This window comes from Bos indicus, chromosome 7, assembly GCF_029378745.1.
Source record: "Bos indicus isolate NIAB-ARS_2022 breed Sahiwal x Tharparkar chromosome 7, NIAB-ARS_B.indTharparkar_mat_pri_1.0, whole genome shotgun sequence".
In the NCBI taxonomy this organism is placed as follows: domain Eukaryota; kingdom Metazoa; phylum Chordata; class Mammalia; order Artiodactyla; family Bovidae; genus Bos; species Bos indicus.
In genome coordinates, this window is record NC_091766.1 from 52,737,934 (window position 1) to 52,882,112 (window position 144,179).

The following is a 144,179-nucleotide window of genomic DNA, read 5'->3' on the forward strand; positions in this document are numbered from 1 at the left end:
ATTTGCAAATACTTTCTCCCAAACCATCTCTTTTTAGTGATGGTTTCCTCTGCTGAACAAAAGCTTATAAGTTTGATTAGGTCCCATTTGTGTATTTTTGTTTATTTCTATTACCTTGGTCAGAAAATGTTTTGCCTCTGTTCTCTTCTGAAAGTTTTATGGTGTTATGCATTAGATTTAAGTCTTCGAACCACAAAATGTTAACTATTAATGCCAATATTGCTATAGTTACTGATTGTTAGCAGAGTGTCATCTCCAAGAAAGGACCCTGACAGGAGAATGAGTAAATGGAGTATTTCCAGTCACCTATTGCAGAGTCTTGTAGAGGTTATGGGCAGATGTGATGGAGAACTCACCAGAGTATAATGTAAGCCTTTACTTGAGACTTTGGTATCCTTATCATTGAGAGGCTGAAATACCTTCCAGGTATTTCACAATGTTTGGGGAGTAAATCAAAGATAGACTTGTGGATTTCAGCAAAATTGGGAATCTCTTTCTTAGTCTCTATATGTTAAATATTACCATACAAAATATATAATACACTAATAATTTTATTATTTTGAGAACATTAGAGCAGGAACCTCTGTCCTTAGGATGTCTCGGAATATAAAAATGCTTTGAACTAGTAGAGGAAATTCAAATGACAGGATTTAAAAATACATGTCTGCTGCATCTCAGTAGAAGTGTTAAAGTCATGGGAATGAACAACACAGGGAAAGAATTCATAGGTGAAGGAAAAGTCCAGTTATAATTCTGCTCCAGAAGTTGTCTACTTCTAAATAATATGAGGAAGGTAAAATAACAAAAGAGCCAGAACATTGTTGAGAGAGGTCTTTAATTAATTGTGTTGAAAAGTTAAGGTAATAGAATTGTGAGCAAAAGCCTTTGTTGACAAATAAAGCCTTTGTTGACAAATAAAGCCTTCGGAAATAGCTGCCCATTCCATTTGAGTTAAGTGATAAAGCAGTAGAAACCAGATTGATGAGTATTAAGCAGAAAAGTTGGTAGAAAGGACTTTTCCTTTATCTGTTGGTGGTAAATTTTATTCACTGGCTTTTTTCTTATATATGCAGAATTGAACCATTGGTCTTTGCCCTTAAATCAAAGGTGCTTTTGTTTAGTTTGGCAGGTCTTGTTATTAAATGGTGAATGATGCTGACTTAGTAGAAAATCAGTGTCTGTTTCAACCTCTGTGTCATTTGATAAGTCAGCCTTTAAACTGTACTACTAGTTGTACTAGTTGCACAAAAATATCAACATTAATAAGTTAAAATCAAAGGAAAAAGGTAAGCTATTATTCTGTCACATTTAAGAAGTCCAGCTTTTCTACTTGGAGAATTCCTGTCTGTTCTTTGTCTTTCATGCATGTGTAATTTTTACCTAGTTACAACCTAAATATATTTTTTGCTGGCTTCTGTAATGAGTATTTTAATTGAGTTGTAGCCATCCTAATTATAAGTTTTAATAACTAAATATTATGTCATTAAGTGGTTCCACACATAATTATTCCCTTGGACATTTAATTTGTTTGCCATTGTTATATGCTTCTCTTTGCATATAATTTTACTTTGGATTAATTCCTTATGATAAAATCCAAGGAATAACATTATTGAATGGTCAAAGGTTACGATCATTTTTAATGGTTTTTAATGAGCTTAACAAGTTGTATAAAAGTTAATTTTCCATTTCACCTTCTAGAGAAATTAATGGACTTACGAAATGAGTACCTGCAAGCAGATGAGGCCAATAAAAGATTTTTGGAACAGAGGTATGGTAAGAGGGTGATTCAGAAGGCACTGGAAGAGATGGAAAGTAAGGAGTGGCTAGAAAAGAACTCAAAGAGCTGCCCATGTTGTGGAACTCCCATTGAGGTAAAGTTTGGGGACAGACTTGGAGGTCTCCCTACTTGCAAGCATGTTATGATTTCCTCAAGAAGCCTTTTAATTTTGAACTAATTAAGAAAACATATATTGGTATTTATTAAACCTTCTTGGAAGATTCAAATTTACTACTAATTATTGTTATTGGTATTAAATATATGTAGATGTCCCTTTTCATACAGTGCTTCCATACAGTGATGGTTTTTCTCAGCTTGTATCTACCTCAAAATTGAATGAGTTATGAGGAGGCCATGTTAGAACTATAGTCAACTCAACTCATCTATATTATTTTTTTTTTTAAAAAAGGCTGACTTCTCAAAACTATTTATCCTGGAATTTAACACATCTTTTTAACAAGTTCCTGCTTATGAAATACAGATATAAGTCAAAATAGATAAATCTATTGCTTCTTGACAAAACCTTAATATGTTTTAAAATCAAAATACATGTCTTTGCATTTGATTCTGTTGTTCCAATCCATTATATCTGAGCTAACCTGGATGATGATGCCCCAATTACTCCATTAAGGAAACTGGCCTTCTATTTAACCACTTTGACATGCCTCAGCTCTGATAAAATGGGAGACTTGGGTACCAAATGTTTACTAAGATTTATGTAAAAAGTTTAAATCCCACATATTAAAGCCAAACATCTTCATAATCAATCTAACTACATAATTCACATATACATGTTTGGTTTGTATTTACTGTTTATCAGAAGAGATTTTGCTTAGTATCTAAGTATTTCCTGTATTTCACTTGTAATGCCAAAGAGTTTAGGCATTAATGTTTATCAGTGTGTGTTAACCTGTGTTTCTCAACCCTGCATCAGAAAAGGGAGACGATAAGGAGAGGGTTGCACCAAATCATTTTGTCAAGTGCATTTCTCTTTTGCTTTTACAGCCTTGATATTTTTCTCTCTTTCCCACCAGAAATTAGATGGATGTAACAAGATGACATGTACTGGCTGTATGCAATATTTCTGCTGGATTTGCATGGGTTCTCTTTCCAGAGCAAACCCTTATAAACATTTCACTGATCCTGCTTCCCCATGTTTTAACCGGTACGTATGCACAGAACTCCTACTCTCAGCAGTTTTTTGGTACTTGATTTGCAGACCACAAGCCCAGTAAATTTTAGCTCTGTTTATTTAGAAAATTTTTTATATTTTCTTTCATATATTTTTCATATTTTTCTTTCATATATTTTTTCATATATGTTCCTCATATATGCATTTTCTTGAAAATGAGTTTTATGATGAAAATATACTATCTGAAGATTTTCTTTAATTTATTATCATCCTCAACTTTTTTAGTGAAAAATTTCAAACGTACAGAAGAGTTGAAAGGATAGGACTATAGTATCTTTCACCAAAATGAAAAATTGATAATATTTACCATATTTGTTTTATAAATTTATTGCTTAACTACTTGACCATAAGTTGGAGACATGATGAGTCATCTCTATATACTTCCACACATCTTTCCTAAGATAAGAAAAGTTTTGTACATAACAGTAATACCTCAAAAAATTTAACAGTGGCATACTGTCATCTAATAAAATATTTAAGACTTATCAGCTATTCCCCAAAATATCTTTTAAAGCTGTTTTATTATACCAGGATCTAATCAAGTTTAATTATTTTATTTGATTCTGTTTCATAATAAAGCAAAGTATTACCCACTTTTTGTTTGTCTGTATTGAGCGGAATGTCGACCTTCTGAAGAGTCCAGGCTGTTGTCCTATGTAACCTTACCTCCTGAAGTTTTGTTTCTCCATGGTGCCTTTTAGTTTGTTTCTCTTTGCTCTCTATTTTCTGTAAAGTGGAAGTTAGCTGTAGAATGGAGTTTGGCTAGATTTAGAGTAACATTTTTGACAGGAATACTTAACAAGAGGTGGTGTACTTCATGTTGTATCACGTCAGATCCATAACGTCAGGCTCTCACTATTAGCATGATCAGTTCTATCATTTGTTCCGTATAAAGGTAAGGTTTTTCTTTTGTTGTTAGTGAGTGATCTGTGGGAGGATTCCTTGGCACAGTGTGAATATCCTATTCTCCACCAGCTTCAGTTTCAACATCAGTTGATAATCCTTGTTAATAGACATCTGTGGGGTACCTACAATCAGTTCTTGACGTTATGAAACTATGAATTGAAGAAACCAGCTGTGCCTATGAACCACTGGAAATAAAAGTATTGAAAATACAAATTTTAAGTAACATAAGAGGAGGAAAAGAAATTGGCAACTGTAAAACATTCTACTAGAGAGTAGAATTCTGGAGAGGATTCTGCTGGAGAGTACAAGGTGAAGATGGAAAGGATGGGGTGATTAGTATGTAGTAAAGTTACAGTGTTTTGAAGGAATGCAGCTTCTTGACTGCATGAATTTTTCAGTCTTGACTTATTCCACATATTATACACATTGAGTGTTAGTTTTTATGATACCTGTCTCCCACTCTTGTTTCTCCTTGGCCCTTGAGAGTTGTCTGGATCCTTAAGAAAGGGTTGTTCCTATAAACTTTAAGGCAGCTTGTTTGGAGGGATTCACATTTCAGCCTTCCCAGTAGAATAATTAAAGGAAAGGAAAAGATACTATCAGAATAGTGCAGAAAATATATTTAAAAAAAGGAAAGAAATTATATTCAGTTTCTATCAGGTATATTAAAATGTACCTTGTTTTATGCGTCCAGGTTGTTCCATGCTGTGGATGTTAATGGAGATATTTGGGAAGATGAGATTGAAGACTAGTTAACTTCTACTGCTCAAGATATGGAAGTGGAATGGTTTGCCCTAATCTTTTGTCAAGTATACAGAGTAACTTTGCAGGATATTTAGGGTGCCGTTGATTCAGTCTTCCTGTGTAGAAGATATGGAAGAACAAGGTTTTATTTTCACGTGTTACTACTGATTAAGGCACATGTATACATTTTTTCATTGCAGCATAATTGAGGAAGTATTAAGCCAAAGGTTCAGAAAATGAAAACTAGAAAATATTAAATATTACAATGTGCCCGAAGCTTTGAATAGTTAAAAGTTAAATATTTATTTTCTTCTCCAAGCTTTAGGGAAAGAGAGAGGGGTCAAGAGTTAAAGACCTTTTTATCTCTGAGAAGCATCCCTCTAAGACATTCTGTGGGAGCTCTGTCAGTAGTACTCCTTAACACCTGGGGTGGGTAGAAGCCTTACTAAAATTGTGCCGAGAGCCTGATCTTACTTACTCCATATTACATTCTTTCCAACCTGAATTTCTGCTCATTTTGTTTGGAGGAAGCCCCTTACTCTCTAACTGATGGATGGCCCAGTGTCATTTTGATCTGCTGCTTTTCAGAATAGAAATTTACAGATAATTTAAAAAATATTTTTTAGTATGTAAACACTGTAGGTCACCTGATATATTTATCAGTGGTCTATAGTCCACTGGTTTTGAGCCAAGTCTAGAATTTATTGACAGTGGCTTAGAAGAATTTCAGACCTTTTAAATTTCCCTGTTTCTTCTAGGCAGTAGAGCCTAGATTCAGAACAACTTGTCTTTGCTACCTTTTGTTCTACATTCTCTCCGGTTGACCCTTGCCCTACCTTTCATTGGTAAGGACAATTTTAATTTTAGCTGCAACAGCTCATATTTTTATTTCCCCTGCTGGGATAGGAGAAAACCTAATATATTCCCAAGCTGAACTTTAATTATCTGCATTTTGAACACTGCACCACCATAGTTCCAGTGCTAAGTTTCTGAATTCTTTTTGAAAGGGCTTCTCTAATGCACTATGGAAATTTGTTTCCCTATCCTCTCTTGTTTTTTTTTTTTTTTTTGGCATCAGCACTGTTTCAGGGGATGATTTTGGCTTGATACCTAGATCCCTGTTCTTGGGTTTTGTTGGCTTTTTGAAAAATTGCCTTCCTTTATGGTTTGGTGAGTGGGTTGGTAGCAAAATAAGATTTTGGGTAAAAAGGACAGAAGAATTCAGCTATAGCTGTGAACATGTTCTTTTTTCTACCTTGTCATAGAAAACTGGGGAATCACTTTTAACCATTTTATGTGTGTGTATCCAAAGAGCACGGACTGTTTCTGGATTGTCAATGAGGATGCTAAATCTTAAAAAAATAAAAATTATTTAAAAATTGTCTTATAATCAGAGCAGAGTTGCTGTCACCAAGGCAATTATCACATTTAAAAACTATATGGCGTATAACACATATTCTTAAAGTGAGCAGAAGAAAGTCATGGAACAGCGTCTCCTCTTTTACCTAAGCTTGTGACTAAACTTAGAATTTGGGCCCCATATTTTGTTTAATCTACATGGACTTCAGTTCAGCACATTTTATATAAGAACAAAAGTTAACTTAAAAAATAAGTTGAAGATAAGAAATGAAAATTAAAACAACTAATTATATATAGTACATACTTGAGAATAGTGGCTCTTCTCAATGATTGGGTAGGAGTTCATTTCATACCTTTCACTGGTAGCCTCTCAGAAGCTCTTAGGTTCATGGGCTAATTGATGTTGCTAGGGGTTATTTGGGGCTGTTGTACATTATGTTAATGATGTATTGAAAGTAGGAAAGACGTCTTAGTTTCGTGAAAGAAATGACAGGATTTTTCTCTATGGTTTAAAAAAAAAACACAACAGGTCCTTAGCCTCAAAGACTTGTTTGTTCAACTGAGTGTTTTTTCTTTAGGTACAAGATCTTCACCCTTTAATTTTCACAAAGACAGTAGGACTTATAAAGTCTTATTTTTATTTATGTATTTAATTTACTTATAATTTGCCAATCTGATAGGGCAAAATGGCACACAATTAAAAATTTTTTGCATACACATTGATTACTAATGAATATAATTTTTGGAAATTTTCATTCTATGAGTTGTTAAGTTCCTTTGAATTTTTAAAAAATTTTTATTGGGATATAGTTGATTTACAATGTTGTGTTAGTTTCAGGATGAAGGCCTTTTTTACAATTGGGCTGAGATTTGCCATAAATTGACATGGACCTTATGAGTCCTTTTGATGGGAATGAGAGAGCAGAGGAGGATCCCTTTGAAGATTGCTAAAGCAAGTTTGAAGAGGGTGCATCCCTTGATTTTGTAGAAAAGATTTGGATCTAGAACTGGTAAAACAACCTGCTAAATAACTTTTTAAGTGAATATAAAGCTTTTGTGACTTTTAAAGTTTGGGATTGAATCACCTTAAGGGCCTGCTTTTGTCACTTAAGGTAAATCTTGTCTTATTCATTTTTTCTAAAGTAAACGTTTTGTTTTACAATAGTTTTTGATTTCCAGAAAAATTGCAGAGGTAGTACAGAGTTCCCATCTACTCTACACCCATTTCCCTACTCTTTTTTTTTTTTTTTTAATGTGGACCATTTTTAAAGTCTTTATTGAATTTGTTACAGTATTCCTTCTGTTTTATGTTTTGGTTTTTTGGCCTCAGGGCATGTGGAATTTTAGCTTCCCAACCAGGGGTTGAGCTTGCAAACCCTGCACTGGAAGGTGAAACATTTCCTTATTCTTAACATCTTATATCACTATGATACATTTGTCACAGTTAATGAACAGTGTTAGTAACTAGTCTCTCTACTTCTAATTTCCTTAGTTTTTTTTTTCCTAGAGACTTTTCTCTGTTCCAGGATCCCATTCAGGATACCACATATTACTTTTAGTCATCATGTCTCCTTAGACTCCTCTTGGCTATCACATTTTTATTAGTACTATTACATAAACATTGTATCTTGATGCACCTGTATTGGTCAGAAGCCAAAAATTTTTTCCCGAAGACTAATTACCTGTTCCAGGTAGGCTCAGAAAATCAGTAAAATTCTTTTTTGATTGAGGTCTTTTTCTATTTTTTTCTGAGGACACTGGCCATCTCTGGAGTTTTACTCTGTGTGCCTGTTATGGTCATTTTTATGCTCAGCTTCATGAGGAAATCATTAAACATTGGACAAGTTGATCAGACTTGTGGGTCATCTGGACTCACAGAGCCTCTGCACTACTGTGAGAAGATGAACCCTGCCACCTCAGCTAAATACTGAATTCAATGAGTGAGCATCTAGTGGCTGCCCACCTTCCTGTTGAGGAGATGGGTGAGAGAGAAAACAGTTGGCAGCCATATTCCCAGACCTATAGTATTGTCAGCAAGGTCATTTTTTAGTAGAAGAGGGTTCTCATTTTTTTTTAATTTTTATCTTTTATTTCTTTTTGGTTCTCATTTCCATTAGATACTCATTAATATACCTACTTTTTATTTTTAAGAGAAAATCAAATCTGATAATCATAAAGTCCTTCATGTGGTTGCCTGATTTAGAAGGGAATTTCAAAATTTGGACTGGAATTTTGGAAGCCTACCACATATTAATTTCTAAAGTAAGTCATAAGCATCACCAGCAGGTGGCAGTAGTTCCCATGGTATAAATGCAATAACTGGTTATGACAGGGGTAGTATTTTGTTGTAGAAGCAGATGTATTTCTGGGATTTTAATTTTTCTCATTGTGTTTCATTACACTTTGTTATACACCTTGTTAGGTAGAATAACATCTGATGATACCAGCAAGGCAGGAACAGCAGTATTACCAAAGACTATAAGGCCATTTAAAACTGTACTTGAACCATAGTTGACCTCCAATTGTGATGTGACCTTAAAGTGTCACCCCTGATAGTAGTGCTTGCCTGAAACCACTGAAGTGAAGAAATTAAATTATATATGAGTAAGTAAGACCAAGGAATTTTAAACTGTGGTGCCATCTCATATCGTGAGAGTAGCTAAGTAGTGTGTTCCCTGAACTTTGGCTTATTAAAAGTAAACATTGGCCTGCAGGCCAGGTTGAGAGGTTGTGGTCAGAAAGCTGTTTATAATATCAACTTTGAGCACCTATAGTCTAGTGTCTGCATAATTACTCAAGTAGCCTGAAGATTTACCACTCCAAATAGTACTGTATTTCTCTGAGCCAGAGGATGCTTTGAAGAGTATCGCGCTCATTGAAAACTTAGTGAGATTCTGATGCCAAAGTTAAGTACAAAGTCAGCGTGGTTATTTCTTTTCCTTGACTCTTTTATTTTCTTCATTGAATCAACAAACTAAACTAATATTAATATAACCCGCTGCTGCTGCTAAGTCGTTTCAGTCGTGTCCGACTCTTGTGCGACCCCATAGACGGCAGCCCACCAGGCTCCCCCGTCCCTGGGATACTCCAGGCAAGAACACTGGAGTGGGTTGCCATTTCCTTCTCCAATGCATGAAAGTGAAAAGTGAAAGTGAAGTCGCTCAGTCATGTCCGACTCTTAGCGACCCCATGGACTGCAGCCCACCAGGCTCCTCCATCCATGGGATTTTCCAGGCAAGAGTACTGGAGTGGGGTGCCATTGCCTTCTCCGTAATATAACCTAAATGCATATAAATTTAAGAGATGATTGTCTTAATGTCAATCCTATTCCAATACAAACTTGTTGTGTTTCCTAGTATTTGTTCACTCATTTAATGAATATATTAACACCTCAAAATAGGCCTTACTCTTTTTTCTAGAGGCTGAGAATGTAGTCGTGATTAAAGCAGATATAAATCTCCCTGCCCTTGTAAAACTTAAATTCTGGTGGAAGGAAACAGACACTAAGCAAATTACATGATTTATCAGAAGATAAGCACCATGGAGAAAAGTTGGAAGAAGGAATAGGGGTGGCTATTAGGGGAGGCTGAGTGATGTTGGAATTTTAAAGAGTAGAGAGGAGTTCATCAGCATTGCCCTTGAACAAAGCCTTGGCAGGATGGAAGTGAACCTTGTGGGCAATGTGAGAAGAGAGTCCAGGCAAAGAGAACAGCAGAAGCAAAGGCCCTTGGGATAGGAGCATGTTAGAGGACTCCGAGAATGGCATGGTAGCCAACAAGGACTTAGGCAGACTGAGAAGGGGAGAGTATTAAGAGGTGAGATGGGACTAGGTGGTGCTGCAGACTGCTTGGGCCTCTGGTGAACTTTGGCTTCTACTCTGAGATGGAAGCCCTTGGAGGACTTTGAAGTGTGATAGTGTCTAGTGTTGAGGAACAGGGTGAGCAAGGGCAGAAACAGATTAATTATGAAATGACTGCAGTAACTCAGGTGAGAAGTGCAGGTGCCTTGGACCAGTGTACCAGCACTTGGAATCTTGACAGATGTTCGGATTCTGTACTTCCTTGAAGGTAAAACTAACAGGATTTGCTGATAGATTGGACATAGAATGTGAGAAGATGAGACAACAGAGTCGATTTCTAGGTCTTTGTAAATAGGTGATATGGAGAAACCTATAGGTAGCTGAGGTTTGCCAGAGGACTTGAGTTGTGGGCAGATGAATTTGCTATGTCTGATGGTTATCTCAGTGGAGATGTTAGGTGGGCAGTTCGATATTCTGCTGTTCAAGGGAGAGATATAAATATGGGAGGCTGGAGATGTAAATATGGGAGTCAATGTATAGATGGTATTTAGAGCTGTAAGATTGGATGAAATTACCGAGAGAGTGAGTTTTAAGAGAGAAGAGGTCCAAAGACTGCATCTTATGACACTCCAAATGCTAAGAATTCAGGGTGATGAGGAGGAACCAGCAAAGGAGCCTGAGAGTGACCAGTGAAGTAAGAAAATCAGCAGAGTGTGATGTCCTGGAAGCTACGTCAGATGTGAAGGACAGAGTGGTCAGCTGTGTCAGATACTGCAAATAAATCAAGTAATATGAGCTCTGAGAATTGACTTGGAAATCCATTTAGAGGTCCATTGGTGACCTTGGCAAGTGCTGTTTTAATGGAGGGGATGAAAATCTGGAATGTGTTTGAGAAAGAATGGAGTATCTTCACAGTAATAAAGAAAATGAACAAACTGAAAATCAACTTTTCTTAGCTCCACCAGAGAATTGAGGTCACAGGGTAAACTTCCACAAAAACTAGAAAGACAGGAAAATGCAGAAAATACAGGTCTGCTTTCCCAAAGTAGAAGTTGCTAAAGGCAATAATTAGGCTTTAAATGAGTTGCTAGGGGGCTGAGTGTGGATTAGTGAGAGTTTAAAACTATGGGGAGCAATTTGTAACACATACCATATAAATTATTGCAACTTAAAAAAAGAAACCTCCTGGGAGCTCACTTGAAGGGGACCCACCCATATGTGGGTTTTACCGCCAGGAGCTCAATTCTCTTGTCACTCTGAGGATGGCAGAAGAATCTGCTTCTGTCAGGTGTTGGCTGGTGGGGGGCTGGGGGTGGGGGGTGGGCTGCAGGGAGTAACTTTTGAAATAACCCCAGAGCTTTGTTTCCAGGACAGAAGACTGCCCTCAAGGAAAATTGCTGGTGTCCGAAGAGATGAAGCAAGCACCAGGACCAAACTCAGATGTGGCAGAAATTTTAGAATTATCAGAATGGGAATTTAAAACAACTAAGATTAATATGCTAAAGTCTCTGATAGAAAAAGTGGACAACGTGCAGGAACAGATGAGGAATAAAAGCAAAAAATGGAAAACTCCAAAAAAGAATGGAAAAGAAATGCTAGATATAAAAACTATCAGAAATGAATGCTTTTGATGGGTTCATGGGTGGACTTAACACTGCTGAAAAAGGAACCTTGCACTTGAAGATATGTCAATAGAAAAACTGAAATTTAAAGAGGAAAAGGAATGAAAGACAAAAGATACAGAAAAGGTACAGAGTATCTAAGAACTGTGCTGCTGCTGCTGCTGAGTCACTTCAGTCGAGTCCGACTCTGTGGGACCCCATAGACGGCAGCCCACCAGGCTCCCCTGTCCCTGGGATTCTCCAGGCAAGAACACTGGAGTGGGTTGCCATTTCCTTCTCCAGTGCGTGAAAGTGAAGTCGCTCAGTCAGGTCCGACTCTTAGCTGTGAGGCAGTTGCAAAAGGTGTGTAATGTGCATAATGGGAATATGAGAATAAAGAAAGAATTGGAGAGAGATTGAAGCCAGAGTATAGATAATTCCAGGAACTTTCTTATTGCAAAGGGAATCACAATGAAGCTATTATAGGAGGAGACAAACAGGGTAAAGAGTTTTGTTTTTAAAGCTTGTTTTGTATTCTTGTAGGGGTGATTCAGGGGGAAAAAAAAAGGACAGTTTGATGCTGTCGGTGTGAAAGGAGAATCTTGCAGGAGCAATGCCCTCAAGGAGGCAAGAAACGGGATCTAGTGTACAAATAGAGGGATTGGACAAGGGACAAACCACAGGAAAAGGGCAAACTGAGGGCAAGGCTAGCAGGTGGGTGTATGTGGTGGTGGGAACCTGTGGAAGTTCTTTACCACTTGCTTCTATTTTCAAGGTCAGAGAAAAGCTGGAGGAAGAGGGATTAGAGGCCTGAGACATTATGAATTAGGTCTCTTTAAGGAGACTGAAAGGACTAGTGGAAAATAGTTGTTAAGGGTACTCTTGAGGTCCAAATTACTGAGTTGTTTTATTTTTCCATTATTTCATAATCGAAGATTCTGTCAGTCTATTTATTGGAAACTTCTGCACCTTTCACTAGCATCTCATCACAGTAAGGATGTTAGTTCCCAGGAAAGAGGCATCAGAAAGTATCCCAGAGAGGCATAGGGAATCAGGATTGCTACTTTACACTGGAGGGTCAGGGAAGATATCTCTGATAAATGACATTTGAGCAAAAGGCCTGAAGAAGTAAGGGAGTAAGCCATGGATATATCGACCAGGGTTGGGTGTAGATAGTGGGCTAGTCTCTTGTATCCATCTGCAGTTTCTAAACATGTATTTAATAGGAGGCATGACACCCATTTGTTGGCATGCTGCTGCTTTTTACTAAATGAAATTTTAAGCACATTCCATCCAACCCCTGAAATACAAATTATATATATACTATCTTTTCCTTTTTGTGTATCACACTAAGGGTTTTATAGATTCACCTTTTTCTACTTAGCTGTATTATTTATTTTTAAAAAAACTTTATTGGAGTACAGTTTACTTACAATGTTATGCTAGTTTCAGATGTGCAGCAAAGTAATTCAGTTGTACATGTATTCATTCTTTTTCAGATTCTTTTCCCATATAAGTTATTACAGAATAGTCAGTAGATTTCCCTGTGCTATATAGTATGTCCTTGTTGGTTATCTATGTTGTATATAGTAGTGTGTGTATATTAATTCAAGGCTCCTAATTTATCCCCTGACCCTTTTCACTGTGTTCATGGGGTTCTTGAGGCAAGAATACTGAAGTGGTTTGCTGTTTCATTGTCCAGTAGACCACATTTTGTCAGAACTCCCTACCATGACTTTGATGCTGGGAAAGATTGAGGGCAAGAGGAGAAGGGGGTGACAAGATGAGATGGTTGGATGGCATCACTGACTCACTGGACGTGAGTGAGCAAACTGGGAAATAGTGAAGGACGGGGAAGCCTGGCATGCTGCAGTTCATGGGGTTGCAAAGAGTTGGACGCAACTTAGTAACTGAACAAGAACCCCAACATTTCCCTTTGGGTAAATATAAGTTTGTTTTTGAAATCTCTGAGTTTGTTTCTGTTTTATAAATAAGTTATTTGTCATTTTAAAAAATTAGATTCCACATATAAGTGATATCATGATATTTGTCTTTCTCTTTTACTTCCTTCACTAGTATGAAAATCTCTAGGCCCATCCATGTTGCTGCAAATGGCATTATTTTGTTCTTCTTATGGCTGAGTAATATTCCATTATATATATGTACCACACCTTCTTTATCCATTCCTCTGTCAGTGGACATTTAGGTTGCTCCCATGTCTTGGCTGTTGTTAAATAGTGCTGCAGTGAACATTGGGATGCATGTATCTTTTTGAATTACGGTTTTCTCTGGATATATGCCCAGGAGTGGGATTGCTGGAATTTATGGTAATTCTGTTTTAATTTTTTAAGGAAGTTCTACACTGTTCTCCATAATGGTACCAATCGACATTCCCACCAACAATGCAGGAGGGTTCCCTTTTCTCCATAACCTCTCCAGCATTTATTGTTTGTAGACTTTTTGGTGATGGCCATTCTTAAAGCATCCTTGTTTTCTGGCAACAAAATATTCCAGGCCTACTGTGATCGCTGCCCAAAACGTACATTAATGATTGCTTCTCTCCAAGAAGCCCTGAGTAGCATCAGAGGCCCAGTCTGGCCCAGGAGTATACATCCCACCTGATCTGCATGAGAGCTGGTTCAAGCATGATGACACTGCTGCTGGGAAACACAGGCCTTGGAAAGACAGATTTTTAAAAAAAAAATTTATTCTTACTATTTTTAAAATTTTTACTGGTGTTTATAGTTGATTTATAATGCGCTGTACAGCTGTATAATATCTGCTGTACAGCAAGTGAATCAGCTTTATATATACATATTTGTTGTTGTTCAGTCACTAAGTCATGACTTTTTGTGACCTCATGGACTGTAGCACACCAGGCTCCTCTGTCTTCTGCTGTTTCTCAGAGTTTGCTCAAATTCATGTCCATTGAGTCAGTGATTTTATTTAATCATCTCATCCTTTGCTGCCCCTTCTTTTGTCTTGATTCTTTCTCAGCATCAGGGTCTATTCCAGTGAGTCAGCTCTTCGCATCAGGTGGCCAAAGCATTGGAGCTTCAGCTTCAGCAGCAGACCTTCCATTGAATAGTCAGGGTTGATTTCCTTTAGGATTGATTGGTTTGATATCCTTGCAGTCCAGGGGACTCAAGAATCTTTTCCAGCACCACAGTTCCAAAGCATCGGTTCTTTGGCACTCAGCCTTCTTTGTGGTCCAGCTCTCACATCCATACATGACTACTGGAAAAACCATAGCTTTGACTATATGGACCTTTGTCAGCAAAGTAATGTTTTTGCTTTTTAGTATGCTGTCTAGGTTTGTCATAACTTTCCTTCCAAGGAGCAAGCATCTTTTAATTTCATGGCTGCAGTCATTGTCCACAGTGATTTTGAAGCCCAAGAAAATAGATTCCATCATTGCTTCCAATTTTCCCCCTTCTATTTGCCATGAAGTGATAGGATCAAGATGCCATGACCTTAGTTTTTTTAATGTTGAGTTTCAAGCCAACTTTGTCAATCTTCTCTTTGACCTTCATCAAGAGGCTCTTTAATTCCTCTTCACTTTCTGTCAGTAGAGTAGTATCATCTGCATATTTGAGGTTGTTGATATTTCTGCCAGCAGTCTTGATTCCAGTTTGTGATTCATAAGTTAAATAAGCAGGGTGAGAATATACAGTCTTGATGTACTCCTTCTTCAATTTTGAACCAGTTTCATGTCTGCTTCTAACTGTTGCTTCTTGACCTGTGTACAGGTTTCTCAGGAGACAGATCAGGTGGTCTGGTATTCCCATCTCTTTAAGAGATTCCGACAGTTTGTTCTGATCCACACAGTCAAAAGCTTTAGTGTAATGAAGCAGAAGTAGGTATTTTTCTGGAATTCCCTTGCTTTCTCCATGAGCCAACAAACGTTGGCAATTTGACCTCTGGTTCCACTGCCTCTTCAAAACCCAGCTTGTACAGCTGGAAGTTCTGTTATACTGTTGAAGCCTAGCTTGAAGGATTTGGAGCATAGTGCTAGCATGTCAAATGACTGCAACTGTATGGTAGTTTGAACATTCTTTGGCATTGTCCTTCTTTGGGATTGAAATGAAAACTGACCTTTACCAGTCCTGTGGCCAATGCTGAGCTTTCCAAATTTGCAGCACCTTAATAGCATCATCTTTTAGGATTTTAAATAGCTCAGATGGAATTCCATCACATCCACTAGCTTTGTTCACAGTAATGGTTCCTAAGGCCCACCTGACTTCACACTCCAAGATGTCCAGCTCTGGGTTAGTGACCACATCATCATGGTAATTTGGGTCATTAAAACCTTTCTTGTACAGTTTTTCTGTGTATTCTTGTCACCTCTTGTTAATCTCTTCTGCTTCTGTTAGGTCCTTCTGTTTATGTCCTTTATCGTGCCCATCCTTGATGAAATGTTCCCTTGGTATCTCCAAATTTTCTTACAGAGATCTTCAGTCCTTCCCATTCTGATACTTTCCTCTTTTTTTTTTTTTTGCATTGCTCATTTAAAAAGACCTTCTTACCTCTTCTTGCTGTTCCCTGGAACTCTGCATTCAGTTGGGTATATCTTTCCCTTTCTCCCTTGCCTTTCACTTTTCTTTCCTCAGCTATTTGTAAAGCCTCCTTAATCAGCCACTTTGCCTTCTTGTATTTCTTTTTCTTTGGGGTGGTTTTGGTCCTGCGTCCTGTACAATGTTATGAACCTCCATCCATAGTTCTTTGCACTCTACCAGATCTAACCCCTTGAATCTATTCATCACCTCCACTGTATAATCATAAGGGATTTTATTTAGGTCATACATGAATGCCCTAGTGGTTTTCCATACTTTCTTCAGTTTAAGCCTGCATTTTGCAATAAAGTCTCATGATCTGAGCAACAGTCAGCTCCAGGTTTTGTTTTTGCTGACTGTATAGAACTTCTCCATCTTTGGCTGCAAAGAACATAATCAATCGGATTTTGGTATTGACCATCTGGTGATGTCCATGTATAGAGCTGTCTCTTGGGTTGTTGGAAAAGGGTGTTTGCTATGACCATCGGGTTCTCTTGACAAAACTCTGTTAGCTTTTGCCCTGGTTCATTTGTACTCTAAGGCTAAACTTGATCGTTATTCCGGGTATCTCTTGACTTCGTACTTTTGCATCCCAATCCCATGATGAAAAGAATATCTTTTTTGGTGTTAGTTCTAGAAAGTGTTGTAGGTCTTCAGAGAACCAGTCAACTTCAACTTCTGCATCAGTGGTTGGGGCATAGACTTAGATTACTAGGATTTTGAATGGTTTGCCTTGGAAACTAACTGGTATCATTTTGTCATTTTTGAGATTGCACCCAAATACTGCATTTTGGATTCTTCTGTTGACTATGAGGGCTATTCCATTTTTTCTAAGGGATTCTTGCCCACAGTAGTAGATATAATGGTCATCTGAATTAAATTCACCCATTCCCATCCATTTCAGTTCACTGATTCCTAAGATGTCAGTATTCAGTCTTGCCATCTCCTGCTTTATCACATGCAGTTTGCCTTGATTCATGGACTTAACATTCCAGGTTCCCGTGCAATATTGTTCTTTACAGCATAAGACTTGACTTTCACCACCAGACACATCCACAACATAGTGTCATTTCTGCTTTGGCCCAGCCATTTCATTCTTTTTGGTGCTATTCATAATTGCTCTTTGCTCTTCCCCAGTAGCATATTGGACACCTCCTGACCTGGGGTGGGAGGGTCATCGTCTGGTGTCATATCTTCTTGCCTTTTCATACTGTCCCTGGGTTTCTCCATGGCGTGGGTTGCCGTTTCCTACTCCACTGGACCATGTTTTGTCTGAGCTCTTCACTATGACGCATCTGTCTTGAGTGGCCCTGCACAGCATGGCTCATAGCTTCACTGAATTATGCAAGCCCCTTCACCACGACAAGGCTGTGATCCATGAAGGGGACATATACATCGACCCACTCTTTTAGACTTTTTTCCCATGACAGATGTTTTTAAGATCCTGAGTTCATACAGACATCTCCGTTTAGCATTCATCACTAAATCCTTTCTCATTTCATTCAGATTTTTTTCCTATTAACATGCCTACTTATAATGTAATCCCTTCTTTACGAAATAAACAAAATGTGGTATATCCATACAATGCAATACTCTTCAGCAATAAAAAGGAATGGACAGTTTGCTACATGTTATATGGATAAACATCAAAATACTATGCTTAGTGAAAGAAGCCAGACCCAAAAGATGTCACGCTGTATGATTCCATTTATATACGAAATGTCCAACAAAGGTCAATCTAGAGAGACAAAGCAGATGAGTGGTCACCTGGGCTGGGGTGGGATTAGGGAGCTGTGGGGGGTGATGGAAGGGGCTGTGGTGAGGAACTGTACAACTCCACAGACTTAATAAAAAATCATTGAGTTTATATTTAAAACAAGTGACTTCTATGGGCACATATATTAATAACAGTTGTTAAAAAAGTAAACCCTTCTTTCAACTTTTACTCATACCTCAGTTGGTTATGTTGACCCAAGATGTTCCATTGTATTGACTTTTAACTAAAAAAACCTTAAAACCTGTTTTCTGTACCTTGCAGTTGATACATCCCTCCTGGTCACAAGTCTGCCTTATTCTATTTAACAGCCATATATTTGGGTGTCAAGCAGAGCCAGAAGCTGACCATTTATTGCTCATCGCTCATCTGTTCATTCCTACCATTTTTTCACACAGGCACTTCATTTTTGTGAACTATTTTGGTTATTTTCCTCTCTGGTGTTTGAAGAAGAGACCAACAGTTGCTGTGACTGACTTCCTGCTGAGCTGCTATGAGGAGTGAGTGTGGTGCTTTACTCACTAGCTGTTCTCAAAACATAGAAATATCAACCCAGGCCAGCTTCTGACCTCTGGGGGAGGAAATCCACAAATGACACATTTTACTTGAAAATACTGGATTTAATAGAAAATATCACATTGTAAACAAGTTCATTGATCCATTAGCTTAAAACAGAATGGCAGTACAATCACGTATAAAAGCTAAAGGTAAAACACTGGTACCAAACACAGTGCTTAAAGAGAGGCCTGAGCCAGGCTCTGAAAGATCTTTCCCAGGAAAGAGGTGGCAGCAGCTTCCAACTGGCACAAAAACAGGGAGGAGGAGGCAGCATTCAAACCGTCAAGGCGTAGAAGTTAGAGGAAAGCAGAGCAATAGACTTTTTTTGTGAACAAGGAATGAAGGAGAAGGGGCAAAAGCATTATGTTTCCTGATGTTCTGGGAACATGAGGCCATGCCACAGGAGCCCAGGAGGGTTAGAAGGATAGGGTATTTTATGTGGGGAAAGGATATTAGGCAACTTCCAAAGTTGGTATATTTTTGGTGCTCAGCTCTTAGGGGTGTAGAACATGTCACTTGTGTGTTTCTAAACTGAGCTGCTTGCCCTGGCCCCATAACCTTGGCTGAATACAGCTTTGAACTTGACAGTGTCTGTTGCCCCTGTGGACCTCCTTCATGTGTATGAGAGGTTCCACAGTGAGACTTTGGAACAAAACACAGGACTCCCGTGGGAAAAATGTTTCCGCCTCCCAGTGCTGGAAGGTCCCTGTGGGAGGGGAGTTTGACGTGGCTGGGTCCCTTGAAGCTCTGAGTTTATCAGAGAAAGCCTTCTCTCTAGCCCCACCCACCCAAATCCTCTCTCAGAGTCCTCTGAGTTCAAGGAAGGGCCAACTGAAAGAGCAGGAAAAAAAAAAATGGGGAAAAGAAAGTAAGGGATAGTTTCCTTCGCATGGCCTCTGTTATTGACCAAAAGGACTGCTTCCTCATACTGATTTTAGACACAGAGTGTTTATTCCTTAATCTAAAACAGTGATTCTCAAATAAGGGGCAGCTCTGTTCAAGAGGGACTTTCAAGACTCTCCAGAGAGGTTCTATCCAATATATATAAGCCCTTAACTTCGTCCCCAGTTGAGAATCAGTGCACAGGGTAGAACTTACTGATGGGAATGTAGTATACATACGAACAGTGTCAGACAGAACAAAAAGCTAAAAACCCCTAGTCAGTGGGGCAGACATCAGAATTATGGAGTGATTCCTTTTTTTTTTTTTCTGATTAAGTTACAAACAAGTAGCTAAACTCCATGACCAAACTCCATGCTGCACAGCCAAGAACAGTTTGTCCACTTATCTGGAGTAACCATACTAGATTAAAGAAATACAATTCTGTCATCCTAAAGACAATTTCCAGAACGATCCGCCTGTCCCAATGAGGTACTTGATACCAGGATTAGCACAGGCTAATCACTGTATGGTTTCTTAGAAGACTGGCTTTTCTCTATTTCTTTCTCTTTGATACTGTACAAGGGGTCCACCAATTTGTTATGAACAAGCATTAAACCTACAAAAAATTAAAAACAAAAGTTGTTAATGCAGGTAGAGGCAGAGTTCCATTATCAACAGTAACATCCAGGAGCTCTCAAATTTTGTCCTAGAACTGGTACTCATCATCATTTTTCTGTGGGCCCAAATGATAAACATCTTAAGAATAGGAAAAGAATTTGTTATTCCTATTGAATGCTAGAATCCATGGGACTTTTATAAATTCAGTCTCTAGGACAGTTGGCCATTTGTTCACCAAAGAACCAATTCCTATTCGCCTGCTCAGTAAATGAGGATTTTCATGTTTGAAGCAGTGAGTGTCCTCTTTAAGTAGAAGAAAAAATATCTTTATGACAGTTCAGTGCCTTGACTAGAAGGAAAAGGCCTGTATGAGATCTGAAAAGAGAAAAAACCTGAGGCTCAGTATCACTGCAAGGAGTTTACCAAATTGCCCTAGAACTCCAACTTTGATTTCATTCTTTTCCCCTCCTCAGAGCAAGTAGGTCTCCAAAAATGGACCCTTACAGTCATGGATGGGAAGAAAACACTGTATTCTGGGAGGAGGGTTTGATTTTTTTTTTTAAATCACAGTTGTGAATTACAGTGGTCAGAGCATGCAAGCTAGATCCACTCTTCACTCCTGGCATGTCTGAAGTTGGCTACCTACTCTCTGACCCACCTCACCCTCACCTTTGAAATACTTGACAGTCTTCACTTTCAACTCCAGGGTAGCGTCCTCGTCGCACACAAACACTGTGCGGGGATGCTGCTGGAAGGCAGACACGGTCCACATGTGGTTCACTCCCTCCTCGATGGCCTTGTACAGAGCAAACGCCTTGTGAGCACCTGTGATGAGGATCATCACCTGGGGATCAGAAGACAAGCCTGTGATGGAGGAGAAGGAGCAGCAAAACTGGAAGTCCAGACACCTGAATTCTAGTCTGGCCACCCAAAGTGATCGTAAGGACCACTGTTTTTATATGTCATTGTAAGTCGTTAGCATGGGGCACACTGTGCTCCATGCTCTATGCGCTTTATCACACAAGTAGCCTGAAGTGGGGAGCATCATTATCCCTACCTTCTAGGATAAGGAAGTAGGTTCTGTGATGGGGGTTTAAGTAGCCTGCCCCAGGTCGTTTCTAACCTAGAGTCCGTGCTCTTGACCACCACGTAATTGTGCCTTCTGGCACCTCTGATGATGTCTGTGAAAGTGCCCTGTGAACACATGTGCCGTGTTCACACATGCACACCGAGGCCCACACCTTATCCCAACTGTTCTGACGCTAGGTCCCAGGGCTTCTAGGGTGGGTGAGTTTTCAGTGACAAACTGAAAAAGAGGGGTCACAATTGGCACTGTCTACACGGAGGCCTTGGAAGCAATGGTGAGAGTTATCTGTGTGGCTGCTAAGGTTGAATCCAAATAAGGCTGCCCCTTAATCTGGTCACTTTTCAATTCAGAGTATTAGACCTGCTCGTGTGACTTGGAGTAATGCTTTTTGTCTAAGTAAAACAGGCACAGACTCCCCTCAACGCTTAAAATATCAAGATGTCAAGTGTTGGAAAGTGATTATAAATAGCTCTCCATATACCCTTTCATTGTAATTCACTTGTATCATGGAGTTGTGAGCAGGATCTACTGTTCCTTGCTTGAAAGATGAAAAAACAGAGGCACAAAGAGAAATGTGACTTGGACGCCAGAATTCATTTTCAAAAAGAGAATTTCCAGATTTCCAGCCCCAGGTCCTTTCTGCACACTACAGGAACAGCCCTCAAACCACAGTTATTTACCAAAACCAGCAAAATGATCTCCCTAGGTACTGATTCAAGGTTACCCAACAGAAATCTGCAGCCGTTTCACAAAAGTTCATTTTAGACAGGAAATCTTTTTCACTGATTTACATGTTTGTTTACAGACTTGGGCAAGGAAAAGTTGAAGCTAAAATTTCTGTAGCTGCTTCTCACTGAATATATCAGAAATGAAGAGAAAAAGCTTCTAATGAAAGTAAGGAAACTGGAGCCACCAAAAAATTCTAATGATACCCAGATTTCTATGGGAAGACTTACTAAATTCAGGTCAAGATACTATTTCTATCACACTTCTCCACATTTATGAATCTCTACACACAGGGCTATAAGCACAAGCATCTTGCAGTTGCAGGGGGAGCTCCCTTCAAGCAGTGACTGACCGCCACCAACTGCAGGGAACCAGAGGGCCCCCTCAGTACCTGGGCAGGTACAAATTCATATTCTGACATTAGTGATGCTGGGTAAGCAGAGACTAGGAGCCTGCAGCTTTCTGGGCAGTCACTGTCAAAAGGTTTCACCTCACACTGGGAAGAATGGTTACTTCCAGAGAAGGAGAACAGTGAAGGGTCTCAGTTGGGACTTTAGCCTTATTTATAATGTCTTCATTTTTAATAAAAGTGAATTCAGGTGGTACTTGTATAGTTAAAATTAGCAGCAAAAAGACATGTCTAGCTCCGCCCCCCCTCCCCCCACCCCAGGCCAATGAAAGGCCTATGAATCCCTTGCACCCTTACCTCTCTAGCATCCATGACAGTGCCCACGCCCACCGTCAGGGCCATAGTGGGCACCTTGGCAAGATCTCCATCGAAGAACCTAGCATTGGCTAGGATGGTGTCCATGGCCAGCGTCTTCACACGGGTCCTAGATACCAGACTGGAGCCCGGCTCGTTGAAGGCAATGTGTCCATCAGGGCCGATGCCTGCCCAAGAGAGATGGGGCAGCCCTGTTGATACCAGGGATCCAAGACTTCAAGAATGGACAATTCCTCCTTCCCCACTTAGGGTCTGAAAAAAATCCTTGAAAACCGTGTCTCTTACCTCATTCAGTTAAGATAACACTTTAAGCATCTGATCTTCCCCGCTTGTTTCTAGCTGAGGCATACACACACATTGTTAACTTGCTAACCACCTCAGAAAGCCAAGGAGAGAGCAATTCAAAAAGCTTCTGCCCCCCAGATCATCCAAGTGTAACTTTTCTCTTGTCTGCCACTAGTCATGGGTCCCACTGCTCGGACAGTCACACTGAATAAAACACATACAAGGCCTGGAAAGGGGCCGCCAGGTTTATAATATCTCAAAACATGAGCATTCCTAGCCTCTTCCTCCCCACTTGGAAGTAAAGAAGGGTTAAATCTGGAGCAGTAAAAAACTTCAACTTCAGCCTCCCACCTCCACCATCTGTAGGTGACTCCAGAGGCCATGACAGACGGAAGTGTAAGAGGGCAACTCAGGGTAGGGAGACCCTAGGTCCCCACCCTCTCTCTGCTGCTCTGGCTGGCTGACCCAGGGCAAGTCACAAAACTTCTCTGGGGTTCAGTCGCTATTTATAGTGTGCAGGGGTTGATGGTAGAATCTTTTAGAACTACATGAGTCTGATTTTTAATGTTTAACTGATCAGCCAGTTCCCGTGACTGATCCATAAAACTCTGTCTAGGAAACGGAGAGAATCTGAGTCCAAATCCAAATACCTCACTTTAGATAAGACACTGAAGAAGAGGAGATGCCCCAGATCAGTTTCTGAGCAGCAGGGGCTCCCGCTCTGTGCCTTCCCTGCCACCTCAGGCGAACAAATGACCCCTGCCACTGGCATAGACAGGAAGCTGTTTGGGAGACAGGCATGGGTCTTGTCCTCCTTCTCATGTGTTCCAGCCACCCTGGACACCTGCTGCAGTGTCGAGCTCACCTCCAACAAACAGCTCAATCCCGCCCGCAGCCTTGATCTTCTCTTCAAAGGCATCACACTCAGCCTGCAGGTCAGCTGCATTCCCATCCAGGATGTGAGTGTTTTCTGGGTGGATGTCAATGTGCTTGAAGAAGTTGTTCCACATGAAGGAGTGGTAGCTCTCTGGGTGGTCTCGAGGAAGGCCTGTGGGGCCATGGCTGCACTCAGTCATACCAGGCTGAGCCAGAGTCCGCCTCCCAAAGATGCCAGGATACCTCCTGACCCCCAGAGACACTTTCAGGGAAGAGCCTATCAGGGAGGCTGGGGCCCCAGCCCTCCCACCCCCAGCCACTCAGGATAGGCTGAGCTGGTATCCTTGTCTGCTCATGACCATGGGACTAGGCCCTCATTCTGATCTCCTTTCACAGGGGAATGGCCAGAGGCTGCAGGCTAGGGTCATTCTGGGCCTCTAGAGGTGGGCTAGCCTCCTGGGGGGTAACGGCTGGGTCCATCTAGGGAAGGAAGCAAGCATACCCCTTACCCTATGCCTCCTACCCCACCATTCATTCCCAGTTACACCCTGCTCAGCCTGAACCCCAACCTGAACACCAGGGGGCTGGCGAGAATTAATTTCAGGGCTTCCCAAAAAGCATGTTTTTCAGTCAAGAAGAATGTTTAAAATGCGTTTCAGGGGCTGGGTATGGAGAAGGAAATGGCAATCTACTCCAGTATTCTTGCCTGGAGAATCCCATGGATGGAGGAGCCTGGTAGACTGCAGTCCATGGGGTTGCTAAGAGTCGGACATGACTGAGCGACTTCACTTTCACCTTTCACTTTCATGCATTGGAGAAGGAGATGGCAACCCACTCCAGTGTTCTTGCCTGGAGACTCCCAGGGACGGGGGAGCCTGGTGGGCTGCCATCTATGGGGTCACACAGAGTCGGACATGACTGAAGCAACTTAGCAGCAGCAGCAGCAGCAGCAGGGATTGGGGGAGTGGGGAAATGAGTAGTTGATGTTTAATAGCTAGAGTTTTAGTTTTGCAAGATAAAGAGAGTTCTGGAAATTGGTTGCACAACAGTGTGAAAGTACTTAATGCCAAACTGTACACAGAAAGACAGTTAAGATGGTAAGTTTTATGTTATGTGTAGTTTACCACAATTTAAAAAAAAAAAACCTTTCAAGTGAAACCATTACAAGATGATGGTAGGCGGTACAGAGGGTGACAGGAGTCCAAGGTGCCACTTTTAAAGACACCAGTCTCAGCTACCCTCCCAGTATACTTGGCAGGAAGGGGACTGGAAGATGAACAGAAGAAAGTCCAGACACAAACAGTGGGGGGACATGCCCCAGCCATGGGACCCCAGATCCCATTTGCAGTCATTTGTTCCAGAAAGAAATTGCATGGAGTTGGGGAGGAGACAGAGGGGGCAATATGCTAAAGTTTATCAAGTGTCTGCTTCTATAGAACAGAAGCTTCCACATCTGTTATATCACTTAATGCTTACAGCCCAAAACGTCAGCTTCATTAGCTTCGTGTCATAGCTGAAGAAACCAAGGCCTGGAGGATGTGGTATCACCAATTGAGCCTACCACCAAATGTCACTGGTTCCGAGATGTCCCCAATCCTCTCCTGGCTGATACTGTGAGGCGAGGAGTATGACTTTTCTGGAATCAGGTAAGACCATGAAAGACAGACTCACCCACATACTCATCCATGTTGAAAGTCTTCACATATTTGAAGGACAGGTCTCCATTCTTATAGTATTCAATCAGTTTCTTGTAGCAGCCAAGTGGGGTGCTCCCTGCAAGAGAGGCCACAGCAATGAATTCCCTTCATTGCCCCAGAGGGCAACCAGGAATGAATCAGGGATGCTTCATTAGGAATACCTGTCAGATCTGAAGTCCTACCCAATGCTCAATCCCAACTGCCATCCATTAAGTTGCTGGTTTAATAACCTATTTTCCCCCTAGACTGCAAGCTCCAGGAGGGCAGGGCTATGTTTGTCTTGTTCACTGCTGAATCCCTAGCACTTAAAGCACTGACGATTGAAATGACTGTGATTAGCACCTGAGTGAATGTCAGACTTAATTGCCAACACGATATTCCCTGAGCAACCAGTATGTGAGAGGTACATTATGGGCATGCGGAGAAGTGACAGACTCAGCAGCCACCCTGGAGGAGCTCACTGTCTAGAAGAGGGGACACATTACACCACGTAATGTCAGCTGTGGTACAGGCTAGCCTGTGGGTTTGGGGAGACTTCCCCTTGGAGCAGCAAACTCTTGAGTGCAGTCTCATTAAAAAGTCATAAACCCATAAAGAGGCAAGAGGACTACTGTAGATTAAGAAACTAGATATGCATGAAGTCTGACTGGACATTGGATTAATTTTTTAAAAACTACAAATAATAAATGAACAATTAGAGGGAAAATTAATATAGTTTGTATTAGATGATATTGTGAAATGATTTTTAATTCCCCTAGGTATGATAGTAGTATTGTGGTTATATAAGAGAATGTCTTTATTCTGAGGAGTTATGTGCTAAAGGGCTTAGAGGTAAAAGACTTAGAGGATCTCTGGACCTTTCAAGTGGCTTATAAGGAGTGTGTGTATAGACAGAACATGAGCCACAAGATATGAAAGTAAATATGCAAAATGTTAACTGGTGAATCCAGATAAACGGTACCTATTCTTTCAGCTTTTTTGAATATGTGAAACTGCTAAAAATAAAAAGATGGAAAGAAAAAAGCCCCACCCAAACCAAGTCATTCTTTTCATAACCCACTAATGGCTTCTGAATAATATCCAGTCCTAACACAGGCTCTGTATAACCTGGCCCCTGGCTGCCTCCCGCCCGCCTCAGGAATCCTGCTTCAAGCAGTTTCACCTCAGGGCCTTTGCACATGGGGTTTGTTCCCTTTGCCAACATTGCTACCCTACCAGTATCTGCACAGCCAACTCACCTCTTTAGGGCCTTTACTCAGAGACTTTCCCTGTCCCCATATCCAACACTAACTCCCACCCCTTCCTTAGGGAACTTCCCACATTCCCTATCACTTGCCCTGCTTCATTTTCTCCTTCCCTCTTATCACCATCCAGTCTACTCTGTATTTTGCTAATTCACTTGTTTATGATCTGTTTCTCCCACTATAAGCTTTAGGAAGGCAGGAATTTGTGTTCTTTTTATTCATTGCTGTATCTCTAGCATTGAAAACAGTTTGGCATATAGCAGGTATTCGAAAAATATCTGCTGAATGAATGGCAGCAGCCCCATTCACACAAAATAACCAGCTTGTCTCTGTGACATGGTCTTAGCTATGCCTGAGCTACACAGCTTCCCTGTCCTCCCCCTGAATTTTGTCATGTACATTTTCCAAACTTCTAGCCTTCCCATCAATCCTGTGTGTTGTTGTTGATCAGGCACTAAGTTGTGTCTGACTCTTCACGACCCCATGGACTGTAGCACACCAGCCGCCTCTGTCCTCCACTATCTATTGAAGTTTGCTCAAATTCATGTCCATCGAGTCAGTGATGCTATCTAACCATCTCATCCTCTGACACCCTCTTCTCCTTTTGCCTTCAATCTTTCCCAGCATCAGGGTCTTTTCCAATGAGTCAGCTCTTCGAATCAGATGGCCAAAGTACTGGAGCTTCAGCTTCAGCATCAGTCCTTCAGTGACTATTCAGGGTTGATTTCCTTTAGGATTGACTGGTTTGATCCTGTTGAGCTCCCCAATATCTAGTCAATAAATTCCTTTTCTTCTTAAATTAGCCAGAGTAGGTTTTGGTAGCTTCCACCCAAAACCCGGACTGGTGCTTCATCTAACAGGAGTATTCCAAGGAACCCACATGGAAATGCTGTGCTGGTTCAAGTGTGATAGTAAGGAAGGGGCCAGGTCTTCGACAGCCCTAATACCACTCTGAGGGCGCTGGATCTATTTTGCAAATGACGCAGCAATGGGGAGGGGTTTCAGTAGAAGCCCAGACTCCAGCCTAGTCTGGCTGTACAGTTAGAAAACAGGATGTTAGTGCAGCACCGTCCTAGTCTGAGATGTTAGTGGTTTCACAGGCACCTGCATATACTCTTCCCACAAACCTCTTGAGCAGAGATGGGGAAACTTCAGCCCACAGGCCAGATCTAGCATACTGCCTGTTTTTGTAGCATTCATAAATTAAAGGACAGTTTAAAAAACAAAAGAATATTGTGACATATGAAAATTATATAAGCTCAAACTTCAGTGTTGGTAAAGTTTCACTGGCAGACAGCATGCTCATTTATGTATTGTCTAGGACTGTTTTTGAGCTACAAGGACAGAGTTAAGTGATTGCAATCACTGGTTATATGGCCAGTGAAGTGTAAAATATTTATTATTTGGCTGTATATAGAAAAAGCTTGAAGACTCAACCAATAGTATATGGGCCACTGAGGCAAATCCACCCCATCTCTGAAATCAGAACATTTGCCTTGACGAGCTAGAATCAAAATATCCTCCAATAAAGGCAGCATTCTGATTTTTTCCCCAAAGAAATTGGGACTGTTTTTCACTTAGGTTCTATGTTTAATTAAGTCTTACAGAAATTGCTTTGAGTGACTCAATTCTCCCAAAGACGGTGCTTAGTTATTAGCACTATAGGTGCAGAGAAGAGAAATTACTTCATTACATAAAATGTATGTCTTAAGGTATTTGGACTTAATTCTGTTAAGGACACTTGGCTCCCAGGGCTGACTTAGAATATAGCCTAAAAATCAAAGTTTTTCGTGCCTAACCAAGATCCCTTCTACTCCAGGATTCTTCAGGAGCAGGCAGCAACAAAACAATCCCCAGAGGAAGCTTAGCTGCTGCTAAGTTGCTTCAGTCGTGTCCAACTCTGTGCGACCCCATAGACGGCAGCCCACCAGGCTCCTCCATCCATGGGATTTTCCAGACAAGAGTACTGGAGTGGGGTGCCATTGCCTTCTCCGCCAGAGGAAGCTAGGTCCTCTGTTTTGTATGCCCAGGGCGCAGGGGAGTTGTTCATTCATAGGGGCAGTACCTTAGAGCCCTCCTTGCAGTTCCTTGTCTGAATGAGCCTACCTACCTGGACCCTTGAGAGCCCCTAATGCCTTTGCCCACTCTCCCCATCCCACAACGCACCAGTAGGGAGCCCCAGGGTGAAGTACTTGTCTGGCCCTGGGTTAAACTGGATGATGCGGTTCCTGATGTATTTGGCCGCCCACTCACTGGCCTGAGAATAGTGGTCCAGGATGATGAGCTTCATCGTGTCCTGCAGAGGCAGGTGACAGAAACAATTATTAGTAAGACATAAGGAGAAAGGGGTGGAGGTGGTTGTGATGGAGGGGTAAGCCCCTTTCTCTAGGCTGAGCCAGGAAGAGGAAGGCTTTTTCAGTTCACAGGAATATCAAAAAGCTGGGCCAAGTGCCTCCACCACCCAGCAGGAGGCGCTGCTGCGGGACAGACCTGGGGTCCAATCTCGGTTCCTCTATTTATCACTGCAGGACCTTGGTTAAGGATCCAAGTTCTTTGAGCCTGTTTTCTCTCAACTTGAATATGGGGACAACAGCACCTACCTGAGAGATTTCATGATGGTGAATATTAAATGAGAAAATGCCTGTAAAGCACATAGTATTCAACATAATATGTTGGCTAGTATCTTGTAGCTCGACCCAGGCCCGTGTTCCCTTTCTTGACGACCCTCACCTGGCTAGATGCTATGCTCTACCCTTGAACAACTCCTCACTAAACAGGTCATGGGATCATCTTGGATCACTAGAGTAGGTGACGGGCTGGAGAGGTGTGTTCTCTTTCAGTACCAGAGAGGAGTGTTCCTACGGGCCGGCCTTGCTTTGTGAATCCTGTTTCCACCAAAGAACACCGGGTAAAGGCAATCGCTCAGGAATTAGGGCGTCTACTCCTCCCCCAGCTGCGGTCAAATCAGAGTGGAAAGGCCCGAGGCTGAGGTGGCTGGGTCTGCGATTCATGGGGTTTCCCCCCCACCCCAATGGCAATCCCATCGCCCTCCCAGGGAGGAGGTCCAAGCAGATTGCTGGGAATCCCGGCCCCGGGGTGCCGGAGGCTGGGCAGGACCCGGACCTCGCCCGCGAAGAGGGTCCCTGCGGACCCCGCTCCCCACTTACACAGATGCCTCCCGCGGCGGCTGCAGCGACTGCGCCGGCAGCCCCGCCCCGCGCGGGTCATGTGGCTGCAGGTCACGCGGTGGCGCGCTCGGTCGTCGGGGCTGATTCTGAGGGGCCGCGGCTCCGCGGAAGCGTCTGACCCGCCGGCCAGGGGCCGCCCACTCTCATTTGAGTTCCGGGGCTGAGTAGGCCTGGGTGGCAGCGGAGAGGGTGGGTGGGAAACGGGACCCGGAGACTGGTTTGGTGGGAGAGAGAGACGGGAGGGGGGTCCCAGGTTGCTCCCAGGGATGCAGTCCCCCGGGCGGGGGTTCTGGGACCAGGTTTTCAGTTTTGGGGGTGAGGCCGGGAAGGAAGAGTAGAATCTCTTTCTCTAGGGCTGAGCTTGTCTCTGACCTTTATTTTTTTAGATGTCATTTCTTTACCTAGATAGTACTGCTTTTTTTGTTTTCAATATAATTGGATTTTTTTCTACCTCTAGGGGGAAAAAAAAAATCAATCTTTGCAGCAGTATAAACTAGAGAAAAACGTAAACTCTTGGTCTCCTCTATTCCTCCACCCTGAGATCATGTTAACAGTTTAGACTACATCCTCAGTGAATTTTCGTTAAGATCCTTATATTTTACAGAAATGAGAACATACCAAACGGGCCATCCCAAGGCAGCTGGGCGCCCATGTCTTGCAGTTCCCCTGACTCGGCTCGCCCTTTCCTTTTGGGCCCCACTGCGGCTCCATCTTCTGGTGAGACCCTGATGAGCTGGGACTGTGCAGCGAACACAAGTTCTGGGTACTTGTTCTTTGGCTTCACTGTTGGTGTAGGGTTTTTTGTTTGTTTGTTTTGCTTTATTTATTTTTTTAATTTAGTTAGAAATCTCATCTCAGACTGAGGATTGCAGATGTTTCTCAGTGAGGTTCCCACCCTATTCCAAATACTTCAGATAATAGGCTGCTAGTCAGCAGCTGGTCAGTTGCCTTCAGAAAGGTCTAGGAAGTGACCTTAATTGGGCCTTAATCAGTCCTTATCTTTAAGGACTTGCAATGCAGAAGACCTAGGTTTGATCCCTGGATCAGGAAGATCCCCTGGAGAAGGAAATGGCAACCCACTCTAGTATTCTTGCCTGGAGAATCCCGTGAATAGAGGAGCCTGGCGGGCTATAGCCCATGGGATCATAAGAGTCAGACACAGCTTAGTGACTAAGCTTTCTGTAGGGAACCAGTGCTGGTATCTGTTAACTCTGGAGACTCTGGAGTCCGCATGGGAACTAATCAGAAACGCCTGGGTTTGAATTCTGTTCTTGCCAATATCCACTTCTTGAGTGAGTGACTCAAGCCAATGACTCCCCTTCCCCAGTTCTTAATTTTCTTCTCTGGAACTTGGGGATTGAGTGGAAATTAAGTGATACTGACCTCATGTGGCTATTGTGAGCATTAAATGAAATACAGTGAGCCCTCCATGTCCATTGTTCCACATGCACAAATTCAACCAAACTTGGATAGAAAATATTTGAAAAACAATTTTTAAAGTTCCTTAAAAAGCAAAACTTGTTTTGCTGTGTGCCCGGCAACTGTTTACATAATATTTAGGTTGTCTTAGGGATTATAAATAATCTAGAGGTGATTAAAATATACAGGAGGTTGTATATAGGTTATATGCAAATACTGTGTCATTTTATGTAAGAGACTTGAGCTGGTGTGGATTTTGGTATTTGTGGGGGTCCTTGAAGCAATCCCCTGGGAAACCGATGGCTGACTATGTTATCATAGATCCATGATACCCTTTTATTTCCTCCTCCCCTCCTTCAGTTCAGTTCAGTCGCTCAGTCGTGTCCGACTCTTTGCTGCTGCTGCTAAGTCACATCAGTCGTGTCCGACTCTGTGCAACCCCATGAATCGCAGCATGCCAGGCCTCCCTGTCCATCACCAACTCCCGGAGTCTACCCAAACCCATGTCCATCGAGTTGGTGATGCCATCCAGCCATCTCATCCTCTGTCGTCCCCTTCTCCTCCTGCCCCAATCTTTCCCAGCATTAGGGTCTTTTCCAGTGAGTCAACTCTTCTCATGAGGTGGCCAAAGTATTGGAGTTTCAGCTTCAACATCAGTCCTTCCAATAAACACCCAGGTCTGATCTCCTTTAGGATGGACTGGTTGGATCTCCTTGCAGTCCAAGGGACTCTCAAGAGTCTTCTCCAACACCATAGTTCAAAAGCATCAATCCTTCAGCGCTCAGCTTTCATCACCGTCCAACTCTCACATCCATACATGACTACTGGAAAAACCATAGCCTTGACTAGACGGACCTTTGTTGGCAAAGTAATGTCTCTGCTTTTCAATGTGCCATCTAGGTTGGTCATAACTTTCCTTCCAAGGAGTAAGCGTCTTTTAATTTCATGGCTACAATCACCATCTGCAGTGATTTCAGAGCCCCCAAAAATAAAGTCAGCCACTGTTTCCACTGGTTCCCCATCTATTTCCCATGAAGTGATGGGACCGGATGCCATGATCTTCATTTTATGAACGTTGAGCTCTAAACCAACTTTTTTAATCTCCTTCACTTTCATCAAGAGACTTTTTAGTTCCTCTTCACTTTCTGCCATAAGGGTGATGTCATCTGCATATCTGAGGTTACTGATATTACTCCTGGCAATCTTGATTCCAGCTTGTGCTTCTTCCAGCCTAGCGTTTCTCATGATGTACTCTGCATATAAGTTAAATAAACAGGGTGACAATATATAGCCTTGATGTACTCCTTTTCCTATTTGGAACCAGTCTGTTGTTCCACGTCCAGTTCTAACTGTTGCTTCCTGACCTGCATACAGATTTCTCAAGAGGCAGGTCAGGTGGTCTGGTATTCCCATCTCTTTCAGAATATTCCACAGTTTATTGTGATCCACACAGTCAAAGTCTTTGGTATAGTCAATAAAGCAGAAATAGATGTTTTTCTGGAACTCTCTTCCTTTTTCTATGATCCAGTGGATGTTGGTAATTTGATCTCTGGTTCCTCTGGCTTTTCTAAAATCAGCTTGAACATCTGGAAGTTCACAGTTCACATATTGCTGAAGCCTGGCTTGGAGAATTTTGAGCATTACTTTACTAGCGTGTGAGATGAGTGCAATTAAATACTCTCTAATCTAACCTTCTGCCCTCCTCGGACTCCTCCCACTCCATGCCTGGGTTTATACTGTTACCTATACTCATCCTCCCATCCTCTTGTTTTAGAACTAAAGTTGTCTAATTAAAAGAATTGTGAGTACGCCCCTTACCCCAATTTTTTTGTTTGTGAGTTCATCTATATAATCTTTGTTCCTTGTCATTCCTTCCTGTCATGAAGGCAGTTGTGATGCCTGGAGCAGGGGAAGCTATATTATAACTGTGAGGCAACGAGCATGAAACTAGACTGGAGGATAGAAAGAACTTAAGTCTTTGATATTTGACAAGTGCTAGGAGAAGGCAGTGGCACCCCACTCCAATACTCTTGCCTGGAAAATCCCATGGATGGAGGAGCCTGGTGGGCTGCAGTCCATGGGGTCGCTAAGAGTTGGACACGACTGAGCGACTTCACTTTCACTTTCACTTTTCACTTTCATGCATTAAGAAGGAAATGGCAACCCACTCCAGTATTCTTGCCTGGAGAATCACAGGGATGGGGGAACCTGGTAGGCTGCCGTCTGTGGGGTCGCACAAAGTTGGACACGACTGAAGTAACTTAGCAGCAGCAGCAGACCTCCTACCGGAGAAGGCAATGGCACCCCACTCCAGTGCTCTTGACTGGAAACTCCCATGGATGGAGGAGCCTGGTGGGCTGCAGTCCATGGGGTCGCTAAGCGTCGGACATGACTGAGGACTTCACTTTCACTTTTCACTTTCCTGCATTGGAGAAGGAAATGGTAACCCACTCCAGTGTTCTTGCCTGGAGAATCCCAGGGACGGAGGAGCCTGGTGGGCTGCCGTTTGTGGGGTTGCACAGAGTCGGACACGACTGAAGCGACTTAGCAGCAGCAGCAGCAGACCTCCTACTCCTGACTTCTTCTAAGGAAATAATAAATATCCCTGTGGGATATTTATTTAAGCCACTGCTGGTAGAGTTTTCTGTGACTTAAGATCAAAAACATGACTCACTGTTATAGCAGATGACTCAGGTCAGAAGAAAGAAGATACTTTTCTTCTGTATGAATCTTTCTTCTAATAAAATCCAGGAAAGTTTAGAGCTGTCAGTGAGGGATGTGGAAACAATAGAAAACAGACACAAAGCCCTGTTGACATCAGTTGAGCTGTCTAGATCTAACCATATCCGAAGCCAAATACACTCTGTTGGGTTTAAGTTGGGTGAATAACTGAATACAAAAATAAACATCTTTTTTCCCCTGAGGTTAGTTATGGGATACTCTGGAAGAATATTGAGGTATCTATTGCTGCATAACAGATTACCCCAAAACTTAGTGGCTGAAAACAATAATTACAATAAGGGCTAAAAAGAAATGTGCTATCAAGTCATGAGACCTGGAGGAAACTTAAAATGTGTGTTATTGAAAAGACTATGTATTATAATATTCCTTTTATTTCTTTTTCTTTTCTGATTGCTGTGGCTAAAACTTCCAAAACTGTGTTGAATAGTAGTGGTGAGAGTGGGCACCCTTGTCTTGTTCCTGACTTTAGGGGAAATGCTTTCAATTTTTCACCATTAAGGATAATGTTTGCTGTGGGTTTATCATATATGGCTTTTATTATGTTGAGGTATGTTCCTTCTGTACCTGCTTTCTGGAAAGCTTTTATCATGAATGGTGTTGAATTTTGTCAAAGGCTTTCTCAGCATCTATTGAGATAATCATATGGTTTTTATCTTTCAGTTTGTTAATGTGGTGTATCACATTGCTTGATTTGCAAATATTGAAGAATCCTTGCTTGCATCCCTGGGATAAAGCCCATTTGGTCATGATGTATGATCTTTTTAATATGCTGTTGGATTCTGTTTGCTAAAATTTTGTTGAGGATTTTTGCATATTTTAATATTCCAACCATATGACTTTCTGGAAAAGGCAGAAGTACAGAGACAGTAAAAAAGATGTTTTCCATGAATTAACAGGAAACAATGGAAACAACAGGGAGGCTGGGATGAATGGGTGGAGTACAGAGATTATAGGGTAGTGAAACTATTCTATATGACACTGTAGTGATGGATACATGTCCTTCATTGTACTTTTGTCTAAACCCTTGTAATGTACAAGAGTGAACTCTGATGTAAACTGGACTTTGGGTGATTATAATGTGTAGGTTCATCACTTGTAACAAGTGCACCACTTTGATCAGTAGTATATTGAATGAAGTCTCATGAGAGATCCTGAACCAGAATCACTCAGCTAAGTCAATCCTGAATTCCTGACCCAAGCTGTACGGAAATAAACATTTGTTGTTTAAAACTGCTGCATTATAAAGTAATTTGTTATGCTGCAGTAGATATCTAACACACTCAGGAAAATTCCATAGGTGGGATAAATGTTGAGCAAGAGATCAACCAACCCCTGTTTTCTCTCCCCCGTGCCTGGAGGTGCATCGTCTGACCCACCAATGACTCTCCATTCCTCAGGCCATACTTTCCCACATTGTGCTGCCTTCTGCTGTGTTTGTGAATCCCCTGCTTCACAGGCTTCTGCTGTTACTTGCTGTCTTCTCATTATCTGAGGCCATGTCTTAATCTCCATTTCCTATAGCTCTTTCTCACTTTCTTTCTGATCTCACTACTTTCTCACTGATCTTTGCATTTCCCATACCACCTAGCTCAGTACCTTGCATATAAAATCAAAGCCCCACATGTTTCAGAACATTGGCTGTGGAGCCCAGTGGGTTCAGATACTAGATCAACCACTTATTAGCTGGGATGTTTTCTTAATCTCTGTGCCTCAGTTTCCTCAACTGTGAAGTAGGGAAACTTCTTCATAGGGTTGTCATGAGGTTTAAAATAGATTGTCACATGTAAAGCATTTGGAACTATGCCTGAACATGGCAGCTGCTCCATAAATATCACTTATTAGGTTGAATCATACAAAAATTGTCATTTTTATGGGTTAGAAACCAAATACTGTCCATTTTACATAGTTTAATCCCATATTATTATTGTTGTTGTTCTTGCACCAGAGTTATATACAGAGAAACAGTCTGGTGACCAAAAGCAATTAGAATTGTTGTTAAGGTCTCTAGAGGAATATCAAAGACAATCCAAATCAGAACTCAGAGCACCTTTTAAAATTCTCCTTGCCTCATTCCTTTTACTGCTAACCAGAAAACCTTTTTCCACTGCTTGTTCTAAATTCTTAACTGAAAAAATCTGCCCCAACACCCCATCACACATAACCAGCCAAAGCAGGTGACTGCCTCACCCTTCCTTCAACTTAATGTCCATTCTCCTTTACCTTACAGTAAATTTCTCTGTCTTTTTTGATGCAGATACCAGAGTTTGGCTTCCCAGTTGTTCTCTTTTCCTCTCTCTCTCATTCCAAAAACCCAGATATGATACTGCCAAAAACTGGCTTCCTCGAGAGCAGGTGAGAAGGGAGTGACTAAGAAGGCAAATGCAAAATTCTTTTTTCTCTGTTTTTAAAAAAATTATTTATGGTAAAAGCAGCATAACATTTACCATCTTAATCATTTTTAAGTGTTCAGCTCGGTATGGTTAGTACACTCATGTTTTACAACTCGTCTCTACAGCTCTTTCATCTTGCAAAACTGAAACTGCATACCCATTAGACAACAGCTCCCCATTTCCTCCTGCCCTGAGCCCATGCAGCCACTACTTTCTGTCTCTACCAATTCATTTACTCTTGTTCCCTCACATACAAAGAATTATATGGCATTTGACTTTTTGCAACTGACTTATTTCACTTAGCATATGTTCTCAAGTTCCATCCACATTGTAGCATGTGTCAGAATGTCCTTCTGTTTAAAGGTTGAAAATTATTCCATTGTGTGTGTGTGTTGTGTATATACACATATATACATACATATCTTTTAATCTCTCCAGGTACACTAGGTTGCTCCTACCTCTTGGCTATTGCAGAATTCCTTTTAAGTGGAGAAATGTGGACAAGTTTAGTAATTTCAGGCTCCTTCACAAGGGGATGACAGTATAATAAGCTGCATGATCATGTGGTTCAGATATTAGATGAGAAAGCAGCTCAGAGTCCCAAGAGAGCCGCATAGATCAAAGCTGGAGAGACCTGGGGCATGTCCAGGAATGCAGGCCAGAGCCACTGTTTGACTTTGATTCCCAGCTCTACCACTTACTGATTGTAACTTCTGGGAAGTCACTTAATTTCTTTCTGCTTAATTGCTTCATCCATAAAATAGGAAAAATAACACCTACCTTATGGTATGTACTATGATTGCCAAGAGTAGTTACCTCAGGGAGGAATAAATGATTTAATACATGTAAGGCACTTAGAACAGTGCCTCGCACTGAGTTAGCTGTCACTAAGGGATCGTTGTTATTATTACTAGAGTTTTGAGATGGGCATTGAAAAACAGTTAGGATTTGGTCACTGAAGAGGAGGAGGGTGGCATTATAGACAGAGATGACCAGAAACAGGAAGCCACAGAGGCTGAAGGAATAGTGTTTCCAGATTTAAGAAATATAAACAGGATACCCAATTAAATTTGAATCATTTCTACTTTCTTATGCATATATACTTTGAGATAAAAGAAAATCCTCCATGAGATATACTTACTCTAAAAGCTTTTTTTTACCGGCTGCGCTGTCTTTGTTGCTGCGTGGGGCTTTCCGTAGGAGCAGGGAGTGGGGCTGCTTTCTAGTTGTGATGCACGGGCTTCTCCTTGTAGTGGGTTCTCTTATTGCAGAGCACAGACTCTAACTGATGGGCTTTGGCAGGTACAGCATGTGAGCTCTGTAGTTGTGGCTTTAGTGTTTTCTTGGTATGTGGAATCCTGGACCAGAGATCGAACTCATGTCCCCTGCATTGGTAGGCGGATTCTTACCTCCTGTACCACCAGATAAGTGTCTCTAAAAGCATATTTTTTGTTTATCTGAAATAAATTGCGTCTAAATTAGAGTCCTCTTTCTTTCTTTATATTTCCCCAGTGATTTGGATCTTAATATGTCATTGCTTTGCAGGATTTTCTTATAAAATTCCCAAAAGTGATGGTCTAGGCATGTTTCATTTACATTTATAAAATTTTACATATTATTTTTGGCTGTCCTGGGTCTTCATTGCTGCGCTCTGGCTTTCTCTAGTTGCAGCAACCAGGGGCTACTCTTTCATAGTGGTGCATCAGCTTCTCTTGTGGAGCATGGGCTCTAGGTGGTCTGGCTTCAGTTGCTGCAGAAAGCAGGCTTGGTTGCCCTGCAGCATGTGGGATTGGCAGGCAGATTCTTAACCACTGGACCACCAGGGAAGTCCTATTTACATTCTAATGTGATTTCCGTAGTGGTCACAACCAAGTTAACTTGTCCTTGGCCATTGGACTTTCGCTAAGGAGAAATCATGCTCAGTGTAATGTAAACACAATTATAAATTTAGTTAAAATATCCAGCATTGAAGATAAAATTGTTGTTGTGTCAATAGAAATATGTATTTTGGTGAATCACAGCTTCATGATAAAAATGATGTGTTTACTAAATTAGCAATGATCTTGGAATTGCTTGTCACTCACATGTAATTTATTTTTTGTTAGAGGGAAGATAGTTTGAATTTTTAAAAGTTTTTAAAATTAAATTAATTCATGTTTTGGCTGTGCAGCTTATGGGTATCTCAGTTCCCTGACCTGCGATAGGACTCATGCCCCCTGCAGTAGAAGCATGGGGTCTTAACCACTGGACCACCAGGGAAGTCCTTCCCTTTCTTTTATACTGGAGTGTAGTTGGTTTACAATGCTGTTAGTTTCAGGTGTATGATTTACAATGTTGTGTTAGTTTCAGTTGTAGAGAATAGTGGTTCAGTTATACATATACATATATTCATTCTTTTTCAGATTATTTTCCCATATAGGTAATTATAGAGTATTGAGTAGAGTTCCATGTGCTATACAGTAGGTCCCTGTTGATTCTGTTTTATATATAGTAGTGTGCACATGTTTGTTTGAAGTACAATTGATCTACAACACGGTGTTAGCTCCTGGTACACAACAATGTGATTTGATACTTCTGTATGTTACAAAATGATCACCACAATAACTCTAGTTACCATCTGTCACCATATAAAGACATTACATTATTATTGATTATATTTCTCACACTGTACATTTCATATCCATGATTCTTATTTTGTAACTGGAAGTTATACCTCTTAATCTTCCTCACCTATATCTCTCATTCTTTCACCTCTCTCCCCTCTGGCAACCACCTTTTGTTCTTTGTGTCTATGACTCTGTTTGTTTTGCTAAGTGTGTTCATTTCTTTTGCTTTTAGATTCCAATTCTACATATAATTGAAATCATATAGTATTTGTTTTTCTCAGTCTGAAGTAGCATAATGCCCTCCAGGTCCATCCATATGGTCACCAATGGCAAGATTTCATTCTTTTCTTATGTTTGAATAATATCCATTATATATACATATATACCACTTCTTTATCCATTCATCTATCAGTAGGCACTTAGATTACTTCTAGATCATTGTGGTTTTGGTTTGTATTATTAACTTTTTAATATATATGCAAAAACTACATATTTAATGTATATATTTGATGAGTATGTATAGGCATATGTATTCCCTGGGGAACAGTCATCACAATTAATACATTTATCCATCACCTCCAAAAATTTCCTGTGTCCCTTTGGTTTTAGTGTGTGTGTCTGTGTGTGTGACCAACTCAACTCAGTAAGACTGTCTGCAAAAAATTGCTACTGTTTTTGAAGTCTCATCTGGAAGGCAATTCTACTTGCAATTGCCTTATATACAAGCTTTTCTCATGAGAAAAATATTGCACAAAACAAAAATAATTTCTGCACTGTGATTCTTTGCTTTTGGCTCTGCCATAAAAGAGGGCTTCCCAGGTGGTGCTAGTGGTAAAGAACCTTCCTGCCAGTGCAGGAGATATCGAGATGCCAGTTTGATCCCCGGGCTGGGAAGGCCCCCTGGAGAAGGAAACTGGCAACTACTCCAGTATTCTTTCCTGGGAAATCCCATGGACAGAGGAGCTTGGTAGGTTACAGTCCAAGGGGTTGCAAATGGTCAGACATGACTTAGGAACTAAACCATCACCACCACCACCATATACACAAAATAGATATCTGATGATGTGTTAATATTCAAAATATATAAGGAACTCATACAACTAAATAGCAAAAAAGCCTGAAACAATCCCCTTTTAAAAATGGGTAGAGGATCTGAATAGATTTTTTATAAATAAGATATACAGATCGCCAATAGGTACATGAAAAGATACTCAATACCACTAAATCATCAGGAAATGCAAATCAAAACCACAATGAGGTATCATCTCACACCTGTCAGAATGACTATTATTGTGGGAAACAACAAATGTTACCGAGAATGTGGAGAAAAGGGAATCCTCATGCACTGTTTGTGGTAATGTAAATTGGTGCAACGATTATGGAAATCAGTATGGAAATTCCTCAAAAAATAAAAAACAGAACTGCCATATGATCCCACAATTCTACTCCAAGGTATTTATTTGAAGAAAATGAAAACACTAATTTGAACAGATGTATGCAACCCTGTGTTCACTGCAGCATTACTTACAATAGGCAAGATACAGAAACAACCTGTGTGTCCATCAATGGATGAATAAAGATGATGCAGCATAGATTACACAATGGAACACTATTCAGTCATAAAAAGAATGAAATCTTGCCATTGGCAACAAAATGGATGGGCCTTGAGGGCATTATGCTAACTGAAATAAAACAAAGACAAAATAGCCCACGACACATATTTAAAACAACAAAAAACCAGGCTCACAGACACAGAGCACAGATTGGTGGTTGCCACAGGTGAAGGAGTAAGGATTAAGAGAAATGGGTGAAAAGGGCCAAAAAGTACAAGTTTCTAACAATAAAGTAAGTAAGTCATGGAGATGTAATGTAAAGCCTGATGCCTTTAAACTTTATCGCATATTTGAAAGTTGCTAAGAGTAAATCTGAAAAGTCCTCATCTCAAAGAAAATTTTCTAACTATATGTTGACAGTTGTTGACTAGACTTGTGATCATTTTGCAATATTTATAAATAGAAAATATTATGTTGCTCACCAGAAACTATTGTTATATGTCTCTTACACCTCAAGAAAAAAAAAAATATTTCTGGAAGGTTGAAAAAAGTAATAAAAACCACTGCAAGAATCAGAGATTGATAATCTCACAGCTGTGAGAGAGTACATCCGTCATTCACAGGTTCAAACTCTCACTATAAACAGCTGGGTCCAACCGTTAAAAGGGCTGCAAAACTGCAAACTAACATACATTGGATTTAACGTCTGGTTTGTTTTTTTAAGGTGAACTTCCTGTTTGCCTAAAAGTGGGAACTGCACTTTTAAGGCAAAGTCCCCCCAGCAAAGCCGGAGCTGATTTTATGAAAGCGTCTGGGAAGCCCGGGAGCGGGGTCTAGTGGATTTTCAGAAGAGAAAGGATTTCAGGAGGTAAGGACTTTTCAGCTGTGTTAATGTATCCGTGGAGCAAGGCTGCCTTTGGCTGGCTGGTTTTCCAGAAAGGTCCTGGGAGTGAGACGCTTGCTGATTGGCTGTCGTCTAGGAGCATGGACACTGTCACTGATTGGCTGGCTTTTGGAGGCTTGGGCCGGCCTGGATTTGCTCACGTGCAGAAGCATAGTTACTGAAGTGAGGGTGTCGCTGATTGGCTGGTTTTCAGGGGAAAAAAATCAGTTGTTTCTTATTAACGGTGGTTACTGTTCACGGCATGGGACTATGGCCAAAGAACAGTGTTTTCCTTTCCTGAATGTGCAAATAAATACATTTAATTCTCAGTGACCCGTTTTATTTCCTTCCGCTAAACCTGCAGGAGATCATAAGAGGTTGCCTGAATCTTTATTTGTGGAGATACGTTTTTCAGCTGGTGTTGCCATTTAAGTGATTCAAGCACCAATTACTGTGGAGGAAAAATAGCTGTGACGTATTTTGGTAATTTATTGAAAAAAGCTGTATACAAGACATTCAGGGTGTCCTAACAGTCAGTACAGGACACAGGACAAAGTAATGAACGTGTCCTGTCTGTATGCTGCTGCTGCTAAGTCGCTTCAGTCGTGTCCGACTCTGTGTGACCCCATAGAGGGCAGCCCACCAGGCTCCCCCGCCGCTGGGATTCTCCAGGCAAGAACACTGGAGTGGGTTGCCACTGCCTTCTCCATAGGCAACTGTATAAGCAAAGTTCTAAGGGAAGAGGAGGAAGCCACACCTCAACAGAAGGAAGTTGAATTCTCATTTCCTTCTAGGAAGGCATTCATTGTAGCCTGCTTGTTAAAGGAAAATACTGGAAACAGCCTAAATATCAATCAGTCGTGAACTGGCTGGATAAATCTTTGGATACCTGTTAGATGGAATACATTGCAGCCATTAAAAAGAGATGGAGTTCCATGAACTAATATGAATACTACCGTGATAGCTAATTTTTAAAAAGAAAACAAGATGTGATGATTAGTGTATCACTTAAATATTTGCAAGGATTCCTCAGAGAGGCCATTCAGACCTGTAGTTGTATTTCTGGGAAGATTTTTTTTTTTGCCTTTTGAAAAAAGAATTTAATTTCCTTAATAAATGTTATGGTATTCAAAAAAGAAAACAAGATGGCAACTCCTTGTATGGTATCATTTGTGCTAGAGTATGCGTGGGCGTCATAGAAGGAGGAATAAATATATGTTCTTGTATGAGCAACCTGTCTCTGGAAGGGTATACAGGAAACAGTCATGATGATTTTGGAGGAGAAAAACTGAAAGGCTGAGAGGCTGAAGGGCAGGGAGCAGAAGAGGCTTCCTTTTCATGGCATATTCTTTTATATATTGTTGCTGCTGCTGCTAAGTAGCTTCATTTTTCAAATGATTATTTTTAAAAAATCAAATGTATGCCCTAAGGCATTGATGAGAGGCACAGGTTTGATATAATTAGGGTGTGGACAGGATGTTTTTTGAGCCTAGTGACCCATCTGGACCAGGGTGGATATCTGAAGTTGGCCAACCAGCTACGTGGGATGTCTCCCACAGCTCCAAATCGCCACATCACAGAGCACAGGAAATAGCCTGGTGCTAGGAGGGGAGCATTGTCATCCCACGTAGCAAATCACCGAGAAATAGAGCTAGCAATAAATGCACTAAATTACCCAGGCAGCCAGAGGGCACAGGGACCACTCTAATGATTCTGTGTCGGGCTCACTTCCAGGAGGGAAGGGTCCTCCAGAACATTTTTGGAATTTCATTGCTGGAGATCTCTTCGCTGGGAGTCAGTCTGCTCTGAGGAGAATAGTTCCTTTCCTGGCAGAAACATCTCTGTAGCATAAAATGTATTAGAGAGCAAATATGATGAAAACTTTGGAAAATGGAGGGGTTGGAAGCAGTGAACTCACTTTAGCAGACCATCATCATCATTATAGCAGCTGATATTTACTGGGCATTTATCATGTCCTAGGAATTGTTCAAGTGCTTTGCATGCATTATTATCTCACTTAGTCCTTAAAACAACCCTACGAGGTAGCAGTTTTACTGATGAAAAAACCAGCATCCAGAGGTTTAGAAATTCACCCAAGTTCATGACATAAGTAGTTGATCTGGGGTTTGAATTGAGGCTGTCTGTACTCCAGCTGTTTGACCAAACTTCCTCCAAAAGAGGACTTCTCCAGCACATGAACAGCAGCAAGCTTAAGTGCCATGGGAAACATTTGGTGTTCCTGAGTGCCCTCAGAGCTCCTGGAATATGATTTTTTTAAAAATTGAGGTAAAATTCACATAACAAAATTAACCGTGTTAAAGTGAACAATTCAGTGGCATTCAGAACACTCATCTTGTTATGTAATCATCACCTCTATTTAGTTCCAAAACATTTTCATCCCCTCGAAAGGAAACTCCCTACCCATGAAGCAGTTTTTCTCCATTTCCTCCTCCCCTCAACGCTGAAAACCCCCAACTCTTGTGTTCTATCTCTGTGAATTTATGTACTCTGGCTATTTCATATAAATGAAATCATACAGTATGTGACCTTTGCTGTGTGGTGTCTTTCCTGTACCGTATATGTTCAAGCTTTATTCACGTTGTAACATGTCAGTGCTTCATTTCTCTTTATGGCTGAATAACAGATTCCATTGCATGCATCTGCCAGTTTGTTTACCCATCCATCCATTGGTGGATATTTGGGCTGTTTCCTTCTTGTGGCTATAGTGCAGCCGTGAACATGTGTGTACATGTGCTCATTTGGGTAGGTGTTGTCAGGTCTTTGGGTATATACCTAGGAGTGGATTGCTGGGTCATATGGTAATCCTGCTTAGCTCTTAGAGGACCTGCTAAGTCATGGCATGATGTTTTGAAATTAGAATATTTCCTTGGGATCTTGGAATGTCTCCTATCTAAGAAGGGGAGAGCTCCATTTTTGGGTGGATAAGGGAAACATAGTGTGGTGTAGTGGAGGGAAGACACAAGCTGATCTGGTTTTGAATTTCTGCTCTGCCACTTATTGATAGCATCTACTTCCCTCATAGCTCAGTTGGTAAAGGATCTGCCCACAATGCAGGAGACCCAGGTTCGATTCCTGGATCAGGAAGATCCCCTGGAGAAGGAAATGGCAATCCACTCCAATATTCTTGCCTGGAAAATCCCATGGACAGAGGAGCCTGGCGGGCTACAGTCCATGGGGTCCCAAGAGTAGGACATGACTTAGTGACTAAACCACCACCAAATGAGTTATAAGCTTCTTTTTCCTTATCTTTAGAAATGGAGATGATCACATCATCCATCATTCTTTCAGTGAATCCACTGAGGGCTTCTTGTGGGCCAGGCACTGGGGATAGAGTAAGCCATCATGAAGTTTACAAAATAAGGGATGGGAAGACCCAGAAGTGAATTATTTTGCAAAGGGAAGAATCTTTTTTTGTCATGAGAATAATCACTCCCTTTAGTCACAAGAAGTCAGTGAGCACATCCAGGTAGGCCTGCATCTTATTCCTCTCTATCCCCAGCAGCCAACACAGGGCTTACAGAGATAGGCCACTTAGGGTTCTAGGGTGGCAAGAAACAGTAACTCAGTGGCTTGGTATAATAAAGATTACTGGAAAAAGACTGGGATAGTTCCTGGAATGGAAATAATAGCTTAAACAGTCAGTCCTCTGGGAGGCTGGGAGAGGCCAGGCGGTGATGGGCAGCTCGGCCCCAGCAGCTTGTAGCGGGGCCTCCCCTGAGGCTCTGCCTCGGACGATCCAGCTGCAACCCTTGTTGGTGTGGCAGAGTTCTACCTTATCACAGCAGCTTGAGCTTTGCAACCAGGGGTTTCCTTCACATCATAGTCATCAGAGGATTGAATTCTCATTAGGGCAATTTTCTAGCAAATGACAGTCAAATGTTTTGAGGATGGGTGTCTTTGTACAAAGTCACAGTTGGGGCTGATGGTGAAGATCAGCTTGGACTGCGAAGTAAAAAAGTCGGCTGGGAGGACGGGGAAGATGAAGTCAGCTGCAGAGCCACAGCTTTTTGTTTCTCCCACAGTCGGGCAGCAGCTGTGACATGCCGCAAGGACCTCTCTTGGGATGACTGCTGCTTTCTGACTTCTGACAAAAGGCAAAAGCAAAGGCCTGCTTTGTTATTCTCATCTCTTACTGAGAATAACTAACTGCTCTGAGCCCTCACCTCATGACAGCACTCCATCCCTAGTTAACCCCTGCTTTTCTTAATCCTGAGACCAAAACAGCAACCAGTCCAGAACTGATTCTCGCTTCTCCTCGACTCTGCTTGGAATCCTTCAGCTGGAACCCAAAACTCACACAGAAGAGCTGCAGTCCTTCCTGAGGTCCTCTGGATGCCCTACCTCGCTGCTTGGTGACCTCTGGCTGGTTAGCCAGGAACTATTATGTTTTGATTTTTTAAAAATAATTTTATTTGTTTACTTTTGGCTGTGCTGGATCTTCATTGCTGCGTGGACTTTACTTGGAGCGAGCAGGGGCTGCTCTCTAGTTGTGCACGGGCTTCTCCTTGTGGTGGGTTCTCATGTTGGGGAGCACAGGCTCTAGGTGCACAGGCTTCGGCAGTTGCAGCACATGGGCTCAGTAGTTGTGGCTCCCAGGCTCTAGAGCACCCGCTCGGTAATTGTGGTGCACAGGCTTAGTTGCTCCTTGGCATGTGGGATCTTCCTGGATCAGCGATTGAACCTGTGTCTCCTGCATTGAAAGACAGATTCTTTACCACTGAGCCACCAGGGAAGCCCTGGAGTGATTTAGTAATGACTGTCAGAAGCTGGAATAGAGCACTGTGATGGGCAGCCCTACTAGAGCCACAGGATGGTCTACCTACTAGGATGGAGGGAGGAAGCTCCCCAGAGAAAAGACGCTCTCATCAGGAAAAGGGGAAGGTATTTGGCATGCAGACCCAGGAGATGGCTCTTGGGGTAGGTGCTCAATGCGAATTACTATTAATGAGGTCGTGTTTTTAGAGACACCATAGCAGATATCTTATAAATTAAGCATACTTACTCTTCTGATAGTAACTCCAGCCTTGCCCAGGTTAATAACAATGTTATTAGAGATATAACAATGTCTAATAATGGTTGAATATTTGCTCAGTACTGGGTTCTCTTATACTTCCTTTCATTCTTGAAGTGACCTCACGTCTACCTTATGGATCTCTGCAGTTTCTAGGATGCACTCTCTGTGCAGGGGGAGTTATCCGGCATGAATAACTGGTGATAGGTTGTTTCCAGCTCTGGGTACACCTTGGTGACAACACTGGCCTGGTAGTGTCCCCTGTATTCCTTTGCATCTTGGTGGGAATGTGTGAAGTCAGAACTGGCTATAGACTCAACTCTTGCCCTCCTTTAGTATAGGGGACTCAAACTCTACTCAGGCAGCAACAATGATAATAGCAACCGTTAAAAATACTCATAAGCTGGTTTTACCACTATGCTAAGAGCTCTGCACATATCATTTTCTTTAATTGGATGAAAAGTCCTGTGATGTACATGCGGCCTTATTTCTCAGATGTACCCACTCAGACCTGGAGACCTTCCTTGCTAAGGTCATACAGTTAATGAATGACAGAGCCAGGACTTGAACCTGAGGCTGTCTAGAACTCGTGCTAAAACACAAGACTACGTTGCTTAACTGACTTGTACTCATCTGTAAATACAGCCTCAGTTTTTCTTTTGTTCATATTTACTTATATAAATATATGTTTAAATCAAGTAAAGTACTTAGCATAGGGCCTGGCTCAAGAGTCATTATTATTACAATTACAAACGGATGTGTTCTTGACAAGCGTGCAAACAAAATCCTATTCTCTGTCTCTGTACCTTTGGCTTGTGATTCTCATATTATCTTCATTATTCATTGAGGTTCAGTTTGCCATGGATCTTAAATGCTCTCCATCTCTCCCCTGAATGCCATCTGCCAAAGTTCTTAGGAAAGGTTGTTGTTGAATCACGCGAATACACCGGGATTCTTGGCCCCCGGAGGAGAAGAATTCAATCCGGGGCCAGAGACAAGGCTTGATGGCTCAGAGCTTTTGTGAAATAAAGTTTTATTAAAGTATAAAGGAGATAGAGAAAGCTTCTGACATAGGCATCAGAAGGGGGTAGAAGGAGTACCCCCTTGCTAGTGTTAACAATGAGGTTATATAATCCAAAGAATGTCTGGAGGTTGTAAAGACCTCATCAGACCCACTCCCATAATTTACATTTTAAGATAACACTGTCCTCAGGCAAGATACATCCTTGTAAAGACCAGGTCTACTCCCATAATTAACATTTTAAGATAACAGAAGGTTGAATCCAAAGACTGTCCTTAGGCAGGATACATTATTGTTATATAATCCTAAAGAATGTGGAGAAAGAATAAAGTTTGTCCTTTCTTCCTCCTTGAGAATTCCAGACCCTTCTCTCCTTGGGGACCCCTAGACTCCGTATCAACCTGCCTAGGAAATAACTCTCTCACTTACACTCTTAATCTGGCAAACAAACACTTACAAGTACCTGAAAAGTGAAAACATGTCTTAGAAAATTCTTTTGTGGAAGGAAGAATCCTGGGTCATGGGATAATAAGTCATTGTCCCCTAATTTTTCTGTTCATCATCTCAGGAATCATTCCCAGTATTTGGGGAGGAAAAGGGGAATAGAGACTATGATGGCTGTCCCACAGACTGGGTATAGCCCAGGGGAATCTCTGCCACTGAGAGTATCCAGAAGGGTTCAAGATATGGTCTCTAGCCATCGACACAGCTTTCATCGTGGACAGCGGAGCTAAAATACAGATCCCCAGGCCCCACTTGGACCCACAAAGGATGCATCTCTGAATACGGTGCCTGGGAGCCTGCATTTAGTGATTCTTAGTGTAGAGTTATAGTCTTATTCAAATTCTAGAGGAAGGAACCTGGGCAGGGCTGGGGTTACTATCAGAAGAGCAAGTATGCTTAAAAAGTGTCTCGTGGATGGCTGTCATTTTAGGGGATCTCCTGATTTTATTCTCACTTGTCTTCCCTATACAACTTTTCATCATGGCTTCACTTGCCTTATTAACATTACCTTTCTACGCTGTGTTCTAAGATTCCGTCTCTGGAGAACATGATGGGGGAGCAATCACTCTTTCTGTTTCATCCCCCAGATGTGTTTCTGCACCCTGAAAGCTGCTTTACAGGACCTAACATCTTTCCAGGCTCCTCACTCTTTTTCTCGTGTTTTCTGGTGCTTGCTGCTGCTGTTCCATTGTGGGGAGAGGAGGGAGGGTGCTCCTAATGTGCAAAGACTCATTCCTCTTGTCAAGTTCAAAGGTGAAATTTATATAAATCACTTCACATTTGAATCTGAGGTGCTGACATTTTGTGGCTAATTTAGTAAGGACTGGCTGGAGAGAATTAGAGCTGGTTTGTTTATCTTCTTAGCTGGCCTTCCCTTCCCTCCTTTCTGCATTTGTTTATTTCATGTTTCTAGCTGCTGTTGCAGATTTCATTTATCAGTCTGAGGTGCCTTGGGGCATTAAGAGGAGGCTCTGGCAGCATTTTGGGAAGAAAGGAATAAACTCATGTAAGACACCTTGCTATACTCAACATCAATACAAACAGCTCAAATTAAAAAGTGAGCAAAGGACTTAGATGCACATTTCTCCATGGAAGATACACAAATAGCCAATAAGCACATGAAAGATGATCAACATCACTAACCAGTAGGGAAATGCAAATCAAACTCACAGTGAAATACCAGCTCACACCCGTTAGGATGGTTACTTTAACAAAAAAAACTGTAGTAAGTTTCGGTGAGAATGGGAAGAAATTAGAACTCTTGTGGTGGGAGTGTAAAATGGTGCATTGCTATGGGAATGCAGTATGGCAGTTCCTCAGAAAAATTAAAAATGGTATCACTGTATGGACTAGCAATTCCACCCTTTGGTGTATGTCCCAAAGAGTTAAATGCAAGGATTTGAAATGATGGTTAGACACCCATGTTTGTAGCAGCATTATTCACCATGGTCAAAAGGTAGAAACTACCCAGCTGTCCATGGATAAACAAAATGTGGTATATACATATAATGGAATATTATTCAGTCTTGAAAAGGAAGGAAATTCTGACACATGCTACAACATGGATGAACCTTGAAGATATTATGCTAAGTGAAATAAGCCAGTGACAAAAAGATAAATATATAATTCCATTTCTATTAGGTACTTAGACTTGTAAATCCATAGATAGAAAGTAGTATCCATAGATAGAAAGTAGTATGGTGGTTGCCAGGGACCAGAGGAAGGGAGAATTAGAAAGTTATTTTTAGTGGGTATGAAATTTCAGTTTGGAAAGGTGGAAAAAGTTCTGCATAAGGATTCTGGTGATACTTGCCCACCAGTGTGACTGTACTTATTGCCACTGAACTAATTACTCTAAAATGATTAAAATGATAGATTTTATGTATATTTTACCACCACAGCAAAGAAAGAAAAGAACAGGGACAATAAGTAAGGATACCTACGTAAAGCATAATAAATAACAGCCAGTATTTATTGAGCCTTTACTGGGTCCTGTGCACTAAGAACTTTACACATTTTGTTTCATTTAATCCTCACACAAACCTTTAAGGTAAATTCTTTGTAAATTTCTTAGCCGGAGAGACTAAGGCCCACAGGGACTACTGGTCGGTGATCTAATGAAAAGTAGGTTTAAAACCCAAATCTGGCCCAAGGGAAGCCTCTGGCATGAGTAACTTCTTAGAGTAGGGTCGTGGACATGGCACTGCTGTTTCTCCAGTGACGGTGCAAGGTGGTATGGCACCCCACTCCAGTACTCTTGCCTGGAGAATCCCATGGACAGAGGAGCCTGGTAGGCTGCAGTCCATGGGGTCGCTAAGAGTCGGACACGACTGAGCGACTTCACTTTCACTTTTCACTTTCATGCATTGGAGAAGGAAATGGCAACCCACTCCAGTGTTCTTGCCTGGAGAATCCCAGGGACGGTGGAGCCTGGTGTGCTGCCGTCTATGGGGTCTCACAGAGTCGGACACAACTGAAGCGACTTAGCAGCAGCAGCAATAATAAGACATGATGAGCATCTTCTCATAGATCTATTGGCCATCTGTATGTCTTCTTTGAAGAAAGGTCTGTTTAGGTCTTTTGCTCATTTTTTTGTTTGGGTTTTTTGTTTTTTTTTATATTTGGTGTGAACTGTCCTTATATTTTGGAAGTGAAGCCCCTTGTCAGTCCCATCATTTGCAAATATTTTCCTCTGTTCTGTGGGTTGTCTTTTCATTTCATTTATGGTTTCCTTTGCTGTGCAAAAGTTTCAAAGTTTGATTAGGTCCCACATTATTTTTGCTTTTATTTCTATTGCCTTGGGAGACTGACCTAAGAAAACATTGGTATGATTTACCTCAGAGAATGTTTTGCTTATGTTCTTTTCTACAAGTTTTATGATGTTGTGTCTCTTATTTAAGTCCTTAAGCCATTTTGAGTTTATTTTTGTGTATGGTGTAAGAGTATGTTCTCAGTTGACTTGCATGTGGCTGCCCAGCTTTCCTAACACTACTTGCTGAAGAGACTGTCTTTTCCCCGTTGTATATTCTTGCCTCCTTGGTTTAAGATAAATTGACCATAGGTGTGGAAATCCCCTTACTTTTGAGCATTTAGGCTCTTGGCAATTTTTCACTGTTGTAAACTATGTTATAAAGGGCATCTTCAACCTAGAGAATACTTGCTTAGTGAAATAAGTCAGACAAAGACAAATACTATATGATATCACCTATATGTGGAACCTAAAAAAACAATACAGATGAGTCTGTATACAAAATGGAAACAGACTCACAGACATTGAAAGCAAACTTATGGTCACCAAAGGGGAAATGCAGGTGGGGAAGGGACAGATTAGGAGTATGGGATTCAGTTCAGTTCAGTCGCTCAGTCGTGTCTGACCCTTTGCGACCCTATGAATCGCAGCACGCCAGGCCTCCCTGTCCATCACCAACTCCCGGAGTTCACTCAGACTCACATCCATCGAGTCAGTGATGCCATCCAGCCATCTCATCCTCTGTCGTCCCCTTCTCCTCCTGCCCCCAATCCCTCCCAGCATCAGAGTCTTTTCCAATGAGTCAACTCTTCTCATGAGGTGGCCAAAGTACTGGAGTTTCAGCTTTAGCATCATTTCTTCTAAAGAAATCCCAGGGCTGATCTCCTTCAGAATGGACTGGTTGGATCTCCTTGCAGTCCAAGGACTCTCAAGAGTCTTCTCCAACACCACAGTTCAAAAGCATCAATTCTTCAGCGCTCAGCCTTCTTCACAGTCCAACTGTCACATCCATACATAACGACTGGAAAAACCATAGCCTTGACTAGACGGACCTTTGTTGGCAAGTAATGTCTCTGTTTTTGAATATGCTATCTAGGTTAGTCATAACTTTCCTTCCAAGGAGTAAGCGTCTTTTAATTTCATTGCTGCAGTCACCATCTGCAGTGATTTTGGAGCCCATAAAAATAAAGTCTGACACTGTTTCCACTGTTTCTCCATCTATTTCCCATGAAGTGATGGGACCGGATGCCATGATCTTCGTTTTCTGAATGTTGAGCTTTAAGCCAACTTTTTCACTCTCCACTTTCACTTTCATCAAGAGGCTTTTGAGTTCCTCTTCACTTTCTGTCACAAGGGGGTGTCATCTGCATATCTGAGGTTACTGATATTTCTCCCAGCAATCTTGATTCCAGCTTGTGCTTCTTCCAGCCTAGCGTTTCTCATGATGTACTCTGCATGTAAGTTAAATAAGCAGGATGACAATATATAGCCTTGACGTACTCCTTTTCCTATTTGGAACCAGTCTGTTGTTCCATGTCCAGTTCTAACTGTTGCTTCCTGACCTGCATACAGATTTCTCAAGAGGCAGGTCAGGTGGTCTGCTATTCCCATCTCTTTCAGAATATTCCACAGTTTATTGTGATCCACACAGTCAAAGGCTTTGGCATAGTCAATAAAGCAGAAATAGATGTTTTTCTGGAACTCTCTTGCTTTTTCTATGATCCAGCGGATGTTGGCAATTTGATCTCTGGTTCCTCTGCCTTTTCTAAAACCAGCTTGCACATCAGGAAGTTCACGGTTCACGTATTGCTGAAGCCTGGCTTGGAGAATTTTGAGCATTACTTTACTAGCGTGTGAGATGAGTGCAATTGTGCGGTAGTTTGAGCATTCTTTGGCATTGCCTTTCTTTGGTATTGGAATGAAAACTGACCTTTTCCAGTCCTGTGGCCACTGCTGAGTTTTCCAAATTTGCTGGCATATTGAGTGCAGCACTTTCACAGCATCATCTTTCAGGATTTGAAATAGCTCAACTGGAATTCCATCACCTCCACTAGCTTTGTTCATAGTGATACTTTATAAGGCCCACTTGACTTCACATTCCAGGATGTCTGGTTCTTAACAGATGAAAACTACTGTACATAAAATAGATAAGCAATAAGGATTTACTGTATAGCACAGGGCTTTTCATTTTGGTTTGCTTTATTTGCCAAATCATGTCTGACTCTTTTGTGATCCCATGAACTATAGCCTGCCAGGTTCCTCTGTCCATGGGATTTCCCAGGCAAGAATGCTGGAGTGGATTGCCGTTTCCTTCACCAGGGTATCTTCCTGACCCAGGAATCAAACCTCCGTCTCCTGCTCAGGCAGATTCTTTACCACTAAGCCACAAGAGAAGCCCCATAGCACAGTGAATTACACCCAGTATCTTCTAATAACCTATCAGTTCAGTTCAGTTCAGTCACTCAGTCGTGTCCGACTCTTTGTGACCCAATGGACTGCAGCACACCAAGCTTCCCTGTCCATCACCAACTTCCAGAGCTTGTTCAAACTCATGTCCATCAAGTCAGTGATGCCATCCAACCATCTCATCCTCTGTCGTCCCCTTCTTCTCCTGTCTTCAGTCTTACCCAGCATCAGGGTCTTTTCTGATGAGTCAGTTCTTCGCATCAGGTGGCCAAAGTATTCTTCAGCATCAGTCCTTCCAGTGAATATTCAGGACTGATTTCCTTTAGGATGGACTGGTTGGATCTCCTTGCAGTCCAAGGGACTCTTAAGAGTCTTCTCCAACACCACAATTCGAAAGCATCAATTCTTTGGCGCCCAGCTTTCTTTATGGTCCAACTTTCACATCTGTATATGACTACTGGAAAAACCATAGCTTTGACTAGACGGACCTTTGTCAGCAAAGTACTGTCTCTACTTTTTTAATATGCTGTCTAGGTTGGAGAAGGCAGTGGCACCCCACTCCAGTACTCTTGCCTGGAAAATCCCATGGACAGAAGAGTCTGGTGGGCTGTAGTCCGTGGGGTCACTAAGAGTTGGACACAACTGAGCGACTTCACTTTCACTTTTCGCTTTCATACATTGGAGAAGGAAATGGCAACCCACTCCAGTGTACTTGCCTGGAGAATCCCAGGGTCGGGGGAGCCTGGTGGGCTGCCGTTTATGGGGTCTCACGTTTATGGGGTCGGACAGGACTGAAGCGACTTAGCAGCAGCAGCAGCAGCAGCAGCAGCAGCTAGGTTGGTGATAGCTTTTCTTCCAAGGAGCAAGCGTCTTTTAATTTCATGGCTGTGGTCACCATCTGCAGTGATTTTGGAGCCCCCCAAAATAAAGTCTCTCATTGTTTCCATTGTTTCGCCATCTATTTGTCATGAAGTGATGGGACTGGATGCCATGATCTTTGTTTTTGAATGTTGTTTTAAGACAACTTTTTTACTCTCCTCTTTCACTTTCATCAAGAAGCTCTTTAGTTTTTCTTCGCTTTCTACCATAAGGGTGGTTGTCATCCATGTATCTGAGGTTATTGATATTTCTCCTGGCAATCTTGATTCCAGCTAGTGCTTTATCCAGCCCAGCATTTCTCATGATGTACTCTGCATATAAGTTAAATAAGCAGTGTGACAATATACAGCCTTGATGTACTCCTTTCCCATTTTGGAACCAGTCTGTTGTTCCATGTCTGGTTCTAATTGTTGCTTCTTGACAATCTGCGTACAGATTTCTCAGGAGGCAAGTCAGGTGGTCTGGTATTCCCATCTCTTCTAGAATTTTCCACAGTTTGTTGTGATCCACACAGTCAAAGAGAAATCTGTACGCAGGTTGAGAGAAATCTGTTGCCAGGAGAAATATCAATAACCTCAGATATGCAGATGACACCACCCTTATGGCAGAAAGTGAAGAAGAACTGAAGAGCCTCTTGATGAAAGTAAAAGAGGAGAGTGAAAAAGTTGGCTTAAAGCTCAACATTCAGAAAACTAAGATCATGGCATCTGGTCCCATCACTTCATGGCAAACAGATGGGGAAACAGTGGCTGACTTTATTTTTCTGGGCTCCAAAATCACTGCAGATGGTGATTGCAGCCATGAAATTAAAAGACACTTACTCCTTGGAAGGAAAGTTATGACCAACCTAGATAGCATATTCAAAAGCAGAGACATTACTTTGCCAACAAAGGTCCATCTAGTCAAGGCTATGGTTTTTCCAGTGATCATGTATGCATATGAGAGTTTGACTATAAAGAAAGCTGAGCGCCGAAGAATTGATGCTCTTGAACTGTGGTGTTGGAGAAGACTCTTGAGAGTCCCTTGGACTGCGAGGAGATCCAACCAGTCCATCCTAAAGGAGATCAGTACTGGGTGTTCCTTGGAGGGATTGATGTTGAAGCTGAAACTCCAATACTTTGGCCACCTGACGCGAAGAGCTGACTCATTGGAAAAGACCCTGATGCTGGGAAAGATTGAGGGCAGGAGGAGAAGGGGACGACAGAGGATGAGATGGCTGGATGGCATCACTGACTCGATGGACGTGAGTCTGGGTGAACTCCGGGAGTTGGTGATGGACAGGGAGGCCTGGCGTGCTGCGATTCATGGGGTCGCAAAGAGTCGGACATGACTGAGTGACTGAATTGAACTGAACTGAACACAGTCAAAGGCTTTGGTGTAGTCAATAAAGCAGAAGTAGATTTTTTTCTGGAACTCTCTTGCTTTTTCTTTGATCCAGTGGATGTTGGCAGTTTGATGTCTGGTTCCTCTGCCTTTTCTAAATCCAGCTTGAACATCTGGAAGTTCACGGTTCACGTACTGTTGTAGCCTGGCTTGGAGAATTTTGAGCATTACTTTGCTAGTGTGTGAGATGAGTGCAATTGTACGGTAGTTTGAACATTCTTTGTTCAATTCAGGAAACACTGCCCTGGGGCTGAGAAGAACTCTTGGCCTCCAGTGATGGTTTACAGAGAGATGATGCTTCTCCAAGGGCTTTGGGGGTCAGAGTCTTGAATAAGTGGGACTGAAAACTTAAATTCTTTTGTTGTTTTGGCTCCGTCTCTTTAACTATGGAATTGCTTGTTAAAAGACTGATATGCATGATTTTTAGGCTGTCAGATTGTCACCCTAAGCAGCTCCCTCTCCACCCTTGACAACAAAAACTTGCTATCAATGAATGCCAAGTTGAAGGTTAGAGGAAAGAGAATCCTCTCTACAACTTACTCCTTCCTAGATCTAAAGTGCAGAAGGCACTGCTTCCCTAAGAATGCTGGATCATCTATAATGCAAAAGCACAGCCAGGTCATGTTCCTTTGGGGCAGGGAGAGAGAGCTGTTGGGTTCCCAAGGACTCTTGGGATACTTGGATACTTGGATACTCCAAGGATACTTGGAACAAGGACAAGACAAATGCTAACTCAAAGAGAGAGACCAGATGGCTCTCAGGTTAGGTTAGGAATGGGGCTGGCAGAGCACTGTGCTTAGCTTCTATTCATGCTGATAATCCACACCCCCAGTAGTCCCTATAGGTCTCCATCCATTTATGTGGGACATTAGCTCTGTGAAGGGAGAATAAGTGTCTGTAAGTAAATAGAAGGGCTTGTGCCTCCTGTCCACTCCTTTGACCTGGACCTGAGCACCCTAAGAGAGGGGGCTTATAGCAAGACACTGATGAAACAATTCAAGAGGCACTTTGCAAGATTCAGGGAAAAGCAAATCTATATGAAGATCCAGTAGTAGTCAGGGGCAGCCAATTATACCCCCAAACCCTGGGAAGCACTCTACTCTGGGGCTGAGAAGAACTCTTGGCCTCCTGTGATGGTTTGCATAGAGACAGTGCTTCTCCAAGGGCTTCAGGGGTCAGAGTCTTAAATAAGTGGGACTGAAAATTTAAAAAACACTTTATTCAATTAAAAGTTAACAAATGCAGTTGACACTCAAGAGGAGGAGAATTCTATCTTTTGAAGGGAAGAGGGTCATAAATTTGCGCATGTATTTTTCAATAGCAACAGCAAGGAAGTATATATCCTCCCAGCCTGTAACTCTCTAAAACATTACTGGGTATGAAGGGAATTAGTCAACAAGTGTTATTGTGATAACTGATTAATTATTTTGAGGGGGAAAAAACCCAGTAAAAGATTAGATCCCTACCTCACATTTTACACCCAAAGAAATTCCACATAGTTTAAATATTTAACTGTACAAAAGTATTAGGAAAAAATTCTGATGAATACTGAAGTAGAGAAGGATATTGAGTCATCACACAAAAACTTAGACCACACAAAAGAAATGATTGATGGATATGATCACATATGAAAATGAAATAGTTCAGAAGAGAAAAACAAATCAAAAGACAAATGAAAGCAGGAGAGAAATATTTGCAGCTTATGAGATAGACAGGAACTAAGAGCTCTTAGCATAAAGGGCTCTTACAAATTCACATGTGTGCCCACATGTACACACACACACCCACACACACACACTGCAAAACGTGTCCCAGAAGCATGTCTCCTCTCCTGGGGGACTGGATTCTAAATGTGCAAGGAGAGAATTGTGTCTGAAATGTCTCTGTTCTGCCCATAGGACATTACACGTGGTTAGTACTCAAGTGGATTCTGTTCATTTCAGCTGTTTATTGCAGTTTCAAAAATGTCTGCACCTCTTTCCTCTCCTCGCCCTTAAGAACTCTCTTCTCACTCAGAAAAACCTCATTAAGATGCTTCCTGTGCTGTTTGTGACTCACAGCTGGAAAATGGCACCCGCAGTGCTTATTTCAGCAAGAAGCCTCCTCCAGGCATAGATTGGATTCCTGCAATGCCCAAAGAAAGAATTAAAACTGGAAATTCTTTGCAACCATTCAGCACCTCCTTCTTATGCCTTTATTATGTATCTGGAGCCATTTTTTTGGTAGTTTTGCTGGGTCTTTCATTGCAACAAGGGCTTTCCTTAGATGTGGTGCATGGGCTTCTCCTTGCAGTGGCTTCTCTTGTTGGGGGGCACAGGCCCTAGTGTGCAGGGGCTCAGTAGTTGTGGCAGGGGCTTAGTTGCTCCAAGGCATGTTGAATCTTCCTGGACCAGCGATCAGACCCTTGTCCCCTGCATTAGCCGGCAGATTCTTATGTACTTTGGCCACCTCATGCGAAGAGTTGACTCATTGGAAAAGACTCTGATGCTGGGAGGGATTGGGGGCAAGAGGAGAAGGGGACGACAGAGGATGAGATGGCTGGATGGCATCACTGACTCGATGGACATGAGTCTCAGAGAACTCCAGGAGTTGGTGATGGACAGGGATGCCTGGTGTGCTGCAATTCATGGGGTCGAAAATAGTTGAACACGACTGAGCAACTGATCTGATCTGACTGGGGAAATGCTAATTTTTTTTTTTTTTTTTTTAAAGTTTGTGCTCATAAGGGAGAGTTGCAGACAAGAGGAGGCCTGATAAAGAAGGGGCATGGGCGGGGGGAGCGCTGGTTTTAGTAGCTCTGCTGCTTCTTATCTGTATGACCAGACAGGCCTCTTACAAGCTCTGGGCCTCAATTGGGCCCCGAGTAAAATGAGTAGGGGGACTAGGTGGTCCCCACAGGGTCTTCCAATTTTCACATCTAAGGATTCAGCTCATTTTCTCTTTTGAACGTGTAGGCCCTAATAGCCATTTAACTTTATTTGAGAGGTTTTGGAAGTCCCTTGAGAGTTTTTTTCAGATTTTGGAACCCACCGAGGGTAAAATAGAAAATGTTTTCAATTACTGAAGTTGTTCCTCCATTTTCTAAAAAAGATTCCATTCCACTCATTTGGAAAAAGTAAAATTACAACAGAATGAAATAACCAAGGAGGCAGTAATCAGGTTAAGTGGTGGGTCTGCCCCAGTCTCCGCGTGGGCTGCAGTGATATGTATTGCCCTGTAATTTGAAAAGTGCCTGTTGGCTTTCCAGGAACGCAGTGTCCTCTGTTACCCCAGGAGACTGTCCAGACTAGGGCTGGCTCTTGACACAGAATAAGCTTTGGGGTTGTTGTCAGGTCCTTCCTCCCCAACGATGACCTATTTGCCTATGATCTTGGAATTTCCATGATGCCAGAAATGTCTAACACTAGCACCTCCCCTTTGAATGAAGGTCTTTGGCAGTGATTATTTTTGGTTGCCCAGCATGTCCCTCTCACCTCCTACCCTATTCATCTATTTCCCTATTCCCCTTCTGAACTGGCCACAGATGTAGGTGTGAAGCAAGTGTAGGCCAAATATTAGATTTCATTTTCCTGGACACATGACTGATCCAGATGGAAATAATACACATGATGCTAGGAGAGAGTCCCTGTCCCTAGATCTAAACTGTCCCTGGGGCTGCTAAGCTGGGAGGATGGAAGTCTGAGTTGCTGGCAGCCATCATTCTTGCACACGGAAAGAACCTGGTGTGGAACGAGACCAGGCTGAGGCTACAGAGTCGAGATATGGAGAGAGAATCATGGAAGGAGGGAACCAAAGAAGTAAGAGGGAGACTTAGAAAGCTGGGGGTGGGAATAACCTTTCTGTTAGGTTATTAGAGAGAGAGAGATTGACTGATTCACCTTGAAGCTGAAGCTTTGGTTCCTGTAACGCTCCCTTAGAGTCTGTAAGCTGCCTCACTATCTTCCCAGCTATACAAGTAAATAAATCATCTTTCTGCTTCAGATGTTTTGAATTTGGATGTGTCCTGAATAATGTATTATTGTATCTCTGGGAAACTTTTCTTAAATTGTGAATGTTATCCAGAGAGATGACACATTAAACCAGTAATGTAGGTTAGGTTTTTAGATGAGCTGTGACTAGTACTTGGAACAGATAACTTTTGACCAGAAAGATAATGTAAGGGTATTGCTAGAAAAAGAAAGGTAGTGCTAGAAAAGGGCAGAACCCTTGTACATTGCTGGGGGGGAGGAGGGGGCAGATAATGTAAAATGGTGCAGCCACAGTGGAAAAATTTGACACGTCCTCAAAAAACTGAACATATGTTACCTCATGAGCCAGCAGTTCTACTCCTATATATCTACTGAAGAGAACTGAAAACATAAGTCTTGCACAAAAACGCGTGCATGACTGTTCATAGTAGCATTATTCATAATAGCCAAAAAGGAGAAACAAACCAATTTCTATTGTGATGAATGGATAAAAAAAAAATAGTATATCCATACAATGAAATACTATTCAGCAATAAAAAGGAATGAAGTACTGATACATGCTACAACATGGCTGAACTCTGAAAGTATTATGCTAAGTTAAAGGAGCTTGTCACTAAAGGCCACATGTTACGTGATTCCATTTATATGAAATGCCTGAAACGGGCAAATCTATAGAGACAGAAAGTGGATTAATGGTTGCCAGAGGCCAGAGTACAATGTCTTGTATACTCTAAAAGGATGAATTACATCAATTTAAAAAAAAAGATTATTACCTCAGTTATTCTCATCCTTGAATCATACCATCCAGAGTTCATTTTGTGGTTTAGCTCTGATTCTCCCCAGACATCCCTCCTCCAGCTCCCCATCCCACCCTGAATCCTATGCAATATTTAGAACCCTTGGGACACTGCCTGATGTGAACAGGAGCTGAAGCTGACTCTCCTTTCAGGGAAGCTGGACTCTTCTCCTTGCTCAGTTATTTTGCAGGAGTACAAGACCAGTCTTATCAACTCAGAGGAGGTAGGCAGCAGTGGACTGAAACTGATTCACGATTTGGCTTAAATTTACTTGTCAAAGGAAGAAATATTCAATTTCATGCATACTCCCAATTCCCTTCACTGGGAGCAGATTTCCAGAAGGCAATTATGTAGAACAAAATGTAATGGGTAACAGGGGGTGCCTTGTGAATTATTCATAATCCGATAATGATTTTAACCCATTTTTAACGTGACTGGCGATTGGTGTTAGCTTCTGGAAAGTTCCCAAAGTAAGCAACAGAGGCTTCCTTTAGCTCCGCTTATATAGCCATAAACCTCCTACCTTTCCCCAAACCACCTAAATAATTAAAATCAAAAGAGGCCTGGGATCGCTTTTCCTCCTTAAGTCTTCAGAGCAAAGGGAAATGCTGCCTTACAGATTTCGTCTCACTCACCCATCACTCCTTCTTAGAGACTTCTCAGGGAGGTTGGGTACCACATCATGCCTAGCAGATGGGCTGGCTCTGGGAAGGCACACCATACTAATTTGTTTGTGATTGTTTGAATGAATGAATGAATGGTGGAAAGAATGAGGTATTTGTAGTAAAGAAGACTTGGGCTAAGTGGTTTTACTACTTATCAGCTGTATGATTTGAACAAGTTTCTTGCTCTCAGTTTTTTTTTTTTTTTTAATCTGTAAAATGATGCCTGCTTTACTAGATTTTTGGAAGAATTTGAGAGCATAATATGTGCTCAATAAGCAATAGCTGTTACTGTAGCTAGTCTTTATAGTAGCAGCAGTAGAACTTCCTTAAATCTGGTAAACAACGAGAGAGTCAACCAAAGCTTGTGAAGCCAAAGATTCCCAAGTCTGGCTGTGTAGCAGAATCACCTAGGGATGTTTTTAAAAATATAAATTTCCAAATTCTACTTCTGGAGATTCTGATTCAGTGATAATGGGATGGGGTCGGGGGATATATTTTTTAGTTTTGTTTTGAAATTAAGCTAAAATTTATCTACAGTGAAATACACAGATCTTCAGAGTATAATTGGATGGGTTTTGGCAAATGTGTAGATATTGAACATTTCCATGGTCCTGTGTGTGTGTTAGTCACTCAGTTGTGTCCGACTCTTTGAGACCCCACGAACTGTAGCCCGCCGGGCTTCTCTGTCCATGGAATTCTCCAGGCAAGAATACTGGAGTGGATTGTCATTCCCTTTCCCAGAGGATCTTCCCAACCCAGGGATTGAACCCTGGTCTTCTGCATTGCAGGCAGATTCTTTTATCACTTGAGCTACAGGGAAGTCCTTCCATGATCCTAGAAAGTTAAATCAATCCCCACCCTGCATAGATTCCGGTGTTCTGATTTCTATTACCAAAGGTGAGTTTTGCCTGTTCTTGAATATCAACAGAATCATACAGTATTCACTTTTTTGTATCCAGTTTCTTTTACTTTTCAGTATTTTTCAGATCCATTCATGCTATTGCATGGATCACATCAACAGTTGATTACTTTTTGTTGCTGAGTAGTATCTACCATGGGGCTTCCCCCATGGTTCAGCAGTACAGAATCCACCTCAATGCAGGAGACACAGGAGATGTTGGTTCAATCTCTGGGTCAGGAAGATCCCCTGGAGGAGGAAATGGCAACCCACTCTAGTATTCTTGCCTGGGAAATCCCATGGACAGGGGAGCCTGGCGGGCTACAGTCCACAGGGTAGCAAAGTGTTGGACACGACCGAGCAGGTGTGCATGCATGAGTATCCACCATATGGCAGGCAGTGCCTTGATTTGTGTCTCTCTTCACCTACTGAGGCGACTTTTAGGGTTGTTTTTGTCTATTATGTATAAAGCTGCTATAAATATGTTTTTGTCATGAGTAAACACCTAGGAGGATAATTGTTATGTAACAGCATTGAACTTCATTTTTACTTTATTTTTAAAAAATCCTTCAAGTAATTCTGATGATCAGCCACATTTGAGAACCCCTAAGGTGGCAAAGGCAATGGCATCCCACTCCAGTACTCTTGCCTGGCAAATCCCATGGACGGAGGAGCCTGGTGGGCTGCAGTCCATGGAGTCGCACCGAGTTGGACACGACTGAAGCGACTTAGCAGAAGCAGCAGCAGCAAGGTGGCAAAAAGATCATCCTGGGTGATTTGGCTGATGATCTGCTCAGCTTTTGTTTCTCTGTGCAGGTGTCAGAGACAACTCCTCTCACCAGGGAAGCATCTTGTATTCCGCATCTTGGCTGCCTAGCTCTCCTCTCCCACACTTGCCAATTTCTTACCAGAGAAGAGAGTTCCCAGCCAAGGATCCCCTTGACTATGTCATCCAGTGTTCCAGGAAGCACTGAGGGTGTGAAGGAAGTCAGATGAGGCTGCCAACCCACCAAACACTTGCTCTAACCTTGGGATCGCTTGATCAGGATGAAAGGCCAACCCTTAAGCCCCTTGGGAGTGGGAGAGTTAGCCCCTTCCCTCTGGGCCACAGCAATCCCACCGCCTGACACAGGGGCAGGCCTGGGGCTGTTTGGCACTGAGGCCTTCAGTAAACCACGTGGAACTCCAAGAGAAGTGTAGAGGCCAGGGCCCAGTATACTCTCAGACTCAGGAAGTTAGAGTTAAGAGTTGGGTGCTATAAACCATGATAGGAGAAGAGAAGCTGTCAAAACAACAGCAATTTTGTTTCAAGCATCATGCTGACTGTTGGCTCAGGAATAATATATTTTCTCTTTCTGAAATTGCTTTTCCTTTGTGGGATTATTAGAATTTCACGATAGGGATGAAGATATCAGGAACCAAAGTGATGCTCTAATCCAGTGTTTCTGAAGGGTGTTCCATGTGTTTGGTACTCAGGATGGTTTCAGGGATTTTACAGGTGAGTGTGATTAAAAATAAATATTTGTTTTAGCACATAGTCAAAAAAATAAAACTGGCACCATAAACATGTGGTTTCATGGATGTATTGCTTAGCGTGGAGCCAAGTTATTATTCAGAAATAAAGAGATTAAGTATATAATAGGACGGGAGATACACAGGTGTGACAAAAAGTATGAAGGTGGAGATGAGTGTCTATGATTTAGAAAACTCTCAAGCCATGCTTATGACAGATGAACAAAGCAAGATCCTGAGATGCCGATGACCTGCTCACCATCAGACTTCCTCAGAGCTAGGACAGATCACCCAAGTTGCCTGCTTTCTGCCCCTTCCACTAACCTGCTCTTCCCTCTTGTAAGGAGGGAAAGTGATCTCAAGGCCATGTCTCTAGCCCCTGGATTCAAAGTCAGATGCATTTCCAGAAACCTCCTTCAGTCTGCTCAGGCCACAAAGTCTGGAGGGGTCCATAATAAAACTAGACTCTAGGAAACTGAGCTGATGAGAAGGAAGCAGCCTTCTACAGAATGAGCACCAGGATCTTGGTAACTCCTCATATGAACTCTCCAGGGGGGAGTACAGGAGAAAAGTGGCATGGGCAACTGGTTTCCCCATCCCTGCCCCTCATCCTTCCAGAAGATTAAAAATAGCCTCTAAGTCAAGGCACTTGAGCACGAGGGCCCTTTGTGGGCAGTCTACCTCTGCACAGATTTTTTGAGGTCACAGGGAAGTCTTTGATTATTCACAGAAACAGCTTCAGGCAGCTGGAAACATGTAAGGCACATCTTCCCAGATGACTGTCATCTTTGAATCTTCACAAATCCAAAAGAGAGCTGCAGAGGAGGCAAGTCGGCCAGCATTTACTGAGCCCCATGGCACTGAGGGTGAAAAGTGCAGGCCCTGGAAACTCAGGCATGGATTTGAACTTTTTCAGCTGGCAGTCTTACTGATAGTGGGAGAGAGGATCTGTTACTGCGTTGGTCGACTGGACTCGTGCTGGGGTCCTAGCCCAGACCAAGACCCTTTGTCCTGTCCAGGAGGTTCTTTTTCTGATCAGATACATGTAGCTGATAATGAAACTGATGCTGAGACTGGAGCAGCTCTAGCTTTATTCAGCAGCCAAAGAATGGAAAAGCAGGAACGTAGCTCACAAATCAACTTCCACCCCATTTCTGGTGGAGCCACCAAATATGGGAGGGTCGAGGTAAAAGGGAGGGAATTAAAAAGAGTGGGGAATATTCATGAGTTATCTGAGAACAGGAGTGTGGTTTGGATCCAGAAGGCAGCTCTCCTTTTCAGCCCTCTACGGGCTTTTCAGTTGTTGTCATGGCAATTGTCGACTGTTGTGGTACTGACAGATATGTCATTTAGCATGCTAATGTATTAAAATGAGAATATAGAGGCTCAAGGACTACTGAAAGTCAAGTCTTCTGCCATCTTGGGCTTAGTTGGTTCTAACCAGTTGTTTTTTTCCTCTTTGTAGCTTCCTCCTGAACCTTAGATAAGAGGAAGGGGGGTATGATTCTGGGGCAATAACCCTGGTAACAGAGCCATGTTACTGTTTCTCTTCCCTGAATGCAATCTTGTGTCCCTTGCTAAGGCGACCCCAACTTCTGCAGTCTGGGAGCCACTGGTCCTTCCTCTGTGTCCCCCTCTGGGTGTTGAGTAGCGTGTGACCTGCTAGCCCATCCCTGAAGTCTCAGGCATCCAAGCACATGACCCCATCTAACCTCTGTCACCTTAAAAAGACGCACACCATGAGAGTTGTGAGTTAAGTTTTATCTGGGACAAAATGAGGATTGCAGCCTGGGAGATGCACCTCAGATAGCTCTGAGAAACTGCTCCACAGCTGCAGTCCTCATTTTGTCCCCAAATAAAATTTAACTCACAACTCTCATGGTGTGCATCTTTTTTAAGATGTCACCTCAAAGAAGGCCTAGTGGAATATACCGTATGTAAGTTTTCCCAGTCAGCCTTACAAGAGCTCAGCACTGAGGAGGACAGGCCTTATCCTAAGGTCAAATCAGAGTCTGCAGGTGAACTCCTCTGCCCCCACCTCCTGTCCTTGCTCTGGTCCTTGGGGATGAGAGCCCTAAGCATTTGAGAGTGGATAAGTTAAACCAGTAACTGCAGTTCCAAAGCTTCTCCTGTCCTAGGTAGGCTCAGCATGGAGATTTTTTAGTTGAACAAATTACCTTAGTGTGTTCTTAGGATATCCAGGGTTGGCTTGGGAACCTGATTTGAGTGGAAGCAGATAGCTGAACGCCTCTGCAGTAGAAAGTAATAAGGAAATTGCAGGTGCCTACTGTGAGCTCAGTGTGCGATGTGAGGTCAGGAGGGAGGGGAACCAGATAAGACCCTCAGACTGAGCTCTAAGGATAGAAGATGATGAGAATCAAACCACAGGTTGCTCTTATTCTGAGCAGTGGGGTGTTTGGTCTCTGTTACCCTCTGACCTTCAGTAATACTTGCTGTCCCTGCCAGTGTTGATGGTGACTTACTCTCATGCATGAAGTGTGTGGGACTCCACATGAGGGCGACGCAGGTGAGGCGGGCAGAGAAGCCCCCAGATCAGAGGGTTGCCTTAAGAGCTGGGACTGAACTGGGGCACAACCCACAAAGCTTCCTCTCTGAAACAGAGATGAGGCCATTAGAATATGAAATGGGGTGGGGTGAGGTGAGGGTGAGGGAGTGGAGCGGGGCACACACTGTGGTGGGTCTCACTTTGTAAGAGTGGTTTAGAAGACCCTGGAATGGTCTGCCTTCCCCCAACCACAGAGCACTAAACTGGAACTTAGGAGTCCCCTTGTCATACTCTGATCCCATCCTTGGCTTTCTCTGGTTAGACCAGGCCTGGGAACCTCTCACCTGGGGCAATGAGTCTCTGCTCTTGGTGTTTTGGTCTTGAAATGGAAGAGTGCTTGAGGTCAGGCTGTCTTCCATGACTGAGACTGTGAAAAGTAAAACTCATAGGTATGTCAGCAGCCACACTTCCTGACTTGTGGGAAAAGCCACAGCAATGAGAAGGAAAGATGCTGATGTCCTGAGAGGACACAGAGTGAGAATGGAGTCCTGGTAACTGCCAGGCCTCAGATCTGCAGCTGTGTCACTACCTAAAGAACCCCTCTCCCTGAGGTTGGTCTTTGCCACTTCCATCCAGAAGTGCCCACTGGACACCAAATACCATCTGCCCACCCCCTCCTCTGGAGGGCCCCTCCCTCCACAAGTTGGGAGCTTAGATGAGGACAAAGGGAAACGTCCAGCCTAGGATTGGAGCCCCTTAGCTCCTGCATCACAGCTCCTGCTTCCACAAATTTTATTTGTTTATTTGTTTGCTTTATCATCCCTCTCCCCTGGGAAAAATGTAAAGTTCAATTCTGTCTTGTTTAATATGGTAACCCTATTGCTTAGAATGTAGTAGGTGTTCATGGCTCATTGAATGAATGAATGAAGAAATCAGACTTGAAATCAAGCCACTGTAAACCCATACAAGATCACGATTGCAGCAGAAAGATCTTGGTGCCAGACAATTCAGTTGAAATTTGTGTCCAAGCTCTCTGAGCATCGACTGAGTGCATATGCTGGGGGCCAGGCTGGGTAATACAATCAGTGCTTCATAGACCACAGATAAAGAGCCAGAGGCCAAATATGAAAAATGGGCTCTTGGGAGGAGGAGTCCTTTAATGCAGATTACAAAGGTTTCCACCGGGACAAGGGAACTGAAAGGCAGCTGTAATTAGAAAGCGTAGGCATTCAAAGCTGCCTGGAGGTCAGAGGGGCTGGGCTAGCAGGCTGGGGAGCTGGACAGGAAATGGACACGGAGGCACTGCAGTTCTGGGCTGACATAATTGGACAGAGATCAGCAGCCAGTTGCCATGGTAGCAGCCAATCTGAGGGGCTGCTTCTGTGGCTTGGAGTCAAGGTTTCTAAAGAAGGGGCTAAAAAAGCTGCCTTTGTTCCCACTCTGAGCGAGTTGCCGTCAAGATCCCTGTGGGGGTGATGTGACTTGGGGCCTGAGCCAACAAGTGCTGAGTGCTGGGGCCAGGATGGGGCCACGTGAGGACCCAAGGGGGTTGGCTGGGGCCGGTGGAACTCACTGTGGTCATTTCCTGGAGCTGTTGGTACCTCCCAGTATAGAGTAGTGGCCACGACTTGGGTTTCAGCATCCGAAAGGGCAGTGGTCAGATGACCATTTGGCCTTTTAGCAGCAGTGTGACTCCAGGAACAAGGGAGCCTCAGTTTCCTTACATGTAAAGAGAGACTATAGCACCTTTTCTCCAGGGCAGTTGTGAGGATTGAGAGAAGAGATGTATTCACACATTCAACGAGTGGTAGATACTATTGTCATCCTTTTGACACGTGACACAAACTGCTGCTCAGCAGCTTCTCCAAAGGCCATTTAGCTTCTGGGGAGTAAAAGCGAGGTTTTGCTCCTTTAGGGATACCAAAAAGGCAGCCAACAAAGCCTCAAAAACTCCAGGAGGTGACCAGTTAGACCAACAAAGTGGTGTTTAAAAAGAAAACGTTTTTAAAGCAGTCTTGAGAGCCGTGAGCCCTCACAGAGCCCTTGTCCTTTGTTCTTCTGGCCAATATGTGGGCCTGGATGGGATACAAAGATGAGGCCATCCCTCCCTTCTCCTTCCCCTGCAGAAGAGAGAACACACAGAGGAGGAGGCTCTGAGGGGAGGTGGGGGTAAGGGGCAGAGGAGGTGATTTGCTTAGAGACCAGGACAGACCAGAGGCAGAACCAGGGCACGACTGTGGTCCAACCCCACCGCCACCCCCGGCCCCGCCTTCTCGCCCTCCTTAGAAGACATGCTGGGAGACGCAGACATCCCTGTTTGGACTCTGGCACAGTCCTCTGTTGCTATGGCAACTCAGTGGGCTCTCTGGTGGGTGGAGGAAGGCAGCCGATGTGTGGTAATCAGCACTGGAGACAGCAGCTCTGCCCTTTCCCTGAGGCAGTCGAGGCGTTTCTGAGTGATGGGGAGCCGTTCCCTCTGCCTTCTCCGGAAGCCGCCGGAGGCCCCCAAGACTTCAGGGCTGTCACTCCTGGCTCCCATCTACACCTGTCTCACAGGGAGGAACCAGGCTCCCGTGTGGAGAGAGAGCTCCCTGGGGACCCCACCCTTGGAGTGTGTCCATAGACCACACATTCTCCTGGAAATTTCCTCCTCATTTTCCTGGTTGATCCATCCATCCATGTTTGTTCATTCATTCAATAAATATATATTTTGTACCTACTGTGCCAGGGGAAGGGGGCAAAACAGTGAACAAGACATAGCACCTGCCCTCAGGGAGCTCACAGTTTTCTAGGGGGAAGACAGTAACAAATGAGTACAGAGAGGCTTGGAAGGTGGTAAACGGGCAAGATGATACAGAGCAGTTGGAGGGGGTCAGCTGAGCTAGAGTGGGTGGTCAGGGAAGGTCTTTCTAAGCAGAAATTGTCAAGCTGAGAAAGATACGTGGAGTTGTCACAGGGTATGAGGAATGTTCCAGGGTTTTAGAGGAGGAGAAAGGAAGTGAGTTGTGAGAGCAGCGGGGGATGGAGCTTGAGAGGCAGCTGCGGGATCACAGCCTTTCCCCAGAGCCTGGATTGTACTCTGAAGGCAACAGGAAGCTCTGATGGGTTTTAAGTAAGAGAGGGAAGTGATCTGACTTAGATTTTCAAATGGCTTTGCTAGCCTGCTAGACAATGGAATGCAGGAAGGCAAGAGCAGAAGCCAGGGGTCCAGCAAGGATTGGCTGCAGTGGCCTCAGTGCATGGGGCTGGCCTGGGGGAGGGGTATGTATAGAGAAGCCCCAACAGGGCTTGCTGGGGATTTGGTGGGGGTGGGGAGAGGAGATAAGGGAAAGGTGAACTCACGGATGGACTTCCCAGGTATCTGCCTTGAACTCCTGGCTGGGTGCAGGTGCCATCTGTGAAGGGGTGGATAGCAGAGGGCAAAGAGGGGGAAGGTTGTACTGAATCTCTGCCTTGTGGCCTGAAAGAAGAGCATTTAAGTTGCTCAAGTACCTCTTTTACCATTCTTCATGAAACCCCTGAGAACTAGTACATTTCGCAAGTAAGATCTTTAAGAAGTTAAACTGAAGGAAGCTTTTCTACAACTAATAGGAAAGAAAGTAATATTTAAAAAGCCAGCTGCTAGTTGATCCCTGGGTTGGGAAGTTCCCCTGGAGGAGGGCATGGCAACCCACTCCAGTATTCTTGCCTGGAGAGTCCCCATGGACAGAGGAGCTCGGCAGGCTACAGTCCATGGGGTCACAAAGAGTCAGACACAACTGAGTGACTAAGCACAGCACAGCACATGTCCCAGGGTGGTGACAGAACTCAGGGCAGTAACAGCTCTTCTGAGAGGTAAAGGCCTCAATGCATCATTTCCCAGCATGAGAGATGGTGTCATGATGGATGCCCAGATGCACATCCAGGGACTGTGCTAAGCGTTTCAAATACATTTTGGTGCAATCCCTGTCACATACTGGAGCTGAGAGAGGCTGAGTACCGTGCCGAGGGCCAAATAGGCAGAGGTAGCAGAGCCTGGATGTGAGCAGATAGGGCCTGTCAAGCACTCCACAAGACCAGGAGAGGTCAACTATGCGGCTGAATAAGAAAGCAGTAGGAGTTGAGAAGCTGTTCTCAACAGCTGGATGGTGAAATTGAAAGAAATCTGGGGACATGGCAGAGGGCCTTCGGAGAGAGGAGGTGACCTGGCAAGTTGGCATGAGGCCAGGGCCTGAGAAGTTCAGTCAGCAGCTCCCCCAGGGAACAGTGGTCAAGGAGTTGTTCAGAAGAGTGGTGCCTGGTGGTCTTTGTTGTAATGTTTTCTGTTTGACATTGTGTTGTGACCCTTCTCCTTTACCCACAAACTGCAGAAGAACTTGGTATTTGGGAAAACTAAAGAAGGAATAGCAGCAGTGATGAGCATGGAGAGAGGTATGAGAGCTGAGAGGCCAGGAGCAGATTCAGGAACAGGACAGGGACAGGAAGTAACCAGGGACACATAAGCAACCCTGGAACTCATAGAGATCCTGAGAAGGGAGGTGTCTTTGCCACAGGATGTGAAATGGGGAAAGCAGCCATTTTTATTGGTTATTGAAGGAAGAGATAATGTCTGAAGGCTAGAAGACTTGGGGAAATCAGGATACTCATGATTTTATTACATCACAAGCTGAGGAGCAGAGCGTCTCCAGAGAGATGCTCAAGGCATGCAAACTTCCATCTGGGTCAGTACAATCAGCCACTGGCAGTTTGCTCACAGAGTCTGGTGATGGCAGCCTCTTGAAAGCAGTGTTAGTTGTATAGTTGTTCAGTCATGTCCAACTCTTTGTGACGCTATGGACTGCAACATGCCAGGCTCCTCTGTCCATGGAACTCTCCAAGCAAGAATATGGGAGTAGATTGTCTTTTCCTTCTCCAGGAAATCTTCCTGACCCAGGGGTCAAACCTGCTTCTCCTGCATTGGCAAGCAGAATCTTTACCACTGAGCCACCAGGGAAGCCCCAAAGTCAGTGTTACAGCACATACCAATTTTTGCTCTCAATTGCCCTGTCTGAAGCCCCCCTCTCCCTCTCCCTTCATATTGGTTTATTCAACCAGGTAATGGGAAGGAAGAGGAGCAGAGCCTGGTGGAGGAAAAGGTGAGGAAGGGATTGTTCTTCTGACAAATCCTTTATGCTCCCCATTCTCTGCCCCCAATCCCTAATGACAGTGAAAATGGTGCTTTATTTTTTAGAGTTTGTATTAGTCTATGAATTTGCTTGCCTCTTTTTGCTTGTGAACATTATATCAGTTTTAGGCCACACAATCTCCAAGAGTATGAACACAGCAGTCCTGTATAACCATGTCACTGCCTAGTGGAGATCCCTGAACTTTCTTTTTGGAGGGTAATTTGGGAGTATCTCCTAAAATTTTAAATGTGTATATATATGCTTTACCTCAAAAATTCCTCTTCTCTGTTTTAGAGAATTTGTCTTTACCTGTGCATAGTTTTCACATACAGCATTGGGTGTAATAACAAAAAATCAGAAACAGCCTAAATGTTCATTCAGAGGAAAACCCATTCATAAAGTACAGTACACCCATTCAGTGGAATCAGAATGTGGTGATTACAGAGAACAATGTAGATCTGCATACCTGGAAAGGGAAATAGGCCAAAACAAAAATGTCAAATGAGAAAAGCAGGTTGTAGAGTACCGAGAATACATCCCCTGTAGGAAAACAGCAAAAACAACTTCCCCATAAAACAAAAGACACAAAATACCAAACTGGCTACTGTGGGTACTTCTGAGTAGAGAGTGGATATTGTTTAACATTTTTTTTAGCAAAAAATATATTCATGTTGTTGCAATCCAGAGAAGGTCACCCCCAAATGTACCTCTATGGCATATTGATTCTTTTGAATTAAAATTACTTTAGAAGCAGTCTGTGCAAGAGGGGCTTCCATGATAGCTTAGTTGGTAAAGAATCCACCCGCAATGCAGGAGACCCTGGTTCAATTCCTGGGTCAGGAAGATCTACTAGAGAACGGATAGGCTACCCACTCTAGTATTCTTGGGCTTCCCTTGTGGCTCAGCTGGTAAAGAATTTGCCTGCAATGCAGGAGACCTGGGTTTGATCCCTGGGTTGGGAAGATCCCCTGGAGAAGGAAAAGGCTACCCACTCCAGTATTCTGGCCTGGAGAATTCCATGGACTGTATAGTTCATGGGGTCACCAAGAGTCAGACACAACTGAGCGACTTTCATTTTCAATGCAAGAGGGACACCCTAACTTTCCTGTTTTGTCTCCCTGGAAGCAGGAAATCCATCTCACGTGAAAGGTGCCCTCCCTGCATCTGGAGGTAGAAGGACACCCTTATCACCAAAGATAGAAGGTCAGGCTAAGAAGCCTGTATATACAAACCTGTGACTCCTTTACTGCCCCAAGTCCAAACTGGCTTTTTAGATTCTTCACTAATTGATCACCCCAAACCTACTTTCTTTGTCCTGTCAGTTCCTTGCACATTATTGTTTGTCTAAAACCTATAAAAGCTGCCTGCTTTGGCCACTTCTTAGGTCCCAATTCTATGGGACCTCCATGTGCATGAATTGAAATTTGTTTCTTCTTCTCCCATAATCTCTCTTGTGAATTTTATTTTTAGTCCAGCCACAAGAATTCAAGAGGGGTAGAAGGAGAAATTTCCCGCTCCCCAGTGGTATAGTTCCTGTGTAATTGAAAATGATGAAGATCTCTAAAAATAAACAAGTGTCCCTGAGTAACGTGAAGAGGAGGGCTGGAGCAGGAACGTGACTGCTTTAGGTAATGACTCAATTTCTCCCAGTGCTCCTCAGAATACTCTTTCATTGATCCAGAAATCTTCTGGAGGTTGTGACAGAGCACCTCTTCAGGCAGGTCATTTCTTAGTTTACTGTCCAAGTTTTTGGGATAATAAAATACTCATTTATTATTATTTTGCATTGTAGTTGGTTTCTATAACAGGATTGATGTTTTCAAAGCATAGCTGAGAATGCTTCCCATTGTTGCCTGCCCAGGAAGCACACTGAACACCCAGCCATTCCAGTCCCTTGGTGGAGTGAGTCAGGACCTACATTAATATACATGAACAAGACGTATACCCTGCTGTGCATCAAATGGAGCCTATACTGTTGTAATGTCTCAGTTTAAGTACCATAAACCATCTTCCCTTGCAGGAGTGTGTGTGTATACACTCACACACGCACACTTCCACACACTCTCACAAGTAAGTACTCTTTCCATCAGGTACCAAGGACAACAGGAAGCTGTTAAAGGGTTTTGAGCAAAGGAGTGACCCAGTCAGACATATGTTATTAAAAGATCTCAGCTTGCAGTGCAGAAAATGGAAGGGGTTACAGAGAGGCCAGCGTGGGTGAGGGGAGAAGAGGTAGGAGGGGAGAAGAGGTGGGAGGGAAGGTCCCGCTGAGGCCCAGGCTGGAAGTGTTGTGGGGATGATGCGTGAGCATGGTGAGATAACAAACGAGCTGTCATTTGTCAACGCCTTACTCGGGGACTCACCTTGACCACCGTGTCAGCCCTTTGCAGCTCCACCCCACGCTCTCCTCTGGGTAGAGATGACAGGTTCTCTTGAATAGCCAAGGAGAGGGGAGGAAGGTTGTGCGAGTTGCCTCAGCTCTTGCAGTGAGGAGGAAATGTGAGTCATGCTAGAGCCCGAGTGGCTCCGGATTGCAAACCTCTAATGTGTCACTGATGAAGGGGCTTGTGGAATTGATACACAGGTGAAGGTAGAGTGAGACAGAATTTGACACAGAGGGGCAGGATCATCCCCCCTTTTCCTTACATTTATTTCGGTTCAACTCAGCTCTCTTCTTCAGAAGACAAGCTCTAATGGAGCCGCAGAGTGAGAGACATTTGAGACCCCAGCCTAAATAAGAGGGAGGATCCTGGGGCTTAGCCCTTCACCTCTTTGAATCTCAGCATCTATAAAATGGTGATGATCATCCCTCTTGTGGAATTTAATATGAACAAATTGCTAAATGCTCTCTGGTAACACAGAAAGCCACAGTCTCATAAAGTGGTGATGGTTCAGGCTGTGCTCCTAGTACCTCTCTGATGAGTGACGAGGAGGGCAAGTGGGTGGGGCTCTAGACTACTCCCTTCCCTGTTTCAGGGAGGGCAGCCCCACTCCAAAATATTGGAATGTCGAGACTTCGCTGGCTGGTGGTAGTTAAGGCTGGTTAAGTGGTTAAGACTTCTTGTTTTCACGGGGCACAGGTTTGACCCCTGGCTGGGGAACTAAGATTTCACATGCTGTGAGGTGCAGTCAAAAAAAAAAAAACGATTAAAAAAATTGGAACATTGAGTAAGATTTCATCTTCACAAAGAGTTCTGATGCTAAAACAGCTTCAAAACCTCTATCAAGAGCTTTCCTCACTGGGTAATTCAGGTGTGTGACCTGAACCCGGGGATGGCAAGCAAGTCAACAGCCATGTCTGAATCCTGTGCCTGAGGCAGACATCACTAATCAATCACAGGACCTTTCCTGCTGAACCTTAATAAAGCCTTAGGATTATTTATAACATAACACTTCTAGCAGCCAGTTTCACAGTGGGCATATGAGACGAAATCAATTTTCCACTCTTTGACTTCATTGTAGGTAGACCTTGAGTGTTTAGTTGAATTTAGGGTACCAGATGCTCTAAAACTTCATTTGGATAAAGAAGTTTAAAACTTCTTTGAAATCTTTGGTTTTGTCTTAGTCAGTTTAGACTGCTATATAGCTGCTTAGTCAAACTGAACAAGAGGCCATAGGCTGGGTGGCTTAAACAACAAAGATTTCTCAGTTCTGGAGGCTGTAAGTCTGAGACCAGAGTTCCAGCATGATTTGGTTCTGGTGAGGGCTCTCGTCTTGGCTTATAGATGGTGCCTTCTTGCTGTCTTCTCATACAGCAGAGAATAATACCTTTCAGGATTCTTCCTATAAGGGCACTGATCCCATCATGAGGTCTCCACTCACGGGACCTCATTACTTCCCAGAGCCCCCATCTCATTGGGGATTAGAGCTTCAACATATGAATTTGGGGGACAGAAACATTCAGTCTGTAGCAGCTTTTGGACTTTGTTTTACCACAATGTATATTAGGAAATAAGGTCAGTTACTTTTGGTCAATTACAGACTGCCCTTCATCCTAATATGCTGACCTCTCCTCTCATTTTACATGTGCAAATCATACTCATCCTTTAAATCCTAATTCAAATGCCACCTAGTTACCGCCTCCATGAAGCTGAATATTCTTCTCTGATTTTACCACAGCATTCTTTCTGCTTAGTTCATGGTGTTTCATTCCTTAATTTTTTTTCTATAAATGCTGACATTCCCATCTAGACAGAGAGTGCTACCTTCCTTCACATTTGTATTGCTCCAGAGTAGCCCAGTAACCTAGTAAATATTTGCTGAAAGGACATATCAATGTAAAAAAATCTGAATACTACCTAAAGGGCTATTTCATTTTGTTAAACTACAAACTGAAGTGTCCTTGGGTTCTGTTGGTGAACTGAAAGAAGTTGCTAAAAGGTAAATTCCAGGAAGACAAGTGATCTTTGTTTTGTTCATTCTTCACTGATGTCTAGAACAGTACTGGCATACAGTAGACCCTCAATATATTTTAGTTAAATGAGTAAAAGAATAAATGAATGAATAAAACATGGTTTGAGACAATACTGTAGCCTGACATTGACTTCTCTTGTGTTTATCTCACATGAGGTAAGGTGTTAGATGATTAACAAGGTCTAGCCGCTTTTGAGACCAGCTGGACAATTGCCTGGTTATTTGTACAGAAACTTGCACATTTCACATTTTTGTAGGTAAGAGTTGGAGGGCCACGCCTGTCTTCTGAGATGGACCACATTTGGCCTATGAAATGTTTCTCTCTCTAGATAAACTTGCCTTCACTTAAAAAAAAAACTTGTGGGAGGGAGAGGTTATTGACATGTGACTTCCATCTCTAACTGGAAGTTATTATTCTTGCCTTGTGGAAATCTGAGTAGATGTGGTCCTTTTAAAGAATGAAAATATTCTGTATTTTTTCAATTTATATTTGTTATCAAAATAGCTCTTAAAAATTCTGTTACTTACCCTATGTTTGGCAAATGAAGATTTCCATCTTCCAGGGTCATCCTTTCAAGAGAGCAATTGTTGGATTTTCGGTTTCTCTTTTGCTCTATGAAATTGATAGTTCGCTCTCAAGCAAGATTGATAGTTTGCTGGTTTGCTTTACTGCTCGTTTTGCACATACTGTTGGAGAAATCCATGTTCAGACTGATGTGGCAGCATTCCCAGTGTCCAGGCAAAATATTGATCAGAGAGATGTAATCCATTGTGTGGTACATTGTAGGTGCTTGAATAAACATCAAATCTTTGTATTTAGTTATCAGACAGATGTTGATCTGCTGCCTGCCCTCCACTGAAAATTACCAACATTAAATTCAGGATCTGAGCTTCCCTGGTGGCTCAGTGGTGAAGAATATGCCTGCCAATGCAAGAGATCGTTGAACCTGGAAGATCCCTCATGCCAAAGAACAACTAAGCCCACTCACCACAATTATTGAGCCTGTGCTCTAGAGCCTGGGAACTGCAACTACTGAAGCCCACACGCCTTAAAGCCCATGATCTGCAACAAGAGAAACCACCTCAACGAGACGCCTGTGTACCACAACAAAGAGCAGCCGCCAACTTGCTGCAACTTGAGAATTCTGAGCAGCAACAAGACCCAGCACAGCCATAAATAAATAAATTAAAAAAAATTCAGAATCTGAGAACATTACTGGTGTTGTCTCTCAGAGTTGAGTTGGCTGTTTAATGTGGGCATTAAACAGCCAACTGTGTTTTGCTTGTCTGGCCTAGTACTTCCAAATGGTTCAATTTAAGCCATAAACTAAAGAGAGCTTAATCTGACTTTAATATTTGTCATCAACAGGGGCTCAGTACTGTGCTAAAAAGGCCTGAGTAGAGATTTTATTGGGCCCTTCACCTATTCAAACTAGTGTATAACCATTAACTAGTTAATCCAAATTGGTCTTCTGGGAGGCCTGGCAGAGCCATTATCTTTACATCTCTGGGAGCCACGTGGCTTTGCTTGAGGCTGTAGGGAGTAAGGTCAGAGCTGGTTTACCCTGGAGGAGGCTTGGAGTTCAATTCTTCTTTGCCAGAATTGGTGAACTGCACTCTCCCAATGCACTCAAAGGCATTGGCACATCTGTCTTTATTTTTCCCACAGGAGAGGAGTTTCCTTTTACTACCTTCAAGCCCTGTCCACTGGTGACCCCATTCCAATTGTCCTCTCTTCTTGAATACCCTGCTTCAAAGATGCCTTTTGGTAAAAAGTGCTTGCCATTGAAAGCAAGACCTGATGGACTTTTATCTCAAAAACCATGCCAAATTCACGCTCAGACATCAACAGCTACAGCCTTGGAGTCAGGTAACTTGGGTTCAAATCTTGGCTGTGTTACTTTGTACCCCATATCACTTCAAATAACATGCTTAGCCTTTCACAAACCTCACTTTCCTTCGCTGGAAAGTGGGGGTGTGTTAATAATATTACATAGGTATGGTGACATTGCAAAAATTAAACGACATCGTGCGTGTAAGCATTTAGCATGTTGCCTGGTGTATGATAAGTGCTCGATGTATTGTTGTTTCTCAGTTGCTCAGTCATGTCCAGCTCTTTGCAACACCGTGGACTGCACCATACCAGGCCTTCCTGTCCCTCACCATCTCCCGAAGTTTGCCCAAGTTCATGTCAGCTTGATGTGTAGTAGCTACCAAATTATGAGGCCACCATTACAAATTGCCTCCAGACAGAGAAATAAAAGACTTCTAAATCAGTCACATCCGGTCTTTTCAACAAAATGCACCTGAAAAATCTACAGATAGAAGAGAAACCAACCTATCAAAGTGACATGAAACAGACCTGACCTATTTACATATGTGTTGCCTAACACTTGGGGGAGACATGTATGTAATGAAAAAGGGTTATTATAGTACCTAGATACAGCAAAGCGAAGAGAAAGCAGACCCCCTTTGGAGAGATACATTTATTATCTTTGGGTAGGCTGAGCTGAAGTATAGCTGAGCAACCAGTATTTTGACATTTATCTGTTTTCCTAATGCTTTATGGGTTCTATCTAAAACCCATCTAATGACCTTCCTACCAAGGCTGAACAATTTGCTGATGGAGCTGCAGGTTGCTGTGGGCCTTTTGTGTGTGTGTGTTTGAGTGGCTTTAATTTCATTTCTGGAATAAAGGAAGTGCAAAGACATTAACTCTGAATCCATCAGAGAAAGAACTCTGTAATTGCAACTTGGCAGCAAAATGTGCTTGTGCTGTGTGCACTCTAAAAGCCAGTGATGATTAATCCTGCACATTTATCTGAGTTCAAGAGCAGACACGCAATCATGACAACCGCAGAAGGCAAGAGAAGATTGTGCTTGATCATTATAGCCTTGGGCCTGCCGGATGGACATGGGTAGCAGCATCCACCAGATCTCAGCCAAGAAATCTGGACCTGCATGTCCACTGTGCTAGCCACCAGCCAGGTGTGGCTGTTTAGCACTTGTGGCTGATGTGAATTGAGACGTGCCTCAATTGTAAAATAGGCCCTGGATTCAAAGACTTAGTATGTTAAAAAGAATGTAAATATCTTTGTATTATGTATGTTAAAGTAATCATATTTGGGGTGTGTTGGATTAAGTCATTATATTATTTAAATTAATCTCATCCGCTTCTTTGTACTTCTTTAATGTGTCTGCTAGAAAATGTTACATAGCCTGTGTGGTTTACCTTTGTGTCTGATACTGTATTTGTCTTGGGCACTGCTGCTCTACAGGTTAGGCAGACGCCTCTTGGGTTTGTCCCTGGCTCACAGTGATTCCCCTTTTTCCAAGTGACTACCTTTGTCTTGACCTCAGTTCAGTGGCCTCCTAGAAGCCCTGGTGCTGTTTCTGGACCTGACTCAAGTCTGTCAATCAGTGAGCTTCCCTGGGAAGCTGGACTAGGAGCTCGTGATTGGAGCTATACCATCTAACATGAGTGGTCATGGTTTTCTGCCCTATGGTTCAGAAGAGCAGATGGAGCTGATCTTCCAGGAGGAAGATAAGAATGAAACACATGTCCATGTTAGAGAGGTAGATGAAGCATGGGGAGTCCTACTAGTGTTTAAGTCTCTGGATGCAGTACAGATTTGGTCCAGCTGGATGTTCATCCTTGGGTCCTGTCATCCTGGATTCTTAGCATAAATGTCAACTTTTTTCACTCCTTCTAACTCAGTAGGCTTCTGACTACCAAAAGAATCTGAATAAGTTATACTTCAATCTACTTTTTCTTAAAATTTAATTTTATTGTTTTTTATTGCAATGTAGTTGATTTACAGTGTTATGTTAATTACTGCTCTACAGCAGAGTGGGTCAGTTATACATATGTACATTTTTTTCTTAATGTTATTTTTCTGTTATGGTTTATCCCAGGATATTGAATATAATTCCCTGTACCATACAGTAAGATCTTGTTGTCTACCCATTCTATGTATAATCGTTTGTATCTGCTAATAACCAGTCTTCAGCTCCATCCCTCCCTCTCTCCTTCGCAGCCACTTGTCTGTTCTCTATGTGAGCCTGAATCTGTTTCATAGATAAGTTCATTTGACTTTTTCTCCATAGTGCCAGACTCATAACTAACTACCTCAGAGCTTTCTTTTGATAAACCTCCCTCTATCAGCAATGTTTCCCATCCCACCCCTCCCAGATCTCCAAAGAGTTGGCTCCTTACACATCAGATTTTACTTCCAAGGTCACCACCTGCAAGAGGCCTTCCCTGTATACGCCACCTGAGGAGATCTGGTAACTCTAGCGCATCATCCTCTTTATTTTCATGACCATTTCTTCTATATTGTTCCTCTCCTGCTGCTCCTTCTAAAATGAAGATACCTTAACAGCAGGAACGTTGTCTTCATGTCTGTATTTCCAAGTGTCTAGAACAGTGCCTGGTACATTGCAGGCGTTCAGTATTCATTTTTTAGGATTGTATTTTTTGATCAAATATTTATAAAGTGCTTCTTACGTGCCAGGCATCATTCTAAGAGCTTTGTTTTAGTCGCTAACATGTCTGTCTCTTTTGCGACGCCAGGCTCCTCTCTCCATGGGATTTCTCAGACAAGAAGATGGGAGTCGGTTGCCATTTCCTTCTCCAGGGGATATTCCCAACCCAGAGACTGAACTTTCATCTCCTGCTTGGCAGGTGGATTCTTTACCACTGAGCCACCAGGGAAGCCCACTAAGAACTTTACAGATGAACAAATAAAGTTCTTAGCTTTCTGTTATGAATTCATGCTCTCTGAAAGATTTCCAGTTCCCTCTCTTTAGGAAGAAGATTGGAACTTGTCAAATAATATTAAGTTATGCCCATGTTTCAGGCACTGGGCTGAGTACTTGACAAACAGTATCTTGTCTGACTTCTCATAGTAACCCCATAAGATAGTATATTTACTTGAGACTACATTTGGTTGCATATACCTAAATCCCAACAATGGTGGCCTAACCCACTAAAGATTTGTTTTTCTAATGCAACATGAAATTTAGAGTATGAGGTCCAGGGTTAGGACAGCATCTCTATGAAGTCAGCAAGGATCTGGTTTTTTCTGCTTTCTGGCTCTGTCATTCTTAATGTGTGGCTCTTGTAGCTGGAAAGATGGCTACTGCTCCTCTAAATGTCATTTCCATGCTTTAGGTGGGAACAGAGGGAATATTCAAGGGCAGAGAATGTATATCAGATGAGTATCTCCCTTTTGATCAGGTATATGCAAATTTTCTTAGAAGTTCCTTGTAATATACAAGAAACATAAGAGTACTGCTTATATCTCTTCGGTCAAACTGGGTCACATGGCTACCCCTAACTGCAAGGAAATCTGAGAAGTGAGTTTTTTTGGCTGTGCTGGGTCTTCATTGCTGTGCACAGGCTTTCTCTGGTTTCAATGAGTGGGGGCTACTCTCTAGTTGCCATGCATGGGCTTCTCATTGAGGTCGCTTCTCTTGTTGCAGAGCACGGGCTCTAGGGCACACGGGTTTCAGTAGTAGTGGTGCTTTGCCGTAGTTCCCACAGCATGTGGAATATTCCTGGACCAGGGATTGAACCCATGTCCCTTGCATTGGCAGATGGAATCTCAACCACTAGACCACCAGTGAAGTCTGAGGTGAGCATTTTTAACTGGGCGCATTGCTGCCCTGGATAAAATCCAAGTTCTGTTGGTAAACAGAAAGGGAAGTAGATATTATGTAGTGAATTAGCTGTGTTGGCATGGCAAGGTTCTATTATTATAGGCTCTGAAGAGTGACAGTCACACTTACTCTAGGTATTCTGTGTGTTCAAGGTAAATGGAAACACAAAATGTTCTGAAGTTTGTGTAGAATTTTGGGTGATTGGATTAGGGGAAAAGCATTTTATTTCACAGATGGAGAAACCAAGGTTATAAGTGGCAAAGTGTTTTGCTTAAGATATATCATCTAAAAAGATTGAAAGGAGGAAAAACAGACATAGAACTAAGATTTAAACCCAGCACTGACTAATTCCTAATTTCCTAAAAATTAGGCTTTCTGAGATTTAAATATAGTTAAATTGTGATTTTTCTGGAATTGAAAAAGCTATCTTTTCAAGATAGATTTTCACAGTAAAACATTTATCATTGATTAAGCACTTACTGTCAGAGAAGGCGACGGCACCCCACTCCAGTACTCTCGCCTGGAGAATCCCATGGACGGAGGAGCCTGGTAGGCTGCAGTCCATGGGGTCTCGAAGAGTCGGACATGACTGAGTGACTTCACTTTCACGCATTGGAGAAGGAAATGGCAACCCACTCCAGTGTTCTTGCCTGGAGAATCCCAGAGACAGGGGAGCCTGGTGCGTTGCCGTCTATGGGGTCACACAGAGTCAGACACGACTAAAGTGACTTAGCAGGAGCAGCAGAAGCACTTACTGTATGTGATTTTTAAATGCATTATCTCATTTTATGAGATATGTTTTTTAATAAATATTCTTAATCGTTGTAAAAAACAAAGTAACACACACCAAAAAAGCCCCTTAAATCCCCAAAACAAAGCGGCCCAAGCAGTATGGAGAAAAATAAGGGGAAAAAAATCTTAAGAAATCCCATCCCAGGACTTCCCTGTTGGTCAAGTGGCTAAGACTCCACACTCCCAATGTAGGGTGCTGGGGTTTGATCTCTGGTCAGGGAACTAGATCCCACATGCTGCTACTAAAGATCCCACATGCCGCAGCTAAAATCTGGTGCAACCAAATAAATAAATGTTAAAAAGAAAGAAAAAGAAATCTCAACCCCAGAAGAAACCAAGATTAGCATTTTGGTAAACATCTTCCCAGACATCTCTCTTTGCAGATTCACATATTAGATGTGTGTTTAAATACATGAGTGGGAGCAGACCATGTGTTTTCCTATAGATATAAATCATCCCAGTTGATCATTCCAACAACCTCTAGTCAAAGCTATGGTTTTTCTAGTAGTCATGTGAGGATGTGAGAGTTGGACCATAAAGAATGCTGAGTGCCGAAGAATTGATTCTTTTGAACTGTGGTGTTGAAGAAGACTCTTGAGAGTCCCTTGGACTGCAAGGAGATCAAACCAGTCCATCCTAAAGGAAATCAGTCCTGAATATTCATTGGAAGGACTGAAGCTGAAGCTCCAATACTTTGGCCACCTGATGTGAAGAACTAGCTCATTGGAAAAGACCCTGATGCTGGGAAAGACTGAAGGCAGGAGGAGAAGAGGACAACAGAGGATGGGATGGTTGGATGGCATCACTGATTCGATGGATATAAGTTTGAGAAAGCTCCGGGAGTTGGTGATGGACAGGGAAGCCTGGTGTGCTGCAGTCCACGGGGTTGCAAAGAGTCGGACACGACTGAGTAACTGAACTGAACTGAACTGATGGGTTGGGTATTATTATCTCCATTTCATAGGCTTAGGATAGTTAGGTGACATGCCCCAGGACACACAGTTAGCAAGTGGTAAAATAAGGTTAGTTTCAGTTTTACCTGAACCAACCACCCCAAATCACTGGCAGAATCCCAAATACCTCCCTGGCAGAATTAGAATTGGACAAAGCAAAAGTCTCTTTGCCTGGAGAATTTAAAAACTGTAGATAGATAGATAATAGATAGATTGCCATACTATCAAGGCACCTTGGTGATAGGAAAGCACAGCTGGCTCGGTAGACTCAGCAGTTGTCATGAATAACTCATTATGAATAAAATAAAGCATTTTCAGTGCCAGAGACTTCTGAGACATGTTAGTCAGAAGTCTGTGTGAAGCAGTGCTGCATTGATGTCACCCAGAGTGACCCCACCTGGCCCCGTCAGGTGGCTGAGTCTTCTAGGATTGTCACCATTTCCTGCTTGTGATCTTTGCAAGTCATCTTCACTCTGGTGCATTACAGATGGTTTTTTTCATACCATTCCCCCACCCCCAGTTCTGCTGATGCTTTGCTTTGTAGTTGTATCTGCCAGATGTTTTGGACCAGGCTGAAATAATCTTTGGATCTATAGTTTGAGTGAATGAATGAAATAAGCGTCCCTCCTTTCTTTTTGCTGAATAGCTTTATCAACTGCCAAGAGGCCCACTGAAGTCATTAAAAGATGTTTTGCCATTAATAGGGTACTGATTAAATTATGACATGTCCATATGTTGGAAAACCATATGCAAAACGAATGGGGTGAATCAGGAAAGAATGCCAAGATGTATTATTTAGTAAGAAGGGGAAAAAAAAAAGGTGCAGAACATAACATAGAGCATTATTTCTCTCCCTTTTTTTGGTAAATTAAAAAAAATGTGTGTATACATACAGATACTTTTTCTGAAAGGACTCATAAAAATTATTAATAGCTAATAGTTGTTACCACTAGCTTTGTTTGTAATGATGCTTTGGACTGTGAAGAAGGCTGAGCGCCGAAGAATTGATGCTTTTGAACTGTGGTGTTGGAGAAGACTCTTGAGAGTCCCTTGGACTGCAAGGAGATCCAACCAGTCCATTCTGAAGGAGATCAGCCCTGGGATTTCTTTGGAAGGAATGATACTAAGCTGAAACTCCAATACTTTGGCCACCTCATGCGAAGAGTTGACTCAATGGAAAAGACTCTGATGCTGGGAGGGATTGAGGGCAGGAGGAGAAGGGGACGACAGAGGATGAGATGGCTGGATGGCATCACTGACTCGATGGACGTGAGTCTGAGTGAACTCTGGGAGTTGGTGATGGACAGGGAGGCCTGGCGTGTTGGGATTCATGGGGTTGCAAAGCGTTGGACATGACTGAGCGACTGAACTGAACTGAATAGTTGTTACCATTAGAAAAGCTGAACAGAAGTTATCACTTGTTATTCTATATTTTATATTTTCATACTTTTGTATTATTTTATACTTTAATATTTATAATCTTGAACCTTATACATGTATTACTAGTCTAATATTATAATAATTAGCTAATATCAACAGGAGTGATCTAGACAGTGAGAATAGGGGTCATTAAATGTTTTCTCCTCTGCACTTGTCCATGCTTAAAAAATATTCAAACTTATTTTTAAAAAATCTCTCCAGACAGATGTCCTTCCTCCTTCCCTGGTCGCTCAGACGGTAAAGAATCTGCCTGCAATTTGGGAGACCTGGGTTTGATCCCTGGGTTGGAAAAAGCCCCTGGAGGAGGGCATGGCAACCCACTCCAGTATTCTTGCCTGGAGAATCTCATGGACAGAGGAGCCTGATGGGCTACAATCCATGGGGTCACAAAGAGTCGGACATGACTGAGGGACTAACACTTTGATTAAAAGAATGGGAAAATTCATAAAACAATCCAAATGAACACAATCTGAGAAGCAGTGTAACTGAATGCAGTTTGGGGAACAGATTTATTTATTTCTTTTCCAATTATTGTAATAAATCAGGCAGGACAGCCAAAAAGTGCCAGTTAAGTTCAGTGGTGGTGGCTGCCCTAATCTTATGGGGGAGAACTTAGAGGCTGTGTCCGGCTTGGCTGTGATTGGTGAGCCATGGCTGCCCTGGGGGTGAGGGTGGGAGTCAGGAGGGCAGATTTCATGGGTGGATGTCGCTGAGGGACAAGTTCTCCTGAAGTTAGTTCTAGCCTCTTCCCAACACCCAGCATGCCAGCCCATCACGATGTGCTCACCACAATGTGCCCCGCACAATGTGCCAACATCCCAGGGGGAGAATCTAGATTTAATGGAAACATGAGAGAACACGAAACCCGATGGTGCATGAAATTAGTAGTGAACACTGGGAAACATAAGTCACAGCTCTGTTTGTTTTAGGACAGGGTGAAAATCACCATTGTTTCACGCCAATAGGAGCTAAAGCCAGAGAAAACCTGAATACCAACTAATCAAAAGGGCCAACACCCCCCTTTCAGATAGTGGCCCTGCCATACCCCTCATCTTTAGTGAGCTTCTTTGATCAGGAAGGAGATCCAACTAGAGTGCTGTGTGAGCTGAGCCAGCGATTTCATCTCTAGGGTCTCCAGGTATGTGTGAGGCACCAGAGTAGCCCCCTCTGAAGAGGTGACATCTGAACTGATTGCCAGTAATGCAAGGGAGCCAGCCACTGATGCAGCGTGACTGCTGCTTCAACTTGAGGTACTGTGGGATTTTTCAGGCACTTCCAGGTCAACATGTCACCTCTGGCCTGGCAAGACTGCCAAGGTTTCACTAAGGGCAAAGAGGCATTTCCTGAAAGGGACTTTTTGGACTTTGCTGCAGCTTTTCTTCAGTGTGTCTGGTGGAGTACATGGCTGTCTGGACCATGAAGGTGCTTCTTGCGCTGCCTGCTGCCAGCACTGACTAACTGGACTTAGTGCTGCTTAATATAGCAGCACTGAGTGGTCTGTTTATCCTGCTTCTCCCAGAGCTACAATTAGCCAGCACCGAGGGGTCAGGCAGCCCTGGGAGGAGGTTTGGGAGCTTACAAGGCTAGGTCTGTTCACCTCCAGAGGCACCTTTGGGATTTTGTCAAGTCGATTTGATTTAGTATTTAAACTCTTGTTTGCTTTTATTTTTGTTTCTCAGTACGAACAGCAAAGGATAACAACAACAACAACAAAATCCCTCTCCTTTCAAAATTGGCAGTTGAAAGATATGAGTCAGCAGGGTTGCTTGATTTTCTACTATGGGTGCCCCATCCCTTCCCGAAAATGCTAGAGATAATCCTGCATCTCGCCTGCCTTGGAGAGACCATGATTTGTCCCTTAGAGTTGGGTGAAGCCAGGGTCTCCAGGGGAGCATAAACAGCATGATGGGAGTAAGTGAATGGGACAAAGGCTAGAAATCTTATTTCTAGATGCACCTTCTCTCATTCTTTCTCTTAATAAATATAGTACATTTATGGTGCTCATAAATGTACATTTATCTCTTAACAAATATAGTACATTTATCTCTTAACAAATATAGTACATTTATAGTGCTCCCACCACAAAGATGCAGCCCTTGTTTTTACGCACTTAAGAGTCTAACGGAAGAGTGGTTCTGTTAATAAACTGTGTCTACCTTTGTTTTGCTTGTTTGATTTCTTTCCCCGAAACTTTCTATGGCAATCCTGCTCATAGCAGGTTTAATGGGCAAAACCTATTGAATGTTTAAGCTAGTTTAAAATTTGAATCTCTAGTACATAAATAAGTGAATGAAGGTACCTGGGTCCTGTTCCTGCAAAGAAAAGAACTTAAAAGCAGTAGTGTTAGTAAGTCTGTACACTGTACTTCAGCATCATCCCCATCTTTATCACCATATCCTTTTGAATCCACCTAGCCATGTCCTTCACCAGACTGCAGTTTTCTTAATTACTTTCTTAAATCTCCTTTGCTTAGTGGTGGTTCAGATTAGCATAGACTGACAAGATCAAGGCCTCTGCTAATGAAATTATATTTGGCTTTAAAGAAATGAGGCTAGGGAATTCCCTGGTGGTTTAGTGGTTAGGCCTCTGCACCTCCATGCAGTGTGCCTGGGTTTGATCCCTAGTCAGGGAACCTGAAAGCCAAAGGAAAGAAACAAGGCTCAGGGGAAATAAATTTTTTGATATCCTGAAAAGATGGTGCATGGGATTAGTATGACAAGAAAGTATAGGGCTTTATATGGCTTCCCTGATAGCTCAGTTAGTAAAGAGTCTGCCTGCAATGCAGGAGATCCTAGTTTGATTCCTGGGTGGGGAAGATCTGCTGGAGAAAGGATAGGCTCCCCACTCCAGTATTCTTGGGCTTCCCCGGTGGCTCAGCTGGTAAAGAATTTGCCTGCAATGCAGGAGACCTGGGTTTGATCCCTGGGTTGGGAAGATCTCCCTGAGAAGGGAAAGGTTACCCACTCCAGGATTCTGGCCTGGAGAATTCCATGGATTGTGTAGTCCATGGGGTCACAAGGAGTCAAACATGACTGAGCGACTTTCACTTTCACTTTAATAGGACTTTATACAGAAGATAATGCCCCTTTTAAAAGAAGTGCAGAGTTCACACACAAAAAATGAAAGTGAAGTCACTTAGTCGTGTCCGACTCTTTGTGACCCCATGGACTGTATGTAACCTGCCAGGCTCCTCCATCCATGGGATTTTCCAGTCAAGAATATTGGAGTGGGTTGCCATTTCCTTCTCCAGGTCATCTTCCTAACCCAGGGATCGAATCTGGGCCTTCCGCATTGCAGGCAGACTCTTTACCCTTTGAGCTACCAGGGAATCCCTTAGCAACATTATTCCTAATAGCCAAAAAGTGAAGATGATCAAAATGTCTATCAACAGATGAATGGATAAACCAACTGTGTTATGTCCATGCCATGGAATATTCACTAACAGTAAGAGATGAAGTAAGGATACACATGCTATGATATGAGTGAACTTTGAAAACATGCTAAGTGAAAGAAGCCAGTCACAAAAGGTCACATTTATGATCTATTTATATGAAATGTCCAGACTAGGCAGATCCATAGAGATGGAAAGTTGATCAGTGTTTGCTGGAGGCTGTGAGGGGTGGGGGAGAAGTGAGGAGTGACTGCTTACTAAGTACAGGGTTTCCTTTTGGGGTGGTGAAAATGTTCTGGAACTAGATAGTTGTGATGGTTGCAGAACATAGTGAGGGTACGAAATGTACATTTTAAAAAGTTAACTTCATGTTATATAAATATATCAATTTAAAAAACCTAAGTAGAAATATATGCTAAAATATGGATAAACTTTGAAAACATGCTAAGTGAAAGATGCCAGACATAAAGGGCCTTTTACTGTATGATTCCATTTGTATGGTTACATTTGTAATGAAATATCCAGAATAGGCAAATCCGTAGAGACAGCAAATAGATAATGGTTGCACAGGACTAGAGATCTGAGAATGTTGTAAAATTGTTTCATGCTGCAAATATCCTTAGAATCATTGAATTGTACATATTAAATGGATGAAGTGTATGGTATGCGCGTTGGATGTTAATAAAGCTGTTACATTTAAAAGGGATGTATACATTTAAGCTTTTGAAAAATTGAATCATTTCAGGGATAATTAGGGTAGCTTGCTATCTATAGCTTGAAGAATCCTATCTCCTTAGTTTATCTAATTTGTGTGCTGAGTTTGTGAACTGAGTTTTCTGAAACGCAGGATTAACAATAAGCATTTGAATAGATGACTGAAAAAAGAACCAGGGGTTCAGAAATAAGTGTATGTATATAATGGGATTTTGTATAAAGGAGATGTTTTAAAACATTTTTTTTCCAAATTTTATTTATTTTTTGGCCACACCATAGAACACCTGGGATCTAGTTCCCTGACCAGGGATGGTACCTGTGCCCCCTGAGTTGGAAGTCTTAACCATTGAACTGCCAGGGAAGTCTCAAGGAGAATTTTTAAATGATTATTCAAAAAAATGGTATGAGATTTAGCTTGCCATTTAAAAATCACCACCAACAACAATAACTGAATTTCTACCGTATTCCTTGTTCCCAGGTAAATTAAACTAGATCAGATAGGTCTATGTTAAAAAGAAAACCATGAAGTTACTGGAAGAAAATATAGGTGAGTGTATTCATGATCTTGGGGGTGAGAAAGATCTTCCTAAATTAAAGCAAGAAGTTTTTTTTTTTTTAAGGAGACACAGATTTGACTACATTTTTAAAAAATGCAAAGAACTTCAATACAGCATATAGCCTTCCTCTCTCTTTTCTTTTACTCAGTCTGTTTAAATTGGATCAGTCCTTCAGGGTACAGCTAAAATTTCCCTCCCCTGTGGTATCTTTCCCAACCATTCTAGCACATACCATCATTTCTTCCTCTCCTGAACTCTTGTTGAACTTGATCAGAAACACAGGGGTGGAAAAAGGAGGTGGATGGGTTGTATCTTCAGAGCACTGTGTTGAGGATTCTGAGTTGTGTTGACCTTGGTGGGAGTGATGGAATTGATTGTCACTAACTGTCTGGGCCTGCAGATGGTGGCATGAGTCACTGCATTTCGTCTACCTTTGAGTATCCCATTCTAAGTACCTAAAGCTCAGGGAGCCATATCTTAAACTTCTTGTTTTTTTTAAGTTTTGACTTTTGCTACCATACTGCTTCTGTTTTATGTTTCGGTTTTTGGTCGCAAGGCATGTGGGATCTTAGCTCCCTGACCAGGGATCAAATCCATGCCCCTTGCATTGGAAGACGAAGTCTTAACCACTAGACTGCCAGGGAAATCCCTACACTTCTTGTTCTTGGTGATATATCTTTGTGTTGCTGCTGTTGTTATTGCTTTTATATTCCTGCAGAATCTCCCACGGAGCTATGTACAAGAGTGCCCAACAAATACTGTAATGATGCTGTAAAAAAAAAAATAGAGTATGATGGCATTCTGAAACCTGTGCTTTCCAGGAGCTGAGTGGTTCCCAAACACAGAAAATACCCCCAAGTGACCTCTAGTGTATGGTGTGGGGGCCAGGAAGGTGGCATGGACTGGGTGTGCTGGTCAGAGCACATCTTTACTTTTTTATTTAAACAAAACCTGTTTACCTTCAACTATACCCACTGCATGTGGGCTTTGTATGTGGGCAGGAAATGAAAGGGTTTGTTGAAACAGAGAAAGCTGCCCATGAAGTAAGAATTAACAACCTATTTACTGAATAAATGAATACATGAATAAAATAAAAGAACCAAAAACAGCTCTAACATGACAAGGTGTTCCATGGAGCTCAAGCATCACATGCTTCTGGCAAGAAGCTAGCAAACACGTCTTTGTATTAAGACCAGTTCCAGGTTAACGCAGCAGCAGAGACTCAGTTGGGAGGTCTGCCCACAGCTGAGCAAGGCTCTCTCCCTGTCTCCTCAGTTCTGCTGGTTGGTTGAAATTCATTCTTACTCCTTCCGGCCGCCTGCACCCTGTTTTAGCTGGCATCAGCCAGCCTCAGGACTGCTTTTTTGCAATGATTGGTCTTAATCTCATCTCAGCACACAAGGAGTTAGCCATCGAAAGCACAGGCCAGGGAAACTCCCTGGGTCTCTGTGGCTGGAAAATCTGTCTCACCAGAGGTATCGCTAGAGAAGTCATTTCTTCCACTCACTGCAGATCTGAAGTTGCGGGGAACACAGGCAGGGGCCCATGATAGTCCCTGGTATTTGCAGGTTGCTGCTACTGCTGCTGCTGCTAAGTCGCTTCAGTCGTGTCTGACTCTGTGCAACCCCATAGACGGCAGCCCACTAGGCTCCTCTGTCCCTGGGATTCTCCAGGCAAGAACACTGGAGTGGGTTGCCATTTCCTTCTCCAATGCATGAAAGTGAAAAGTGAAAGTGAAGTCACTCAGTCGTGCCTGAAATCTTAGCGACCCCATGGACTACAGCCCACCAGGCTCCCCCATCCATGGCATTTTCCAGGCAAGAGTACTGGAGTGGGGTGCCATTGCCTTCACAAAGCACTTTTACATACATTTTCCCTTTTAGTTGATCTTCAGGAGGTAAAAGACTAAGCCAGAGACCCACACCTTTTTCCTTGAAATCTGTCTGTTTTAGAAGAGCAGTTTTTGCCAAAATTCATGTGAAAGATTGTTTCCTCCTGCTTTCAAGACATTTTTGTCCCTTCCCCAATAAGGGAAATCTAGACTCCAGGTGGGAGGCAGGCTTCTGTTTAGGCAGCTGCTGGGTTAGTAAGGAAGGGCTATACCTGGGGTAGTGATGTCTGTGTTTGGAAGGGAAAAGGGAGTGACATTTTTAGGCTGCAAGCCTCTTCTGGGAGAGTTGAGGACGAATCTATTTTTAGAGGCGTTCTCTGCCACCCACAAAGAACTCAAAAGGTAACCAAGCACCTGGCAGTTTTCCTGTGGGGAAAGTTGTTAAGGGCTGGAGAGCTTCTGCGTATTCTGAGTCATGAAGTTTGACTTCATCATCAATCTGATGCACAGAGAGAACAAAACGCCCCCCACCCCCACCCGCCCCCAGCCTTGTTTTGAATCATATTTGGTTGCATGATGACAGCACACTTGGAGATGGCACAAATTCTCAAATCACAAAAGACTGGGCCTCAGACTCACAGAGAGGCCAAGGTGATGTGTATTAACCCCAAATGATAGATAGTATAGTTCCAACATGGAAGGAATCTTGTATCGGGTATCAGCTCTGCCACTTCCAGGCTATGTGATTATGGGCATAGGACTTAACCTCTCTGAACTCACTTTCCTCATCTGTAAAGTGAAGCATCAAGTCAAATGATTTCTAAAGTCCTTTTAGCCCCAGTCTTCTATGACACACACACAGGCAAGATAATTTTCAGGCAACTTGTTCCCTCATCCATAGAAAAGATGGATATAGACTCTACCTCATGTATTTACTGTAGGTGGAAAAAAAAATCAGTTCAGTTCAGTTCAGTTCAGTTGCTCAGTCGTGTCTGACCCTTAGCGACCCCATGAATCGCAGCACACCAGGCCTCCCTGTCCATCACCAACTCCCGGAATTCACCCAGACTCACATCCATCCAGTCGGTGATGCCATCCAGCCATCTCATCCTCTGTCGACCCCTTCTCCTCCTGCCCACAATCCCTCCCAGCATCAGAGTCTTTTCCAATGAGTCAGCTCTTCACATGAGGTGGCCAAAGTACTGGAGTTTCAGCTTTAGCATCATTCCTTCCAAAGAAATCCCAGGGCTGATCTCCTTCAGAATGGACTGGTTGGATCTCCTTGCAGTCCAAGGACTCTCAAGAGTCTTCTCCAACACCACAATTCAAAAGCATCAATTCTTCGGTGTTCAGCCTTCTTCACAGTCCAACTCTCACATCCATACATGACCACAGGAAAAACCATAGCCTTGACTAGACGGACCTTTGTTGGCAAAGTAATGTCTCTGTTTTTGAATATGCTATCTAGGTTGGTCATAACTTTCCTTCCAAGGAGTAAGCGTCTTTTAATTTCATGGCTGCAATCACCATCTGCAGTGATTTTGGAGCCCAAAAAAATAAAGTCTGACCCTGTTTCCACTGTTTCCCCATCTATTTCCCATGAAGTGATGGGACCAGATGCCATGATCTTCGTTTTCTGAATGTTGAGCTTTAAGCCAACTTTTTCACTCTCCACTTTCACTTTCATCAAGAGGCTTTTGAGTTCCTCTTCACTTTCTGCCATAAGGGTGCTGTCATCTGCATATCTGAGGTTATTGATATTTCTCCCAGCAATCTTGATTCCAGCTTGTGTTTCTTCCAGTCCAGCGTTTCTCATGATGTACTCTGCATATAAGTTAAATAAACAGGGTGACAATATATAGCCTTGACGTACTCCTTTTCCTATTTGGAACCAGTCTGTTGTTCCATGTCCAGTTCTAACTGTTGCTTCCTGACCTGCATACAGATTTCTCAAGAGGCAGGTCAGGTGGTCTGCTATTCCCATCTCTTTCAGAATTTTCCACAGTTTATTGTGATCCACACAGTCAAAGGCTTTGGCATAGTCAATAAAGTAGAAATCGATGTTTTTCTGGAACTCTCTTGCTTTTTCCATGATCCAGCGGATGTTGGCAATTTGATCTCTGGTTCCTCTGCCTTTTCTAAAACCAGCTTGAACATCAGGAAGTTCACGGTTCACATATTGCTGAAGCCTGGCTTGGAGAATTTTGAGCATTACTTTACTAGCATGTGAGATGAATGCAATTGTGTGGCAGTTTGAGCATTCTTTGGCATTGCCTTTCTTTGGGATTGGAATGAACTGACCTTTTCCAGTCCTGTGGCCACTGCTGAGTTTTCCAAATTTGTTGGCATATTGAGTGCAGCACTTTCACAGCATCATCTTTCAGGATTTGAAATAGCTCACCTGGAATTCCATCACCTCCACTAGCTTTGTTCGTAGTGATGCTTTCTAAGGCCCACTTAACTTCACATTCCAGGATGTCTGGCTCTAGGTCAGTGATCACACTATCGTGATTATCTGGGTCATGAAGATCTTTTTTGTACAGTTCTTCTGTGTATTCTTGCCACCTCTTCTTAATATCTTCTGCTTCTGTTAGGTCCATACCATTTCTGTCCTTTATCGAGCCCATCTTTGCATGAAATGTTCCCTTGGTATCTCTAATTTTCTTGAACAGATCTCTCGTCTTTCCCATTCTGTTGTTTTCCTTTGTTTCTTTGCCTTGATCGCTGAGGAAGGCTTTCTTATCTCTTCTTGCTATTCTTTGGAACTCTGCATTCAGATGCTTATATCTTTCCTTTTCTCCTTTGCTTTTCGCTTCTCTTCTTTTCACAGCTATTTGTAAGGCCTCCCCAGACAGCCATTTTGCTTTTTTGCATTTCTTTTCCATGGGGATGGTCTTGATCCCTGTCTCCTATACAATGTCACGAACCTCAGTCCATAGTTCATCAGGCACTCTATCTATCAGATCTAGGCCCTTAAATCTATTTTTCACTTCCACTGTATAATCATAAGGGATTTGATTTAGGTCATACCTGAATGGTCTAGTGGTTTTCCCTACTTTTTTCAATTTCAGTCTGAATTTGGCAATAAGGAGTTCATGATCTGAGCCACAGTCAGCTCCCAGTCTTGTTTTTGTTGACTGTATAGAGCTTTTCCATCTTTGGCTGCAAAGAATATAATCAATCTGATTTCAGTGTTGACCATCTGGTGATGTCCATGTGTAGAGTCTTCTCTTGTGTTATTGGAAGAGGGTGTTTGCTATGACCAGTACATTGTCTTGGCAAAACTCTATTAGTCTTTGCCCTGCTTCATTCCGTATTCCAAGGCCAAATTTGCCTGTTACTCCAGGTGTTTCTTGACTTCCTACTTTTGCATTCCAGTTCCCTAAAATGAAAAGGACATCTTTTTTGGGTGTTAGTTCTAAAAGATCTTGTAGGTCTTCATAGAACCGCTCAACTTCAGCTTCTTCAGCATTACTGGTTGGGGCATAGACTTGGATTACTGTGATATTGAATGGTTTGCCTTGGAGACGAACAGAGATCATTCTGTCGTTTTTGAGATTGCATCCAAGTACTGCATTTCGGACTCTTTTGTTGACCATGATGGCTACTCCATTTCTTCTGAGGGATTCCTGCCCGCAGTAGTAGATATAATGGTCATCTGAGTTAAGTCCACCCATTCCAGGCCATTTGAGTTCGCTGATTCCTAGAATGTCGACATTCACTCTTGCCATCTCTTGTTTGACCACTTCCAATTTGCCTTGATTCATGGACCTGACATTCCAGGTTCCTATGCAATATTGCTCTTTACAGCATCAGACCTTGCTTCTATCACCAGTCACATCCACAGCTGGGTATTGTTTTTGCTTTGGCTCCATCCCTTCTTTCTTTCTGGAGTTATTTCTCCACTGATTTCCGGTAGCATATTGGGCACCTACTGACCTGGGGAGTTCCTCTTTCAGTATCCTATCATTTTGCCTTTTCATACTGTTCATGGGGTTCTCAAGGCAAGAATACTGAAGTGGTTTGCCATTCCCTTCTCCAGTGGACCACATTCTGTCAGATCTCTCCACCATGACCCGCCTGTCCTGGGTTGCCCCATGGGCATGGCTTAGTTTCATTGAGTTAGACAAGGCTGTGGTCTTAGTGTGATTAGATTGACTAGTTTTCTGTGAGTATGGTTTCAATGTGTCTGCCCTCTGATGCTCTCTTGCAACACCTACCATCTTACTTGGGTTTCTCTTACCTTGGACGAGGGGTATCTCCTCACTGCTGCCCTTCCTGACCCTCAACGCCCCCACGCCCAAGGCCAGGGGCAGCGGCTGGGAGAACTAACCCCACACCCAAGGCCAGGGGCGGAGGCCGGGAGGACCAACCCCATGTCCAAGGAGCGGTGGCTGCGCGGGCACAAGAGGGCCTAGAGGAGCTATCCCACGTTGAAGGTCAGGAAGGGGAAAAAAAGGATAATAAATGTAAATGCTTGACATACTCCCTAGCATAAAATCAATACTCAATAAATGTTATTAAAGCAATGTTCATGTGAACAGTGACGTCACAGGGAGTTTTGTTAACCCAGTGGACAATAAAAAGTGTGCCTGAAGACTTTTTATGGTGACAAACAGCAGTGGGAACTTAAGCTAGTATTTTGGATGGCCTACAGATGAGTATACTGACCATATTTGCCAGTGGAATGACACTGGCTTAACAAGTAAAGCAAAGACTAGGTAAGAGAATATTTGGTGTTTCGAGAGTCAACAGCACAGCTTCTGTTCCACCACCTGTAGACAGCCAGTTAGACCATTTAAAATCAAAATCTGAGGTTTTGTGACCTATTTTGTCATCATCAATTCCGGAAAGGCTGTATTCCCAGCGTATCTTCCCACCTAGTACCACCATCCTATTGGAGCACTGCTGACACAAGGCAAGGAATTTGGCATACAAGGTGGCTTGTCTTTGTTCTATCTACAGGCTTTTGTTACTGAAGATGTGGTGGTGTGGGCGAGAGCCACACAGGAATAATGTTAGAGAGGAGTTCCTGAATAATTTGGCCAGGATGTCAACACTGCTTAAAAACCAAGGTATTATTCCCAGGTCTGTACGTAATCTAATTTAGAACTAGAGATTCCCTCTTGTACTTTTCCTGAGGCCTGCTCTAAATTGCCTGGGAAGTTTCCTCAAGACCTATAGGAACCAGCATGCACGCCCACAAGCTGCTGCTGAGTTTAAACCAACATCAGTGTCTTCCAGAGGGCCACCCCCCCTCCCCCGCCGCCGCAGGTCGCTTCTCTTTTTTGTCATAATTAGCACACACTGTTTCTCCCCTGACACACCACAGGCATAAATATGAGCTTTAGTATTCCCCTTGTGTAATGGTGTTTCTTATGATACTCCCTAAACACAGTAAGGAAACAACTAGCCTGGGAAATGTGAGAAGCCCTTTTCTTACCCTCCCAATCAGCCTGAGGGTTAGAGATTTAAGCATTTCCCTCATCACCTTATTCTCTTCTTCAAGGAACTAGTTCATGCAATTCATTGGTACACTGTAAGATGAGGATCAGTCACTTGATTTCCTTGTGGACGCTTTGCTGTTCCTCATTCCTTTGCCACCCACAATGCCCCTAAATAAATTGTGAGCCATTTGCCAGGGGAGGGATCACTCAAAGATTTTGTGGGGTCACCTCCTATGGTTGCACAGACTGTATGTTGCCCAAATGCAGGGTGAGGGTGTCAATTGCATAGAATACAATGGGATGGCCATTCCTGAAGTGGGGCAGTGCACAATTTGCACAGTCGAGTATGACAGTAAATACATGGACCAGCTGTAGCATCATTCATAGCAGGGAGGATTCCCCAAACTTAAAGCATATATTCTGTTCAGGACAGAGGGGTAGACCAGTTTAGCATCTTTGTAATTAAATATTAGTGAAGGCTCTTGGGAGAATTTTTCCATTGGTTTCAATATCTTTTGTTTGTTTATCTCAGGTTTACTATCAATTGTATAACCAATGAAATCTTCACTATAATTGGATGCCAAATTAATGGTTCACCTATAAAATGTGTATTACTTCATTTTTGGGACATCCTCGTTCTTGATGTTATTTCAATCCTACAAGGGCCTACTATGCATCAGGCTCTGTTCACACAGAGACATCAGAGAACAAGAAGGCAAATTCTATTTCATGTTGCTACTCTTGTCTTGCTTTTTCTTTCTCATCTACTCTAATCTATGAGTTCTTGCTATACCATAACCACTTAAATCCTTTTTAGATCAAGACTGTAAAAAATAAGTGAATACTGTAAATATTTATGTACCTAACAATAAGGCACTAAAATATACGAAGCAAAACTGACACAACTGAAAAGAGAGACAATTCAGCAATAATATTTGAAAACTTCAGTAATCCACTTCTAATAATAGCTAGAACAACTAGGCAGAAGATTAACATGGAAATAGAGGGTCTGAATTAACTGTAAGCCAACTAGACCTGACACCTGTAGAACACTCCCCCCACCACCAGCAGAATATACATTCAAATAAACATGGGACATTCTCCAGGATAGACCATGTGCCACAGCATTAAGCAAATCTCAATACATTTAAAAGGACAGAAATAAGGTAAAGTATATTCTTCAACTACAGTGGAGTGAAATCAGCAATCAATAACAGAAAGAAATTTGGGAAATGCACAATTATAAGGAATTAAACCACACATTTCTAAGTAACCAATGAGTCCAAGAAATCACAAGAGAAATTAGAAAATCCTTAGAGATGAACGAAAATAAAGCCAGAACATACCAAAACTTATTAGCTGTTAACTAAAATAAGTAAATAACCACTCTTAGCATTTCTTATGGAAAAGGAAATGGCAACCCATGCCAGTATTCTTGCCTGGAGAATCCCAGGGATGGAGAAGCCTGGTAGGCTACGGGTCCATGGGGTTGCTAAGAGTTGGACACGACTGAGCACCTTCACTTTCACTTTTCACTTTCAGGTATTGGAGAAGGAAATGGCAACCCACTTAGGTATTCTTGTCTGGAGAATCCCAGGGACAGAGGAGTCTAGTGGGCTGCTGTCTGTGGGGTCGCGCAGAGTAGGACACGATTGAAACGACTTAGAAGCAGCAGCAGCAGCATTTCTTAATATCATTTTAGAGAATAAATTAAAAACTATTCTTTTATAGTTTCAAGTTCTAGGCAGAAAGCCTCAGTAGTTGCCCATATTAGTGCTAAATTAATATTTGTTGAATGAATCAACCAGTTGCATTCTAGTGGCCGGAAGGTAAACTAAGGAATCAGGAGTATATCTCATGTTAGATTCCTACTTGACTAACCCTTTTCTTCTGACTTACTTTTTTGCATAAGACATTTACTTTTTAAAAGCTTTTTATGAATTCCCATCCTCTTCACTCTTTCCCTTTCTTCCCCATTAGGTCTTCTGCATTACTCTGTGATTTAAACTTCCTACTCAAGTTCTTAGCACAGAAACTTTTTTTTGTTCTACTGTAAGCTAGGGATTGGACAACTGCCTGATTGTTAAATCCAGTCCACCACCTGCTTTTATATGACTTGCATTAAGAATAGGTTTTACATTTTTAAATAGTTGAAAAAAAGCAAAAGAAGAATATCTTGTATTTCATGTGAAAATAATAAGAAATTCAAATTTCGATGTCCGTCAACAAAGCTTTATTGGAATGTAGCCACACCAATTTGTCCAGTATTGTCTATGACTGTGTTCATGATACAATGGCAAAGTGGAGTAGCTGTGACAGAAAACTTGTCACAAAGCCCCAAATATTTATTAGCCCATATTACTATTATTTTGTGTACTCCTGTTCCTAAGCTTTTGTATTAGCATATTCATGACTTGCTATGCCTTTCCCTCTTCCCATCATGACTAATCCTTATTCTCATTCCTTATTCTCATTCCAAAACCTTTCTCCTCAATCCTTACCTTATTATCACACCTGGTTACACACTTCTCTTCCCCAACTCTTGGCATTGTTTAATATAGGCCAACACAACTTGAGATTTTTATATTTAAAAATATGTCTTGAATATGTGTTTCCTACCCTCTCTATCTCATTGTGAAGACTCCAAGGTTCTTCTGGGTCCTGTATTTCCCTCCACACACAGAGCAGTGCTCAAGTTTAGTTGTCAGACAGACCTCAGTTTGCATTTTGGTTCCACAACACCTTAGCTGAGCAAGTGATGTACATTTCTTAAATCTCTTCATTTGCTGAGGGTTATGGACCTAACAGAAGCAGAAGATATTAAGAAGAGGTGGCAAGAATACACAGAAGAACTGTACAAAAAAGATCTTCACGACCCTGATAATCACCATGGTGTGATCACTGACCTAGAGCCAGACATCCTGGAATGTGAAGTCAAGTGGGCCTTAGAAAGCGTCACTACGAACAAAGCTAGTGGAGGTGATGGAATTCCAGGTGAGCTATTTCAAATCCCGGAAGATGATGCTGTGAAAGTGCTGCACTCAATATGCCAGCAAATTTGGAAAACTCAGCAGTGGCCACAGGACTGGAAAAGTCCGTTTTCATTCCAATCCCAAAGAAAGGCAATGCCAAAGAGCGCTCAAACTACCGCACAATTGCACTCATCTCACATGCTAGTAAAGTAATGCTCAAAATTCTCCAAGCCAGGCTTCAGCAATACGTGAACCGTGAACTTCCTGATGTTCAAGTTGGTTTTAGAAAAGGCAGAGGAAGCAGAGATCAAATTGCCAACATCCGCTGGATCATGGAAAAAGCAAGAGAGTTCCAGAAAAACATCGATTTCTGCTTTATTGACTATGCCAAAGCCTTTGACTGTGTGGATCACAATAAACTGTGGAAAATTCTGAAAGAGATGAGAATACCAGACCGCCTGATCTGCCTCTTGAGAAATTTATATGCAGGTCAGGCAGCAACAGTTAAAACTGGACATGGAACAACAGACTGGTTCCAAATAGGAAAAGGAGTACATCAAGGCTATATATTGTCACCCTGTTTATTTAACTTATATGCAGAGTACATCATGAGAAACGCTGGACTGGAAGAAACACAAGCTGGAATCAAGATTGCCGGGAGAAATATCAATAACCTCAGATATGCAGATGACACCACCCTTATGGCAGAAAGTGAAGAGGAACTCAAAAGCCTCTTGATGAAAGTGAAAGTGGAGAGTGAAAAAGTTGGCTTAAAGCTCAACATTCAGAAAACGAAGATCATGGCATCTGGTCCCATCACTTCATGGGAAATAGATGGGGAAACAGTGGAAACAGTGTCAGACTTTATTTTTCTGGGCTCCAAAATCACTGCAGATGGTGACTGCAGCCATGAAATTAAAAGATGCTTACCCCTTGGAAGGAAAGTTATGACCAACCTGGATAGCATATTCAAAAGCAGAGACATTACTTTGCCAACAAAGGTCCGTCTAGTCAAGGCTATGGTTTTTCCTGTGGTCATGTATGGATGTGAGAGTTGGACTGTGAAGAAGGCTGAGCGCTGAAGAATTGATGCTTTTGAACTGTGGTGTTGGAGAAGACTCTTGAGAGTCCCTTGGACTGCAAGGAGATCCAACCAGTCCATTCTGAAGGGGATCAGCCCTGGGATTTCTTTGGAAGGAATGATGCTAAAGCTGAAACTCCAGTACTTTGGCCACCTCATGCGAAGAGTTGACTCATTGGAAAAGTCTCTGATGTTGGGAGGGATTGGGGGCAGGAGGAGAAGGGGACGACAGAGGATCAGATGGCTGGATGGCATCACTGACTCGATGGATGTGAGTCTGGGTGAATTCCAGGATTTGGTGATGGACAGGGAGGCCTGGTGTGCTGCGATTCATGGGATCGCAAAGAGTCGGACACGACTGAGCGACTGATCTGATCTGATCTGATCTAGCTATGAATGTTGATGATTGTTGATGTTTCATACATCAGAGATGATGTATGAAAAGGTCCAAAACCCAGGAGGTGCTCCACAAGCAGTAGTAATTATCAGTGAATAATTTCTTTATTTGCAATAGCAAGACAATACCTTTGCCCTTAAGGAAACTCATAGTGATGTAGTGAGAATTAAAAGAAATAGTAAGTCAGTAGAAATGGCAATGCATTGTCCAGCTGGAGCCCTGAAAAGATTAACTGGAGATATTCAAGGCCTGAAATGAGATATTAGACCAGTGAGACTTTGTTTAAAATTTAACAAACCCTTCTTGGTTACTCATTGAGCTCAGTACTGCCTTGGACAGGTCTCAGGTGAAAGACAGAAGACTATATCGTGGAAATTTTTGTTCAAATTGGGGTTCAGTTCAGTTGCTCAGTCGTGTCCGACTCTGCGACCCCATGAACCACAGCACACCAGGCCTCCCTGTCCAACTGGGGTAGGGAAACAGACATGAGCTGTGTTCTTACTTGTCCATAATCTTTCTTTTCTCTCTCAGGATGGATGATTCAGAGCCAGCAGTTCACATAAAAAGTATTGCACATGGAAAGTATTACTGCTATTCTGTGGGGAAATAAGCTTCTAAGTGCAGCAATATGAAATTAATAACTTTCTGTGTGGAAACTCTCTTGACAACACCTCGAGATAAAGCCAAAGAGTGCAATTTTTACAGCCTTGGATTATCTTTTCTGTCTGCTCGGCTGGCAGCAGGCATGGATCGGTGAGTCAGAAATTCAGAGTTTTCCCTTCACTGTACAGTTTGCCTGCCAACTGCAGACCTTCTACCGCGGTGACTCAATTTCTCAATTCCCCAGCTCACCCAGCCATTGAATCAACACACATCACCTCAGTTTACTTACAAAAGGCTTCTTCTTTTTTTTTTTGCCACACTGTGCTCCTTTTATGGGAGTTTAGTTCCAGGGATCAAACCTGGGTCCTTGGCAGTGAGAGCATTGAGTCCTAACCCCTGGATCTCCAGGGGGTTCCCAGTTTACTCACAAAGGGCTTTGGGGGAACTCAGAGGAAAAAAAAAATATCTTAATGGTTAACACAAAACATCTTGGTTCAGGATATGAGAAAAAGAGTAGGAAAGGGAGATTGGAAGCTGAATATCAACTCTTTTTTTTTTCTTTTGAGAGAAAATATTCCTGTGAGAAAACCCAGTATTTACCTTATGATAAATATGTATGTCCACATGCAGGGAGTATATATTAATAGCTGTTGAAGGAGAAAGTAATTTAGGAAAGAGATAGATGAGAAGGACAGCAACTTCTTTTCCACAAAAGCCACAAAAGTGCTGCAGACACGCATGAAGATGGCAGCTGTTGTTCCAATAGCCATATGTTTCAGCACAGACATCTTCTTTTTTTATTCCTTCTTACATGTAAATTTAGAAAATCTGGGCAAAGAAGTCTGGATTTCTACTTTCCATTGATGAGATTTTTTTTAAATTTCAAATTAGACTTTTTTTCCCCCTTATATAAGACCACAAGGTAGGATTATGTTTGGATTGATTCACTGTACATCATTACATTTGAAAGTTGTTTTTCCAGATAAAAAAGAATATTTGTGGGACAGACTAAGGAGCAGACCACTTGGAAACACTCAGATTGGCATTTTGCTGGATTTTTTCACTCTCCCACAGTGAAAATTTGTGAGACCAGTGCTTGGAAATAGGAACTGACTTCTTGGAGTTTGGATACTGGCAAGAGGCGCAAGAGACGCAGGTTCAATCCCTGGGTTGGGAAGATCCCCTGCAGAAGAAGAGAATGGCAACCCACTCCAGTATTGTTGGCCTGGTAAATCCCATGGACAGAGGAGCCTGGTGGGCTACATTCCATGGGAGTAGCAAGAGTCAGACACGACTGAGCACACAAACAACTCACATGTGCACACGCACACACACAGAATTGGAAGTGAGGATAAGAAATATACAGAATTTTTGTTGATTATGACTGGCTCCTACAAACAGAGACCTCAGGGTAGGCTCAAAACACACAGTTGTGGTTTAAAACATGTAGTTACCTAAATTTGAATATTGGAAGATAAAACAATAGTGATAGTAGTGCCAACTCTAGACTGCCAACTTGGAAGGGCAATCAAGAAGAAATTGGAATAACAACAAGCTTCAGAGATCAAGTATTTTTCTGTGTTGGCCATGTGGGTAGAAGCAATCCAGGTGGCTGGATATGATAGAAACAGCAGACCTCAAATGCCTGTTCCAGGATCAATAACTATACTGTGCTAGATGCTATGTGAGATACCAAAATATTTCAAAGATAAATAGTGTCATCTTTTCAAAGTTTATAATTTGATTGTATGATAATGGTTAAGAAAGCTAGCTTGATGAGTTTATAACCCAACTTTACCCCTTACCAGCTCTGCGTTCTTGCATAAAATATCTAATGTCTTCAAGCATAACTCCCCCCATCTGTGAAACATCAATAACTGTATCTCCTATACGGCCCTTCTGCTGCCTCCTTTCCGTTCTTCCACAAGGCAACCTCTCACTTTCCTCACCGTCTTTGCATATATGTTCCTCCTGGAAAGCTCTTCACAAGTCTGTATCTTTGAAGTTTTGCCTTTCATGACACCACCTCAGAGAGCTTTGGTTCAGAAAACATCGTGTCTATATCCACAGAGGCTGTTAAAACACTAAAGGACTACATAAAAATAGGGGATGCTATTATGATCACCCAGGGGTCAAGAAGTTTTCCAGGATTTAGGGTCAGCAAACTTTTTCGATAAAGGGCCAGATAATAAGTAATTTAGGATTTGCAGGCCATAGTAAACAAACTGGAGCGGCTGTGTTCCAAATAAAACAATTTATAGACACAGAAAGGTGAAATACACATGCTTTCCACAGTCATTGAACCGGATTTAGCCTCTGCCCTGTAGTGAACTGACCACTAGTCTACGGAGGATGGCAGACAAGAAGGAAGTGGATAAGAACTGAGATACTGCAGCCAGATAGATACTAGGGGTCAGATGGCTGCTGTGGGAGACTGTCAATCTCCCTGGGCACCAACGACCTCTAAAATGGGGCTGTGGCTTCTGTCTGGGGTGTGTGAGGAGGGTTCAAAGTAGCACGCAGAGAAAGCTTGGTGCTTAGAACCAGGCACCCATCATCAGCGTCGCCCTCTCTGCGGTGACCTGCAACCTGTTTTGGAAGGAACCGACTCCGACGCCTCAGCCTCGGGGAGCGGAACGACGGGCGGAGCCCACGGCTGGCAGCTGCACCGCCGGGCGAGGCCGGGCCTGACGGGCCGGGCTGCGCGAGTCGGGGGCGGGGCGGCGGCGCAGCGTCGTCGTCGTTGTCCCCGCCTCCTCCCCAGGGGCCGCGTCTGAGCCTCAGCGGCGGCGGCGGCGCTCACTACCCGAGGAGAGCGGCTGGCCTGGTAGCGGCGGCGGCCACCGAGACCCACCCGAGGCGCGTCCCAGTCGGCCTCCCGACGCCCCCAGGCCGCAGCGCCCGCGCCCCTTCAGCTCGCTCGCTCGCCCTCCTTCCCTGCAGCCGGCTGCGCCATGGCGTTGGCGTTGGCGGCTCTGGCGGCGGTGGAGCCAGCCTGCGGCAACCGGTACCAGCAGGTGAGCAGCGCCCAAGTGCCCCCCCACCCCCACCCCCGACCCCGGCCCGGCCCTGCCCGCTGGCCGCTTAAGGCCTCCTCTCCGGCCCCGCCTGTAGCCAACTCGACTCCGCGGCTTGCCAGGCCGCGCTGGGCCTGGGCCGGCCGGGCGGGCCCCGGGCTCGGATTCGAGGCGGCCGCGGGCCGGGACCGTCCCTCCGCGACGCGGGGCGGGAGTCGGACGGTGGAAAAACCTCCGCCCTGCAGTGTTTTCCGCATTTCCCACGGCGGGCGGGTCGCCGAGTCAGAACCCGACACCCTCCGGAGGCTTTGACCTGAGGGCATTCAGTTTGCCTTTTTCCACGTTGAATTTGATGTCACTGGAAAAGGGGGAAAAAAAAAAAACACCAAGCCAAAAACGTGAAATGTAAAGGAAATTACGTGGAGAGAAGATTAAAATCGCTGCTGCTGCTGCCGACAGCTCTCCGCAGTGAGATGCGATTACTCAGGGTTTCAGAGCCTAGTCTGCTCGTCAAAACCCATTCCCCTCGCTTGCATTTAAAGACAAAATGATACGAGGGACAAGTCCCAGTTCGCAATAGATTTGGAAAACGCGATGTTTAACTAGTGATGCCCCTAAAATGTCGAACTACGTAACATTGCAGGCTGCAGGGCGTGTGCCCGGCTGTGTGTTTTCCAAGCTTGGAAATGACGTTTAAAGAAATTGAATAGCATAGCTGGGGAGAATATGTATAGGGGATGGGTGGATTATTATCTCGGGTATAATTTCTTAATTGAAGCCCTAGGGAAAAAAAGCTGCTTGTTTTACTCGCCTGTCTGTAGCCTGATTTCCCTCGGAAATTCGAGGGAGACATTTTGCAGGGTTTTTAGAGGTATTTAACGCATCGTAATTGTGGGAATTGATCCAGGTGGCTAACTGATGTTGACTGGAATCGCAGGTATCTGCGTGCAGTTTTTTCAGATGCTTTCAGTTTAATTTGCATATAAATGGAATTGTGCTTTTATGAAATTAAATGTCCTATCATAGATGATCTACAGTTTTATGTTTTATAAGTGAGGAAAACCAATATGATTAAAACATGTAGATTAATCCTGGTGGGGCCAGTTGCTGGGTTTTTTTGCTATCATCAGCTCAGTGTTGTAATTTCCTCCCTCCTACAGCCTGACTCCTCATATGACTAATTTTAAGAATTTAGCTTTTTGGTTTCATAAGCACGCTCAAATTGTGGCAGTGCAGTCTAGTCCTTAATTCTCTCACAGCCTGGGCTACGTACTTTTTTGTATGACCTTGGGCAAGGCCCTGGGTTCCTCTCTGCTTTAGTAAAATACAAATGACAGGTATCACTTAACTGTCACCGAGGTGTTCACAGGTCACATGTATCGCATATTGTGATCTAGTTCATTCTTTCATCCTGCCTAGGATAAAGCAAACAAGCAAAAAGCTGAGGCTTTTCTTTTTACTGCCATCTTCTTGAGCTATTAGGTAATGTTGACATACTGCTAGAAGCAAAAAATGGTGAAGTATTAAAATTACGTATTTCTTGGTGTAGTGGTTAATAGCTTTAAATATGCAAAATTGAGGTATCTTAAGGACAGGCCATCTTTTTTACTTAAAAAAAAATCATTGTTTTGAAGAAATCTTCAAAAATAGAATGAAAAAAAGAACTGACATTCCTAGAAAATACGCAAAATACGAAAGCCAAAAAAAAAACACCCCAAAACCAAAACCCCACACCAAAAACCTATCACCTATAGATAACCAAAGTTAATATTTTGTGTATCTTTGTGTACTTACAGCTGTGTAAATATACACAAGGGTACATCAGTGTATGTGTCCAGATAAGGAAAGTTAATATTGATTGAGCATTTACTCTGTGCCAGTCATGGTACTAAGTACTTTACATCCATTATTTCACTTAATCCTCACAGAACCCCTTTGAGACAGTGTTTGATGTTGTATAGATGACGTTAAATGACGAAGTCAAGACTCTCTGGAGGCTCGGTAACTTGCTCAAGGTCACTGCTTCTAAGCAGTGATTACAAGGGTAAATACACACTCAACTACTTAAACACAGGCTTATGGCCCAAATATAAGCATGTACGTTAGCAGATATATACATATACATTTGTATTGTCTTATACACCCATACATACGTACACAGGCACATCTTTGTACATACATGGCAGTTTTATGGGCCTCTGATGATACTTTCACACACTTTGTGCATATGTGTACATGTGTGTTTACATACCCACATGTTCTGAAACACATTTGCCTTCTCAAGTTTGCATGTGTGTGTATTGAGCACCTGTGTGTAGAAAGGCAGACACTATAGCTGTATAATGAGATGGGTTCATATTTTAACATCTGCATAGCATGCAATTGTATGGCTAGACCGTAATTTAATCAGTTGCCTATTGTTGGTCTCTAAGGGTGTTTATAATTTTTTTCAATCACTAAAGTTTCTTTTACATACATCTTCAACTATTTCCTTAGTATAAATTTCTAGTGGGTGGAAATGCTTGGTCAGAGAATATACATATTTAAAAGGCTTTCGAATTATGGAATGTTATTAAATTGTCTAGGCAGCCTGATAGCATGGTACTTTTGGGGTGTCACAAAGGGACCTCTGACTTCTATTTGATATGGTTAGTCAAATTGAGCTGGTCTTCTAATGAAGTAAATGTAGGAGAAAACTATGATTCATTCATAATTGCAACCAATTGTTTTGCCTTTATGGTCTTTTGATTGGTAGAGCAGTATGTCCCTAATTGGAATTTAGCATCACCCCAGACCACACAGATAGCTGGGGCTCATAAATTTCCTGTGGCTTTATTTTTTTCTCTTTTTGCGATTTGAAACATGAGCTTGTGTGGCCATACCTTCTGACGCGCTTTCAGAAAGCTCTAGGGAGGCCTAGTGTTGAAAACCTTGTTGTGTGCTGCCCTCTCTGAGGCCATTTACCCTGTTCATCCATTCCAAGCTGCGTTTGCCTCACTGTAGTAAATCGTGGGCTATATCGTGCATCTTCCCAAATACTTACTTCCTGATATGTTTAGAGATATTTGGATTTAAAACCAGTGAAAGTAGGCAATGATGACACTGCTGGATCTGCTTAAAAACAGGCTGCAGAATGTTTGTTTTAGATGACTCTCTGCCTGCTAAATAAGTGAGTTGCTTATGGCATCACTAATAAGTCTGTATTGTAGTCTGCTGGCGTTGTAGATCGGCTTTGGGTACGTTCTTTCAGGATCGTGAAGGAAGGTTTTGAGAAATGAGGGAAAGAATTTCATCTCGGGCAGGCCAAACATTTTGCATGTTCAAGTGTAAAATGATGTCATGATTCTGGAGGAAGGAGTGAATGGCGCCTCTGTGGCTCTTTTTTTAATTTTTATTTTGTTTCGTATACTCACTTAGTTGTGCAGCCTTAATTTCACCAGCATCCATTTCCAGAAAATCCTTACCCCCTTAAACAGTAACTGTCTTATTTCCCCCTCCCCAACCCCCTGACAGCCACCATTCTGCTTTCTATCAGTGAATTTGATTACTCTGAGTACCTCATATAGGTGGAGTAATACAGTATTTATCCTTTTGTGACGGGCTTATATCACTTAGCATAATGTCCTCAAGGTCCATCCACATTGTGTCATGTGTCAGAATTTCATTTCATTTTAAAGCTAAATAATATCCATTGTATGTGTATACTATATTTTATTTCATCTGTCAATACATTTTAGCCATTGTGAATAATGCTGCTGTGAATAATGGGTAAATAAGTTTCAAAAGAGTCCAAGCTTTGAGTTCTTTTAGATATATATGCAGAAGTGGAATTGTTGGTATTACATGGTATTGCTTCCTTGGTAGCTTGGCTGGTAAAGAATCCACCTGCAATGCAGGATACCCCAGTTTGTTCCCTGCTTCAAGAAGGTCCCCTGGAGAAGGGATAGGTTACCACTCCACTTTACTTGGACTTCCTTGGTGGCTCAGATGGTAAAGAATCTGTCTGCAACGCGGGAGACCTGGGTTCGATCCCTGGGTTGGGAAGATCCCCTGGAGAAGGGAAAGGCTACCCTCTCCAGTATTCTGGCCTGGAGAATTCCATGGACTGTACAGTCCATGGGGTCACAAAGAGCCGGACTCGACTGAGTGACTTTCACTTTCACTATGGTATTGCTATTTTTAATTATTTGAGAAACTGCCATACTGTTTTCCATAGCAATGCACTGTTTTATATTCCCACCAGCAATGCATAAGAATTCCAGTTTTGTCACATCCTCATCAACACGTATGCTTTCCGTTTGTGTTTTGTTTTTGTTTTTGATAAAGCCTGGGTGTGAAGTGGCATCTCATAATGATTTTGGTTTGCATGTCCCTAATGATCAGTGAAACTGAACATCTTTTATGTGCTTCTTGGCCATTTGTACATATTGGAGAGATGTGTATTCAGATCCTGTGCCAATTTTTGAATTGGGCAAATTCAAACATTCAAATTTTTTAATTGTTTGCTTTTTGTTACTGAGTTGTAGGCGTAATTTCTTTCTTTATTAAAATTGTAATTGGTTTACAATACTGTGTTAGTTTAAGGTGTATAGCATAGTGGTTTGGTATTTTCTCAGATTATAGTCCATTATAGGTTATTACAAGATAATGAGTATAATTCCCTGTATATGTATATTCTTGTTGCTTATTTATTTTACATATAGTAGTTTGTATCTATTAATCTCACACCCCTAGTTTGTGGTTGCTTCCCTTTCCCCTTTGGTAACTACAAGTTTGTTTCCTAAATCTGTGAGTCTGTTCGTTGGCATTTACATTCTTTTTTATTATTTTTCAGATTCCACATGTAAGTGGTATACAGTATTTGTCTTTATCTGACTGACTTCACTAAGCATATTATTCTCTAGGTTCACCTACTTGCTGCAGATGGCAGTATTGCATTCTTTTTTGTGGTGGAATAATATTCCGTTGTGTGTATATATTAAGAAGGTGTGGGGGGTGTGTGTGTGTGTTTGTATCTCACGTCTTCTTAACCCAATAGTTGATGAGCACTTGGGTTGCTTCTAAGAGTAATTTGTTAGTATTTATTTATATTGTCAACTTTTTACTTTGTAAAATTTCAAGCATATACAAAAATTTAGTGTAATAAAACTTATGCACCCATCACTCAGCTTCAACAATCAACAAATAGTTAACTTTTTCATTTATACTGTCTATTATTTTGTAGCAAATTCTAGAAATCACGTCATTTCATCCATAAATATTTCTGTGTGTAACTCTAAAAGGCAATGGTATGATATTTTAAGCATATATTATCACATGAGGAAGTACATCATGAAAGCACTTTTGTATAATTTGTCATGAATGCAGAACCAGGATTTGTGAGTGACAGGAGCTGCAGATCTTCAACTCTCCATTGTATCTAACTCTCGGTGAAGTACTCTAGGAAAATCTGGCATTGTCTAAACTGATGCCACCCATTGGTTTCCCTGCATATAACTTCAAATTACATTATCCTGAACATCACCAATATAACATTACTCTACATTAAATTAGATTATAAAATAACCCTACCATGAGAGTAATATTGTATTTTGCTAATTAAAAGAGGAAAGACTTAGAGAAATTCAAGTGCCATTCTCTGATTTACTTGTTCTTAGGGCTTTAAAATGATTACTTCAGTTTCTTAATAATTTATTCTTATATTATCTTTGAACAGTATAACTGTTTAGTGGAACCATATTCTTGTAGTAATGGATAATGCTCATTTAGATAAAACAACTTTTAACACTTTAATTAGAGATTGATGCAAAGAATCAACTTGGTGATCTCATCCTTATTCTCAGGTTACTTTTGCCAGTATACCAGGCAGTTGGTGAATATCATGTATTGAATCTGTTGAATTTTACACAGTCCAATTGTAATTAATTGCTTCTCATGGCTGTGTAGATAGATGTATAGTGTATGTTGTTGCCTTCACCAACTGTTAACAGACTTCACTTTGCACGTCCTGCTGTTACAATTAGACTGACTCATTTTTTTTTTGAGTACCACAATTTAAAGTTTTAGATACTAGCTCTCAGTATTGATCAAATTTAAGAACATTTCTAGTGAAATATTTTCTTACTGTATTATATATTTTCCCCTAGCAGTTTAGTATAATCTTTGACAGTTTTTCTTTTAAATTTGTGTATTGCAGTATTATCAGTTGGTAGTTAATCAGTGGCTTAAATGTGATTTGGAGGTCTTTCTGGAGATTGGATAGTTTATGAATAGAAACATAAAGGTTGATGGGACTTCCCTGGTGGTCCAGTGGTTGAGAATCTGCCTTTCAATTCCGGGGGCGCGTGTTGGATCCTTGGTTGGGAAACTAAGATCCTACATGCTGTAGGATTAGCCTGCACACCGAAATTCCTGAGCCTGCAGGCTACAACTAGAGCCCTTAGCTACAACGAAAGATCTCCCATAATGCAGCGAGGATACTTCTTCCTGCAACTAAGACCTGATGCAGCCAAATAAATAAAGTACAAAGGTTTAAGGAGTGGTTTCTGTTTAATAACAATTTCATTTTATTTGTCATTCAGTACTTAAATGTGGCAATAACGTTGCACATTTCTTGTTACAGAATAGCACACAGATACATTCTTCATATTCTAGAGTCAAATAGTAACTTGTAAAGGAAAGCTTGACTTCCCTCCCATTCTTTTCCCCAGAGGCCTGACTGCTTTGCACCTTTGGGGTGTGTTCTTTAGGCTTTTTTCCTTTCCTTAAAAAAAAATATTAAATAAACTTTACTTTTTGTAACATTTTTAGATTTTCAGAAACATTGAAGGTAGTATAGTTTCTGTATACACCAGACCCAGTTTTCCCACTAACATTTTAGTATGGTACATTTGTTGACAATTAATGAACCAATTGGAGAAGGCAATGGCACCCCACTCCAGCACTCTTGCCTGGAAAATCCCATGGACGGAGGAGCCTAGTATGCTGCAGTCCATGGGGTCGCTAAGAGTCGGACACGACTGAGTGACTTCACTTTCACTTTTCACTTTCATGCATTGGAGAAGGAAATGGCAACTCACTTCAGTGTTCTTGCCTGGAGAATCCCAGGAACAGGGGAGCCTGGTGGGCTGCTGTCTATGGGGTTGCACAGAGTCGGATACGACTGAAGCGACTTAGCAGCAGCAGCAGCAGCAATGAACCAATATTGATATGTTATTATTAACTAAGTGTAAGTGAAAGTGAAGTTGCTCAGTCATGTCCGACTCTTTGCGACCCCATGGATGGTAACCTACCAGTCTCCACGGTCCATGGGATTTTCCAGGCAAGAATACTGGAATGGGCTGCCATTTCCTTCTCCAATTATTAACTAAAGTCCATACTTTATTAAGATTTTCAATTTTTATCTATGTCTTTTTTTCTGTTTCAGGAGTCTGTACAGATTCCACATTACATTAGGTCGTCATATCTCCATAGACTTCTCTTGGTTGTGACAGTTTCTCAAGTTTTCCTTGTTTTTGATGACCTTGACATTTTTAAGAAGTATTAGTCAGTTATTTGTAGGATGTCCTTTCTTTGGGATTTGTTAGATGCTTTTCTCATGATTAGATTTGGGGAGGAAGCCACACAGAGGTAAACTGCTGTTTTCATCACATCATATCAAGAATGCATACTGTCAACATAATATCAACAACTTATCATGGTTGATGTTGACCTTGATCACCTGGTTAAAGTAGTGTTTGTCAAATCTCTCTACATAAAATGACTCCACCTTCCCCCTCCCCTTTTGTACTGTGCTTTTTGGAAGGAATCACTGTGTTCACTATGTACAGCTTATACTTAAGGATTGGGGAGTTAAGTTCCACCACCTCATTGAGGGTAATGTGTCTACATTAAGTTATTTGGAATTTTTCTGCATGGGACATTTGTCTCTTCTTCATTACTTTATTTATTCATTAATACTGGTATGGGCTCATTAATGTTATTTGAATTATAAGCCAGCACTATTTTGTTAGGTTGTTCTAGCTTTTGCCATTAGGATCTCCTTCAGTTGGTACTTGTATCCCTTTGACAGAGCTCCATCTTTGTGGTTTTTAAAGCACTTCTTAACTTTTTGGCACCAGACTTACCATGTATAGTTCCTGAACCATCCTGGGATCAGCTGTTTCTTCAAAGAACCCTGGTTCCTTTTATTGGAGAATGATGTTAGAAACCACAGTCTGTGTTCATTGCACCTGAAGACTCCTGCTTTTTTTGTTTTCTTTCCTTCCTTTTCATCCTTCCCTTACTCTTAGTGACCAGCACAGTTTTTTGTATATAGTAACTATTCATTAAATTCCTGTTGAATGACTTCAATCCCTGAGAATGTATTATGGTATGTAATATTAATTACATTAATTAAGAGAATAAGATAGTGGATAAATGGCATCATTTTGAGATGGAAGAGATCATCTCTTCCAGAGACTTGCAGGAAGCTTCTGAGAAGATGGAGCTTGAGCTTGGCCTTGAAGGACGGGTAAGAGGTAGGTGGGGAGACCAGGACTTGGGAGAAGCGGGTAGAGATGGACTCTCATGATTTGTTGTTTCCCTGGGGAACTTGTTTCACTTGCTAGAAAAATCACCTATCACCTTTTCTGGCCAGGAACCCTCCTCTTCCTCTACCTGGAATGCTGCCTTCTTCCCAGTGCCCCTCTCAGTTTAGGTAGTCTGTCCTAAGGGGAGTTTGAGTTCCTCCCCTCTCTCTGGTTAGTTTCCCATGAATACTAGATTCCCCTTTCATGACACATTTTGTAACCACATTTTAAACCTTTTTTCTGTTTATTAGGTTGATAGAAAAGTAATTGTAATTTTGCATTGTTGGACTTTGCTGTTATTGGAATACATTCTTAAATGTGATTGTTATAAATCATTTTAATGTACATTTTGCACTTTATATTTTTTTGCTAATGATACTGCTTGCTGTTTATTTTGTATTTATTTTAGACTAGGAAAATGATGTTAGACAAAATGCAAATTCGAGCTATTTTCTTATTTGAGTTCAAAATGAGTCATAAAGTATTGGAGACAACTCACAACATCAGCAACATGTTTGACCCAGAAACTGATGATGAATGTGCAGTGCAGTGGTAGTTCAAGAAGTTTTGCAAAGGAGATGAGAGCCTTGAAGATGAGGAGCATAGTTTCCAGCCATCGGAAGTTGACAACGACCAACTGAGAGCAAGCAGTGAAACTGATCCTCTTTCAACTACACGAGAAGTTGCCGAAGAGCTCAGTGTTGACCATTCTATGGTTCTTCAACGTTTGAAGCCAATTGGGAAGGTGAAAAAGCTTGATAAGTGGGTGCCTCATGAGCTGATTGCAAATAAAAAAATCGTCCTTTTGAAGTATTGTCTTCTCTTATTGTACACAACAACAGCAAACCATTTCGCTATCAGATTGTGACTTGTGACAAAAAGGGATTTTATGCAACCAGTGATAAACAGCTCAGTGGTCGGACCTAGAAGAAGTTTCAAAGCATTTCCCAAAGCCAAACTTGTACCCCAAGAAGGTCATGGTCACTATTTGGTGGTCTGCTGCTGGTGTGATCCATTATAGCTTTCTGAATCCCAGCAAAATGATTACATCTGAGAAGTATGCTTAGCAAATCGATGAAATGCCCCAAAAAGTACAATGCCTGCAACCAGCATTGGTCAACAGATGCTGGGCCCAGTAAGGGCCCAGTTTTACCGCATGACAACGCCTGACTGCATGTCACACAGCCAATGCTCCTAATGAATGAATTGGGCTATGAAATTTTGCCTCATCTGCCATATTCACCTGACCTCTTGTCAGCTGACTACCACTTCTTCAAGCATCTTGACAACTTTTTTGCAGAGAAAAATGCTTCTACAAACAGCAGGAGGTAGAAAATGCATTCCGAGAGTTTGCCAAATCCCAAAGCACAGATTTTTATGCTACATGAATAAACAAACTTATTTTTCGTTGACAAAAATGTGCTGATTATAATGGTTCCTATTTTGATTAATAAAGGTGTGTTTGAACTTAGTTATCAGTTCAGTTCAGTCGCTCAGTCATGTCCAACTCTTTATGACCCCGTGGACTGCCGAATGCCAGGCTTCCCTGTCCATCACCAACTCCCGGCTTGCTCAAACTCATGTCCATTGAGTTGGTGATACCATCCAACCATCTCATCCTCTGTCATCCCCTTCTTCTCCTGCCTTCAGTCTTTCTCAGCATCAGGGTCTTTTCCAGTGAGTCAGTTCTTCACATCAGGTGGCCAAAGTATTGGAGTTTTGGCTTCAGCATTAGTCCTTCCAATGAATATTCAGGACTGATTTCCTTTAGGATTGACTGGTTTGATCTCCTTGCAGTCCAAGGGACTCTCAAGAGTCTTCTCCAACACCACAGTTCAAAAGCATCAATTCTGCAGCGCTCAGCTTTCTTTATAGTCCAACTCTCACATCCATACATGACTACTGGAAAAACCATAGCTTTGATTAGATGGATCTTTGTTGGCAAAGTAATGTCTCTGCTTTTTAATATGCTGTCTAGGTTTGTCATAGTTATAATGACATATAACTATATAGAACTTGGTTACAATAATTTAAAATTCCTACAGTCCCAACCTGCAATTACGTTTGTGTGTATGTGCTCAGTTGTGTCTAGTTCTTTGTGACCCTGTGGATTGTAGCACACCAGGCTCCCTTGTCCATAGGTTTTTCCAGGCAAGAATATAGCCCTGCAGTTACATTTGCACCAACCTAAATATTTTGTTTTCGTATCTTACATACAGTTATTCTTACATATAGGTTAGAATCAGATATTACAGGCTTGTTACCAAAGACAGCAGTCTCCTGCTTACTTTTGCCTGTTTCTTAGCTCTTTCTTTTGCTGTTTTGTTATTATTTGTGAAGGTAAAAACCATAAGATATTACTTCTTGATTTCAGTTTTCAGCATTTTAAAAATTGACCACTAGGAGATTTAAGGGTTTAGCTCTGGTTTACCACAACTGCATATGCTTCCATTTCCTGTCTCTGTACCTTTCTAGTATCAGTTCAGTTCAGTTCAGTCACTCAGTCATGTCCGACTCTTTGCCGACCCCATGAATCGAAGCACACCAGGCCTCCCTGTCCATCACCAACTCCCGGAGTTCACTCAGACTCATGTCCATCGAGTCAGTGATGCCATCCAGCCATCTCATCCTCTGTCGTCCCCTTCTCCTCCTGCCCCCAATCCCGCCCAGCATCAGAGTCTTTTCCAGTGAGTCAGCTCTACGCATGAGGTGGCCAAAGTACTGGAGTTTAGCTTTAACATCATTCCTTCCAAACTGCAGATGGTGACTGCAGCCATGAAATTAAAAGACGCTTACTCCTTGGAAGGAAAGTTATGACCAACCTAGATAGCATATTCAAAAGCAGAGACTTTACTTTGCCAACAAAGGTCCATCTTTCTAGTATAGTTATATCCATATTGTAGTTAGATCAATATTCAGTATTTACAGTAATTTAAAATAATAATGTTTACAGCTGAGATATATTGTATGCTGTGATTAGTTTTACTTGCTTAACAGTACCTTATTTTCCCTAAAGTTAACCACAATTTTTTTTGTTTGCCTAATTTTCTGGGTATATATCATAAATTGCTTATGGCATGAATCATCCTCAGACTCTCACTTAATCTTAATTTTTTGATATGTTCAAACATCAGGTATTTTATTGATTTCATTGTTGGGTGGGGGATGTGTGGCTCTTTTTTGGGTTGTTTTTGGCTGCATGTGGGTATTAGTTCCCCAACTAGGGATCAGATCCAGGCCTGTGCGGTGGAAGCATGGAGTCTTAACTACTGGATTGCAAGGGAAGTCCCTCTTTCCTGTTTTTTTGACCTGTACTATAAGACTGCTTTCAAGGTCTGCTGTTTAGTTGTCATCCTAAGACTTCCTTTTCCAATTTTTAGAATTGAAGTCCCCTGCCTTGATTCACACTTTTTTTTTTCTTGATTTATTGTCTCATTTCTATAGAAGACACCCTCTAGTACTTTTCTGAGAAAGAATGTGTGAGTTAAACTTTTTTGTTGTTGTTGAGACTTTGAACATCTAAGACTTTTTTTTTTTTTAGTCTGTACCCTTACTTGATTTCTAGGCTTTTAGGTTGAAAATAGTTTCCTTTAGAATTTTGAAGCCATTTGTTCCATTGCCTTCTGGGTTCCACTATTAGGAAGACTGAAGCCAGTTGTGACATCTGATTCTTTAAATGTGACCTACTTTCTGTTTTTCTGGAAGCCTTTAGGACCTCCTTTTGTTCCCAGTGTTGTTAAATCTCACTGTGTACCTTGGTATAGATCTGTTTACGTCCGTCTTGCCAGGCACTCAGTGAGCCCTTTTGGTCTAAAAGCTGATGTCCTTCAGTTCTGGGAAATTTTAAAAAGTATTTGGTTGACTTTTTTTGCTGTGCTCCCCCCACCACCCTTTCTCTCTTTGGATCTTGACTCTTTTATACTGATTCTTAAAATTTTTTTAATCTCATATTTTTCACTTTTTTCTCAGCTTTCTATGGGATAGTCTCAATTTTATAACTCTTAGATAAAATTTTAATATTTTTAAAAAATTTTCAAAACTCTTTAATTGCCCCCTCCCCTTTTTTTTTTAGTAGCAGGAAATGGCAGCTCACTCCAGTATTCTTGCCTGGAGAATCCCATGGACAGAGAAGCCTGCCGGGCCACAGCCCATGGGATCACAAAGAGTCGGACACGACTGTCTGAGGACAGAGAATGGAGTTCAACATATAGTAGATGCTCAGTAAATGTTAGAATCTTTCCTTTAGTAGCACACTGTCCATGTTTTATGGTTTTAATTTTTTTCTCTTGTTTCTCTGAAATTATTGAAATGTTTTTCTTTTTAAAGTTTATGCTTTCCTGCATAATTCTTTCGTCTGTGTTGCGTTTATTCTCCTTGCTTTGGTATTTTATGATCTTTGAGTTAGAAGTAGGTGATCTTTGCCTGCTTGGTTAAAAGTACACAGTTGGTAGAGCAATTTGGAAGCTCACTATGAGTGATGGAGCTTCTTGACAGGCCTTATTACCTTTTAATCTAACTAGATTGTTTCTTTAAGTGACAGTGTTTTTCTGTCTCTCTTCTGTCTCTCCCCAGAGCTTAGGCCTGGCTGCTACTATTCTAAGAGCTGATTGGCAGAGGTAGACTAGGAGATTCCAAGGTTTAGTAACTAAGTCTCTCACTTAATCACTCCTTTCCGACAGTCCATTCTTTATCCAAATCTCTGGTGTCTCTGGTCCAGACTTCTACTGCCTCACACTCTCCAGAGAGTAAACCTCCAGTCTCTTAATGGGGATTCTGGGAGCTGGGTGTGTTTAACTGGGTCTCCAACTTCTCTTTCTGCTTTTAAATCTCATTTTCACTCTTACTTTCTCTGGTACCTGCTGCCACCAGTTCTTAAGCCTTGAGAGGGTACAGTGCAAGAGAGGTTGCTTTCCTGCTTCCTGGTTTAGGATTCAGGTTTCTTGGGTCTGCTGTGTAAGTTCTCACCTATCCTGCTTCTAACTTGCATGATTTTATTGCTGCTTCCTCTCCTGTTAGTAAAGTTTTGTTAAATTTGAGGCAAAAAAGAAATTAAAAAATGACTAACATTTGCATTTGAGAGGGTTTTGGAAGGGATAAAGGGGCTTCTTTGGTGGCTCAGATGGTAAAGAACCTGCCTGCAGTGCAGGAGATGCAGGTTTGATCCCTGGGTCGGGAGGATCCCCTGGAGAAAGAAATGGCAACCCACTTAAGTATTCTTGCCTGGAGAATCCAATGGACAGAAGAGCCTGGCGAGCTACAATCCATGGGGTCGCAGAGTTAGACATGACTGAGCGACTAACACTTGCACTTTTTTTGAAGGGATAAGAGACAGACCTATGTGTTCAATTTTTAACTGGAACCTTATGATTGTAATTACTTCTTTTGATTATCATTTCTTTGATAAGTTTTTGGTTTAATGAGGTCAAAAGCATCAGTCATGGCCTGATAAAGTCTTTGAATGATGTTGATTATAAAATGCAAGCAGTTACACACTTGCATAGTAGAACATTCTGTGATGAGGTAAAAGGAAAGATATGAAATGCTTAATGCATTTCCCTCTTGGTTCTCATTGTTCTTCCAAGAGAAGGGAAACTCCAGACGAGGCCTAAATTACAGCAAACTCTTTTCCCATCCATAATCTCTGCCCCATTGTGCTCTACTCTAAGCGTCATCTGATAGTAAGCAAGCATAACTGAGAGAACTCTGGTAGCTCATGAGGCCAGCAGAGCCAGGAAGGCTGCAGTTAGCATGAGTCTCTGGATTCTGGACATGTCTGTCACTTTCAGGGTTTGTATATTTGACTATACTCTTTAATTTAGACTCCATTTTAATTTAATTCCATTTTTTGATATACCAATTGGTGGTTTTTAGAACAGAAGACTTTCCAGGAATTACAGTGTGATTAATTACCAATTTTCCTTCATATGTACCACAAATGTTTATTGAATACCTAGTTGTACCCAATACACTATGGTAAATATTTTATTTCCAAAGATTGGAGAGGTTATTTCTCCTTTGTTTCTATTTTTGTTGCATGCATGGTAAGTTGCTTCAGTCATGTATGACTCTTTGCGACCCTGTGGACCATAACCTGCCAGGCTCCTCTGTCCATGGAATTCTCCAGGCAAGAACACTGGAGTGGGTTGCCATGCCCTCCTCCAGGGGATCTTCCTGACCCAGGGATCAAACCTGTGTCTCCTGCATTGCAGGTGGATTTTTTACTGCTGAGCCACCTGGGAAGCCCCATATGGCTTAATACCTGGCTTTGTATTTATTTGGTGATTTGTAAAGTAATATGAATACTTTTCAGAGAAGGCGATGGCACCCCACTCCAGTACTCTTGCCTGGAAAATCCCATGGACGGAGGAGCCTAGTAGGCTGCAGTCCATGGGGTCGCTAAGAGTCGGACACGACTGAGCGACTTCACTTTCACTTTTCACTTTCATGCATTGGAGAAGGAAATGGCAACCCACTCCAGTGTTCTTGCCTGGAGTATCCCAGGGACGGGGGAGCCTGGTGGGCTGCCGTGTATGGGGTTGCACAGAGTCGGACACGACTGAAGCGACTTAGCAGCAGCATCAGCATGAATACTTTTAAACAAACTAGTAAGTTAAAATGGCATTAAGATTAGCTGTCATTTCTTTAGGTAGGTTTCTGTTAAAGCTACACCTCCGTGCCTGATTTAGTCAGCATGTGCTAATAAAGTATCCATGCTGTTGCCACTCCCTGTTAAGTGCTGGGGTGAATACAGTAGTGAACCATGCAAAGGTCCCAGTCTGCAGAGGGCTGACAGTCTACTCTATTAACTGTTAATCAAGCAAGGGTGCATGTTCCTGTGGTGCAGAAAGTGAGGTTCTGACAGCAGGTGTTTACAGAAAAATAAAGGTTTATTTACAGGTTTTAAGCGAGGAGAACTGGGTAGCTCATGCTCAAAAGATCCAAACTCCCTGATGGCTTTCAGGCAAGGCTTTTTAAAGATAGGTGTTGGGTAGGAGGGTGGTTGGATATGTATGTGATGAGATCCTGGATCTCCTTCTGATTGGTTGGTCGTGAGGTAGCAGTGATATTTTGGGAATCTCAACCTTCTTGTTCCAACTGGTTTGGGGTCTACTACCACAAACTCTAATGTCATAGTCACTAAACTCTACTAGTTTCTGCAGAACAGCTCAAAGGTATGCATCAGATTGTTATCTATATTCCTTCAGGAGGAACTAGGAGTCCTTTGACTATTCTCCTAATCATTAAATGCTTGAGTCTGGTCTTTGGAACTTCGGGAAGATCTGGGAGACTGAAACCTTTCTACAAATAAGAAACAGGATGTAGAGAGGGGCTTTTATATCTAGAAAGGCCCCACAGGGTCCCGCTTTGTTCCATTCCCCCCCCTTTTTTTGATAGCCCTCAATTCTGAGAGGAATAGATAAAGTTTAGGAGAGAGATTAATCATAAACTGAGCAGAGGCACTCAGTTTTAGGGGGACTCAGTTTCATAAATCCTCTGCTAGTCTCCTTTTCTCAACCTTTCTGGAATTGTTAGTGTGATTTATCTGCAGAAACATGCACAAATCATAAGTGTGTATTGTAGCTCAGTGAACTTTCACAAGCTAAACACTCGCATTAGCTAGTACCCAGTTCAAGCAGCAGCATTACCAGCACTCCAAAAGCTCATTTCAAGTGCCCTTCCAGTTGGGCCCCTACCCAGGGTAACGACTCAACTGGCAGATTAGATTTGCCTGGTTTTGATCTTTATTATATAAAGTGTAGTCACACAATAAAAGCTCTGTGGCTGGTTTCTCTTGCTCAACATAATTATGTTTATGATATTCACCTGTGATATTATATGTTGTTATAGTTTGTTTATTTATGTGACTGTGTGATATTCCATGGTGTGAAGTTAACATGATTTAGTAACCCATTCTGATGTTAATGGGCATTTGAGTAGTCTCCAGTATTATGAATAGTGTTTCTTTGAATACCCTGGTAACATCTTTTGGTGAATGTATGTGTTTCTGTTGGGGTATATAACTAGAGTAGAATTGCTAGGTCGTAGAGTATATATAAATTCATCTTTAGTAGATATTGCTAAACAGTTTTCTAAAGTGGTTCTACAACTTTACGTTCCAAGTTTGAGAGTTCTGGTTATATATATGTGTGTGTATAAAATCTTAATGGAGACCAGAAATGTTCTGTATGCCAAGTCCAGAATCCTTTCATTTCTGTTGTGAGTTTATAAATAGGAACAAATAATTTTTTAAAATTGTTCTTGAAATCTAAATAGATGCCAGTTATAATCCATATTCTGTTGGGACAAAGTTTTTTTCATAAAGCATTGCTTAATACATTAAATGATGAATGATTAAGAGTTCATTTTTTATTTCATGATGGTATTTTAGAGAGAAGACAACATGAGGATTTTAAAAACACAAAAGAATATTTACCATTCACGGACTAGATTTTATATAAATTATTTTAAAATGTGTGCTTGGTTGCTCAGTCGTCTCCTACTGTTTGCGACCCCATGGGCTATAGCCCGCCAGGCTCCTCTGTCCATGGAGATTCTCCAGGCAGGAATACTGGAGTGGGTTGCCATGCCCTCCTCCAGGGGATCTTCCCAATCCGGGGATCCAACTCAGCTCTCCCGCATTGCAGGTGGATTCTTCACTGTCTGAGCCACCAGGGAAGCCCATCTTAAAATGACTCTTGTCTAATTCCTATTTTCATATTGTTTATTCTGTAACCAAAAGATGAACCGTCCTGTCAAAGGCAAGGACAACAGGCCAGGAGCTTAGTCTCCAATTCAACTTATCTTTGCTGGGACTTTTAATTCCTTCTCCAAATAGGTTCTGGAGCTCTGAACTAAGAACCGAGTTTCCATATGGAACTAAAAAGTGGAGAAGAGGTAAGACTCAAGACATAATTGAATGCCACTTCTTAAAGGATGTTATGTTCAGAGGTAGAGGGGCTTAACTAATTGAAAGCTGTGTGATTGTTCCGTATTTCCCCAATCTTTATAAAATCATGAAGAGTGATAAGGAGTGGGGGGCACTTATCGCTAACCCGGAAGGCTCCTTCTTAGCTGTAGACTTTGCCTAAGCTAGGTGACCGGAAACATTGGACACCATTTACTTGACAGGGTCTTGATGAAGCCATCAGTGGTGAAAATATTTCAGTTGGATGTAAGATGTGGATCCCAGGGGTTGGCAGGTTGATGGCAGTTTTCTGGTGCCACCCAAAAATCTCACAATGTATTTCCCAGGTGGTGCTGGTGGTAAAGAACCTGCCTGCCAATGCAGGAGACATAAGATGTGTTTCATCCCAGGGTGAGGAAGATCCCCTGGAGTAGGAAACGGCAACCCATATTAGTATATTTGCTTGGAGAATCCCACAGAGGAACCTGGTGGGCTGCAGTGCATGGGGTTGCAAAGAGTTGGAACATGACAGCGCACAGAGAAGATATGGATCCCAGAGGTGGACAGGTTGATGGCAGTTTTCTGGTGCCACCCAGAAATCTCACAGTGCCACTATCCTAGCCATAGTTGGCCAGTTTAGTGCCTAAATGAATGAGGAGTTATTTCTCCTAGTGCCTTGGCTTCTTAAGAAAGTTGAAGGGACTTCCGGGTGGTCCTGTGTTTGGGAATCTACCTTGTAATGCAGGGGACTTGGTTCGATCCCTGGTCAGTGAACTAAGATCCCACATTATGCAGAGCACCTAGACCTGTGCCCAACAACTGCTGAGCAGGCAGGCTCTGAAACCTATGCGCCACAACTAGAGAGAGTCTGTGCTCTGCAGCGAAGATCCTGTGTGCTGCAGCTAAATTAATTAAAGAAAAGAATTGTTAAAAAGTTGAAGTTGGAGATGAGTGGCTACCATCTTGCCTTCCTCTTTTCTCTCTCCATGGTATGCCTTCACGTGTTACTTGGACCTCAGGTGAAAAATAGAAGAAAAGCCATCGAATTGATGACCATAGTTCGTAGCATTTGCTCTCATTTCTAAGGACTAACGTAAATATTGACTTGGAATATTTTCTCTCTTTCCAAACCAAATTGTATTCATCAGTTGTTTTTTTTTTGAAATACAAATCATTGTTTGCTTTATTTTATGTTTTTTCTTTAATGTTATTTTATAGTTTACACATACACATATATATATGTATAATTTCACGCTAATGTATATAAGTATATGATAGCATCATATACTTACATTAGTTGTGGATTTTTTTTTATTTTATTTTATTTTATTTTTAAACTTTACAATATTGTATTAGTTTTGCCAAATATCGAAATGAATCTGCCACAGGTATACCTGTGTTCCCCATCCTGAACCCTCCTCCCTCCCCATACCCTCCCTCTGGGTCGTCCCAGTGCACCAGCCCCAACTGGAACCTATTATACAGAGTGAAGTAAGCCAGAAAGAAAAACACCAATACAGTATACTAACGCATATATATGGAATTTAGAAAGATGGTAACAATAACCCTGTGTACGAGACATCAGTTGTTTTTATACATGTTAATGGTGATAACCACAAAAATCTTTAAATAGAAAGCTTTACAAACTGGTGGCCGTTCTAAGGAAATTTACTGTGGTATTTTTTTCATCTGTTATTGCCATTGTCTTATTTAAAGCATTATCCTAATTACTTTGCTTTTCCTTTGCTTTGGTGAATTTTGATTTTTTAATTGTGTTTTTATCTTCCTAGTAAGAGGATTTGCATTTTGTCTTTTCCCTCTGCCATTAAATATGTTACGGATAGTCTAGATCTGGTGGTGATTTGTTTTTTAAATTATCTTCAGGTAAACAATAGAAAAAAATAATGTTTATTCTTTGCTCTTAAAAGACATTGTTGGTCAAACTCTCTTTTAATTACCTAATCCTAATATTTTTCTTTTCAGGGAAAAAAAATTTTAGGGGATTTTTTAAAAGTGTGATTAGTTTGCAACTCAATGTGTTATTTTCCTTTATTATTTTTATCCATTCACTTATAGGTGTACTGTGTTAAACTCTGAAGATATTGATGGGATCAGGACCCACCCCCTCCCATTAAGGGACATAGACATTGATTTAGCAAGGAAGTACTCATTTGGAATAGTTGATTTTCAGTGTCCTTTTAAATAAATTATACATTATACAGGTTTGCAGTTTTAATATTAGAAAATACTCTTCCTTTTTTTGAGTTGTAATCCACATGCCATATAGTTCATCTTTTTACAGTGTACAGGTCAGTGGTTTTTACCGTATTCACAGGTTTTGCCACTGTTACTGCTGTCTAATTCCAGAACATTTGAATCACCCCCCAAAAAAACATAGTACTAGCAGTCAGTAACTCCACACTTGTCCATTCCCTAGCACTTGGCATCTGCCAGCCTTTCTGTCTCTATTATATTTGCCTTTTCTGGAGAAATTATATAAATGAAGTCATACACTATGTGGTGTTTTGTGATTGGCTCCTTTTTCTTAGCATAATGTTTTCAAAGTTCACTCAGGTTTAGAATGTATCAGTGCTTCATCGTTTTTGTTTCTTGGTTTTTTTTTTTTTTTGGTTAGGATTATTTATTTCTGTCCATCCTTTTGAAAGTGTGTGGTTAGTCTCTCAGTCGTGTCCGACTCTTTGCAACCCCATAGTCTGTAGCCCCCACCCCCTGCCAGTCTACTCTGTCCATGGCATTTTCCAGGCAAGAATTTTGGAATGGTTTGCCATTTCCTTCTACAAGGATCTTCCCAACCCAGGGATTGAACCTGGGTGTCTTGCATTGCAGGCAGATTCTTTACCATCTGAGCTACCAGGTAAGCCCTTCGTTTTGAATGGATATACCAGATTTTATTTATCCATTCATCATTTGATGAACAATTTGACTATTATAAATAATGCTGCTATGAACATTTATATACAAGTTTTTCTGTGAAGATATATTTTCAGTTCTCTTAAATATATGTTTTGGAGTGGAATTTGCTGGATCCTTTTTTAATTCTGTGTTTAACTTTATTTTGAGAAACAACCAAACTATTTTCCATCTTGTGTATGAGTGTTTAATTTCTGTGCATATTCAGCACCACTTGATTTTGATTTTTTTTCCCTTTTGTTTATGGCCATATGCTTGGGTGCAGGGTGATATCTTGTGGCTTTCATTTGCATTTCTTGATGACTAATAATGTTGAACATCTCATGTATACTGGCTATATATCTTCTTCGGAGAAATGTCTTTTAAAATTAGATGGTCTTTTAATTATTGAATTTTGTTGTCAAAATTACCTTATATAAATATCATCCCCTAGTTAATAGTAAGTTAGTAGAAAACTATTCTTGAATGGATAGAATTTGGTGGTGGTGGAATAATTTATAGTCAGTATATTATATACAAATATAAGATTTGCAAACTGGTGGTTGCCAAAGGGGAGGTGGATTGGGGGGCAGGTGATTAGATGAAGACGATTAAGGGGTACAGAGTTCAAGTCATGGGGATATAATGATATATAGCATAGGGAATACAGTCAGTAGTAGTATAACAACTTTGAATGGTGACAGATGGTAACTAGATATCAGTGATCATTTTGAAATGTATATGAATATTGAATTACTATAAAGTGTACCTGAAACTAATATATAATGTTGAATGTCAATTATACTTCAATTAAAAAAAAAAAAAACTAGTCTATATACAATAGAAAATTTTTAGTTCTCACAAACTTTGACTGTTTCTGAACAACAGAGTAAAATAGCACCCCCAGTGGTTTACCTAGAGAAATGTGCTTTTACTTTCTGGTAAATATACTGTCTCATTTGTTGGGATTTAAAGAGTATGCAAAAATAGTGGGTTGATCATTAGAGGTTTAAAATATTGCATTTTAAGGTAAATGTTTTAGAAATTAACGCTAAAATTAGAAGTGTAAATAGCATTTAAAGCTAAAGTTAAGGATTTTCTGAGACTGTTACTACTTAAAGGAGGTATCTAAACTTATCAGAATTTTCTTGCTGTTTAAATAGGATTCACCCAAGAAAAAAATGAGTCATGAAAATACTGTAACTTTATGGATTTATAGGATAAGTTCAGCATTATTTTCCACATACTTGTTATGTTTGTGTGAATTATGAGGTATACTTTGATAGCTCTTCTCATGGATTTATGAGTTTTGGGGTTGATCTCTTTGATGTTTAGTAGAATTTTTTTTTAAATTGTTCTTCCATTCTTAGTAGAGAGAATCCAAGAATGACTTTATGTGCCTTTAGGTACTGCCATCCTGTACAGTTGTAAATGTTGACCTTAGTTTGGCCTAATCTGAGTCCTTGCTCTTCTGTTGCTTAAAAACAGCTCATTTCTAAATTGAAGCTCATCTTTAAAACTACTGGGATTTCCCGATGACTCAGTTGATAAAGAATCTGCTTGCAATGCAAGAGACCTGGTTTTGATCTCTGGGTTGAGAAGGTCCCCTAGAGAAGGAAATGGCAACCAACTCCAATATTCTTGCCTGGAGAATTCCATGGACAGACCATGGGGTTGTAAAGAGGCGGACATGAGTGAGCTACCAACACTTGCTTCAGAACTGCTTTTGGGAGGGTAGCGAGAAACCTTTTTACTATGGCAGGAGCTCAAATAATTTAAACTTGTAGGGTTTGTGTCTTTAAACTTGTTAATTGAAGTATGCTTCTGTTAGAACTTGAGTTATGTATGATTTCTTTATGGGAGATTCTGTTGTTTAAAACACCATGTATTTATTTCTGATAGGAACAGTGTGGCTAGGATACAGAGGAAGGTAGTAACAAGGAAAAACATCCTTTGTTTTAGTTGTGCTGTATTTCATAGGCTTAATATACAGGACAAAACATTTCAGCACCTGTTGGTAGGTGTTTTTTTGTTTTGTTTTTTTTTAAACTGAGAGATTGAAGGTAAAAGGAGAAGGGGGTTGCAGAGGATGGTTAGATAGCATCACCGACTCAATGGACATGAATTTGAGCAAACTCTGAAAGGTACTGGAGAACAGAGAAGCCTGGCGTGCTACAGCCCACGGGGTCTTGAAGAGTCGGACACGACTTAATGAGTGAACAACAATCAAGGCTAAGAAGTACCTAGAAGATTGTACCATATAAAGTGGGGATGTGGAAGAGTTTTAGGGATCTTCTGGGGAGCCATAACAGATTCTGCTCATGGTATAAGGAGGAATGCAAGTAATCAGGAAATAGGAGTGAGGGCACTGTCAGGAGTGTGGTGAAGAGAAAGACCATCTGAAGTTTCACATGATTCAGTTATTCCTTGATCAGCAGTGAAGATGCAGTTTTGTACTCAGTACTTTATATGGCATGTATAGGTAATCGTGTAACCAAGGGAAAACCACAGTTTAAATCTTATTTGGAGATAAGTAAAATTGATGAGAATTGTTTAAAAAAAATTATGTGACAGAAAAGAATCCAGAGCCCCAAAGGTATTTATTAACTGTCACAATTATACAATTAACCACCCTCCCCTGCGGGAGCATGGAGAAGGCGATGGCACCCCACTCCAGTACTCTTGCCTGGAAAATCTCATGGACGGAGGAGCCTGGTAGGCTGCAGTCCATGGGGTCGCTAAGAGTCGGGCACGACTGTGCAACTTCACTTTCACTCTTCACTTTCATGCATTGGGGAAGGAAATGGCAACCCACTCCAGTGTTCTTGCCTGGAGAATCCCAGGGATGGGGGAGCCTGGCGGGCTGCTGTCTATGGGGTCGCACAAAGTCGGACATGACTGAGACGACTTAGCGGCAGCAGCCTGCAGGAGCATAGTGCAGGGAGAGGGCAGAAGTCCCACCACTTTTCAAACTTGTCTGTCCATAATCCCTACAAAGGAAATCTGCAACAGGTAGGTTGTAATCAGGCTTCCACTGACCCAGTTGCTAGAAGAGACTGGGCATCTTTCCAGTGGCAGCCTCAAACTGACAATGACACTTATTCTCTTAGAGAGCCCTGGGAGAGCCTGAGGATCCCCGAGCCCCAGGGATATGTTAGGGAGGACTGCATAGGAAAGGTTTCCAAGGATGGAAAAGAAGAACCTTAAGAATACGTTATGAAACCATGTAACCAGTCTCACAGCCTTAAGAGCTCTGCTGCTGCTGCTACTGCTGCTGCTAAGTCGCTTCAGTCGTGTCCGACTCTGTGCGACCCCATAGACGGCAGCCCACCAGGCTCCCCCATCCCTGGGCTCTAGTGCAGTATTTTCCAGTCCCCCCACAATCCCTGTTAGTGAGTGTCTGGCTTGTTTGGCTGGCAGAACCAAATTAATGGCAGTAGATACCCCCAAAGTGTAAAAAGATGTACACCTAGGGATTCTGTTGTATAGCATGTTTTTATTCACACTCTGGTGGTCACTGAATACTTCTTGAAGGTGATTGCCTCTTTCTCTCCAACATTGTAGTGTTTTATTTTAAACACCTTTCTTGATGGAGCCTAAATTTATCACCAGCATTATAGAAAGGAAGTCAGAGTTGCAAACCCTACAGTGAGGTCCTGAGATCTTCCTAATACGGCAAGCCTCCTTAATCGTAGTAGGTGTCTTTTTGTTGGTTGTTTTTTCAGCTAGAAATAATATTAGTATGATTGGTTACTAATAATTACTTACTATTTATTAATTAATGATTCAAAAGTGTTGAATTTTAATGGAGTAAAAAATTTTACCTGGAAATGTTTTCTTTTTTCCTCATTAAAGAGAAAATGGGGGTTTCTGACTCATTTGGAATTTCTTTGCTCTGTTATCTGTTACCCTGGTGTGGGATGATCAAATTTCACATTTCCAGGTTGCTAGGAGACAAGCAACGTAGCTTGCAGATACAGGTGTTAAAACTCCTTATTTCTTAGAATTCTGTATTTCTTAGAATTGTCATGCTTTCTTTCTAAAATCTTAATTATGCAGAGGTAACGGGATTATTTGACCAACCTCAAGAAATAGAAAAAAAATCAAATAAAAAATGAGAAGCTAGGTTTAAATAAAGAACATGACTGGCTATAGTAAATTAAGACGACATTCGTAAAACTCTTATTTGCCTTTGCTTTTGCTGCTGACTTTTGCTGCTTTTTGCAGCTTTGTTTTTGCTGGGGTTTTTTGCACTTTCTGCAGTGCACAAGAGTGGTAGGTTGGGAGTAAACTGAGAATGCTTCGTCTGGAGGTATGCAGGCGTTAAAACTGTTCCAAGTGAACCTGGCCCCAGGAACTCTATTTGAATAATTTACTGATTTGGTCTCCCAGAAACATTTGGATTTACTGTAGCTATTTTGCCCAGAAGCCCTTCTTCTGAAGGGCTTCCCAGGTGGCTCAGTGGTAAAGAATCTCCCTGTCAATGCAGGAGATGCGGGTTTGATCCCTGGATTGGGAAGATCCCCTGGAGAAGGAAATGGCAACACACTCCAGTATTCTTGCCTATAGAATCCCATGGACAGAGGAGCCTGGCAATCTACAGTCCATAGGGTTACAGAAAGTCACATAGATTGAGCATACATGCATGCACCACTTCTGAAAAGAAAATTCATCTTACATTACAATGCAATTATTTTGGGAATGCCTTAAGTTTAATGTTAGATAGCTAGTGTTAAAAAAAAAAAATGTGCCCAAATGGTAGATGTTGATGAAAATTTGGCAGAATTCACTTGAAATTGAATGCTTTGCAATATTACCCTCCCAGGTAACGCTAGTGGTAAAGAACCTGTCTGCCAACAGAGGAGACTCAGGTTTGATCCCTGAGTCAGGAAAATCCCCTGGAGGAGAAAATGACAACCCACTCCAGTATTCTTGCTTGAGAAATCATGTGGACTAAGGAACATGGTGGGCGACAGTCCGTGGGGTCACAAAGAGTCAGACATGACTGAAGCAACTTAAAACGCACACATGCTTTGCAGTATTAATCAGAAAGGTTTTGTTTGCTTCTAATTTTGAACAGCGTGGGAATTGGAGACTGAGATCTTTCAGATTTAATATCTGCTTCATGTGAGGACAGGTCAGCCTTTCTCTTCTTAGGTTTCAATTCAAGATAGAGTTCTTTGCAGCAGTTGGTTTAGAAGGATTTGTATTTTATCATTGGCTCAGTTGGCTCTATATGTCTTTTTTTTTAATTTAAAAGATATGGGCCATTTTAAAAATAATTTTATTTATTATTTTCTTTTTGGCTGCACTTGGTCTTTGTTGCTGCATGCTGGCTTTATTTGCAGCTTGTGGGGGCTTCTTCTTGTGGTTTCTCCTGCTACAGAACACAGGCTTTAGGAGTGCAGGCTTCAGTCGTTGTGGCACACGGTCTCAGTTGTCTGCTGCATGTGGAATCTTCCCAGTCTAGGGATTGAACTCGTGTTCCCTGAATTGGCAGGCGGATTCCTATCCACTGTACCACCAGGCAAGTCCAGCTTTATATAGCTTGATGGTATACATCTGGTACCCAGACCCCCAGGTCAGTTACACTGATAAATACTATGTTAGTACTTTATAGATTGACTCCCGTTCTCTACCAGTTAATCTTTTTTTTTTTATGTTTTTAATTTTTTCTTTAAAATTCTTTTATAAAATATAGACACAGAAAACTGAATAAATCGCATATATTTACGTAGCATTTACTAAACATGAATGGAGTTGACATCCACAAAACCAACACCCAGATCAGGAAACAGTACTTCCATCACCTCTGAAGCATATTCTCATCTGCCCACCAGTAGACTGACTCTTAGCCAGTTCATCTTTTAAATGAGCTGTATTCTGTTGTCACAGTGGAAAATTAAATCACTCGTCTTTGTTTATGAAGATGAGTTGGGTAGATTGGTAGTGGCAGAAAGACACTTTCAGTGTCAGCTATGTAAAGTAACTGGAGCTATAGATTTGGCCAGTGAGAAAGTTACTGATACAGAAGAGGAAGATGTATTGACAGAGATTGTATGTAGAATTTTATGTTTTTGAAAATATCTCAATTATTTAAGATACAATCTGTGCAAACTGAGTAAACCTTGGTTTTACTGTGATTTGTCTTTGTCTTAACAGATTTTTATTATTCTAACTGGAAAAATTATACAAGTGATAGATGTTCATTACAAAACATTAGAACATATGTATACACAAGGAAAAAAAATCTCCTCTGATGCATCTCCTGAGATAAACAATGTAAACTGTAGATGTCTATTCATAGACCTGCTTTCCATCACGTAACTGTCTTTCAAAACCAACTTATGTGATTCATATGGTTTGATAGGAGAAGGCAATGGCAACCCACTCCAGCACTCTTGCCTGGAGAATCCCAGGGACGGGGGAGCCTGGTGGGCTGCCGTCTATGGGGTCACACAGAGTCGGATACGACTGAGTGCCATAGCAGCAGCAGCAGCATGATTTGATAAATTTAACTTTTTAATGTAACAGTACAACACAAATCTTTCTGTTCAAGTCATCGAATTTTCTTCATTTTCATTTTTGTGGTTACTTAGTAATCCTTTGTGAGGTGAACTGTAATTTATTTAACAAGTCCCCTGTGATTGGTATTTAGGTTGTTCCTGAATAGCATTTATTTGCTACCTTATTTGCCTCTTTCTGATTATTTCCTTAGGATAAATCCTGGGAGTAGACTACTTCGTAAAGGATCTGCACATTTTAACACTTTTGAAACCCACTGCCAAATAGCTTTCCAGAAAAGCTATTCCAGTTTTCAGGTTTTTCTCTAATTGCCCTTATGCTTGCATTAAAATGTGAAATTTTTATTTAGTTGCAGAATGAAGAAGAGCCTGGAGAACCTGAACAGGCTGCAGGGGATGCTCCTCCACCTTACAGCAGCATCTCTGCAGAGAGTGCAGGTAGGTAACAGGGTGAGATGACTGCTGAGCTCTTGAAATGCATTAGCCAGAGACTTTTGGCTACTAAGTATTTGTTGGTGTTGGTATTTGCTTCAGCTTTCTGTAAGAAGTCTTTAACATTATTTGTAGTGTGTAGCCTGAGGTGAAAAAAACTCATGTTACTGTTCTGAAAAACAGATAAAGGCCCCATTCCAATGTGACTTTTATGGAACTTAATTTCATTTCAACACTCTTAATATAAGGATAGAATTCAGAAACCAAGTGATCACGTTTTTTTCTCTTGTTCTTTTTATAGTTTTCTTGTTAGTTGTTCTGCTCTTTGATTCTAGTACCTATGACCTGGAATATAATATGTTCGATTTCTTTTATAATAAATAAAAGGCTGATAAATCCTTAATTAAAAAAAGCTAGAAGTCTCCCATTTTCTTCCTCATAGTTCAGACCCTCCTTAATTAATTTTTTTCTTTCCATCCTATGCCAGATTATCTTTATAATTTTCACACACATGTTTAGAAGAGATGGGGGAGAAGAAAGAAAATTGTGATAGTTTAGGACTTTTGGTAATTAGATCTTTGTGATACCAGTTCTGCTTTAATTGCTGAAAACTGAGCAGTTTTGATGGAACCTCTTCCATATTCTCTGAAACAGAACTGTGACAGAGTGGCAAGTACGTGACTGATGGTTAGAAATAGAGTGGTGCACACATGTTGGTAGGGGGAAAAAGTCAAAAATCACTGTTCTGTATATTCAGTTTACCTGTTTTAATTTGTGGTATGTAAATTGTGGTAAACAAATACTGGATTTTTGTTTTGAATGTACTAAATTAGAAAACATTGTCATTAAACTTTTCATGGAAACTTAAAATTTTATGTGAGGTGTCTATATCGATGGATCCCATTTTTAAAAAATCCTTTGAAATAGGGAAATATAAATATTCTTGATTTCCCTCAACTTAAGATAGTAAGGAGAGTTCCCTGGTGGCCTATTGGTTAGGATTCCAGGCTTTCACTGCCATGGCCTGGGTTCAGTCCCTAATTGAAGAACTGAGGTCCTGCAAACTGTGTGGTGTGGCCAAAACAAGCTTTCCTTAAAGTGGTAGGTATCAGTTTTGTTCACATATTCAGAATTACTGTGGCTATGGGCAATTCAGACTGTACCTATCAACTTGTAATATGATTTTTAGTGTGATTTAATTAAAAGTAAAAAAATTTTAAGGAAATTATATATGCATGTATATGTGTGCATCTGTTAAAGTAGTTATTTTGACATAGAGAAAAATAAGTTTCTTGAATTGAATTAGGTGGCAGCTTTAGTTTCAATAATACATTTTCCTTATTTTATTCTAAAAGCTTTGATATTTTATTTTTCTCATTTAGGTAGGTCTGCATGCCATCTGGAGTTGTTTTTTTCTGTATAGTATGAGGTAGTGGTCAGGATTGTTTTCCCTTACAGATATCCATTTGGTCCCACACCACTTATTGAAAAGACCATTTTTCCTCCACTGTACTGCAGTGGCACCTTTGTCATGAATCAGGTGACCATATATGTGTATGAGTATCTGTTTTCTGGACTCAGTACTTTCTTTGGTCTGTTTGTGCCTATACTCCAGTCTTAATTCCAGAGCTTTATAATCTTGATATCTGGTAATTAGGTCCTTTAATCTTTTTGTTGTTCAAGATTGCTTTGGTACTTCTTGGCTTTCATTTACAGTTTAGAATCAGCTTGCCAGTTTCCATAAAATGGGAAGAAATAAACAAAAACTCTGCTGGAAGTTTAGTTGGGATTGCACTGAATCTGTTTATTAATTTGAAGATAATTAGCATCTTTATCCGGAGAAGGCAATGGCACCCCACTCCAGTACTCTTGCCTGGAAAATCCCACGGACGGAGGAGCCTGGTAGGCTGCAGTCCATGGGGTCGCTAAGAGTCGGACACGACTGAGCGACTTCACTTTCACTTTTCACTTCATGCATTGGAGAAGGAAATGGCAACACTCCAGTGTTCTTGCCTGGAGAATCCCAGGGACGGTGGAACCTGGCGGGCTGCCGTCTATGGGGTCACACAGAGTCGGACACGACTGAAGCGACTTAGCAGCAGCAGCAGCATCTTTATCATATTATGTCTTCCAGTCTGTGTTAAATCCCTCCCATTTATTAAGATTTTCTTTAATTTCTCTGAATAATATTTTGTGAGTTTCAATATAGAGACCTTGCATCTTGTTTCTTACATATTTTTTTCTTGCATCTTTTTAATTAGATTTATTCATAGGTATTTGGTTTGTTTTGGTGCTGTTGTAAACGGTCCATGTATAATTTTATTTTCTGTTTGTTACTGATATATGAAAATATAATTGATGGTTTATATTAACTGTGTGTTCAGAGACTTTCCTAAATTCATATATTAATTCTAATCATTTGTTTGTAGATACTCTTGGATTTTCTACATATGTAATTATGTCTTCCATGATTAAGGATAGACTTAAGACTTATTCTTTTCCAATCCTTTTGTCTTGTATTCTCTTTTCTTGCCATACTGCATCAACTAGTATTCAGTTCAGTTCAGTTCAGTTACTCAGTTGTGTCCGACTCTTTGTGACCCCATGAATCACAGCACGCCAGGCCTCCCTGTCCATCACCAACTCCCGGAGTTCACTCAAACGCACGTCCATCGAGTCGGTGATACCATCCAGCCATCTCATCCTCTGTCGTCCCCTTTTCCTCCTGCCCCCAATCCCTCCCAGCATTAGAGTCTTTTTTCAATGAGTCAACTCTTCGCATGAGGTGGCCAAAGTACTGGAGTTTCAGCTTTAGCGTCATTCCTTCCAAACAACATCCAGGGCTGATTTCCTTTAGAATGGACTGTGGATCTCCTTGCAGTCCAGGGGACTCTCAAGAGTCTTCTCCAACACCACAGTTCAAAAGCATCAATTCTTCGGTTGGTGCAAACGTAGTTGCAATTTCAGACCGTGAATTTTAAATCATTATAACTAGGCTCAAGCACATCTTTATTAATCAAAATAGGAACCATTACAATCAACACATTTTTGCCAAGAGAAGTTTGTTTATTCCTGTAGCATAAAAATCCTTGCCTTGGTATTCGGTGAAATCTTGGAAACCATTTTCTGCCTCCTACTGATTGTGGAAGCATTTTCCCTGCAAAAAATTGTCACGATGCTTGAAGAAGTCATAGTCGCTTGGCAAGAGGTCAGGTGAATATGGCGGATGAGGCAAAGCTTCGTAGCCCAGCTCATTCAGCTTTTGAAGTGTTGGTTTTGTGATGTGCAGTTGGGCATTCCTGTGAAGGATTGAGCCCTTTCTGTTGGCCAGTGCTGGCTGCAGCCCTTGCAGTTTTCGGTGCATCTCATCCATTTGCTGAGCATACTTCTCCAGATGTATTGGTTTTGCCGAAATTCAGAAAGCTGTATTGGTTTGGACAGGCAGCAGACACCAAACGGTAACCATGAGCTTTTTTTGGTGCAGTTTTGGCTTTCGGAAGTGCTTTGGAGCTTATTCTTGGTCCAGCCACTGAGGTGGTCATTGCTGGTTGTCATATAAAATCTACTTTTCATGGCACATCACAATCTTATTGAGAAATGATTTGTTGTTGTGTACAGTAAGAGAAGACGACACTTCAAAATGACAATTTTTGATTTGCGGTCCACTCATGAGGCACTCACTCACCGAGTTTTCTCACCTTTCTAATTTGCTTCAAATGCTGAACAACTGTAGAATGGTGGATGTTGAGTTCTTGTGCAACTTCTCGTGTAGTTTTAAGAGGATCAGCTTTGATGATCCTCTCAGTTGGTCATTGCCAACTTCCGACGGCCATCCACTGCTCTCATCTTCTAGGCTCTCATCTCCTTTGCAAAACTTCTTGAACCACCACCATATTGTATGTTCATTAGCAGTTCCTGGGCTGAATGCACTGTTGATATCATGAGTTGTCTCTGCTGCTTTACGACTTGAGTAAGAAAATCGCTCGAATTTGCTTTTTGTCTAAAATCATTTCCATAGTCTAAAATGAATATAAAATACACAGCAAGTAATAAATCATTAGCAAAAAAACAAAGCGAGAAATGCACAGTAAAATGATGTATAACATGACTACATTTATTTAAGAATGTATTCCAGTATCAAGGGCTTTCCTTGTGACTCAGCTGGTAAAGAATCCGCCTGCATTGCGGGAGAGCTGGGTTCAGTCCCTGGGTTGGGAATGTCTCCTGGAGAAGGGAAGGGCTACCCACTCTAGTATTCTGGCCTGGAGAATTCCATGGACTATATATAGTCCATGGGTTTGCAAAGAATTGGACACGGCTGAACGACTTTCACTTTCCAGTATCAAACAGCAAAGTCCAACCATGGAAAACTGCAATTACTTTTGCACCAACCTGATAGTACTTCTAAGATAATGTTTGAATTGAAGTGGTAATAGTGGGCCATTTTTGTCTGATTTTCTAATCTTAGGGGAGAAAGCTTTTAATAACTTACCATTAATTATGATACTTACTCTCGATTTTTCTTAGAGATTTGTGAAAAGATTAAGGAATCAGTTTTAGGTTTTATTTTATCAATTAAGATAAAGAAAGGATTTTATCAATCCTTTCTTCTGCCCATGTGAAGACAATAAATTTTTCTCCTTATTTTTGGTTAATGAGGTGAATTCTATTGATTGATAATTTCAGTAATATACTACAGTAAAATTGGAAGTTAATTATAGTTAAGCAAGGTGGAGAAAAAATGTTAATCTTGAAGCATAGAAATTTTTTCAAAATTCTTAAGTTTTAAAAAAATTGTGTAGAAAATTTAATCCATTTGTAAATAGATCTGTTCTAATAATACATATTGAATCTATTATAATAGAAGTCAGTGAGAATAAAGATGTAAATTTAAAAAGAGGTGAGGCAAGATTTCACTCAGTAACGATTCTCTAACTGAACCTGTGATTACCTTAGGCATGTCATAGGAAACAATCCATGGTAAAAATAGTGTGAAAGAATCAAAGTGCAAAAATCTATGAAATACTAATTTTAACCTTGTTTTCAAGTTTATTTTGATGTTTATAAGTGGGAGAAAACCATGGTACAGATTTCCAAACACACAGGTGAATTATTTTTAGCTTAAACTTTACCTTATGCTATTATTAATATTGTATGTTTTTGTGAACACACCACATATGTGCTGAGTTGCTTCAGTCATATCCAACTCTTTGGGACCCCATGGACTGTGGCCCAACAGGCTCCTCTGTCCATGGGATTCTCTAGGCAAGAATACTGGAGTGGGTTGCTGTGCCCTCCTACAGGGGATCTTCCCCACCCAGGGATCAAACCCATGTCTCTTATGTCTCCTGTATTAGCAGGCAAGTTCTTTTACCACTAATGCCACCTGAGAAGCCACCACATAATGAGCCAGAAAAAGTGTTCAAAAGCACTTGGCAGGGAAAGTAAAGTGAATCTGGAATTTAAATAATTGAAAAGCCAATAAGTTTAAAAATTATTCCCAATCCCATGTTCATCTTTAAGCATCTTTTGATTCAGTTATTCTATATATGATGTTTGAGGAGGGCTTCTCTGGTGGCTCAGTGGTAAAGAACCCACCTACCAATTCTGAAGGTATGGGTTTGATCCCTGGGTCAGGAAGATCCCCTGGAGAAGGAAATGGCAACCCACTCCAGTATTCTTGCCTGGGAAATCCCATGGACAGAGGAGCCTAGTGGGCTACAGTCCATGGGGTCGCAGGGTCGGACTTAGCGACTAAAAGAACAGCAAAATTTTAGAGGAATGGTTGGTTTTTGTTTGCCAGAGTTAGCAGAAATCCTTTTTCCTCATTTCAGCTAATCACTGGGTAATTGCGACTTCTTTTTATTTTGCAGCATATTTTGACTACAAAGACGAGTCTGGGTTTCCAAAGCCCCCATCTTACAATGTGGCTACCACACTGCCCAGTTATGATGAAGCTGAGAGAACCAAAGCTGAAGCCACTATCCCTTTGGTTCCTGGAAGAGTAAGTCCAATTTAGACCTTGTTATTTGGTACTAGTTTATGGGAATTAAGTTCTTTGCGTTATCAACTTTGTGATATTACTTAGATTAAATTGATTAGTAAAAGTACAACTAATCTTTAAAATCAGATACGTTTTTCTTTTGGGATAATAGACTCTTATCTTTTCCTGAAGATGATGGAGGTAAACAGTATAAAAGAGCAGAAAAATCACTAGTCAAACCAGCTCATTTCCCCTGTATCTCTACTACTACCTTCACTTTCTCAAGTCTCCTTTCATGGCTGAAACATCTTGGAGCAGAGCTGATATAGGAATATACCAATTTTGCCTTGATTCTGCACACTTAATATTTTGGTGTTAAGTAGATAGCTGCTTAGGAATTTGTGGAGAGAATAAATAAGTGCAGCTTCATAATATTAAACTCAGAGGGGCTCTAACAATCATCTGGTTGAACCCTGTGCCACCAGCAATCCAGATGATGCCATCTGTGGAGGCATAATGAATTCAGATTCTGTCTGGCCTGATGTTACTTCTTGGGAGTGGGGGTGGGATGTCATGAAAACCAGTGGAGAATTTTGGGCACTCATGATTCATAATGTCAGACCTATAAGTGATACAATTGTGGTATCACACGTATTCATTCAGGTTGAAGCTGGTACAAGTGGGACCTTGGGCCTGATACTGAGAGAAAGGAGAGTGGCATCCAGTCCCTGGAAATGGGGCAGTCAGGGCTCCAGACCCTAGGCCTGGCAGGAAGCTAGAGTAAAATATAAGAATAAGAATATAAGTTCAGTCTGGGCAGTGCAGTGACACAAGGCCCAGAAGTTCAGGCCTTAGGATGGTAGACTGTTTGCAGGTCACATCTTCCATGAGGGGTAACACTCCTAAAACCACTGATTGGCAGAAGTTACAGTTGATGAGCGTAGTCTACGCTGATTCTGCATGGTGACATGCATTCACTTCTTACAGGCGCAAGGAAGAAGAACTCTCATGGAGCTCATTGTCTAAAGAGAAAACAGTGTTTATATAGTTAACATGTATTGGAAGCAAACAACATGGTTGACACTGTGTTTCGTGCTTATATATATAGTATATATTATTTTCAGTCCTCACAGTAACCTTGCAAGGTAGAGATTATATTATCTCCATTTTACAGATGCAAAAATTGAGACCCAGAGAGATTAAAAATTGCCCAAAGTCATATAGCTAATAAGTAGCATAGGTTAGTCAAGCCCAGACATTTTAGACTCCAAAGTCCTTGTATCTACTCTCTAGATCTCTTGAATTATGATAACTGTCCCATAGAAATAGACCAGGAGATTAGTGCGGCTTAATCACAGAACTCTGTTTTATTTGACAAATATACACATTTAAGAACTTCTTAAGGGGTTTTGTTATTCAACAAATACGTATGGAACACTTTTATATATAATTTGCTATGTATTTTGCAGTGGATAGATAGAAGGCTTTGTATAAGGCAATGCTCCTGCCATACAAGAGCTTAAAGTCCAGCTGGGGAACAGGCCCACAAAGACCTATTATCTAAGGGGCAGCACAAGAGCAGTGAGCATTAAGAATTGTGACTTTAACCTTGTGATCATGGGGAAGATGGGATTTGAAGTGGGCCCTGAGTTTTGATGGAGAAGAACATTCCAGAGGGGAAAGCTCGGAAAGCAGATGTGATTCAGCCAAGTACAGGGCAGTTTCTGTGGTTGTAGTGATTGGTGTTGCTTCAGCAAAGAGTTTGGCCAGAACTGTAGGTCATAGAATCTTCTGAATGCTAGGCTGAGACATTTAGACTTACATGTAGGTCACACTGAATTCTTCAAAGTTTTTAAGTGTGGGTATGATAAGACAAGTATGGTGTTTTAGAAACATTAACCTGGTGACAATTTTAGGAGGAATTTTGGGACTAGAGATACCAAGATAGAAAGAATGGTTAGAAAACATTTATAGTATTACTAGGCATTACTTCCATGTATTTTGGTAGTTTATTTTGAATAGTTATGCACAAAACACTTTCTCTTTTTGTATTTTATTTATCTTTATTTTTGGCTGTGCTTGGTCCTCGTTGCTGTGCCGGCTTGTCTCTAGTTGTGAGTGGGGGCTGCTCTCTATAGCAGTGCACAGGCTTCTCATTGCAGTGGCTTCTCTTGTTGCAGAGCATGGGCTCTAGAACACATGGGCTTCGGTAGTTGTGGCTCATGAGCTCAGTAGTTGCAGCACCTGGGCTCTGGAGCATAGACTCAATAGTTTGGGCTCATGGGCTTAGTTGCTCTGCAGCATGTGGGATCTTCCCAGATCAGGACCAGAACCCATGTCCCCTGGATTGGCAGGCAGATTCTTTACCACTGAGCCACCAGGGACGCCCACAAAACAGTTACTTTCTATTTTGGCAAAGCCTGTTCTTCCTGCTATTATGAATTCAGAATACTAAGTATTTCTTATTTTTAAAAATATGAAAGAACCCATTCTTGTATAAATTTCAAACATTAGAGGAAAGATAGTAAATTAGATGAAGCTGCTACTTCCCCTTCTTCTTTGGTTCCCCTCTTCAGGGGAATGAGTTAACAGCTTATTAGGAATGTCCCAGTCCCTTTTCTGTGTAGGGCAAGTTTTGGTTCTCCTTAAAGTTTTCTTTATTTGTTTGTTTATTTTTCATTTGAGGAACCCTCATTGGACTGTGTACAAGTCTACCACTTTAAGTGTGTATTCATTTTTTTTTTTTCAATATTTCAGCACATACCTACAATTAGTTGAAAAGGTAGGGGACTTTCCTGGTGGTCCAGTGGCTAAAAATCCACGTCCCAGTGCAGAGTACACAGGTTCAACCCCTGGTCTGGGAAGATCCCATATCGTGCAGGCAAACTAAGACAGTTGTTGAAGCCCACGCACACTGAAGTTCGTGCTCAAGAGAAGAAACGAGAAGCCACTGCAGTGAGAAACACATGCATCTCAATGAACAGTAGCCCTCGCTCCCCACAACTAGAGAAAAGCACGTGTATAACATCGAAGGCCAAGCACAGCCATAAATAAATAAATTTTAAAAATTAAAAAGAAAAGAAAAAGGTAGGCTACATATGTTGGTGTCAGTGTTGGTCAAGATCATGTTCCTTCTAGACTTGCAACACTATGTTTTCTGGTTAGGATGGAAAGGATTCTCTCTGCCAGTAAGATTGGAAGTGAGGTTGTTTCAGACCTGTATACTGGTATAAATAGTTCTGGAGTTGAGCATGGGCAACACTGTTAGACTCTTCATATGTGATCACAGTATCTTCTTCCATCTGCCCCCACCAAGTCAGTTTCATAAAACTCTTGAGCTAATCAATGGTATTTTCTCAATAGGTCCAGGATTACTAATATTCTGGGCTAAACAGGCCCTGGATTACTGATATTCTAGCATTAAAGCCAAATGTGTAAGAGAATTTTCTTTTTCTTTATACGTATATTTCTTTATGTTTTTATATATATGTGTGTGTGTATGAATAAGGAAGAGTGAATAGTTCTTTGTGAACTTTATAATTTTTGAAATATATTGTTAAAGAACTTGGGTTAGAAAGTGAAAAATTCCTTTCATTTCAGAAAAAAATTTTATATTAGAAGACCAATGAAAAATTTAACATATACTAAAGCTTAATGCTCTTAGTTTTAAATTGAGCCAAAGCAGTACGTTTTACCCTTGGAAGTCACTTTTGTCCCTTTCTCAATTTTTTTTGATGTCTTTCCTTTGCCTTGAAATAATTTATTGTGAACTTACCTTTTCTTTTCATTTAGGATGAGGAGTTTGCAGGTCGGGAGGAGTTTGATGATCCTGACCAGATGAGGATAGGAAACGATGGGATTTTCATGTTAACTTTCTTCAGTAAGTATATACACACAGCAGAGCCCCTTCCCGCAAACCAGAGTGCTTTAGATTCTGAGTGAATATGACTGAATTAAAAGAACTAATTAAGATAATATTTTAATAATTATATGTATTTGATGCCTTTTACTGACACATTCAAAGCACAGTACACTTTCATCTTTCCTGTCTCTGTCTTCAATTTCTGTGAATATCTATGGAAAATATACTTAAAGCAGTTATGGGGGATGCTACATTTTTCTTGAGCTGAGCTTCATTTTTCTGATCTTCAGAACCCCTTAAGCATTCCTCCTACTCATTCTTGACCAGTAAAATAGGAATTAAATGCCTTTGTCTGATGAATTCTGTTTTGCATGCTTCTATTTTCTAACACATCAAAGTCAGCCTGATTTTTCCCCCTTGATGTTATTTTGCATTTAACTTTCCATATGCCTGACTTGGGAGTGAGCAACCATTTCAGAAATTCTATTTGCTGTATTAAAAAGATATGAAGGAAATGTAGTGCTTTTAAAGGTAACGAATTATGTAAGCTGTCAAAGTTTACAGAAGCAAGAGGATGAATGACTTGAATCAGAGTATTTAGGGGCATTAATTTAATGTTCAAATAATGTTTAATTACTCAGGTATAACACATACAGTAAAGGGTGCAAGTCATAAGTATGAAGTTTGGTGATATTAAGTTATTTCTTAAAGTGTATAGCAGTAGATGTAATAATAAAACACCTGATATTTAGAGACTGTGCTTTCTTGTTTGCTTTTGGGAGGAAGACAGAGGATGGCCATTTTGGGGAGGTGAGGTAAGAATTGTGGAGGGTGGGCTCAGCTCGTTTATCCTTGAGAAAGCCATTTAAGCAGAAGTAAATCCAGAGTGCACCCTTAGAACTCTTGCTTCTTGGATAACAGGATGTGTCTGACCTGCCTCTTTTCTTCTCTTGGCTTTTACAGTGGCATTCCTCTTTAACTGGATTGGGTTCTTCCTGTCTTTTTGCCTGACCACTTCAGCTGCAGGAAGGTATGGGGCCATTTCAGGATTTGGTCTCTCTCTAATTAAGTGGATCCTGATTGTGAGGGTAAGTTAAGTTGTACACCAGCAGTGATAGTCTCTGGAGAAGAACGAGTGGAATAATTTTGAATATTTGACTTCGGAATTATCTCAACATTTAAAATGATTTTTTGTTTGTCTTTGGTTTCAGAAAATTGAACCTAGATCAGTTGTAGTTGGTTCATGCACACAAGTTTTGTAGTCAAATCTGCAAAATATCGGTGGCCCTAGGATATCTATCCTTGTTCAGCTGCTTTCTCTGTTTTTAATGTTTATAATGTGATACTACATGTATTTGTTCTGAAATTAGTTGTTTTTATAATAAGGGTCTATTAACTTTCTGGTATCTCATCAAAAGCAGACATTTCTCTCATTCATGCTGCTGAAGTTTGAGTCCTTCTTCTCTCTTCCCCTCTATTCTTTTCTCCCTCCTTCCTCCCTCTCAACCTTCCTCTCTTCCAAGATTGGTTGTAAGTAGCATCATTGGTTATGCCAGGATATTTGGAGAGCCAGAACTGTTCAACAAGCCCTACTCCATTAGGGGCCCTTATCTCTAAAGTAAATAAGAGAGAGATCTTAAGTGATGTAGGAGTTACCAGTTAGTTAGAATTGCATGAAGTAATTTAAAGTTGTAAAAGATCTAGTTTCTTAAAGTGTCCTCTGATTTGAGATAAGTTTACTGCCATTGTTAGCTTTATAATATAAAAGCAAGGTGTTTATCATAAACTGGCATTATTAAACTAATGGGTGTTGACTGAGCCATAGAGTTTTTCAAAGTTATTTATTCTATGGCCTTTAACATTTTTAGAATTCCAAGTTCCTTTGAGAATCTGATAAAAATTATGGGCTTTTCTCCTAGACAACTAACATATACTCTCCTAAAACATGGTCTTTAGGTTATGAACTCAAGCCATAAAGAAGTTTTTCATTCCTTCTCTAAATCTTATTAATCAAGAAGTAAAACTATTTGAATGCTCAAACTGTGCTAAGCTCTAGTCTTCAACAGAAAGCAAGATCAAAGTAGTTACCAATCTTTTTATTTTTACTAAATTTTTAAAAGAATTAATCAGCTTTTATCAATTAGGATGGTCTTTGGAGTAACAGAACATGTAGCTCAAAAATGGCTTAGAAAACATTGGGGAAATTTTATTTCCAGTGAAAATAAGTCCTGACATGGAGGTCAGTTAAATGTTTCACTGATATCAAGGACAGCCGACAGGTGGCTCAACCTATTGGTATAGCTGGCCATGGCAGTTTCAGGCATCACGTCAGAAACACAACAGTGCTCAGCAGAAGAAAGGAAACTATTTCCTCTCCCTTTCTTTTTAAGAGCTAAGAAGCTTTCCTCGCAGCTCTTAGTTCCCACTGGCCACAATAGTATCATGTCCTATATAGTCCCTGGCAAAGGAATGGGATTATCATCATGTACATGGTAAAGCTTCCAAGGTCAAGGCATGGCTGAAAGGGCAGGAACAAAATCAGGGATCATTAGAAAGGAGGCCAAATATAGTTGAGTTTGGCACTGTGTAAGCAAAATGAAAGTATCATCAAGACATATTTCTGGGGCTTTCCTGGTGGCTCAGTGGTAAAGAATCCGTGTGCCAATGCAGAAGACACAGGTTTGATCCCTGATCCAGGAAGATCCCACATGCCACAGAGCAACTAAGCCCATGTGCCACAACTAATAAGCGTGTGCTCTAGAGCCAGGGAGACTCAACTACTGAGCCCACAGGCCACCAACTACTGAAGCCTGCGTGCTCTCGAGCCTGTGCTTTGCAACAAGAGAAGCCGCAACAGTGAGAAGCCCGTGTGCTGAAACTGGAGAGCAGCCCCAGCTCTCACAACTAGAGGAAAGCCTGCACAGCAGCGAAGACCCCGCAAGGCCAAAAATAAATAAAATTTCTTTTTAAAAAAGACATATTTCTAAAAGAGGAAAAATATTTTTAAAAAAACAAACAGGTTTGAGCACTTTCAAAACAAGGTGTATGTAAAGCTGAAAGCTACCATATTTCAAGAT

General features: G+C 41.6%; 3 protein-coding genes and 1 long non-coding RNA gene across 16 annotated transcripts in view; 3 read left to right on the forward strand and 1 right to left on the reverse strand.

Annotated features, from left to right (window-relative positions):
* Window positions 1-6,009, forward strand: part of RNF14 (ring finger protein 14) — an 18,537-nt gene extending 12,528 nt beyond the window's left edge. For all 13 annotated transcript variants that reach the window (XM_019965137.2, XM_070792101.1, XM_019965142.2 and 10 more), the window contains 3 exons: window positions 1,699-1,871; window positions 2,812-2,942; window positions 4,570-6,009. In XM_019965137.2, the coding sequence (XP_019820696.1) occupies window positions 1,699-1,871; window positions 2,812-2,942; window positions 4,570-4,627 (362 nt within the window). In that variant the 3' untranslated portion in view covers window positions 4,628-6,009. The remainder of the gene's footprint in view (window positions 1-1,698; window positions 1,872-2,811; window positions 2,943-4,569) is intronic.
* Window positions 6,010-18,304: 12,295 nt separating this feature from the next.
* On the reverse strand, window positions 18,305-29,687 carry GNPDA1 (glucosamine-6-phosphate deaminase 1). The gene is made up of 7 exons (XM_019965145.2): window positions 29,570-29,687; window positions 28,569-28,698; window positions 25,133-25,234; window positions 23,451-23,633; window positions 22,283-22,467; window positions 20,433-20,607; window positions 18,305-19,761 (listed from the first exon to the last, which is right to left on the reverse strand). Exons 2-7 carry the CDS (start codon window positions 28,690-28,692, stop codon window positions 19,661-19,663), a joined length of 870 nt encoding a protein of 289 aa, XP_019820704.1. The 5' UTR covers window positions 28,693-28,698; window positions 29,570-29,687; the 3' UTR covers window positions 18,305-19,660.
* On the forward strand, window positions 22,466-79,830 carry LOC109562151 (uncharacterized). Its single transcript, XR_002181132.2, has 6 exons — window positions 22,466-23,520; window positions 24,940-29,779; window positions 30,195-30,353; window positions 41,025-41,168; window positions 72,118-72,275; window positions 75,881-79,830. It is a non-coding gene; the product is annotated as an uncharacterized lncRNA (long non-coding RNA).
* Window positions 79,831-103,662: 23,832 nt separating this feature from the next.
* Window positions 103,663-144,179, forward strand: part of NDFIP1 (Nedd4 family interacting protein 1) — a 51,052-nt gene continuing 10,535 nt past the window's right edge. The window contains exons 1-5 of the mRNA XM_070792119.1: window positions 103,663-103,916; window positions 131,176-131,263; window positions 137,131-137,261; window positions 141,033-141,120; window positions 142,066-142,190. Coding sequence (XP_070648220.1) covers window positions 103,854-103,916; window positions 131,176-131,263; window positions 137,131-137,261; window positions 141,033-141,120; window positions 142,066-142,190 — 495 coding nt within the window. The 5' untranslated portion in view covers window positions 103,663-103,853. The remainder of the gene's footprint in view (window positions 103,917-131,175; window positions 131,264-137,130; window positions 137,262-141,032; window positions 141,121-142,065; window positions 142,191-144,179) is intronic.

What these genes read in the sequence shown, in the direction of transcription:
- GNPDA1 (XM_019965145.2), bottom strand. Translation starts at nt 28,692, where the DNA reads ATGAAGCTCATCATCCTGGACCACTATTCTCAGGCCAGTGAGTGGGCG. An exon ending in CTGTCATGGATGCTAGAGAG is followed by an intron (nt 20,608 to 22,282) that starts GTAAGGGTGCAA and finishes TCTGATCCCCAG; the next exon opens with GTGATGATCCTCATCACAGG. An exon ending in GACTGTCAAGTATTTCAAAG is followed by an intron (nt 19,762 to 20,432) that starts GTGAGGGTGAGG and finishes AATTTTTTGTAG; the next exon opens with GTTTAATGCTTGTTCATAAC.